The 144,179-nt window shown below is 36.3% G+C and overlaps 2 protein-coding genes and 1 long non-coding RNA gene across 17 annotated transcripts in view; 1 reads left to right on the forward strand and 2 right to left on the reverse strand.

Annotated features, from left to right (window-relative positions):
- Positions 1-5,490: 5,490 nt before the first annotated feature.
- Positions 5,491-88,113, reverse strand: FCHO2 (FCH and mu domain containing endocytic adaptor 2). 10 transcript variants are annotated; one of them, XM_064643051.1, is made up of 29 exons: positions 87,961-88,113; positions 78,681-78,772; positions 73,597-73,671; positions 72,270-72,411; positions 72,034-72,186; positions 67,738-67,842; positions 64,986-65,084; positions 63,824-63,920; positions 48,538-48,582; positions 46,776-46,848; positions 44,157-44,181; positions 36,931-36,988; positions 34,297-34,472; positions 33,731-33,745; positions 33,294-33,318; positions 32,546-32,588; positions 31,514-31,608; positions 27,680-28,189; positions 26,990-27,093; positions 23,624-23,753; positions 21,951-22,010; positions 18,188-18,299; positions 17,437-17,592; positions 16,350-16,482; positions 12,908-13,107; positions 10,726-10,790; positions 8,054-8,218; positions 7,146-7,812; positions 5,491-7,109 (listed from the first exon to the last, which is right to left on the reverse strand). In XM_064643051.1, the coding sequence occupies exons 1-28, from the start codon at positions 87,985-87,987 to the stop codon at positions 7,790-7,792; spliced, it is 3,003 nt and encodes a 1,000-aa protein (XP_064499121.1). In that variant the 5' UTR covers positions 87,988-88,113; the 3' UTR covers positions 5,491-7,109; positions 7,146-7,789. The 10 variants fall into 10 exon arrangements, with proteins under 10 accessions (XP_064499121.1, XP_064499118.1, XP_064499119.1 ...); XM_064643048.1 differs by having other exon boundaries at positions 33,731-33,742; positions 87,961-88,084; XM_064643049.1 differs by lacking the exon at positions 33,731-33,745 and having other exon boundaries at positions 87,961-88,084.
- Positions 88,114-99,662: 11,549 nt separating this feature from the next.
- The window catches only part of TNPO1 (transportin 1), a 69,499-nt gene continuing 24,982 nt past the window's right edge, over positions 99,663-144,179 (reverse strand). For 3 of the 5 annotated variants that reach the window (XM_064643059.1, XM_064643058.1, XM_064643060.1), the window contains 22 exons: positions 134,310-134,459; positions 129,245-129,351; positions 128,117-128,250; positions 125,596-125,677; positions 124,769-124,891; positions 124,214-124,332; positions 121,734-121,794; positions 120,920-121,088; positions 119,269-119,421; positions 117,899-118,124; positions 115,084-115,255; positions 113,623-113,709; positions 112,741-112,848; positions 112,405-112,563; positions 112,224-112,311; positions 111,155-111,253; positions 110,851-110,946; positions 107,957-108,032; positions 107,061-107,160; positions 105,623-105,697; positions 102,795-102,937; positions 99,663-101,253 (listed from right to left, as the gene is read on the reverse strand). In XM_064643059.1, the coding sequence (XP_064499129.1) occupies positions 102,830-102,937; positions 105,623-105,697; positions 107,061-107,160; positions 107,957-108,032; positions 110,851-110,946; positions 111,155-111,253; positions 112,224-112,311; positions 112,405-112,563; positions 112,741-112,848; positions 113,623-113,709; positions 115,084-115,255; positions 117,899-118,124; positions 119,269-119,421; positions 120,920-121,088; positions 121,734-121,794; positions 124,214-124,332; positions 124,769-124,891; positions 125,596-125,677; positions 128,117-128,250; positions 129,245-129,351; positions 134,310-134,459 (2,492 nt within the window). In that variant the 3' untranslated portion in view covers positions 99,663-101,253; positions 102,795-102,829. Of the gene's footprint in view, positions 101,254-102,794; positions 102,938-105,622; positions 105,698-107,060; positions 107,161-107,797; positions 107,871-107,956; positions 108,033-110,850; positions 110,947-111,154; positions 111,254-112,223; positions 112,312-112,404; positions 112,564-112,740; positions 112,849-113,622; positions 113,710-115,083; positions 115,256-117,898; positions 118,125-119,268; positions 119,422-120,919; positions 121,089-121,733; positions 121,795-124,213; positions 124,333-124,768; positions 124,892-125,595; positions 125,678-128,116; positions 128,251-129,244; positions 129,352-134,309; positions 134,460-144,179 lie in introns of those variants that run through there. The other 2 variants (XR_010426995.1, XM_064643061.1) reach the window with 2 other exon arrangements.
- On the forward strand, positions 102,937-110,854 carry LOC135407736 (uncharacterized). Of its 2 annotated transcripts, none has more exons than XR_010426996.1 (3): positions 102,937-103,991; positions 106,867-106,974; positions 108,487-110,854. It is a non-coding gene; the product is annotated as an uncharacterized LOC135407736 (long non-coding RNA). The 2 variants fall into 2 exon arrangements; XR_010426997.1 differs by having other exon boundaries at positions 109,639-110,854.

Raw genomic sequence — 144,179 nt, forward strand, 5'->3', positions numbered from 1 at the left:
TAATTTGCTTTTCTTACCAATCTCTTATTGTTTATAACTTCAGGGTTTATAGCCACTCTTAAGAGAAGCCTTCCATTATGTCATTGGAGCCAGCTGTTTTTAGCTTCCCTCTCTGTGATTTAGTGAACAGGTGGCCTGGGCTGGTGATGTGTTGTTTCCTAAAGAGATCTCATTCCTATCCCTTCTCTGCCCTTAGTTTGGGAATTCCTGTGTCTGGTGTTTGCTGCAAACTGGTTCAGTTGGCTTAACTTAGCACAGATATTTTCCTAATTTTTTTCTGGGTTTGACATATGTCTGTGGGTAAGTTGAATCACAACCAGATATGATGCATGGCAGAGGTGGTAAAAGGTGTGGTGAGTGAAGATGGAGAACGTAGTCCACACCCTCTGATAATACTGATTGTTTGGCGACTGCATTAGAGAGTGTTTATGTTTACTTCTTTCCACAACCTCTATGCTCCAACCTCCACTTTTGAGCTCATTTAGCACTACAAATGAATTTTGCCCATAATCTGCTCCCAGCCAGCAAGCATGGGAGCTTCTGGAGAGTCTAAGACCTTCCTAGAGGAAAACAGCTGCTGTACAAAAACACTGAATTTCTCAACTCAGGAAAGTGACAGGCCAAAGGGAATCTCCAAGATTAGGTATGGTTGACAGCAGATCACTCAAATACTAACAGTATCTCTCTAAGTCAAGGTGTAAGCAGACTGTAAGTAGCTCCAATATGACCCTTACCAGCAGGCACGTGTTTTCCTGATTTAAAAGTAAATCTTAACTACAGCAAGGAGGTCTCATGCTGTGTGCTTTATTTTGTAAGGATGACATCAGTTTATTCACTGTAGAAATACTCCCACATTATTTTTAACATATTCCTCACCTTGACCTGATTGCTACTATTACCATAGTTGGATTATAGACATGACAGTGGAGTGTGTACAAGATGCTGATAGTTTTCTCTGTAGAGCCAATAACATCTAAGGACAAAAATGAAAAATGTACCTGATGTGATCTAACATTTATTTGAATCATTACTTGCAAACATCTGGTTAGATCTGGTTGTGTATATATTGTAAATGTACAATTCAGGCATGTCTTTAAATACAGCTAATGGCAGAAATAACAATTCAAAACCTACCTTGCTGTAGAAAGGTGAAAAAGGCATTGCTAAACTTTAATAGTGGAGATATAGAGCAAGTAAAGAATGCTTTTAAAGGTTAAGGAGAATAGAAGATCCTTTAACTAAAGGGAAGTGTCCAAAAGAGACTTAATGAGAATTTTAACAGACTTGGTAAGCAATCCTTGGACTAGTGTTCACTATGAAACTAACCAAGGTCTTAAAAAATATTCTACAATTTTCTTAATTCCAGAAAGGAAAAAAACCCCAACAAAACAATAGAACAGACCATGGGCATTTGAATGAAGTAGCAGGAGATTCCATAAGTTAGCATGTAACTTTTACAGGGTTGTTGCAGAAATCTGTCTTGTGTTCAGACAGCACTGTGGCTATTGTGACTGCACAGTGAATACTTCACAGCTTGTGTAGCCTACTGGTGCTGCTTGACATAGGAATCTTAAGATTTGCTCCAGACACTACAATAATGTCTTGTAGGCTTTTGTCAGTAGTTGAAATAGAGAACATGTCTTCTGGATACTACTGCTCCTTTACTGATGACCTAAATAGGAGGTATAGCTGAGTCTATGTTCCCCTGGGCTGGGAAGGACTCTTTAAGGGTAAAACTCGGATTTTTTGCTTATAAACAGATGTTGAGGTAACACACACCACTTAAAGAATGATGTAACATTTTTTGAAAGCTGCTTTTCAACATGTGATTAGAGTTGGCTTTTTCTAACCATCAGTAGCATGAAAAGCAGGAGAGTGCACTGTTGCTGCCTACATAGGGATGAATTGCTTCCTGAAACACAAATTACAGATTTACTCTTTTTGACCAAAAACAGGTTACTGTAGGACTGTTTTAAGCTGGATGATCACTTAGAGGAGACTAGAAGATGCTATTTGCCAAAACCCTCTGAATTCTAATGTGCATTTTTGTGGTATCTCTTGGGATCAGCTGGAAAAGTGCTGCGACCCTGAGCAATCTGGAAAGGTTGCTCAGGAAAATGGGGGTAGAGGTTCCGTGTTTTTCCCTCTGGAAACTTATTGTTGCCTATAAGCAAAGGCAGATACTTAGGTGAACTGTGCTCCCTATGCTCACCCAGCACTGAATGCAGTACTGCCAAGTTCTAGCTCATAGCTGGGTGGACAGAGCAGCACTTCTTAGAAGGGAAGGCATCCTCCATGCTCTCCCACAGTATTCAAGATACAACTTCTGTTTTGAGAAGGTTGAGGTCTTCTCAAACATCTTGCAAAACTCCAAGAGAGTAGCTCTAATGGCCTATCATCCTGAATTTTTTTTTTTTTTTTAAATTTCAACTTCTCTATGGGAAAGTTGTGGCAAATATCTATTCTTCCCCTTAATCTGAAGGGAACACTGGAGCCCACGTTTGTTTTTCTCAGTAATTTCCTTCTTCTCTCTCCTATGAGTATAGTGTTTGCTCTATAATACCTAGAGAAATTATGCCAGAGTAACAGTGTGCTTGTCTGAGGCTGAGTTTCTTGTCCTAGATCTATAAGATGCAATCCTTAAACTGAGAAATCTTTTGCATTTTAGTCCTTAAATAAAACTAAATTTATTCTGTAATCTAACTAGGTAGACATCCAGCCTACTGTTCCTTATCAAGTGACTCAGAGCATGGAAACGTGATTTCAGAAGGGGAAAAGATGTGGCAGCATTTGGCCCACAGGAATAGACTGGTGAGACTGCAGAGCGATGTCAGCTGCAGAGATAGCAGACCACAGTCAGTCCTCCTGTGGTCACGTAGGTATTTAAGTACTTAATATGTTTTGTCAATCTAGGAACTGCTCAGAAGCAAGAAGGGACTTGTGTACATATGACAAGGGATTCTGACCTGTGGAGGATAAACTTGCACTGAGGAATGAGATCAGGTGCTCAGGGGCTGAAAGCTATGTCTGTTCTCTGTCAAAATCCATGGTTGTATAAGGTGTCAAGAAGGGAGTTCAATTCAGGTGGAAGGTCAATAACAGTTTCTGAGCTTGGGTGGTTCTGTTTTGGGGTTTTTTTCGTTCTCAAGTTGCACTGGTGCATCTGGCCTGGATGCAATGTCATCACTGGAGCAGCCTTAGTATTTCTGTATTAGTGATGACTATTCATATAACCTACCAATAACAGTAGTGGGAAGCAGAAGAGAAGGCTGTGGTTATTATATAAGCAGCTTATCAAATAGCAAAGCAGGAGGGGACATCTGGAGGGGAGAATCAGCAATTGTAAAAATGAGCTGCTTCCTTTACCAGCATGGAGAAAGAATTGAGTTGTCACTGAACATATTACCACTGCTAATCTTCTGGAGCAGAAAACATGACTTAGAAAATGAGAACTCCAAGAAGGAAGCCTGGGAGATGCCAAGAGGAAAAGTTGAATCAGAGTGGTGAATGATTTGGCAGGATTTATGTCTTATGATTATTGAATTTTTATAAAAAACTGCTGAGTTTTAGTAGTAGTAATAATAATAATAACAGTAATAATAATAATAAAGTTACAGAACAAGATTTCTAAAAACAAATACAGCTGGAACAATGTCAAACAAAAATAGTATTTTAGCTTACAATAATTAAAATAGCCATCCCAGATTTAAACCAGAAAGAATGGATTCTGAGGGCAGTGAAAGCAGCTAGAGAAAACGCAGAATTAAAGTATTAAGCGTTCAATAAGTAATCCAGAAGAGGCCTCTTGTGCTTTAAGATTACTTTATTCTTTTAAGACTGTATGCTTTCTATTGGTTATTGAACAAATTAAGGGAGAATGCAAAAATCAACCTATTAGTAAGCACGGAGGTCAAACTGAGCTGAGGAGGAATATTTGGTGGTGTAATAAATAGTATGTAGAGCTGAAGATAAACATTAAGTTTTCAAATGAGAGACGTGGTAATCAGTCCAATCAATGGCACCATACAGTAAATATGTGATCTGCTGCTTTAATACCTTGAACTGTTTTTAGCTTATGTTATCCTTGGAGGAATTCCTGACTTTTTCCTTGAATGCTCTAAAGTAAAACTGCCCTTTCATAACAACTGAAATGGAAACCATTTATCTAGCAATTCTATGAAAATAAAAGGTACACAGATATTAAGATGCCTATCTTAAGCTTCACAAACATACAAGACTTGAAATGTCACCCTTTTTGGCATGATGCAGGACCTTCCTTTCCAGTTAGATAGCAAAACTCAACACGGTTGTAATTCTCCTGCTGTTTCAGTTCTTAATCAAATAGCTTACTTCCTCCAAATACCCTACATAAATGTTATTTTGCAGTGGTAGAGGTAGTCAGGTTTGCCTGAAAAACTACCTGATCATGTACTTAAATAATCAAAAATCTGCTTGAGCAGTGTAGATCCAGTTTGCAGTAGTTATGAGGAGTACGTGGGCACAAGTCAAATGTTAACAGACATGCCAGAGCAGTCTCTGTCGAATCTGTTGCACTTTAAGTTCAATGAATATTAAAAGAATTGGGGAGCACCCTTTAACATCCCTAAAAAATAACTCGGGATCCTGGGGGAGCAGAAAGCAAATGTCACGTGAGCTCTCTGAGGCTCTAGCCTGTTCTCTGGCCACTGCTGAAGACAGACTACTGGGTTAGAAGGACCACTCAGCCTGACCACCGAGCACTCGCATTCTTCACTCCTGCCTGCCAGCAGACAATTAGAATCAAGCCCTTGGACTATTGCTTGCTTCCCTGTGTGACAAGATGGTACCTCTATCGCAGTGATATTCAACCAGCTGAGAAAGTCAATTTAATAAGTCATTATTTATGAAACTTCTATAAGCCTTGGGATTAGTAGGAAACAAACAGATTCAAGCACATCTGTTCAGTTTCAACTTTTGCTCCTATGCCCAAAGCTTAGAAGGGCTGCTGAAGCAGTATGTAAATTGCCTACTCTTTTTGACTAGTGGAACCTACAGGAGGAATTACTTTAATCTTGTCACTAATTCTTTTCTTGCAGACACAACAAAATATAGGCTTATTAAGAAAGACAGGGAATGTATAGCATTTGATAGCACTATTTACAAAGAGCAGGTCTTGTCTACAAAGTCGAGATTTTTCTCAAAATATCTGCAGATTTGCCTAATCTAATTTATTAGTTAATCATATCAACTGAGTAAAGGCATGGGCCATTATAGACATCTCAGGCATTCCAGTTTAGTAAGGATGCAACTCTTTGCAGAAGTCATCTTTCCATTCACTTTCTCTGTGGTGTTTTTAAATATATAAGAGTTCATAATTATCTCTACCCTTTACCACTTAAAATCAATTAACACTTTTAAAATGTTCAATATAGGCATAGTTTTGTTGTATTACCTTACTGCTTAGAAGATCTGTGGAACTAACTGCAAAAGTACAGGCAATATAAATCAGTCTTTAAATTATATATTACATGTTTATTATGGGTGCAAATTTTTTCAAATTTACATTTTATGAAAATTCTGAAGTATTTACAATTTTTGTAAGATAAACTTGTATGCTCTAATTTACAGTCTGATGTAGCAACAATTCATAAAAATTCAGATCCTTTAGAGTTGTGTTTACAAATTCATTTTCTTAGGAGGCAGCTACAAGGGATATTGCTGTATACACAGGCAAGAACCAGCTTGCTACATACTTCTTTTTAATATCAGATAGCTACATGTACTTTTTACATTGTTCTTGAGTTTCTTTACAAAAATGCGATATAAACTTGTATGGCTTCAAAATTGTAACCTGCACCCAACACAAATGTATGTAAAAACATCTGAATGAAGGCTAGTTTAAAAGTGCTGAAACATTAACTACTTCATTTAACTTAGGAATTAAAGTAATACTTGATTAGAAATTGAAATAACAGTTTGGTTTTCATTTATGAAGTATTGTCACATTAATCAGTTTGATTACAAAGCAGATTACAATTTAAATTCCAGTAAAAAGACTGTACCATTTTAGGAGTTATAAATTTACCACCAATAAGATTAGCAAATTAGGAGCCAAATATACTCTTCCAATCAAATCTACAGCACAGTATGTTCTTAGTATTAACAATGGAATTCTCATCTGCAAAAGTATGTAGTGTACATTAGAATTTGTGTAGCCTCTACAAAGGCATAATTTCTTGTAAAGCTTCAGCAGTTCATTTCACTACTGGCTTTGCATGAATTAACTCGAGCACGTTTTACTGTTTTAACAGAGAATTTGAAATAGATACTAGTACTCTAAATATTCATTTGAAATTCCTCTATGAAGATTATTGAATTATCTTGCCCCAATGCTTTTGATTTCAGCACTAAAAAAACCCCCTTGATAATATAAATACATAGAATATTTTCTAAATTACTGACTTGCTTTAAAAAATATTAATGATGTCACTTCCCTCTGCCTAGGCTGTGGCAAGCAGATTAGATGACAATAGAAATATTAAAATTGGTAGTTATAGAAAAAAATTAATGGACAAGTCAGTATTTGTCATAATGCTACCATAAAATACTCCTCCCAAAGTACTATGAGAACTTTCACATCACACATCCCCAAAAGCACTCAAAGTCTAAAGACTTACAGTCAAAGTGAACAGTAATGCTGTTTGCTTTTAGAGTTTGCTTTTACTATCTTCAGTAATTTTTCAGGATTCTCATCTTTGGTGACAATAAAGTTACTTAATGAAAGTTTCTGAGTCCTGAATGATGCATCTCCCTTTACTACAGCCACATTTTATTGTGGTTACCCCATGAGGAAGTAATTCAATATTTTAAACATCTTTTAAAACAAACTCCATTATTTGCAAATCTGCCTTTGAAATAAATCCCAGTGAAAGGAATTTTTATAAAATTGTATGTATAATACAAATATCATGCTTTCTTCATGAAGAGCTAAACTCTGAAAAAGGAAATGAGGCACATGAATATCAAATTGGATAGGCACAGGCTTTTTTGAAAGGCACAATTGTTAAGCAATTCATATAAAAATAAATTAAAATCTACAGCGTCGCAATCACAACGCCCAGAATTAAAATCTACAGCGTCGCAATCACAACGCCCAAAAAATTTACCAACTGCAGAAGGAAATCTCTGCTGTGTTTTGCAATTTTGTAACACATTGCACTTAGGGAAAAAAACCCCTTTATAAAACAACTTACATGTTAATAATATATGATACAGGGGAATGAAGTTACTTTTCCTTTATACATCTCTAACTCAGCTGGTTTTGTGGCATCGGTGGACAGAAGAACTACACGAGACTTAGCCTCTGCTGTCTTTAAAAACTGGCAATTAAAAGCTGGCAATTAAAGAATCTAAAAAATGAATATTAGTTATGGAAAGCTCAAATATTTCTTACTTGCTGTCCTACATTTTAGGTTTAATGTTTACAGTACAACATACAGTTTCATACTTTCATTACAGCTGTGGATTACTATTTTGACTTCACCTATATAAATTTACTAAACTGTCAACAAATTTTCCCAAATATTGCAGTTGATCATTTACAGACAGTGTTGAAGTTAACTTCAGTGCTATTGTAAAGTAATAAAAAGTTTTCAAATTGACTTTCAAAAGTGCATTTACTTTCTGTAGTTTAGCCTCAAAGTAGATAACATTTTGGAAAAATTAATGGGTATTAAAATAGTGTTTGAAAAGTAGAGAGGGCGGAGTGGGTTTCTTGCACTCCTTTGATCCGATGACTTTCACAGGTACATCAACAATCTGCCATATAGCGTCCTGAAAAACAAAGGTAGGTTTTTTTGCAGTCAGTAGATAAACCACATTTTGTCAGTACTTTCCTTGGAGCAGTTTGAGTAACTATGGAAAAACAAAAAACCTATGAAACACTTGTCAGAGATGTTTTAATGAAAAGTAACTATTTACACATCATCATTCATTTAACAGTATCATATTTTAGAATTTAACACTAGAGAATGTATAATAGTAATTTGAATATAGAAGCATGTCAGTGTCTTACCAGTGGCAAATCTCTTCTTGAGAAGGGAAAGCCGATAGCCAGTGCCTACAAGCTCCACATCTACTCCTGAAAGGGTGCTTCCTTCACTGATGAATTGCACTGCAAGTGTTGCTGGTTTACTGGGTCCTCCTGAAAGTTCAAATTTTGCCCTGAGGGATCCAGAACCTATAAAAACAAAACTGAAAAGTTGGTTGTTTTGCAAGAACAAAAAGATCTCCCAAAATTCTTAGTAGTAAGAAGTGTAACTAACATTGTGACCTTTGAGATCTATTCCTATTGGCAGTCCTACACAAATTTTCAAAAGAGATGAGAGGACAAGTCTGTTTTTTCCAATACTCTGTTTAAGACAATGACCAGTGAATGATTTAAAGAGAAAAAAATACACATTTAAATCACTGACATTAGTGAATGATTTAAAGAGGAACACATACACATACACAGAACGCGTGCATCAGACAGCCTAGTAATTACTTAATGACTTAAAATACCTGATTGGTCCCTGTAATCATCATTTATGTTTGCTGGTCTGTAAGTACTTAATACCAGCTATCTCATGGTAGAAACTATCTGATATATAGATAAGTAGGACGTATCTGCTTTTCACTAGCAGATTTGAAAGTATTTCAGAATACTTAAAAATTGTCATGATCTGTCTGCATGAAAGTGCATGAACGAAACCATTGAAAGAAATGCAGCTATATGGTAATGTACCCAGAGGAAAGAAATTACTCTTTTTCTAATAAAGAAAAGGTCTGATTAAATACTTTTCCTCACAAATTTCAGTTGATTTTTTCAGAGACACTGGTGAAGTGTCATCACCTTGATATTATTACAAAGCATCAATAGGTCAAAATTACTTCAAGTACATTTCTGTAGTCAATGAAAGGCATTTAAAAAACCCCACATTGTTGCTAGTTTCTAGTTTTTAAACAAGTCTTTTCTTGTTCTTGCAAAGGTATGCTGGGAAAAATGAGATTTAAATAATTAATAATGGAATAACAAATGTCAAGTACTTTTACTTCTGTAAAACAACTTGCTATTCCTAGTCAATAGGAACTACTAAAGGACAAAGCTAATTAGTAACTGAAACGTTGAGGTAAAAGCCGGTACTAAATTAAAGTCTTTTATGCAGTGGCTTGTTTTTGATAAATTTAGCTTAAGACCAATTTTGTTTCTTCAGTAGGTCTGTTGTATTTTGACTAAACTGGAACTTCATTCCACTGTAAGTACTGAAACTCATATATTCAAGTGCTTTGAAAGTTTGTTTTATCTCTCTCCAACTGACAGATTACATAATGTGTTGGACCATAAAAGACCCCAAAACATTTTATCACTATCCATCAAGACTTCAAGACATTTGTCCTAATATTGACAGTGTTTGTGCAACTTCTCCCCCCGTTTCTGTAAGTGTAGGACCAGCATATTGTTACTTCCTCTTAAACACTAACTTGAGATTACTATTGTGTATATACTCAAAGAAAAGATGAAGAAAGATGGTGGGAAGAGAGGGAATATAGCTGAAATGGTGGAATATGTGCAAGTCTGTTGTCAACACACAAGATGCAAATCATATCACTAACAGCCGATTTTACGTATGCTCTGCAGGTGCAAAGTTGCTGCATTTGTCTTTCAGTATGATTTTTTTCTTTTAAAAGAAGCTGCACAGATTGGAAAAGGAAAGGAGGGAGGAAAAAAAAGAGGGCTATTTATATGTAATCTTAATAGAAGACAGACGGAAAAGAACTGTGAGGTCAGTGAAGGACAAAGTCCACTAGACTACAGCAACCACCTCTGTCCAATAAAATTCTCTCTGATTTTGTTTGAATGATAATCACAACCTTGCAGCCTTTGCAGGAATAGAGATCATCTTCCCATTTCAGGCTTGTGGTTTTTAGGTGAAACCAGTCACATTTATAAGCAAATCTGTGCTTTCACAATACTCTTCACTAAATTCTTAATAGGATAAAGGCCTTTCCTTTACACTAGAGTTCATTTCTCCACAGAGGCTTTGAGGATGAGATGCTTGCCTTTGGTTCCTGTACTACTTCAGAAAAATATTGCACCTGCAGAGACTGTAAGGGCTGTGACATCAACTGGAGCTCAGAGAAAAGCAGCTGGGCAGAGGACAACTATTGGTACCTTATACAAAACTGTATAAATTACTACTCTCATCAGATGTGCATAGATTCATTTTTTTCCTAGAGTCATTACGGTCAAAACCAAGACTCAAAATGTTGGTCAAGAATCATCTATCTCAGCACACAACTTCTGGATTATTTTTTTTCTTTCCTACAGTTCTTCCATTTACCTTCTTCAAATTTATTTAAATTATCTGTGTATGGATATTAAACCTATTTTCATTTGAATAACTGCTCGCTTCCAAATAACACGAATGCAATAATTTCCTACCTGATCTAAACTCCATTTTAGAGCTAACTGCTTTCAGGGGACTTCATTATTTTCCATTGTATAACTCATTAATAAATTTATATTTTGACATCTCACTATTAATGGAATCTCTCAGAAGACAATTAGTTGACGAGGCGGCAAACTGCTAAATAGGATACAGCATGAGAAAATGTGTAAAGAGGCATGAGGGTGTAGAAGCTACGATGATTACTTTTTTACTATTAAATTTTTTCTGTACAAGAAAACAAAAGAGTATAACTTGCCTCCATTCTCAGACTTCTCTGAAATGCTAGATATTTTCCAATATGCTTTCATCTGCTCTGCATTCCTGTAAGAGAATGGTAATTTAGTTATAGGCACCAGTTTTAGCACATTATTTCCCTTGATTGCACTGGTATGTTACAGACATTTCTAAATGGAGGTCTATAAAAAACATTTGCTCATTTTAAGGTAAGTCTGTGGAAAACTGCAGTAGGAAAAGAGGAAAAGAGAAGGGAGTGTCTCCATTGTTCCAGAACAGCAAGCTCAGAAGTATACACTTCTTTATACATCTTATACAACACTTTTTTATACATTTAACACTGTCCTATGTCCCCACCTATGGCTCTTGTGGTGGTTTGGGGGACAGCTCTAAAATTCAAGATCCTCTGCAGTCTCAAAGGGTAAGTTACCCTGGAAGTAGTTTGGAAGCTATGCCTTATGCTTCATGATGATGGTAGGAGGGGGAGCAATCTTGATTGCTCTCCCCTTTGTGAGAGTCCTGGAACCATGAAATTTATTCCATTTCCATTCTAGTAAAACTAATTGGTGTAAGCGACACACTGTTTAAGCTAACTTCAGACACTGTAAAGGGGCAGCAAAGGGCACCAAGCGCAAGAGTCTCTAAGCTGACAGGGCATTTTAACTCCCGGAGCACTTTCCAGCACTTCCATCAAAGGAAAGTCAACAACTTATACCTGTTAGCAGCATGAAGTGCTGATAGGTTTGAAATTGCTCTTGGCATTGATGCAGCAGGACTGAAATGCTCACATAAGTAGCACAGATGGTAGCACTTACTCACAAGAGGTCAAGACATAAAGCATTTATTTCTAAAAAAAGACCAAAACCCCACCACCCAACCCACTAGACCAAGCAGGTGGCACAACACAAATACTAGAGCTGCCTGGGACATAACTGAATTTTTTTTTTTTTTTTTTTTTGGTCAGCTTGCCAGGCTCAAAATTCTGGCTTTTGGTAGTTGCCTAGGTGAAAGAGAATTTGGACTCAAATTTCCTAATCTGATGAATCAGTAATGCAACTGTCACTAAGTCTTCCCTAGCTGATACCAGGTCTTCAGGGTGGCTGTTCCTGCTTTCACTCAGGCTTCATTACAGAGGGGTTTATGGGCTGGGAGATGGGCTTCACCAGACAGTGTAGTCATGTTGTTCAGGCAGGATTCTGAACCTGTCCTTGCTTAGAATAAGCTTAAGATCTTGGTTAAAAGTAACATTTCTTTGAAACACCAAGTTAAGAAAGATTCAGTTCTGCCCAGGATTTTTTTTCACTTAAAATGATACTGTATTACTACTTTGTCCAATTAACACCTTTAAATGTGTTGCCTACAGAAACATCAGAATCTACCTGATAAATGCATGAGGTTTATTTTTCTTCTAAGCCTTGCTTTTTATGGTAAACTGATCTAAAAGAAATAATGTTAACAAAGCCTGACTTCCTTCAATTTGGTATTCTTTGACTTCTTCATGTTAAAAAGATCCTCTTCAAAATAAACTGTCCAGGATTTATATTACAGCTGGGTAAGTTCTTACCTGACACCAAAACACAGGCGCAGTGATTGAATTCTGCTTTTGCACCAGGACTGTACTGCTCTGCTTGTTTTCACAAACTTGTAGTAATGTAACTACTCAAGATCTATGTTTCACTTCTAAGTGTTACTTTAAATGCAGGCTTATAAAGTGGTAGCAGATAGCTCCTAGTTGGATCACAATCTGCATTACACTTGAACTGAGAGACAATGCTAACTGGCTTATGAAGAGCTCCTCAGTTACTGAGGTTTGTTTTAAACAATCAGGAAATCTTCTTAAGAACTGCATTTCTGCCACTTTATATAATCCATATATATGAATATATTTATACACACATGCACAAATTGGTTTTTATCCATTTCAAATTACTGTATTAAAATTGTCTATCCTATCTATTGGCCAAAAGAAAGCAAACATTGGAAATTTCATAATGGGATTATGTTATTACACATCTGGGATGGGTGCATATTGTCTCATTTTAGTCTATATGAACTAGCTGCACATGATTTGTTTCAGACCAGAAAATGTCTATACACCTGATACTACACATATTGCTGTTTTTTCCTATGAAATTTTTTTGCCTATGACACCAGTGAGTGCACTGAAATGAATCTGAAAAAAGTACTGAAAGTATTAAAATTACCATTTTGCAGGTGGAAGTGACTGCATGTTTATTACTCCTCCATCTACTGGTACCACAACCTGGACATTAGACAGCATACCAGGCACATTCATAGACTCTGGATTGTATTTATAATCCACTCTCACATCAGTAGTGCTAGCATCACATTTCCAGTAAGTTGCAAGATTCAATGGAGTAGACTGTATGCCATTTGAAGATACCTGTGAAAGAATAAACCATTGACAGCAGCTTAATTAAAATATTCCCCTTTTAGGCAGAATTAGGGGATGACTGTAACAAACACAACTCTAAATACTGACAAAATATCAGGAGAACAACTGACCTTAGAGTCCTTAATCACAGAATTCTGAAGAACGTTGCAGCCAAAAGGAATTTTTGTTATTTTAATTTTAAATGAAATAGTTAAAGGTTTAAACTCCTTCTGGCCTATGAGGTTCCTCCCTGTTCTTACTTTTATAACACATTCTGTAAGCTTTGGTTTTGTCTTGTGTTCTGCCTTACACAAGCATGCTTGCAGCGAAATGACTTCAACCATAGCAGTTGTGTGCCATGCCAATTTAGCTGCCCAAGCAGCCAGCAGCAGACGACAACACTTGTCATTATGGGACAGGCAGCCAGCAAAATAGTTCTTACCTATTCAAAGCATTATTTTCCTGCTGCAGAAGGTTGAATGCCATTTCTGTAGCTAAGCTTGTGCTACTGCCCTGATGCACCTCTACCATGTTCTCAGCCTACCTGAGGAAGTTTCTATGTCCTGGTGCACACGCTCAACCTTTCCTTGGCAGCCCAGAACCTTTTCTCTCTGCCTGGGCTTCCATGTGCCAGTGCCTCATTTTTCCACAAAGAATCCACAGTATTCATCTCAGCCAACTAAAGAAATGTTTTGTTCCTTCCATCTTTCTCAGGAATTCTATGTGCCTAACATGCTTTTTGTAGATTCACTATACCAAGATTTTAGACCATATTGGGAGGAGGTGGAAACTACAATTGTATGAATAGGTAGACTGACAGCTTATTTTCAGGGTGTTTTTGTGGGTACAGTTGTCTCAGATATCCAGACATTTCAATGCAGGCATATCCCTGCCCCAGATTCATTCTCCATCAAGGTGAATCTGTCTTGAATATTCACAAAGGCTTTTTATTAACAGCCAGAACATATCTCACTGATTCACACAATGGCTGAGGTTGACAGGAACCTCCCAGAAGTTGTCTGGTCCAACTCTCCTGCTCAAGCAGGGCCATCTTGAACCAGCTGCCCAGGACCATGTGCAGATAACTTCTGAACACTTGCAAGGACAGAGACTTCTGAGAGGCTGAGGGAGCTGGGGTTGTTTAGTCTGGAGAAGAGAAGGCTTAGAGGCGACCTCATCACTCTCTTCAACTACCTGAAGGGAGGTTATAGCCAGGCGGGGGCTGGTCTCTTCTCCCAGGCAACCAACAATAGGACAAGGGGACATGGGCTCAAGCTCTGCCAGGGGAGGTTTAGGTTAGATGTTAGGAAGAAATTCTTTACAGAGAGGGTTATCAGGCATTGGAACAGCCTACCCAGAGAGGTGGTGGACTCACCATCCCTGGAGGTTTTTAAAAAGAGATTGGATGTGGCCCTTAGTGCCATGATATAGTAATTGGAGTTGGATCAGGGGTTGGACTTGATGATCTTGGAGGTCTTTTCCAACCCAATCTATTCTATGATTCTATGATTCTATGATTCTATGATTCACCACTCCCCTAGGCAACCTGTGCCAGTGCTCAGTCACCGTCACAGGAGAAAAATGTTTCTGGCTGTTCAAAGGGAATTTCCTGTGCTTCAGCATGCCTCTGGTTCTGTCACTGGGCACCAGTGAAAACAGCCCAGCTTTGTCCTCTGTGCATTTTCCCTCAGGTATTTATACATATTGATGAGGTTTCCCTGAACTTTCCCTTCTCCAGGCTCAGCCTTTCCTCATGGGAGAGATACTCCAGTCCCATCATCATCTCTGTGGCTCTTCACTGAGCTCTCTCCAGTCTCACTTGCAATGGGCTACCCAGAACTGGACACAGCACTCCAGGTGTGGCCTCACCAGTGCTGAGTGGAGGGGAAGAATCCTCTTCCTTGACCTACTAGGAACACTTTGCCTAGTGCAGCCCAGGAGACCATCTGCTGCCTTTGCAGCAAGGGCAGGTTGTTTGGCTCATGTTCAACATAGTGTCTCCCAGGTCCTTTTCTGCCAAGCTGCTTTCCAGCTGGTTGCATGGAGTTGTTCCACCACAGGTGCACTGCTTGTTGAACTTCATAAGATTCCTTTCAGCCCATTTCTGCAGCCTGTTGAGCTCCCTCTGGAGGGCAAAATGACCCTCTGGTGTATCCAGAGGGACATTTCTGTTCAGTGTTTTCAGCAAACTTGCCAGGGGTACACTGCTCCATCATCCAGATCATTAATGAAGCTATTAAATGGTAAAATCAGTATTGACCCCTGGAGTTTAGTCCTAGTTAATGGCCTCCAGCTAGACTTCATGCCACTGATCACCACTTGCTGGGCCCAGCTGTTCAGCCAGTTTTCACTTCACTTCAGTGTCTGCTCATCCAGCCTGTACTTCACCAACTTCTCTATAAGGATTCTGCAGGAGACAGTGTTGAAAGCCCTCTTCAAGTCTAAGTAGAAAATATCTACTGCTCTACCTTCATCCACTGGGGCAGTTATGTCATCACAGAAGTTTATCAGCTTGGTCAAGCATGACTTTCCCTGACTACTACTGTTTTATTATACTGTGAGAGGTCAGAATGTCTTATGTTCTCAGATAGAATCACAGAATGCTTTGGGTTGGAAGGGACCTTAAAGAACAAATAGTACCAATCCTCCCTCACCATAGGCACAGGTAACTTTCAGTACACCAGGCTTAAAGGCCTATACAGCTTGGCCTTGAACATTTCCAGGGATGGGGCATCTATAACTTGTCTGGGCAACCTGTGCCAGTAATTCACCACCTGCTGAGTAAAGAATTTTTTTCCCAATACCTAATCTGAACCTACTCTCTCTTTCAGTTGGAATCCATTACCATATATTAAAATTCATCAGCTACAGCATCCTAATCTTAGGGAATTGTAAAATCAAAGACAGTACAAGTACAAACTAAAACAAGTCCCACCAAATCTTAAAGGAAAATTTGATTTTGCTAATATATATAAAAAAAGCAGTGTTTGAAGCTTGGATGCATGAATTGGACTGGTGCATAAGCAAGCTGAAAAGGTCCTGAATCCAAATGAATGACATGAAGCATAGCAGGAATGTGTTAAGCCTAGGCAGAGTCTAGGCATTGTAAGCAGTGACATACCCAGAATTGGTCTAGATGAGGGATGACAGTTCATCTGCATTCTGGCAGACAAACAATTATTCTTTTAATTTTGGGGTAGATATCAGATCTGGAATGCCTTAAAAAATTCCAAAGGAAAAAAAGTGTTTACCTGATACTTTAAAACATCCACATTGTAATAGGATGCAGATGGATTCTGCTCTGATAATTTCTTGAGGTAGACAGTTATAGCTTGCATGTTCATCCAAAAATCCTTAGTACTGGAGTCACTTTGTGACTGATCACTACAAAGAAAGATCACCAATCAGGAGTGAAGTATTACACCACTCAAACAAGAATACTAGACATTGTAACAATTTGAAAAAAGTGCTTTTTCAGTATAATTCACTCTGTCAAATACAGTTCTGCTAACATTTCAGTTTTAAACTGTCATGTCAAACAGCAATTAAATTTAATGTTGTATGAATCATTCCTTATGTTAAGAATGAATGATCAAAATGAAATTAAATTTAAAAAACCCAGATGCATATGGTTTGATTCATTATTTCAGTAATTTAAAAAATTCTGCATTTAAAAGCATTTAACTAGTTTTCAAAAAATTTCTCCAATAAATGAAATAGAACATATCTCTGGAACATATCTCTGCTAAAAAATTCCAGTTTTTCCTAATTTTTTAAAAAACAATATCTCCAAGTGTGATTTCAACAATAACCCTACTCAATCAGCAAACTTTTTTCTTACAAATTCTCCCAAGCATGCTACTACATGTCTGAGAGACAGTTATGTAATGAATCTGATTAGTGCAGAAATTATTTAGTTTAAAAATACACTCATAGGTGACAAATAAGAGTAGGTGAAGCTCCTACTCCTTGTTTTCCATTTAAGGCTCCTACTATTTGTTTTCTATTTAAGGCTACTGTTTCTACCATAGTTACTATAGTTACTACTTTATATAAAAATAATTTATAAAATGCATAAATATAAATTATACAATGCACAGCTACATTTACAAAATATTTTCTATGGCTCCTGTTATATCAGCACAAGTTTCAAGGCAAGTAATCACTGAGATTTTTAATGATGACAGTGCAGAGAACTAAGCCAAACAAGATTAATTCAAGAAAATAATTATATGTAAGTAAATCAACCAGAATTCTATAAAGAATTCTGATTTATACATACAACTCATATTTTATAAATCATGTAGTTTAAAATTACGTAAAAAAAAAATACAAAACCTGTATACAAGTTGTGCATTTGGAAGAATCTGTTCTAGTTTGCTCGTGTTTTTTACCCTGAAGCAGAGCACAGCAGGAGATGGGTTGCTGGTGAAGACTTTAATAATCCCACTTGGGAATGATATTGTCATATCACCAGTAATCTTCACAATACATCTAAAAGAGAATGAAAACATCAGTTTCATTGCAACTCATTAACTGCCTAGTTTTAATATTAATTTTAAAGCAAACATTGTATTTGCACTATCTGATGAACTGAATTAAAACCAGAAAATCAATCTCAAATGAGGGCAATGTGACAATGTACTGTCACTTTCAACTTGGAAGTAAGATGAAATAAGTAAAGAAAAGAAGTTTAACTGCTTAAGCATACAGTAGTCTTGGTGGATATGTTTTGGGCTTTGAAAACATGGTACAGCTATGCTTAGGCAAGGCCTAAGTAGCATAGCAAGGGATGTGACAGAGGGAATGAGGTGCTTATATCTGTCCAAATTTACATGTAGCACACGATAAATATCCTTGTCATTCTCAGTGTGAACACATTTCTGTAAAGTAGGTATATATGAACTCCTAGCAGGATGTAGGCCAGCACAGAACAATAAGCCACTCTTGTCATTTATACCAGGGGAAAGAACCCATTTTGAATCCCCCTCCTAAGGTATTACATTTTCCCCCAAAATATAACCAATAGACTCAGTGTCTTTTCTTATTGTAACTTATTACATTCAAAACAATTCACTATTTAACTAACTTTGTGGGATCTGCTCCTTTAAAGTAGGCGTTAACAGATTCAGTAAGGGCTACTGCAACAGGCAAGGTGTCCTGGTTTCCAAGGCTGACAGGGCTGGGACCACGTGAAACACCTAGAATACATACAGTGTATAGATTTAATTTTCAAAAAGCTTAGCGATAGATTTCAGAATGGTTGACTACATCTGTAATTTTCACAAGAGGTTACTGCCATCAAGGTCACAGTAGCATCTGAAGTATTACTTGAAAAGTATGTAGAAATACATAAAAATAGTACAGTACAATTGTACAATCAGGAACACAGGGCTATCAGTAGATTATGTAGACAGACACAAGGAAATACATATGAGGCAGAGGAACACTGCATTAAAATGGCCACTGGTGAAAGTGAAGTCAACAGACCCAAAGGAAATAAGACATTGACTAGAATGCTTTAAAAAAAAACCCTACTGTATGCTTTTTGTATGGAAAAATGTATGATAAAATGGTCATAGAAATGCAAAGAATTTACTTACAACAAGAATGAACTTGAATGCAAATACATCAATATTACACCACATAAGTGAACTGCTGAACATTCTTTAAACTTTTTCAGCCAATAAACATTACAATTCCCAAGCAGAAATTGTTGGAGAAGTCTTCATTTTTTTTTCTTGTGCCAATACAACACAATTCCAATACAGAAATGCAAAAATCAACTCAGATCTCATGCTAAGGCATTTTGAAATAATTTGTTGTATAAACAACTGATGAAATAGGTTGTCACTGGATTTTATTTTTCACAAATTTTCTACATGTGTACTGAATATAAAAGACAATATTGGAAGTTTTGTCTTTTTCATTAGTGAAGCAGCGTAGTAGAGAGCATCTTACTAATTTATTTTTGTCCCACTGCTGAAGTGGCCTGTACCACACAGTATTATCTACCACAAAGGAGGCACAATCTTCATCTTTTCATAAGCAAATTGAGAAATTTCTCTTTCATATCATAAAGCAGAAACAAAATGCTTCTATATAATACTGCTCATGGCAAATTAAACTTATTTACTTTAAAACAGTGGCTGTCCTTCCTGAGCTCTTTCAGAAGCAAAAAGTAAGGTGTGACCTTGTTCTTCACAGAGGAACTAATATTTCATATTAAACCTTAAATTCAGAGATAAGTAAATGAAGTAGTAACAAAAAGAGAGCAAAAGACAGAAGTTGGTCTAATTCTACCTCATACCTCACTCTCATACATCACAATTTCTTGCCTAAGACAGTAAAATGTTCAGAATACTTCTCAGCAGCATGAAAACATTTGTGCAACATTTAGGCCTCTTTAGATCAAAAAGATCTAGTCACAGCTGCTGAAAACCAAAAATTCTTAGAAGAATGAACTATTATGATGCTGGCTACAAAACAGATTTATTTAGTTTTTCTCAATGTGAACAGTAGGTTAGACAATACATGGATCATGTTTCCAAAGTTTTTTCTCTCCCTGAAAATGACCAATAAAAGTTGTGATTCCAGAAATCATTATTTCAAGAAGCAAACATGCAATAAAATAATGAGTTATCCATCACTAGAAATTCTGTTTGATGAAATACTGAACTCCAGAATTATTCTTCACTAAAGCCAAAATATGCACTCAATGAAGGTAGTAATACAGTTGCTGAGCTATTCTATTGTCTTTTTCCCCCAATTTAAAAAGGAACAACAAACAATTGCAGAGCAGATAGGATTACCTTGCATTCAGGAGTATAAATTATTTTAAAATCTTTTACATAATGGCCTTGTGTACATTTTTATATTGATATTTGAATATCATGCAAGTAATGCAGATATATCAATTATTATTCCTATTGGTAAAAGACAAATACTGTTTTCTTGACTGAAGAGTGAAATTCACTAGAAATACTAACATTGCTTTTACTTTTTTTTAGGAAACACCACAGTAAATACATATTTCTCTGAGTTCTATTTTGGGGATTACAAATGAGATATTTTCTCTTTTACGTGCTCTGTTTCCACTGTTGGTCACTCTTTGATTCATAAAAATCTATGCATTCTCCTAAAAACCAATAAATGGAAACAAATAAATTGCTATAAATTTAATATGGCCAAGTACCAGCTCTTGCCTTTGGGTCACAACAAACCCAGGCTGGGTGAAGAGTGGCTGGAAAGCTGCCTGGCAGAAAAGGACCCGGGGCTGCTGGTCCACAGTGGTTGACCATGAGCCAGCAGTGTGCCCACATGGCCGAGAAGGCCAGTGACATCCTGGCCTGTATCAGCAATAGTGTGTCCAGCAGGGCCAGGGCAGTGATTGTCCCCCTGTACTCAGCACTGGTGAGGCTGCACTTTGAACAGCGTGTCCAGTTCTGGACCCCTCACTCCCAGAAGGACATTGAGGTGCTGGAGTGTGTCCAGAGAAAGGCAACAGAGCTGATGAAGGGTCTAGAGAGTAAGTCCTATGAGGAGCAGCTGAAGGAGCTGGGGTTGTTCAGCCTGAAGAAAAACAGGCTCAGAGGAGACCTTATTACTCTCTACAGTGACCTGAAAGCAGCAAGGGTGTGAGTCAGCCTCATCTCACAGGAAACTACTGACAGAATAAGAGGATATGACCTTAAGCTGTGCCAGGGGAGGTTCAGGTTGGACATCAGGAAGAATTTCTCCACTTAGAATGGGTTGCCCTTGGAGGTAGTGGAGTCACTGTCCCTGGAGGTGTTCAAGAAACAACTGGAGCACTTAGTACTATGGTTTAATTAGCATGGTAGTGATTGGTCAATGGTTGATGATCTTGGGGGATTTTTCCAACCTTCATGATTCTATCATTCCATTCTATAAAACAAACATAACTGCTTAATCTAACTCTGGAAGTCATCCTTTTGTTGCCTTGCTGCTGAAAATACAATTCAATGCAGCAATATCCAGCTTCAGGGTCTTCCATGTCTGCTGTGAGGTCTCAGAGGAACAGGATATCACAGAGCTGCACCAAGGTGTCATGGCTCCAGCTTAGGCTGAAGCCCAGTGCAAAGTTCCAGTTGTACCACCTTCGGCAGTGACAGAAAAGTTGGCTTAAACGCCCTGACACCTACCTCAGCCTGACCACCATTACCAGCCCCTGAGCTGTGCTGACATAAAGAGCTAGTGACACAAGCATACAAATGGTTGCATTGACACATTCAAGGTGCAGACCAAAACTACAGAGCAAAAGACTGCATTATTGGTCATAAAAAGGGCAAATGAATAAACCTGATCAAATGGTTTTAATTAAGTTTAGGAAAAAAGATTCAGACAATTTTAATATTGGCTAAACAGCTATCATGAAAATAAAATTTATTTTAAGGAAGTGTTTGTCTATATATTATTATCTATATATATATGTCTATATATATATATTATGTCTATATTCAAAGATTTGTATTCTATGTAAATATACAGACATTTTTACCTACTTGTGTTATGAGAATAAGGATTGTCAAGTTAAATATATATTCATTTTACTTGAAAGAAAGTAGTAATGACAAACTGAAGAAGCAACGCCAAGTTTCAGCTTGTCTGCGGAGCAGGGAAGGGGATAGGCAGAAGATTATATTATATAAAAGTGGTTATATCGAGTTTCGGTGATTTGAGAAACATATAACTTGTTAAGTAGTTGAGATTTCAAGCCATTTGTATCTGCCAGATACCATCTAGAGAAACTTGTTTCTAAAGAAATACAATTTTATTAGATGTAGTGAATTAGGATGATTAGTTGAGACATAAATCTGCTTTGAGTACAATACCTGGTGGTGTCCCACTAAGCTTTTCAATTGTAGGAAGATTTCGAATCAAAAGATCATCCTCTATTACATTTAAATAAAACAAAACATTGCAAGAAAACAAAATATTTCAAGCAAAAATAGATGTTAAAAATTAATGTATTAAAAAAATACTTCACAAATTAAATTAAGGCTAAAGCATAAAAGAAACACTCAGTTATGCATGCCTTAGAGTTCTCTCGGATAAAGACAATAAGAGTCAACTCCCCATTATTCAGGACAAATGGGGTACAGGAAACACTGGACTGTGCAAAAGTCAAAAGAATACATACAGTATTTCAGAGTATATTCTCATGCCCCAAAGTCTTTCAGCTCTCTGCACTGACCTTCCTCTTTTTCCAGGACTTTTTCACACAGTCAGTGCAGATGGAATGGGCCTTATTTATTTTTCCTAGTCCAGATTAATAACCATGTCAAACCTCTGTGTCAGCACACACCTCCTTACCTCCTCCCTCACCTCATGATTTCACTCTGTCACTGTCTCCAACAACATGCACACACTGAGAGCTGGGGATATTGATGCTCCTGCCACAAATTTTTGGTTCCTTGGCACCAGAGCTGAGGCCTGAGGATGTGAGCCTGGATGGACTTGGCAACCAAAATATCAGTTGTCTTTCTGTGATGCTTCTCAGCATTTGTGAAACTGGTGTACAGTAAACTGTAGGAGCTAAGGTTGGGCAGAACTTAGTAGCTTTGCTCCTGCACAAGGTGGAAACAGCTGCATTGATTTCAGTGCAGAACTCTCACTGGAAGCTGAAAAAATGCTCTCCTGAGCTGCTAAGCCTGAGTGAGGAATCCTTGGCATCAGTAACATTCACAGAGAACTGAACAATAACTTGATAATCTTATTTAACTTAGGACTAAAGAGGTAATAGTGTTCAGGAATGAAACAATTCAATTCTACTACAGAAACAAGCTAAAATGTTTTAAACCTCACTGCCCCCCAACCTAACAAAAAACCCTCTAACTAAAAAAGACCTCTATATCTCTTTTTCATTTGTTGGAACCAAATATCAAAACTGAAGGACTATCCTTTAAAAACAAGAGAAAATCTTCTGAAATTAGTGTCAACACATGAAGATGAATTAACTTTTCATCTTAGTCTTTTTTGCTTAGTTTGTTTTATTTTTACTAAACACCTCTGTTTAGCTTATATACTTAACTAACTTGAAGAAAAAGATGCATTAGATTAATTTTTTGGGAACTGGAATTACAGGACAACAAATTAAATTAAAAGAGTATAAAAGAACTCACTTTTATGAACCTTTACATTCATTCAAATTTTTCAGCATCCCAAAATATTTCTCCACCTATATAATAACATCTTCTGAAAAAATACATGATAACATGTTGTACCTGATGGATATACAGCATACCAAATAGGAATTAATGGAATATCAATTCCAAACAATATTTTTCTAAAGAACATGTTATAATTGGATCTATGGTCTAATCTAATTGAATCCACTTTCATGTCTCTCAGTGTCATTTAGAAGCAAGTATTGCAAAGGATGCTTGAAGTACCTAGACTTGCACATGAAAAAACAAACCTCAACAAACGGTTTTCCTAACAGGTGCAACCCAGTAGTAGAGTTATCCTATTTCTAAAATAAGACAAAATGGTTAATTAAACTTACCAACTGTAGGTGTGTTTGCTGCACTGAGAGAAGCAGAAGAAGATATAGAAGAAATGCTCTCTGCACGTGCCAAAGGAGCTGCTGGAGGTGGACTTGAGTTAGAGGTCAACGGAGGGCTGAATGGCCTAGGCTGAACAAAAGAGATTACAAGAATATGACACAAAGTGGTTTTAAAGAGACAAAAAAAGGACTATAAATAGAAAAGTTCTTAACTTCATGCCCCAATCAATTTCATAATGTTTCTCAACATAGTTCCTTTAATGTTTTATCTACCTTAGTTTTAAGTGTAAAACAGAGAATCCACATTTTCCATTGGAATGAATTCCATTATTTCCTAGATTATAAATTTTTTTGATGGAGTAGTCAAGTCTAATATATTTGATTATTTAGCAGCCTGTCAATAGTAGTGATATAACACAGTATTAGAACCTAAGACTACAGACTACTTTGCATGTCCGCAGTGAACATGGATTTAGAAAGCTAAAGCAGAGCTACTAATTGAATTGGAACTAAGACCAGCAGAAGGCTACTAAAATAGTTGTGACTGGAGTACAGGAGAGAGAGGAACAGGCTGAAGGACCAGGGTTTGTTCAGCCTGAAGAACAGAAACCTAAGGAGGGAACTATTAGTAGTCTCTCATTAGGCAAAAGCAGGTACACAAAGAAATCACATTGAGGCTCTTCTAAGAGATGGAAGAGCTATAGCAAAGGAAATTTCAGCTGGACTTTGGGAAAAATTCTTTCTTGCAACCTTGTAGTTAAATCCTGGGACAGGTTGCCATATTGGCAGATTGTAAAATCTCCCACTCAAGATTTTTAAAACTCAGCATGTGCCTAAGCAATCTGATGCAATTTTGAAGTCAGTCCTTCTTTAAGCAAGTTGGCCTAGGGAACTTAAAGTCTCTTCCATTCTAGATCTCTGGATGGTTTTATGATTCACTGAAGTGTTAAGGTATTTAACTAATGATGATATTGGGATTAACCTATCTGAAAGGTACTGAAAACCCTGAAGCACCATTTGGGCAGAGTAACTGAAGAATCCCAGAAGATAAGGGACTAATGTGTATGTCTAAAACACCGATAGCTGGATGGCTGTGGAGCCAACCAAGGATTGTGGGTAACAACAGACCAGGACTGTCAGTAATAATCGAGCATTGTTAGTAATAACTCCATGAGAAAGAACAAGATGTGGCTGGAGAAGGGGCCATGTGGAGGTAGGACAGTACTCTTCTGGGACAAACATCTTTGCTCTGTTTCCTGGAGATAAGCACAATGTAGTACCACACAAGTGCAGGAATGAGGCTGAGAAATGGGCGTGGACTGCAGGGGGGGATCAAGACCATCCAAGACTTATGAAGCCCTCCAACCCATTTCCAGAGAGATCTGAAAGAACAGACTGCCTATGATAACTAATTTGCACAGAAAGTGAGAAACCTGTCTTCAGGGAGGGGAAACATCTATAAAAAAGGTACCCCCATGAAGCCCAGGTGGTGCTCCCATGAACCTGGACATCCCATTGGCTGGACTGACACTGGAACCAGGACTGGCAATCTCTTTTTTCTCTCTTTGTTTCTCTCTCTTCCTCTTTACTTAATGTCTTCCTTTCTATCTTTTTATCTTATCCCTTTATCCAAAGCCCATTGCCAGATGCTTGTATGGTAAGTCAGGGACCAACATACCAATTTCAATGACAAATGTATAATTTAATAATAAAGCTTTGTGAGTTTTTGTGGACCCTCTGACTTTTTTTGTTTCTTTCAACCACAAGCATTTATGAATCTTGGGTGCTTCCTTCTCCTTATGGGTGGGACGTCGCAGTAACTCTTCACCCCCCACTCCTCCCCACCCCGTTTTATTGCACTTATTGCTGGGTATGCGGCTTTGATAGACTATGGGAATTGTAAAAGGAGTTGACACATAATGAAGACAACTGACAATCTCCCACTTGTATCCAGATAATAGTCAATTTCTAAAACAGTATAAAATGAATGTAGCTTTGTGCAGGATCATACTTTACAGCAGAACACTACCCAATAAATTCTTTTATTTAATAATGATGACATGAAGAACTGATTCCTTGGATTGAGAGGAATTACTCCCATTTTATATTGGAATGAGAATAGAATCTCCAAATGAACCCTATTCTGACCCTACAGAAAAGCAAAACAGTTTGAAAATGTTTTAGTTTTGTCAAAGCATGAGATAAAAATTTTATTTATAAAAAGAATTAGGTGACAGTACCCTGTGTAAAGTAATATATGCAGGTATCCCCAGAAATGCCAAGGCAGTGGAATGAATTCAAAAAGTTTATTTAGAAGGCCAGAACATGAAAAACTTATAAAAACCTCACAGTACTGTAGAAGCACTGGGAGAAACGGCAAGGCCTCACCCTCTCCAGGGCTTCCCTGTCCTTCCTGCCTTCTCTGGGCTGCTGGGGCCTCGTACATGTTTGTGAGGGTTAACTCTCTCCAGCATAGCAGAAAGAGATAACACAGTTCTCCCTCTGGAACTCTCTCTGACTGCAGAAGGGAAAAAAACATTAACCCTTTTGAGAAGGCATTTTGCAGTCTTCCTTAGTGAAATGAGTTCTAGCTTGCCGTTACAAATTCTTCCAAAATTGTACCTATCCTTACACCTTGCTACTTTGAAAAACAATAAGAGGATCTTACCACAGGAACATTTTTCCAAGTCAGTAAGTCAAGTGAAACACACAGAATACTAATAATCACAGAGGAAATTAAGTATGGCCTGGTTTGATAGGCTGTTTGGGTATCTGCATTCTTTACCACATTCCTTACTGGCAGGTGAACCTGCACTGCAGGCAGTGAGCAGATGCAGGCAGCATGCAATCTCTCACTATCCTGATGGGCAACTGCTGTGATCTGCCACCTCCCCTCTCAGCACCAAGGGCAGGGAGAAGTCACAGCAGGGCTACTTTTGTCAACACATGACTGATAAAGATCTACTCAATACCACTCATTCCCCAAAGCATTGATGGTATCCCTAAATCAATACAGCTTTGTAAATAACTTTGCTAGTATTTCACATTTTGAAAATTTCAGTCTTATGCATGTGCCATCCTTTCATTAACAAATTACTGATTTGCTCAATTAAAAACATTCAGCTGATGCAAAAATTATGTTTTGGACCTCTGTATTTCTGTTAAGGATTACCTGTTCTAGTAACATAATTGTCAATTTCTATGCCTATCTGGTGATGTTGAAAATCTGCTTATGTGGTTCTTAGAACATTGGCTAGAAAGTGACTCCACTTACAGAGTAACAGTGTAAATAAACAGTGTATTGGAAATCAAGTCACAATGGAGAACAAAAAAAAAAAAACAAACCAAAACCCAATCAATACATACTATTTCATTAATCCCACTAAGTTTCCCAGTAGTCAGCTTTGGTCTTGAAGCAGGCCTTGGAGGGGGTACAATGGTGCCTACAGAAAGAGGAGTGGTGGGCCTCGCTGGAAGAAAGCAAATTTAAGAAAATAAGTATTAAAAGATCACACCGAACATAAATACTTACTCACTTGAATAGAATAACTGGAAGTGATGTTTTGACTAGAAGCTCCTATTTTACAAGTGCCATGGTCTAAGATTTAGCACTAAGTGCTTTTAAAGTAGTGCCATGGGCTTTCTCATTGCTCGCAAGTGACTTTATACCAAGCAGTCATGGGGGTTTGTATGTAAAAATAATTGGTTTTGCAAATTCAATTACTTAATCTTTGAGATCTCACTGCTGTCTAACATCCCACAAAACCACAATCGCATTTCTAGAAAAGCAATACTGCACAGTTAAGTGAAAGTAATGCCTTTAAATGAATAATTTGAGTTTTCTTCTTGTTTCAAGCTGAATATTTACTTTATTATTTATTTATTAAACTTTCAAGGAAACTGGCGCTAGCAAGCAGTTTAGTACATTCTAAGTAAGAAGACGTGTTAATTTTAGCATCAGGTGAGCAATAATAACAAAAAGAAAAATGAGTCCAAAGCTCGCTTTTTGTAGTCAGTTATTAGCAAAGAGCAGTACAGAACGCATGCTTGTCATACCCTTATTTGTACGAGCACAAGAGGACACTAAACTATAGTCCAGTAATGTTGAAGATGATGCGGAAGATATTTCAGCAGCAGTGCCAGTTTCTTCAATGAATAATTGTTCATGGCATATAGTGTTACTGAAAAGGTCTCTTTGATCCTCAGAAGCACAGCTGTTGGCAGAATTCTCAAGCCAAGCAGAAGAGGCAAGGCAGGCATTTTCAGTTTTAAAATGCAATCTTTGGGGTTCCTTCTCATCTGTGCTTGTGTGTCTAATTGTAAGAAGTTCATCAGCAAAGGAAATCCACTGACTCTGAGACCGTGAAACACAGGATAAAGTATTGGTACTCCCTGATGGTGCTGCTGTAACACTAGATTTGCACGAAGTGCTAATGGTAAAGTCTGGTGAGGATGGGCTTGTAGACCCTGAATCTGTCTGGTGTCCAAGCAAAGACTGAGAAACTCTACACCCAGCCAAATCAGTGGTAGATGAGGAGGAGCTCCTACTGTGCTCTTTTAGGGTAGCTGAAGGAAAAAGGAAGAATCGAAACTAGGAACCATACTGAAAATATTCAAAAAAGTATTCAATATCCACTGCAGGAGGATTACTAGCCAGCATGAAAAACAATTGCTCTACTGGGCTAAAAATCCCCCCACTTACAAATAAAAGAAAAAAAGCGCTACTGACATATCACATGTACTTTATGCATACTGCCAACCATGTCACTTTCCATTTTCGAGCACATAAAAAAGACTTTATTGTCTATCTCTTCATTTAAGGCTCTGCTTCTCACAATTTCCTTTATTCCTCTTACTTCCCCCCTGCTGTGATTTAATTTTCTCTCATCTTTGTCTTTTCCTTCTTGCATCCTAATCCATTTTTGGTTCCTCTCTACATCTTTCTCTTTTCATTTTCTTTCAAAGTTATTTAATCAAATCTATCCTGTTCATTCCAAACATTTTGGTCCTCTTAGCCCTAACACTTGTAAAAGAAAGGCCCAACAGAACTGGCTTTCAGGTGAGTGAAGACAATGCAGTTACATGATCCGGTCTGATATTTATTCTGTCTGTATCAACCTGTGTCTAATGAGTAACAATATAGATGAGGGAAGATACACCCCAGGTTTTTCCTTTCTCATCCTATTGTCTTCAGACTGCTGAAAAAATGAGTTTTCCACAAGTATTCCTTGCACTTGCTGTTGCCTGTTGCATGAGATGACAATAGAAGCAGAAAATGCAAGGTTAGGCAATTCTCAACATCTTGCAGATTGGCAGAGCGAGGAGCAACAGCAGAGTGACGAGCAACAGCAGTGACATAGGAAATGGAAAAAGAGAAATACATTTAAAAGTTCAGATCAAAAGTACAATTGTCCTCTCTACAGGACCACGGCCATTTTGCCATGAACAAGTACATTCTCTAAGTCCACGTAAACATCAGAGTTTTAACACAGTTTTCCCTCTCTAAGAGATATTTTAAATATTATTCAAAGGCTTTAAAACACTACAATAAATCCTATTAAAAGACAATGTGGAAATGTTAAAAACTATATTAAAAATACATAGAGATGAAAATAAGGAAGAAAATGAAAAAGAAGCATTTTTACATTATCAAGAGCTGGCTAAAAAAATGTCTGTTGTGTTCGTTCAAGATAACAAAGTTATCTTAAGCTTGTAATAAAGCAGGATTATTCATGGATGACCAAAGACAACTTCTGTGCTGCATAAACCACTGTCTGCTCAAATGCCATGGTAGTTTGAGTGTTCAATGATTAACACAGTTATGAAACAATAGCTAAACAAATGTTTAAACAGTAAAAAAAAAAAAGTTCTCTGTGAGGCATGCTATATCATTATATACAGATATGATGTATTCAAAAAAACTAATTTATGTAAGTTTTGGATTGAGATTTTCAAAGCTTTAAGCATCAGCTTACTTACATGAATCTTCAAGTTGAAGATAAAACATGGATTTAAAGGAAAATACAATCAGATCAAAGTTGTGTATTTTTCAAAAGTCTTTAGAACTAAGTTGCAGGTTAGTAAGCATTTGAACTCTATTTAACCAAGATCCAGTTGTTTTTTCCCCAAATGTATTAGTAATTTGTTATACTTGAGAATACTTACTTTCTACTTAACTCTACAGATTATTTCACAAGGCTAAATATCTAGTTAAGTCCTAGAACAACAATCCTTGAAATAATTATTTAATAGATAAAGTTTGCAAAGGCACAGATGTATCTAAACTTATGTCCACAGGACACAGTATTCCATCAGGTTCAGTGAAGCCTAGGGCTCTGTGCATAAGGTTCATGGGTATGAGGACTAGGGTAGATGACTCCCTGCCAGATACGGCTACAGAGGACGTAACAGATCTCTGTCACTATTCATCAGATGGAGACTACCTTCCTCCACAGTTCTGCTGCCAGGAGGGACTGTATGAAGATGTCCTAACCTGCTCTGACTTCCCATCCTGGCACAGCAATAAACACTGAATACAGCAGCAACCACCAGCACAACAAATTAAGTACTCTCCGCCTTTCTCTGCAGATTGCAACACCAGATCAAAGCTAGCAAAACAGATTATTTTGATAAAGCATAATTTCTTTTCTGAATATCCAATAATAGCTGTCTCTATATAATTTATTCTTAGATGTGTTATCACACATGTGGATTCACTAGCTAATACTATTGACCAGTTACCTAAGTGAGAATGAGACAATCTAATGAATTCTATAAGCCAGATTTGTTAAAACCATAACTTTTAAGGGACAAGAATTTGTAGTGAAAGACTAAGTTCTACTGAAAATCCAAAGAGTTACATAGCGATACGGATTTTTGCTAAAAGAACGCTACTAAAGCCAAGAATTAACACCAGTTTTTCATAATTCTCCTATTGATATATGTATTTTTCTTTACTGTTCTTCAATCTGATCTTCAAGTATGATCAAGCACAGAGGAAAACAGCTAGAAAGCCATAATCGTGAAAAAAGAAGGGAGGTCTATTACGGTTTTTTTGAGAATGAATACCTAGTTAAAAAAAATAATCAGTGAACATACTTCCTTTCTCAGGCATGTGGGAGGAAAAAGGTGTCTACATTAAGAAAGCAAAGGTTGGGAAATAGATACACAGTAGGTAGATGGAAAAGAACTATGGAACTATTTTTTGCAAAGACCAAGTTTCAGGAAAGCCTGCCAATGTTCTGCCCACACTAATATCCTACACCCCAAAATGCCCATGCAAGATAAGCCCTTACACTCAACTTCCCACACTCCACGGACCATCCTTTTCTTCCCAGTACCCTTGCTCTCAGGATCTCACCTTAATTCATGTCTCAGTCCTGCCATTTTTATCCATCTGCCCCTGGATTATGCACATCTAACAATCATTGTTAACTACAGGAAACAAATTCCTCACAGCAAAGCTGTGCAATGCCTTTATATTACAATAAAAGCTCAATCAACTTTCCTGGAAAGAAGAAACTCATCCCTATTCCTTGTGCAAGGTCAGCATGTCTCACAGTTGCTGCAACAGCCTCCATTTAATCTCCCCGCTCTACCAGCAGAACATAAAAGGACTACATTCTACATGGTAAGCAATTTTTTGGAAAGTAAGAAAGGATAGAAGAAAGAGAGAATTTTCCTAAGGTCTCAAGCACTCCCTCTTGCATCTTGCTCTCTAGCTTGAAAGCCTTGTATCCTCAGTTGTGTAACACTTCTAAGGTAGTATACTGCTTTATAAAATTCTTTCATTTTATAGTCAAAGTACGTCCCCTTGCAATAACTAAAAAACTAACACCAGAACATCCTCAAGTATACACAGAAAAAATTATTTACTATTAAATATTTTACCTGAGGAGGATGAGGATGCCAAGGAAACTGAAGAGGAAGATTCAAGAGAACTGCTGAAGAGTGGATCCCATGCCAGGAGGTCACTGTTCCCCTTTCTATTTTAAGAGTCACAATTGGAATATAAATGAAAAATGTATGCATTCATAAAAATCAAATCAACTTCAGTAGTTTGATAATGTAATAAAGATAATAATCACAGAATGGTTTGGGTTAGAAGGGATCTTTAAAAACGTTGTTCCAACCATCCTAACCTGGCCAGGGACACTTAACCACTAGACCAGGTTGCTCAGAGCCCCATCCGACCTGGCCTTGAACACTTCAGGGATGGGGCATCCACAACGTCTCTGGGCAACCTGTTGCAGTGCCTTACCACCCTCACAGAAAAGAATTTCTTCCTAATATCTAATATAAACCTACTCTTAGTTTAAAGCCATTTTCCCTTGTTCTATCATTACATGCCTTTGTAAAAAGTCCCTCAATAATACGATAAAAACATTTGACCTCTTTGTCCATATTAGTTATTCTTTGCATCTAAAAGGAAAAAAAATTACAAATTGCAGGTCAAAGAACTGATTCACACATAAGGAGACTATCTGAGCTGACACCTTGGTGCAAGTTTCTGTGTGGGCATACTTCATGATATCAGTTAAATGACTGTCATTTTCAAGGACCTTCATCTTCAAATCCATTTATTTCAGTATATATACATATAAGGAATGGATGCAACTTGGAGGTTGCAATCTTAAACTCTTTACCATGGAACACTGTAGAATAAAAACAAAATATGTCTTACAATCATGTAATTATAAATATCAACTGAGACAGATCACAATAAAGCAAATGTTTAAAAGGGGTAAACAAGTCAACAGAAATCTCCATGGTTACATAATTCATTCTTAAGTCTTATAATGCAATAGATGACCAACTTCAAATAGGAGTCAGCTGTTATTTCTAATGAGTTTCTGAGTATAAGAAAAGTAAGATCAAATTCCTGAAAAATTGCATTTGACAGAATTTTAAATTTGAACTTACTCATTAGATGGAGCAGAAAGCTTTGATTTTGTTAACTCTTCACCTAAGAAAAGCATACAGTATTATCACCAAAAGTGTGAAACTATAAAATAAAAATTTCAGTTTTGTTATAAAAAGACAATAAATATTAATGTTGGCAGTTCATAATGAAATATTAAAATGGAAAAAAGAAAATACATTATTTCTGAAAGTTTAAGTTTAGATACTCCTGAAATAAAAGACTACACAGAGCATTTCAGTTTGTGAGGAAGTGTTGTTCACTTGAAATTTCTTCCTTGAATTATACTGCTTTACTGTTTACATCAATACTGTTCTTTAGCAAATTTGTCCTGGTTTCCCACTGAAAAAACCCTAAAGGATAGAAATTAATGCTCTGTCCTCTACCTCTATGGCCATATTTTATATCATACAAATAGAGACACTGTGCTTTGCTGGTTTGTGAATCGTACTAAACTTGAGAAGGTGGAAGGGTTTTAAGAACCTGCACAGGAGTTTTTTCCATGGAGTACCCCCTTTGGCTTTTGAATGTGTACCTCATCACTGTCAGAGACAGGCTTGTCTGGTCCCCACAACAGTGAACAGTCAAGTATATAGATAAAGAAGAGGAATATAAAACTGACAAGGGAAATATTTTTTTTTTTCATTTAAAATACCACTATTTAAGAAGCTTATTTCTTCAACAATTAAAAAAAAATCTACTTTCATTCTATGTTAAAAAGCTAGCATGAACTAAAAGATTCACACTTACTGGATGAATTTTGATTCATTTGTGCCTGAAACAGGAAAAAATAATTAGGAATAAATTCTTCTACTAACTGTAAAATAAAACAGTTAATAGTCCCAGGGTTCTTATTTCCACTCAACTTCCTGTGAGATACTCTGCTTTCAGTGTCAGGCAAAACATTATGAGCTTGCAGAAAATCATGGAACATGAGCCAGGACAGAGCAACCAGTGCACACCTGCCACACCAGTAAGAAAAGGCAGCAATGAATACTGTAGAACTGACAAAGGGAGCAGTATTATTAAATCTATTTACTGCCTGGGGCAGTAAAACTAAACAGCTTCTATATCACACGGTATACGTGAAAAGAAATATTCCTAATGTTTTCTCAATAACTCCCCTCACATACTACACTTACTTGGTTTTAACTAAAAACAGGAATAAAAAACCATTCTCTACTTACAGGACTGTGCCTCTGCTTTCAAAATGTGGTGAGGGAAAAAAGAGAAAAATTATTATTTTAATATGTTATGCACACTATTTTCCTTAAAATCAGAGCCAGTCTTATTCTGATCTGAATGTTGTACTAGCATACTTTAATACTACTTATCATCTCGTGGTATAATGGATTATTTGGTGAATTGAATACATCAATAAAGCTGCACTGTAAATGTTACATATATCCACATTATACGATCTGTTTTAGAAGACTTGTATACTATTGATTACAAATTAGTAAATTATGTTAAAAGACATGCTCAGCTAATTCCACGATGTATTCAAGTGTCTTGTGGCGGCCACTGCACAAAGACAAAAACTGAGCACTCACAAGACTGAAAGATAAGTCTGAATCTGAGAAAAGAGAAGTACATAATGTTATATTGCAATGAAGTGTACCAAAAACAACCTAGTGCACAAGAAAAAAGAATCATTAAACCTAGAATAAATTCTGAACAGTAAAATACGTGTTTACACTACAGATTCTCTACCCCTTTTCTACACATTAAAAATACAAGGTACAAAACTTACAGATATTGCTGGAGAAAGAGTGATGTTCCCTATAGATACTTTTAACTCATCCAAGGAAGGCATAGTATATTGAGAGCTGTTATTTGGCTGGACAGGTTTTATTTCTACATGGAACCTCCTGGGTTCATCATCTTCAGAGTCAGAATCACTGGATGAATAGAAATGATTCTCTTTGGTATGTTTTTCTCAGTTAAGGTGGAAATACTTCAAATTCATCTGCTTAATCTATTTCATAATTATGCTCCACAAAATGTTCATATTAAGTGACCTCTTTTGCGCTTATACAGATGTTTCACAAATATCCACAGTCCAAAATTCACAATTAAAATTCAAGAGTTTTATTCCATTCATCTCCATAATGATGACTTTGTTCAGAAAAGCATGATGTCATATAACTGAAGAATGGCAGTATCTGCCATATAACTGAACAACTGCATATTTGAAGGCATCAGGTTAGATTAAAGATTCTAGAGTAGTAACATTTATGATTTGCAAGACTCAACCATGGACTCAAACACACAAAAGAAAAATGTAGAAATCCTTTCAACCAAGTGAAGAGGTGCCCTAGTCTTTTTAACTAGCAGTGACATGTCCATGGTACCTGCATCTAACACTAACAGTGGAGGAAAGAGCAGCAGCCCCCATTACTTACCCCTTTTGCACTGTGTCACTGAAGATTTTGCAAGAAAGGATGCCAGTTAAACAGAAGGCTTCACAGAAACAGAACAATGTCAGCTGCTTAAAGCACTGTCATGTTTGGAAAAAAAGGAATCACAATGACAACTCAGCCCTCAAAACAAGGAAAATATAACCTTGGCTCTTCATACGCACAGGAGCTGTACTGAACAAAAGCTCTAGAAGGGCTATGCTAAATCTTAAAAAATGCATTTGTTTTGGCAAGACAAAATTTGACAATTTTCCTCTATTGAAACATAAAAGTTTCGTACCACCTGGGGGAAGCATATATATTCTGTAAGTCACTTCTGTTATTTTCACTTGAAAATATGACAGGTATTTGCAATAAATTCCTTCAAACTATTCCCTAACAAAGATTTAAACCTGAACCCCAGAGACATTCCAAATCCATTTCAACTGAAATGATCTTAAAGTTACACTGAGGAAAAAGTCAAATGTCTTCATCTTACAGTCTATCTGTTCCATCAAAACGGAGCATATCTAGAAAAGTTTCAAAGACGAGTAATTTTAATTTCATCAAAAGATCTCATCTTAAAGTTATTGCTGACCTTCAAGATTAATTTCCTACAAATCAGGCAGTTCTTGTAAAGTGCTTTTTCAACACAGATTTAAGTCAGACATTAAGACTGACTGTAATTATAGTAAAATAATGTCCTACAACAGTTATCTTAAGAGTTCCCATCAACAAAATAAATATCTCTTCCTAGAGGCTAAGGGAAGAAAAGAAGAAGGGAACAGATGAGTTCCTGAATCTGGTCAAGATTTTCAGAAGCTGAAGTACTACCTAGGTGACAGATTGCAAATCATTAATATTTTTCACTGAATATACGCCTTTTCTCTTGTTTCACAACAAAAAGAGATAATATAGGAAAGGATGCCCCAGAGGAATCATTCATCACAAGCATGAATGTTGTTCACTTCTCTCTCCCTTTCATAATATATGTAAGGCATGAAATAATGCTCTTCTCAAAACTGGATCAAAGTCTATCACTTTTATATTAATTTTGTAAATAGGAGAGAACATTAAGTGCTTTAATCACTACAGAAATCTTCACTGTGGACACTAGAGGCATGTTCTGCAAAGTTGATAAAAAGATGGAGGCTATGAGGATGGACTGGCCCCCTTTTAGGCTGTTAACTGCCTAAAAGTTTTTGCAATTTAAGGAAATTGCATAGCCTAATTTTACTTTTTATCTGCAGTACCCAGAAAATTCAGTGGATACATTTCCAAAAATCAGCTATCTTGCTAACATATGAGACTCGCTTAGATCAATCTACAGCAATTATTCCCAGCTTTTAAGTAGAGCTTTCCTCTGTGATGGTAGGAAAAAAAGTGAAGAAGAATTTTTCCTCCAAAAGAAGAGCAGAGAAAAATCTTGAGCCTCTATAAAGATGGCTCAGAACAAAATCTATTCTGTATATGAAAGCTATTACTAATTGGAAACATTGGAAACAGCATGTGGTGTAAATAATGACACCAGATATAACAGAAATTCTATTTCTACACTGCTCAAGCTCCCAATCATTTTAATGGTGTTACAAAAAAAATGGAAGGATGCAGGTACAGAACAGAAAACCATTTCACATGTTTTAAAAAGTTTACAAACTTCACAAACTCTCTGAGACTCTTCAGGGAGAGAGATCTGCATTGCTACCTTAAAGTTTTTGTTCTGGCTTTTGTTTTAATTTCTATTTTTTACTGTCCTCTTAAAGTTCCCAAGACACCTGATCTAATCTTTAACAGTTGCACACACACAGATTTTAAGATACACCAAATTCGGTTCATTTTGCAAAAGCTATGAACGTAAGAAGACAAAGCTGCAACACAAGCATAAATGTCATTCATCTTTCTTTACTTAACACTTCATAGTCAGTAATTTCTCTCTCCAAAGAATTGTAGTAACATCAAATAACTTGGCACAGTAACAGTGAAAAGGATATCCTGTGTTGCTTCTGGTTTAATGCTGTATCCTTCGTCATCTACATCAGGAAAGTTCTAAAAACAATAACAAAAATTATGGTATTGACAATTAACTAAAAAAAGTCATTTCTACATCAGACTGAATTTTATATAACTGATAAATTTTGATTATAACAACTCATGAAAGTTATTTTTATTAAATATTAATTATTACAGTTCTCTGATGTTATGATCTGTAGTTCAGAAGTTGTGTTACAAGATACCTCAGCAACAGAATACAACAAAACAACGTCTAAATTTTCTATGAAAACTGAAAAATTTAAAGGCATCTGCTCTTACTGACACTTGGCCCCAAAACATTTTCCTGATTTCTACTTCTGATTCTCTCAGCTAAGTCACTAGAGGTTCCAACAGTGCATTCCCCCTAGAAAAGGCAGCATGCCTGCACTGTTGCTTCAGAAAGAAATATGGATACCACAAGTGCTCAAAATTGCTTTCCAAGGTTTTTGTTTACACATCTCCAGCACCATCTTGGATCTCGAAAGCCAATAAGCATCTGGGAACTTCAGACTGGTTTTGTTTTTCAGTTCTTGCAAGTAATTAAATATAAATTGACAAGAATTATATTAAAATATCATTAAAAAGACTTGGGGACAGAGAGAAACAAGTCTCTAAGATAATCTAAATTTTAAAAATGTGCAAAAAACCAAATTAACGTACGTTATATATACAGGACAAAGTGTATGTGAACGGCTTAATGTCCCATTAAGTTTATTACAAAAACCTACAACTGAGGTGCCTTCAAAATGCAGCGATCAGCAGTTATAAATATCTTATAAAAATAAGAATATTAATATAGAAAAGGTGATTTATTCTAGTGTAGCAATCAGTTTGTTCTACCAGAAAGCAGATAATGGGAGGTAGTTTGACTAACAGATATATACCACAGTATGGCCAAAATCTAACTTGTTATTAGAAGTCATGAGATATAACCAAATTACTTACACTGGAAGTTTCAAGTGGACAAGGAAGGAAACATATGACTTCAGCTAAAGTTTGAAGCCAAATTTAAAGAGAATATCTCTGAATAGCTTTTGAGTTACAGAATAAGACAAACATAAAAATGGAGTTATCCTTCTATTTCGTTTACAGATATAAATGGGATATCTGATATTTTACTAAGAAAGATCCTCCTCTATACAGCTCCCTAAATTTAGCACTTCTGAATTAAATGGAATTTAAACATAGATCAAACTTTCTGCTAAAAAGACTAAGAAATATAGTGCTGTACAGATGTAACACTGTATCAAAGTAAATACCACATCAAACTAAGGCCAAAAAGCAATACTTAAGCTCCAGCCTTAAAATATGGAATACAGAGATGCAATTTCTTGAAATACTTGTAAGATCTAGACTTCACTGCTATGTGATTAAAAAATAAATAAATTTTAAAAAGAACAAAAAAAAGAAGTAATAAAAGTACAATCACACGGTCCAGTACTTTAGCTCTACTTGCTCAAATCAGAGTTCTTAGCTACGCTTGACCTCAGGCTGACCTTGTTTATATACCAAAAAACACTAATGAAACTTGACATCAAAGTAAACAGAACCAAAACATATAGCTAGAGGGTAGGTATATTTTCCTGTAATATTACAAATTCTGAATCCTGAAATTATTTTAGTTGTCACACTAGGCAATTTTCAATAGATCAGGATCATTCACGGTTAAGATGAATTGAAAACCAATAAAAACCTTTAAATATACAACATTTAGTTTTTCTTGCAGCTGGGCCATATATGTAAGGGATATTATTCCTGAGCACACAGCATGCTCAGCATGGCTGGCAGATATGGTTATTTTAATATAAAATTGTGAGAGAACTTAATTCGTAGAAGTTATTTTCACCGCATTATTTTTAAGTTACTGAATAATCTCTAGGATGAAGTAAGTCCTTAGAAAGCACTAAAATCTTAAAGTATCTACCTTTTCTAGTCTTTCAAAGGCACTTGAATCATTTATTCCTCAGCAATGGCCCTTTACCATGTAATCTGTTTCCATAACTTCATAAAAAAAGTCAAAGTTAGTATGTACATAACAGAGCTGGATACTTTACAGCTTAAGTTCTGAACACAGGAGCACAAAATTCCTTGCTTCTTTTCAGCAAGCCTACATTAAAACTTTTTTACTAGCTCTGTGCAGAAAACTTAATGTATATTTTTTGTATATCTAAATTTTAAATATATGTAATTTAAAACATCTGACTCTACACAGTGTATGCAGAGTCAAAAATCATCTGCATTGTATTTCCAGCTTTGTCAATGATTCAGACTGATCTTGTACCAATTTATGGTCATTAGTGAGATACTGAATTCATTTTTTTGTGTAAACTAACAGAAGAAATGGGTAGAAGAGATACTTGATGTGCCTTTGTACAGACAAATTGTGTCATGTACAAGCAAAACAGTACCCAAAAATCTTACAAGTAGTAACTTCAAAATATTGTTTTCAATATTGTGAAAGATTGAACAGGTGAACGGTTCTGCTTTCTGAAACAACAGAACTTAATTTAAAAAATTACATTTTGTAACAGTGGTAGATGACACAGCGTCTTGAGAGAGACACATACTCGTGAATCTGATGTTAATGAAGGCATTTATATCTACTTGACTAATTTTTACTCTCTTCTTCACACTCCTGCAGTTACACAGATAACAGTGTGTCTTAAGTATCGTGCACACAATACAGACAAGACCTGATTTGCCTACGCTGCTGATCAGAGGTGAAGTCCACAACCTTCATGTATACCTGTGTCATTTATAAACTTCAACACATAAGATGATGATCTTGGTAAACTTTGGCCTTTGGTAAGTGTAGTTATTAATATGATGGGATTAAGGTCTGGTTTAGCCCCCTAAACAAACATGTGTAGTAGTCTTTGCAGTTAAAAAAAAAAAAGTTCAATATGCATGTGATTTGAAGGTTTCACATTCTCTGATATTCTATTAAACAATTAAATATGTAGCTATAAAAGACACAGAGTTTTCCCTGTGTTTGTAGATGTAACATAACACATTAACTGAGGTCTTATATAGCTTTAAACATACACTAAAACTTAAGTCCTATAACTCTGTCTTTGTCTTCTGTGAGCTTTCTGGGGTGAATAAATTTTCAAAGAAATAAAACAAGACCTCAGTAAATAAAAGAAAAATTGCCTGCATAAACAGCTTGAGAACTAAGCATTCTATTGACAAAACATATTTTTTTAGTTTTGGTGAATACTTTAATTTCCTTGCTCTGTCCCACCTGTCACCCAAAAGCAATGGAAGAAGTCACACCATTACCCAGTCATTAATATCTCTGGGCTGCATACAAAGGACAAGAAAGAAATATGAGGAGCATACTGCAGTGTAGCTACTTTATTTGGCCCTTTGTCTGCAACACTAGTGCTGCCTACAGGTGGGTCATTAGTCAAGAAGTGAAGAACCTTCACTATGCTTCAGCTTGATTTCTTTCCATTTTGTCTTGTCCTGGGATAACTAAGTGGTTATGAGAGCTCCTTATCAAGTTTTTCTCAAGGTATGCTTCACGATACGGCACAGCTGAACAGCTCACTGGTTTTTTTATGCCACAACTCAACTTCCTGTAATCCAGATGAGGACTGAGGTGGATTCAAAGTAAGCAGCTGAAGCTCATAGGCTGCAACAAGAGAACAAAAAGCCTCTCCACTTTTGACATATTTGAGATGTAAATTTGACTCTGGCATATCCTTAGGTTAAGACGGAGGCATATTATTGGCCTCCTCTCCTTAGGGTGCCTATTAAGCCAACAGACACAGAAGAAGAGAGTAGACAATCAGTTTCTCCCATTGTTAGAAATGCAGAAAGAAAGAAAAACAGGTATTCAAAGTGCCCCTGATCCTGTGCTGTAACTAGAAAGCCTTGTACTCTATATTAATGGTAGCTATTCAAAATATGCCAGAACGAAACATTGTAAAACGCAAAGAAAGAAAAGCATATGAATTTCACTAAATACACTTGTGTTCCCCTTATTAAAATTTGGTGGTTCCAAAGCAATAAAAACAGTCTATAATTCTATATAACTGTAGTTATGCTACACTCATATGTGAAGAGGTTAATGAATAGTCTTGTATGCCTTGATATATGTTTGCATTTCACTTTCCCATGAAGAAAACTTTAAGCATTATGTTCTGTACATCTGTGACTCCCCTGTTAATTACTTTCAAACTTACTGGACAATTTCAAATGGATTTGACAGACAGAACAGAGAACTCAAAGATAATTACATTACTACACTCTTCATGAAAATATGCAGTCAAGTAGAAGAAGGAGATCAGCAAGTATCCCAACCAAGAGAAGGGTTGCAATTCCAATTCAGATCTTACTGGACACAAGTGGAACATTGTAAATGCTTCCCCGAAATAGAAGTTTCTTTTAGAGCTCCTATCTTCCTAGAGACCATCCCTTGAGATATGGCAAACCCATGGGAAACAAGACAATTAGTTCATCCTTTAGAAAAACTTTCTAGGCAAAACCCACATACAGAGCCAGACTTCAGCTGCTATCTCTTTCTAGTGCTCACACTGTTAATTTTCTAAGGCTTAGCTTAATGGAAGTTACATGTGTAGGTTGACATATAAAAACCCAGAAGTTTTAAATCTCAAGAGATACTGTCACCTATATTTAAACTGAGATTCCTTATTGAAGTGGTCAACCTTTTTAACAAAAAACAGTTCTCAGTTCACATCTACCTTCCTACTCATGAGCACATGAAAACTTACGGCAGTTACAACAAAAATACTTAGAGGAATTAATATTTCATTAATTTATTTTCCAATATATATAACCTGGCAGCTACAAAAAGGATGAGCATAAGTGGCTTGCCACAGATAAATTTGAGAACTTCCACTTTTGGACAAAAGACATTTTTTAGGATGTCTCACTGTTTTGTTTTTTGGAAACAGAGAATACAAATTCAAACACACTGCATTATACATTTTGGACTAGTGAGAAGGCCATAATGGTATACACTGTGCATTCAAAGATGCACAGTACACGTAGAACTGGCAGACAATGTATTGAAGTCAGTTATTACTGAACTCTTAACTTTTAAAATTTCAATGTATTTACCTCAGTGCCTACAGTTATAAATAATTGTTGAATGGTTACCTCTGACAGTCCTTTCACACAATTAAAATGCTTGACAAATAAAAGCCACCTTTAAAAAAAATTGATTATGTTAATCATATATAAGCCAGACAGATTTTCTGTGACTGACCAAAATTGTAACTGGGACATCTTAACTTGAATTTTCTGAGGTCTGGTCCTCAGCACTTCCTAGCAATCAAACAAAAATTATAATTGCTTTAAATTTTTTTCAATAATACTTTTTCAAGTTCTATTTCTTGAAGTGTGTAATTTATTGCAAAGTTCCATACAAAACAAATCCTCATAGAGATAATAATATAGATGGCTATGATTATTTAGATGAAGTTTGAAAAATTAAACAGAAAAGAAATCTAAAAGCGAAAGTCAAGAAAAATGAAAAACATTTGAAATGAGATGTTCCAGAAGAGGACTCCAACCACAAAACATAAAAGCACTCTGGGGTGCTTGTTTGTAAGGGGTGAAATGAAATCTCATATGTGGTATGCTGCACCGTGTTTTCACAAAAATTACCGTAATGGTGTCTGTTTATTAAAGCATTCTAACACCATATTCAGAATAATACTATTGCTTGTAAAAAGCAAGAAGAAATCAGAGACTGAACTTTAAATTCCAAATACAGTCATAAAATATTGGGCAGGGAAAAAAAAAGGAAAATACAACAAAAGCATCTGTTTTTATTGATAAACACAACGAAAATTAGTTCTCTCTTTCAAAAAATGAAATATATCTAGACAGAATAATTAACTTAGGTGATCATATGTAGTGCAGCCAGAAAGAATGTCAAAACGACTTACAGCTGAATTTTTTAACTAATTATTTTCAATAAATGTGGAGATCAAAATAAGTAAAGAAGAAAATAAACACTGCAAGTCAAACCCAGTTGCAGTTCACTCCAGTGACTCAACCTGAACCGTCAAACGATATTACTTCCATGGAAAGCCTGATAATTGTAAGGACAACTCCAAAGTTACTTTATTTTAAATGTACCCAAAAAAAGAAATTTGCTCTAAGTCAAGATGACTGCACAGTATAAAATAACTGTCTTGATGAGGATTACACAGCTGTTCTTAGGTATATAGTTTTGTTATGTGGCAAAACTTAACTTTTCCCTGTTTAGAAGAATGGTTCCAGTAGATGTTTCAGAAACTTCAGTTTCTCAAAAGAAGTTTTAATATTAGCTACTAAAACCTCCCAGTTATTAAATACAAAGAAGAAAATCCACAAAACAGTGAACTTTAAAACCTAAATTGTATAATATAATTGGCATCTAAATAAATGAACTGGAAAACAAATTAGTCTCCAGAAAATCACTAAATTATTCTGTTGATTTTTGCCTACTATAGCTATAGGGAGCTACAATATCTGCTGCACATTAATTCAAGAGAACATACATGTTTAAATAAAAATATTCAATTAAGGAAATAAAAAAATAATTAACATACCAATTTAATTTGCAACTGTTACTTATCGAAATTTATTAAATAAAATTGTAAGACCTATCAAACTAACACCAATGAAAAGCAGACCACTAATAAAGTGCATCTAGACATACTGCATTTAAAGCCATGTTTTAAAGGGTATATTCCTACACTGTTGCCAGTGGTAAAGCAGAACCCCGTCAATACTAGAAGGATTTCTCAAAGGAAGCAGTGGTAAGAAGAGGAATATGGTAACACAAAGTTAGGTCCACAATAACCCAAACTTTTTTCTTACTTAAAATCTATTAACCAAGGAATTTAAATTATTAACTTGAAGAATAAAGTAACATATACTTGCAGTAAAAAGACCTTGCTTAAAACCTAAAATTATTAGGCAACAAAAATGTTACTCAAAATGTTATCGTACTCAAAACGTACTTGAATGTAACTGACACCTTTGTATATACTGCTGAAGATTACCTACTGAGCAAAATTAACACTTTAAGTATGCTTTGAAACTACTAAATCCTCTATCAGATAAACAATGCATTTCAAGGACTGTATGTAAATTACATTTCATCAGACTGTAGTGCTTGCTAATATCAGCATATGCATATATTTTAGAAATAAGTACTTACAACTGAGTCTGCATCTGGACACTCCCTATTAAAAAAAAAAAGGAAATTTACAATTGTAAAATGCTCAGGTTATTTTATTCATGCAGTTATAAGTACTTTCTTTAATATTTTCAATTAATTTGAAACAGTGCCTTTTGACCCCTTTGGCTCTCAGACTATTGTAATTTTTACTTTAATAATCCACATTCAACTGAATGAAATTTAAATAATAGCTGACAGTTTATGCTCAAAATACTGCGAAAGAAAAACTCAAAAGAAATTATGAAAAAGCAAAATCACATATTAGTGGGTGGAAAAAAAAAAGTATTAAGGAAAGTGATGACTACCACACTGTACTCTGGATGAATATACTTTAAGATTCAGGTCTCCACAGCTGATGTGTGAAACAAGTGGAAGTCATCAGCGCTAATGAAATAGTCCATATACAATTGCAAAACATTTTGGACAATAACCAGTTCCCAAAGAAATTAAGACTATTCTTAGAGGAATTCAAAGCCTCCCCTTCTAGAATTTCATTCTTAGTATCTGTTTGTCAAGCACAGTTGTGGTCAAGTACTAGAAGATGCTGAAAAAAATAACTGAGTACCCTCCTAGTAAGCACTTTGAAGAAATGTGTAGGAATATTTAAGTACCATACAAGTCCTCTCTAATTTGCATCCTGACAAATAAAGCCTTAAGTGATGGTGTAACTGAACAACAGTGATTTTATATCATCAATCTGAACATCCTAAACATGCAGTTAGAGGAAAAAAAGTGTAAAAAAAATAAAATTTATTGCAATCTAAAACATCTCTGAAAAGCTAAACAGGTTAAATATAAAAACCACAGTTTTTACTACATTGCATTAAAACAGGTACAAAAACTTGCTAACATGGAAGCATTAATATGAAATGCAGTACAGCCTGTTAAGGAACTGACAGCGAGATGAAGGATCTCATCTCCTCTCAGAGGCCTCACATAAAAGAGGACATATGTTACCAAGTTTCTAGTTGATTTACATGTTATCTCCCTCTGCTGGCTGAACTGAATTCATAGCAATAGAGGTATTCTGAAAGCTATTTTATTGCTTAAAAAGTCTTAGGCTTCTCTGAAGACATGGTTTCAAAAGCGCATGTACTCAAACAAGACAGACTGAAGTCCAATACAAATTGAGAAATGTGAAATATGAGGCAAATGAATGAAAGTAATTGTACATAAAAACTAAAACAATCAAATCATGCAAAGCAGTGATTAGAAAAAGAAGTGAAATCCTTGGCTAAACTGTATAGCAATATGTAACAGAATACACCCTGTATTTCCCCATGTAAAAGCATTACTAGACACACCACCAGTTCAGGCATCAACAGTTTAAAAACTGTCTTGATAAACTGAAAAGTCTGCTAATCATGAGAGTTTTTCTAGATGTGGAAAGCTAGCCCTACACAAACTAAACAAGTATATAGACTAATAAAACAAGAGCCTAAGAGAGGACTTGACTTCTATGTGCAGAGAAGTTTCTGCTGACATAGTTTTATTATGTGCAGTCTTTAACAGGATCATCAGCTGAAGACGAAACCAGACAAAATACAGACAAGTAATAAAATTTTTAAAGAGATCATAAAAAAGTATTAGAGCATTTTACAAAAGCAGAATGAATCCTATGTCATTTATTTGTAATTTTCTAGTTCATTTAGAAGTCATGGAATAATGCAAGAATTTCTGGAAAAGCCCATGTCACATGTTACAAAGAGGTTGATATCATGCCATCATGGCTTTTTCTTTCTGCTCTCAGAATCTATTCATTTTTGTAGAAATAAAATTGTATTAGCACTTGCTTTCTTAGGTCATGAATTTTTCAGCATTATGTAAAAAAAACTAAGGCTGGTAAAATACTTTTTAAAAGTAATTTTAAAAAGTATGTATGCAGATGTTGCCTCTGAGAATATTTCTATACTGCTAAGTTTGTCAAATTTTAAGCTATTTTCTGTTAAGTGAAAAAAATACACTGAAATACAGTAACCGTAATTACTAATACAGACACTGTGACCAATCCATCTCAGAACTATTATTCAAACTAACTTTCTGGAAAGTTTAACTCCTGGCAGACAGAGCACATGCAAAGAATATGGCAAAAGGTATATCTGGGATATCAGTCCTGTGCTAGATTGACAGTCTTTGAGCATGGAGTGTGCTCATGATGTATTGCAAAAACATTCAAAGATTTTTCTCTCCTTCAATACTATATACTATATATTCTTCTGATGGAAGAATAACTGAAAGCTTCAATTCTGCACACACGGGCATTCAGTACTTTTACCATGCACAGAGCTACTATTTCGTTAGGAGTACACATGCAAATTACATTATCTACAACACTCAAATATAGGAGAAGGGAAAACTATTTACCTACGCACAGGAAAGAATGCAACATGACTAGACTACTATGAATACACTTAAGTTATTTCCTTAAAATCCTTGGTTACAAAAACTCTAAATAGCTATGATGTTTTCATATTCATTGCATTCCTTTAAATTGCAGTTATAAACCCGGTTTTTTTTCGGTTAAACATCAGCTGATTTTTACTCCCATGCTTTTACTAGTTTTCATATAAGACACAGCTTATATGGAAATATACTTACACAGATTCAGTATCTTTTTCTTTTTTCATTATTCCTGATAAACCAAAAGGCTTCCTCTTCCGTGGTTTTATTCCTACAGAACAAACACTTTTCATTTAAAGATCAAGGAGATAAATACATGTTTAGTACTGTCAAACATTGGCCTCAGTTGTTATAAAAATTTAACAGTGGAGACAGGTATGGAGCAAAACTAAGGGAACATTGTTACAATTTGTTTTAATTAACATACCAATCAAAAAATAAAATCTAAATACGGTTCACATTAATAACCAAGGTTCTTATAAAACTGATTTGCATCTCCAAGTTGGGTGCGAAGACTGTGGTTTTTTGATTGACAAGAGGTGCACTGGCAATTTTGAGGAACAGGACTCTGCTCAAAGAAACTCAACAGGAGCTATCGGTCCAGGCGATCCTGAATAGCCAAGGCACTTGGACAGAAACAGAACGTTGCCTTCCCCAGCTACTGTAGTTCAATATCCTGTTGTTATTTCTCCGCATGTTCCGAGCAGCTGCAAGACCCTGTCTTTCCTCAAAAGTAGGATCTTGGTCCTTATAAAAAGGAGATTGTTTCTTGGATTTCCACCTGATGCTGAGCTCATGATTTCCCAGTGCTGTAGCCAGCTCTAAGACTGGTTCTCACTGAGTATGGAATCATGGTTCCCCTCTGTTGTTTCTTTCCTGTTTTTAGCACTGGATACATATAGCTACAGTACTGACAAAAGTTTGCTTTCATTCCCATTTAATGTACTAAAATTAAAATACATTTAAATATTCCATCAGACTTACTGTCACATCTGCTTCTTACAGCGTTTGCTTAAGCAAAGTGGACTGCCAAACAAAATGACTACGTGCAAGCATCTGATCCAACTGTAGTCTATAATTTTGTTTCAATGTATGATACTACTGAGAGCATGCTTTTAAGCAGAATAGTGGAAATAATTTGGTTTCCAAAATTTAACAACTGACAATTCAAGCACTTTATTATATTCCCCTTCATAATAATACGTTACACAGTGCGTAAGTGCAGTCTCTCCCCTCTCTTAAATTTTCAGGGTTCAATAACTCAAAACTTCTCAAATCAGTTAGCTGTAGAGTCAGTCATATATACAGAGGCACATCAGTTGCTCCAAGATTATTTTTAAATGTCCAGGTTTTATTTTATTTTCTTTCTGTGCCTTATGCAGCCCAAAACAATGGCAAACAAAGTACGAGAGTAATTTCTGAATACAGATGCTCTCTGCTTCAGTCAAGAGATTTTAAGACTCAGCTGCAACTTTGGCAACTTATAAGTTTTTATATGCTACAGTTATACTGTCAACTCCTCTGTCTCACAAGTAAATACATAGCTTATGGACATAAAGCAGTTCTTAATCACTTAAAACAATCCCCTAAGCAAAATAAGCAATGGCAACAAAGAAAGACTTTGCAACCATAACACTACATTAGACTTGGTATAACTAACATGGTAACAATGGGAAGAGCCTGGGCCATGTTTTGACACTTGTAAATTAAGTTACAACACAGCCATAAATGAATTAAATCCAAACCTCTGCAAAGACAGGGTTTAGCCAAAATATACTTGATATAAACACTCAAATTCTCTGACATTTGTGCATTAGTCTTATTGTCACTGTATTTTGTTTCCCAAAAGGAAAACTGCTTTTCAGACTACTGGAGCACTTCAAAGTTATACAGATTCACACACTGAGTACCCTTTGCCTCATAGCATTCTCATGTAAATAACTATGCCTTGGCAACTCACCTTCAACTACACTGGATGTGTTGCATTCTTCGAATTCAATAGGGCCTTAAAGAAATGACAATGAAGATAAACATTAGGTCAAATTTAATCTATTTTAATGACTATTAATATTTCCTGAAAATCTCAAGATAATCTAACTAAAAATTTAAGTGGCAACTGAAAAACACAATTACCATGCCAGTGGCCAAAGAGACTACAAAATCATACATTTAAAGCAATATTTTGACTCTTTCATACTGAAAAATTGAAATACTAGTACCCATCATCTAAATACAATTCAATTACCTATGCTATTAGAACCACATGAAACATCTATCTGGTGTCTTCTTCTCATTCAAAATTGCATCTATAATGCAATATTAGCATAAGGTTTTACATTTATCCTCTTCTAATGAACAAGAGTTGTATAAAGAAAAATAAAAAAGGAGAAAAGCACAGCTATAGCCTTAATTTTGATATTCACACTTTTGCTAAATCTGCATTGCTAATTCTAGTGTTTCCTCTCCACAGCCAATTACCTACACAGTTAAAAGTGGCATATAGAACCTTAAACGCAGCAATAAAGGAGATAAACTTTAAAAAAAAATAATCATTAAGTCTCAACAGGACCAAAAAAAAGCAGCGAACACTAGTTAATTTCTGTATCTAAATAAATTCATTAAATTACAGTTGACACAAGGTGACTGTCAACTGCAATTGCAAAGCGATGTCCTAACCCTCATTCATTCAGTTCGGTCATTTCTAGAATTTATTAGAGTCACTTTAAGGAGAAAATGTGCAGAAAAAAGCTTGAATTTCCATAGGACCTTGTTCAGGAAATGGCAGAATCATACCAGGACTTGTGGAAGTGCAAAAAAAACCAGAGAGCTCACGGAGGCAGGCACCTTTTCCTCCACCCATGTTGGAGTGGTTTGCAGCTGTACCCACAGAAGAAAAAGTTTAGCATGCTAGTACTGTGCTACAGGGGTTTTTACTTACCTTTCTGTAATCATTTTGAGGGCATGCACACAAGTTTATATACAGACATACTACAGATAAGACAGGGGGAAAAAAAGAGTTCTAATGACTTTTTTCTTTAATTAAGGCAGGCTCAAAGTATTGACTTGTATTTATTGTAACTAAGACTATGTCTGCAAAAACTTCCCAGTCAGTAAAAGGAGACCTGTAAAAACAGTGCTTGTAAAACTAGCAACAGGATGAGAATCTGGGACTAGAACCTATCAATAGCCCATTTATCATAATAAAATTGTTTGGCCTCCAAATGATGCTCTTGAAAGCAGAATATGAAAAGACAAATCTCAAATGGCAGTCTCAACAGCCCTTTAAATTTCAATTATTAAATAATTTCAAATGCAAGACTAATTATTCAATATAACAAGACGAGATGCAAATTCCTAACAGCTCTCTCAGTCTCTTACATATTGTAAATACATGGGCATTTTAAGTTGGTTTTCCAATCCCTTCGCCTTTGCTCTCCACTAAATTCACAGTAAACCCAAATCACCATGCTCCAAAAATCAGCAAACTTGGGTATCTTGCAAAACAAAACACAGAAAAAAAAATCCAGAAAAACAGTTTTAGAGAACTGTACATGTCTACATCTCGACACTGATTTCATCAACATTTTATTTTGCGAATTTAAACTCTATTGTTCAATAGATACTAAGCAAGAAATTCAGAAAAATGCCATAAAATACAGAAGCTGAAGAACAAATCCATTACTTCTTCAGCACTATGTTTCAGATAGCACATTTTTCATCACTTTGCAAATGATTCAGCTACTTCTGTTTCTTGCTTCTATACATATTCCCATTTCCCTGGGAAAAGAAAATAAAAAAAGCCAACCCAACCACAAACACTCATGCCCAAAACAAAAGGAAAAAAACCTGTAAACAACTGAGATTTAAACATATTTTTAGAGGAATAAACTACTCAAGCTTTTTCAGAATTCCATCTTTTCCTTTACCCTTTCCAGCTACTAAGACTGATCCCCAGACTATTAAGACCTTTACACCAAGGATTAAAATAAATATTAAAGGCTTGTGTAATAGTTCATCCTTATTCAGATCACTATCTTTAATTTTCACTTCTAAAATAAGCAGAAAGTAAAGAATTTCTTCAACAACACATTCAACTTCCTCTGTTTTGCCCATTACACTTGCCTAAAACACTTGCTTCTAAACATGGGTTTTTTACAGCTTGATAATGTCATGTCATGGCTGGGCTTCACGAACAAAGATTTGGGAAGGGCTCTACCCACATTTGCTGCAGGCGTGTTGGTGGCTAAAAAGGCCAATACGAGATAGACATGTCCGATTGCAAAAGGCACAGCAGAAAGACTCCTTAGGTGGTATATTCTGCAAGGCACGATTCTTTCTGCGTTGTCTTTTCTCCTCAAGAGTGATCCTGTGTGCTTTCTCAAAAGCATCATCAGCGTTATAGATGGTGTGTCTCCAGACCTCCCAATTGGAAGCCAGAGTAAACCAGTTATGTTGATCAATATGGCCCAGGCTGAGATGTTGTTTTAGGGAGTCCTTGTATCTTTTCTTCGGGGCTCCTCTCTTGCGGCAGCCGGTTTCAAGTTCACCATAAAGCAGAATCTTAGGGAGGCGGTGGTCCTTGATTGTGGAGACGTGCCCTTGAGACGTGCCCTGCCCAGCGCAGCTGTATTCTCAGTAACATGGCCTCGATACTTGTGACTGCTGCTTGTTCTAGAACAGATGTATTGGTCACATAATCTGACCAGTGGATATTTAGGACTGTACGAAGGCAGCGTTGATGGAAGCGTTCTAGGAGTCGCAGGTGGTGGCGGTAGATGACCCATGATTCAGATCCATATAAAAGAGTAGACAGCACTATGGTTCTGTAAACACTGATCTTGGTACTTTTCTTCAGGTGTTTATTTCGCCAAACTCTTTTATGAAGCTTTCCAAAAGCACTATATGCCTTTGCCAACCTGTCGTCTATCTCTCCGTCAATCTTACCATCCGAGGAGATGAGGCTACTAAGGTAATTAAACTGCTGGACTGATTTGAGCTCTGATTGGCCAATGGTGATATGGGGATGATGGAAGACTTCCTGAGGTGCAGGTTGATGGAGAACTTCTGTCTTCTTTAAACTGACTTCCAGCCCAAAGAGCTCAGCAGCATCTGCAAAGCTGCAGAGCTGCTTCTGTGTGGGCGACAAGGGCGGCATCATCAGCATAGAGCAGCTCCCGGACAAGATGGTTTAAGGTCTTGGTGTGGGCCTTCAGTCGCCTCAGGTTGAAAAGGCTTCCATCAGTACGGTATTGGATGTAGATACCGTCCTGATCATCAAGGTCTGCTGTGGCCCTTTGGAGCATCATGCTGAAAAAGACTGTGAATAGGGTAGGAGCGAGAACGCAGCCTTGTTTCACACCATTCTTTATTAGAAAGGGTTCAGAAAGTGCGTTGCCATATCTGACTTGGCCGTACAGCCTGATAAACTTTAATTTGAATACACATTCATCCTTAGTACAGAAACACACAGATATCACATGAATCCCCACCAATATAACACGTTGCATTATTTGCTTACATCAAGGGCAAATTCATAGTTTGCCTGTTGAATGGAGCAGAGCAGAGTAAAATTTTTAGCAGTTTTTAATTTTAAGAGTTTTTTCCTGTACCTTCAGACCTCCCAACAGTTCTGCTTCCTATATGCCTGCCATAAAAAGTACCATATTTTACCTTTGGTGTAGTATTTTTAAATCAAAATAACATTACAGATATAGACATTTTATGTGGCACTCTATAGTGAACCAATTCAGAAAACAGGGCAGCTGTGAGGAGCTTTCAGTAGCCTTCATAACAGCTGGAGTGTCCTGTGGACAGATGTCTTTGTGTCTAAAGAGGCAATAATACTGTATGCCCAGCAAGAATTGTGTGTTGTGACCACACTGTCCTCTGCTAGAACCAGTTGCAGTCTCCTAGCCAGCCAAGAGCCCCTAGGCATACATACTACTATGGGAGCATAGCACCAATAACGAACTCAGATGGTTTCTTAAGAAGTTCCCTCTGCCTTGCCCACTGTCCTTGTGTATATGGAAATAAAAGCATCTGCACTAGCACTTGAAAAAATGCAAACAAACAACTCAACTCAGAAAGCTTTCTTCTCTGAAGCACCATAACGTCTGTCTTTCTGATTCCTTAATCATTAGCTGCTATAGTTAAAAATTACCAGTGGGCTGGTATTAACTTCGGATGCAAGTAAACAGATTCACTGTCCATTGCAACATCCAAAGAAAGAAAAGCTGTTGCTTCAAACACTTCAGAAATAGAGCTGAAGTTGAGGACTTATCACAGTCCATGCCACATGGTAGCCCAAGGCACTGAAAGGACTATCTAGATGTTGCCATACTGCAATGCAGGTGATAATGCTGACACTAATGCTCTTCAGCAGTATTGCAGGCAAAGCACTGAAATTTCCTTTGCTCTTTTTCTCATAACAAGAAAACAACGTGAATTGAGAAGGAAGACTGTTCTCAAGCATTCATATGAACACAAAAGCAAATACTAAAACTAAAGCAGTACTGTAAAAATCAAAAAGACATTTGAAGACTCTCATCAGAGTAAGTAAAATGTTATAGCGAAGATCCAGTCCAATCCTTGCAAAAGTCTCTGATTTAACCTTCTGTTGCATGGATAGTTCTAGGCTCAAGACAACTTTTAAAGTCTGGCCTGTTGTTACATTGATCTGTTACATTATTGGTAACTACAGCTTAAACATCTCAAATACCTCTACATAGACTTGCATGTATTTGATACTGTAGAACAGAAAAAAAAGAATAAATATGGTGCATAAATGAAGGTTAGCCTTTATAATAGAAAGAGATCTGAGTATCTAGTGGGATTTCAGTTGCTTTAGAATACATACCTAGCTATCAGGATGCTAATGAAAAGTTAGTATTTTGCAAAAGGAGCAGGCATCACAAATTAGTAAGCTCCTCTAACTGTATGTAAACATTCCCACCAAGCATCACCCTAAAGCATTTTCCAAGGCAAGCTGCACTGAGTTTTTGAATGCCACAGCATTCTACCAGCTGGGACAAATAAGGTCACAAAGAAAAGGCAAATGGATGGTGGTTTCACAAATACATAAGGCAGACAGCTGCTATTTGACAAGAGACTGAAGCAAATATGTCAGGACTGTGTCAGTCCTTAGGCTCTTGAAAATAAGGAAGCTTTGGTTTGCTCTAACAGAAAAGGCAAAAGGTAATCTGAATAAATGGAAAATTTTCATTTTAGTTAATCCCATAACTTACAATAAGTGACACCGGCATAAGTAAAGCACCAGTGAGTCTGCAGTTCAGGATGCATCTCCTAGACTGTTCAGTAACTATATGTATTCTCTTGTTACAAGTGGCACGTGATATGTGAGCTTTCATGCCACTAAAGGCAAAGTATATGGCTAGCAATAAGGAGATACTGTTCTTATTGAAAGACAAATGGAGAAAATGTAATTGCACTGTAAATTACTGTATCTCCTACATATTTAGTCCACATCCATGGGAACAGTATTTTCAGAGTATACACAAGGCACCTATAGACACTACTATTTAATACCTTCTTCTTAATTTATCTACAGTGACACTAATTATCTTGAGGACAGTCAAAAAACAGTTAGAAAACCTCTCTGTAAAATCTAGATAAAGGTTTTCCAGTCTATCTGTAATACTCTCATACAAGACCTGTGTGAGAGAGACACTGGGATAATGTTTTGCTCAGGTCAAAACAATAAAAAAATTTGCACTTTCCTCAACAGAGAGGAAAAAAAAGGTTTTACTGTTTGGATTCTTAAATAAACAAGTCAAATACAAAAGTCAATTACTATTACTAGGAAGGAAAACATAATATTATGTCATACCCTGAAAAAGTGCCCCCAGTAAGTATATTAATGAACTGGAAAATCCTGCAGAGCTAAAAAGGTAAACAAATCAAGAAGTCAACAAATCAAATAAAAACTGCTTTACATTTGCATCTGCTTATGAAAATGGTCTCCTTTCTGTTTTTTGGGGCATATGCATGACAGAAAGAAACATTATCCCACCAAAGCTTACATTGGTATTAACTGCATTTAATTTTCAGTAACTGCAAGCATTCAGACACTCAACTCCCCCTCCAAAACTGCCCTTCCCTGCAACCTGAGGAATCAGTTTACACACATGCATGCACACATATAAACATTAACATATCTGTTTCAAGCAAAAGCTTTAAAAAGCACTGTCTAAATCTGTACCTGTAGTTACATTTACAATAAAAAATCATATTCTTGTTTTTGATAAAAACACAAGTTTGTCTCTGAGTGTAAGTCATGCATGAAAGCAGGATAATTTTTTTTTAAACTGCATATGCTTCGCATGCTGCTCCAAATGGCAAAGCTTTGCGTGCCTGGCTCAGTGCCAATTGACAGCTCAGCTGGATATCAATGCACATTCTGACCCCCCTTGCAGCGTGTCACTTCTGAATTGTTTCCGCAGTAGAAAGTTTATTCAACCTCTCTCTCAAATTCAGTGGACCGACCATCATTCTGCTATTTAATCATAGCAGAACAGGTTATTTTTCTGACAGCACTAAAGCCAGACAGCAATTCCTAATGAACAGCTTGATACAAGTGGAATTTCGACTGTTTTAGCCTCAATTAATTCTGCTGTCAAAACAAATGACTGCTTTTAGTGTTTAGATGTCAAGCTGCATCACAAAGGTCAATTTTGTAGGTACACAAACATATAAGCAATCTTTTTCTTGCTATCATCTGAGCCTGTGACATGTTTAGCAAAAAATTTCAAGCTTTCAAATTTAGAAGCCAGCAAGCCAAAATATATTGTCTCAACATCCCTGCTTCTAATACTAACTTCAATTTTTATTGCCTGTCCAAACATGAGAAGTAATTTTATAAAATGACAAAGAGAATTTTATTTTTCCCAGGGAAAGGACTTCTTATTTTACATATAAAAAAGAAGAAACAGAACCAAATTCAAGCATATCTTATTTGTAGGAATGCAGACTAAAGATGAATGGCTATTATCTTTGAGGTAAATAACATATATGTGATATATCTATCATGCTAGTAACAGACTGTCACAGGCAAATGTTAGTTTATGGATTTGGTCACCTCTTCTTTACAAAAAGAGGATAAGGAACAGAAAATAAAACCAGCCTGTTAACCTGTCAGTCTGAGGGAAAACATTGAAATAATATTGGTAAAACCATATCCTTTAACCTAATCCTATAAATACAGTTCCACTACAACAACAAATTTTCAACTGCTCTTTGTTACATCCTTAGGACTATATATCAACCTAGCTGCTATATAGCCTCTAGAGACGCTGAAGGTTTGACCAAATCCTTCTTTTTAAAAAAAAAAAAATCATGTTGAAAAGATAAAATTATAGCATGGTAATAGTATTCATATATATATATATATATATATAAAAAAAAAAAGGTAGAGGTGATAGTGGCATCAGAAATAACAACTATTATCACTATCAACACATGTAGCACTTCCAGGGAGCATCTACTAAACAAGCAATCAATTCTAACCCTGATTCTGTTACTAGGCTTCCAGCCCTGCACCCAGTTCACTGGATCAAAGGAAACATTATTCGTCTCAGGCTTTTCTCGTACTCTGGGTACAATGGTGCTGTGAATACAGCAAGTACACTGTACTCAAGGGACAGTATTTCTATGTGGCTTACGGAGCAAAAACAAAGCCGGAAAGGATCATAATCTGAGTAGCCTTAAAATAATTACTATCAAGATGTTTTTCAACAGTGAGGAGAGATCAGACTTTTTTTCTCTAAAATAAAAAGGTGGCAAACATCAGTTACAAAGTATTTTTTATTGCTCTGATAACATAAGATTTTTCAAGAGACAGGAAACATGTACCAAATGCAACGGTTCAAGTTAGATGTCCAACTAGACTGCAAACACCAATCTACAGACTGTTACACTTCCAGTCTCTTTCCTTATCCTCTTCTATTCTTTCTTTTTCTTCAACTTCATATTTCCTTTCTGACTGCATAAAAAACAGATGTGAGATATGGCTGGTTTTAACTATTCACAAACTAAGTGGTTGGTCAACACACACAATACATACAAACACACACTAAGCTGTCGGCTGGCTCTCTAAACGAGTAGCTTACAACACTTAACTGGCTTTCCCTAATATGATATTACTAGTTTGGGTCCTTTTTCTCTCTAGCAAACTCCTCATTATTACAATTTCTTTGAAACTTCTACTTTTCCATCAAATTGAGTTAAAAGTAGCAAAATCTTTTGAAAATTATAGGGAGTGTTTGGAAAAAATACTCAGAAGAGCAGAATTGCATAATTCTAGTCTAGAAATACAAGTATCTGTAACAAATGGCCCTGCCTGACTGCATGGTGCATGATTCAGCTGCTGAAGGCAGACCATGCAAGTACGCAGTGATGAAAGAAATGCACAGACATATTCAAGTACTTTTCAGCTAAGATTTTGGAACACTAGACATTGTAAATATGTAAAGTTATAGCCTACATCTTTAAAGACCACTTCAGAGAAGCATGTCTTTTGTAACAGTCACACATTCTCCCCGTAAACTAAGGGGGTACGTTTTCTTACTGAAGTTCTGAACTTTAACTCATGAAGTTGTTAGACCTTAATATGTTTAATGTGACCCTAAAGAGCAAAAACAGGCTAGTGTATTTTATAGTATCCAGAATTTTTCAGATAGAAAAATCTTTTTTCATTTGGTAAAAAAAAGAACATTTCCTATCTTAAAAGAAAAATAAATAAGTTAATAATAAATAAGTTAATAATTGCAAACCGCTCCCTAAATATTAATTGCATACAATGTTATATTACTTTATGTAACTGAAGTACAGGCCTTATTTACTTCACTAGCATCTCAGTATGTTATTTCTATTTTCAGGTGTTTTAAAACTCCTCAATAGTTTTTTATCACAGTAGAATCTATCCTGCATACTACCACATTTTCTGATGACTACCACCTAATTAATATATACTTCCTACTTAAGTTACTGAAATGGACATTGGTTTGCTCCTCCAGTCTCATAAAACTATTAGTGTCAGGCTGCAACTGATTTGTTTGTTTGTAGCAAAAAAATTCAAGTGGATCCAAAAGTATTTAATCTTACGAGTGTTTCAGATCACTGAAACATCAGTGATATGAAAGGCCAGCTTTTGCTCTGTTGTATCTAGAGAAGTTGTCTAAGATATTTTTATCAATGCTACTAGCCTTCCACTTGCATTAAGAGACTTTTCAATAAAACTTGTACATTTATAGCTGTCCAGACCACCACCACCATTTAAAAATCAATAAATTGCAACCTAAAACAAGTCTGCAACTTAGATATATGTGATTATTAAAAACCTATTCTGGCAGATGAGGCTTCCTAAAGTCCACAGAAGTTTTAGCAGGTTTGTTGGTTATGAAGGGACTCTACAGCACAGGACCCTTAAAGACTCTTTTATCTACCTTAAACCCAGCTTCTCATAAAAATTCTCAAAGATACCCACATCTAATTTCTTCCATTAACTTCTGAGATACATCAATGCTCTGCCTTCCTTTACAAAGACTACTGTCCTGAATCCCTTAGATACTATCAGTGTTGATAAACTAAGTTCATTCCTCAGTCAGCCTTCTGTGTAGAATTAGGTGTGGACACAGGCTTTGAGAAATTGTGCTAGCACTTCAGGCTATTTGGCGTCTAATCACAAGTGTCAGCAGCACTAAAATATTCACAATATTTACAGAAAATATAGAGAAAATAATTTATAACAACATAAAATAAATACTTGCTTTGTTACACTTCCTTGTGGAAAAGAAGCTCAAAGACATCCTGCAGAGGTGTTCAAAAGTCATTATTAATGATTTTCAGTGTTTATTTCCATGTATTTGTTGCTGTTTAGTGTCTTAGAAAAGTATTTTTATAAGTGCTATAAACTACTATGTTATGAAACAAACCCATGGAAATAATAAATGCCACACCTAGCACTGTTCCAAGTCTTTCTTTCAAAGCGGAGTTCATTATTCAAGCACAAAAAAAGCTTTAATCAAAGCAAGCTTCAATACTCCCTGCTCCTGTTTTGCCATTCGAGCTCTGGGAAAGGATTAACTTATTTCTAAAATTTTTTAGGAGTAATACAGTTATTATTAACCCTCTTTTCCCCCCCGCTTTATCTTATTCACCTGGTATACTTCTTCATTAGACAGAAAACATGTAGTTTAACACAACACACTAACTAAACAGGAATATTAACATGGAGTGAGCACAACTGTGCATTAACACTATTGGCACTACCTTCCAATTGTGGTGCAGCTCATTTTGACACTTGCATTTGCTTTGGAAAAAACACATAAGCAATACCTTTCATGCACATTCAGGACTAAAATGCTCACATAAGCAATTACAAAACTTAAACGCATGTCATAAATTTACATGAATCTTTGCACTAACCCCTCATCACTGCCAACAGACAGCCACATAAAATGTTATTCTAATCAAATAATCAATGATTCAGCTGAGTTCAATGAATCAAAAATCAGTTGAATTAAAGTCTCAGTAAAATTTGATTTTTAAATGTTTACTAAATTGAAGCTTAATGTTTCATGATTCTGCTAACAGGCAGAGCTCCCAAAAGTGTGTGGGGACAGTATTGGGACAGACATTGTTTAACATGTGTCAGTGGCAGTCAGTGGGAGCACCCTCAGCAAGTTGCTGATGACACCAAGCTGTATGGTGAGGTCGACACGCTGGAGGGTAGGAATGCCATGTAGAGGGAACTGGACAGGCTGGAGAGATGGGCCTGTGCAAACCACGTAAAGTTCAACAAGGCCAAGTGCAAGGTCCTGGGGCAGGGTAATCCCAAGCACAAATACAGGCTGGGCAGAGAAATGGATTGCGAGCAGCCTTGGGGGAGAAAGATTTCAGAGGGTTTGTTGGGTCAACATGACCCAACAATGTGCACTCACAGAAGGCGAACTGTATCCTTGGTTGCATCACAAAAAGCAAGGCCAGCAGGTTGAAGAAGATTCTCCCCCTCTACTCTGCTCTCATGAAACCCCACCTGGAGTACTGCATCCAGATCTGGGGTTCTCAGCACAAGAAAGATGATAGCCCATTGAAATGAGTCCAGAGGAGGGCCACTAAGTTGATCAGAGGTCTGGAGAACCTGTCCTATGAGGAAAGGCTGAGAGACTTGGGGTTGTTCATCTTGAAGAAGAGAAAGCTCCAGAGACACCTTAGAGCAGCCTGTCAGTACCTAAAAGGGGCCTGCAAGAAAGCTGGACAGGGACTTTCCACAGGCACATGTAGTGACAGGAAGGGGGTAATGGCCTTAAGCTGAAAGAGAGTAGGTTTAGATTAGATATTAGAATGAAATTCTTTACTGTGAGGGTGCTGAGACATTGGAATGGGTTGCCCAGAAAAGTTTTGGATGCCTTGTCCCTGAAAGTGTTCAAGGCCAGGCTGGATGGAGCCTTCTGAGTCAACTGTGTAGTGGGCAAAAACTAATAAAGAACAAACACACACATTTAGCTCTCCATACATAAGAAGAGGACATAGTAATTCAGTAACTAAAATTAAAAAAATATTCATGATCAACTATAGCTTTATAGGCATTGACTAATCTCTTAAGAGACATTTGACATTATCTTGACAATTTCAGACATAAAATCTAAGAAAAACATGAGCTTGAATTTCATACCAGTCTCTATGCCTTGTGGCATCAACTTTCCACACTAGAACAAACCAATTTTTAAATAGATTATTATAGGATTAAGTATATAGAGCTAGAGCTCATTGATATGTCATTAATCTGGAATAGGATTATTCTGGTATCATCTCCATTATTGACTTATTTAACATATAAATTGGGTGGAAGAGAAGCAGAGCAGGCATTTTCTGCCATGCATTAAATGAATTTTCTGAGGAATATGAAGCAACAGACTTCCAGGCTATCACAAACAGAAAACTGTTTGGCAGAAGTGGCAACAAGTTTTGATGAACAATGCACGACCATGTGAGTGACAAAAGCATCTTACAATTGATGGTATCAAACCTGCTATTAGACCTAACAGCAGGAACACAGCATAGTCATAGAATAACCTGGGTTGGAAAGGATTTAGAGATCTTCTAGTCCACCCTGCTCAAAATGAGTAGAGACATCTACTCTAGGACAGAATGACTTTCCTAGACCTGCTGCCTACACTGCTTTTGATGCAGCCCAGGATACAACTGGCTTTCTGGGCTGTGAGTACTCATTGCTGGGTCATGTCCAGCCTCTCATCCACCAGCAGCCCCAAGTCCTTCTCGGCAGGGCTGCTCTTGATCTGCTCACTCTGTATTGATACCAGGGGTTGTCCGACTCAGGTGGAGCACCATGCACTTGGTCTTGTTAAACCTCATGAGGATCACATGGGCCTGATTCTTGAGCTTGTCCTGGTTCCTCTGCATGCTGGAGATAGTTCACAAAACACAGTAAATTCTGATCTGAAGCCTTACTGGTCCTGCAGCTCTCTTCCTGTTTTTCAATGTTTTATATTGACTTTTTTTTCAGCTAAAATTAAAGATTTGCAGCTCTATGTATGTGGTTTGGGTTTTGTTGTTCTGTTTTGGTTTTTCGTTTTACACTGAATGGAAGTCAGAAAACAAATAAGAAATACAACTTAAATACTGTGTTACTAAAACCAGTAAATTCTAAACTGATTGAAAAAAAAAGAATTAAAAAAAATTCATAAGAAGTACATTATAAAGCTGACTAGATAAGTTATTTAGGTAGCAGTTCAAAAAGAGCTATTGTAAAGAAGTTCCTGAGTGAATTAAAAAATGCTCACAAAGCATGACTGCTTGAAAGAAATTTTATTTGTAAGAGAAAAACTTAAAACTCTAGATGTCCCTGTGTATTATGATTCTAGATGATGGAAGTTAGCCACCAGAGGGAGCCCATATAGTCTGGTACAAGGACATCACTGTACAGATATTTCAGATAAGCAATAAACTTTACTGTGAATGGTTTGTAGTCTACATAATAACAGTCCTGCTCAGTACTTCATTTCAGATTCATTCTTATTTTTACAGATATAAATAAAACCAAGTGAACTATGAAGAACTATAACCATATCTAGAATATGCTGAAATAAACTAAAATACTCTATACATTACCTCTTTAGTTTATTTTGTTTGAAAATACCCACCATCTAACTTACCATAGTAGCCTACAAATAACATGGATGAGAGAAGACCAGGGAAATTTATAGTGTCGCCTTCAAACAGATTTAGGACTGGAATCATAAGTAACAGTGGCATCTATAAGACATTTTTGCTGCATTTGTTTTGCATGCTAAGTTAGTATAATTTTTTACACTGAATATTTAGATTTATCTGAGGAGTCATCTCCTTCTCCAGCCTATTTAAAAAAATACATCCCACAGACTTCCAACATCTGCCCTATGACTTAAAATATCTTTCTACCATGAAAAGTTCTCAAATAGAAAAAAGTGAGGTTTTAATCAAGAAAAAGCAGTCCTTAACACAGTGGATGTTTTCATTTGATCCTTAGAAGGCTGATACCTCACTCTACCTTCAACGTCGTTGTAACTGTCAAAGTTCTATGATTCTAAGTTAATAAAATAAATATAGCAGAAGTAGAAACTATAATTAACATCACTACTAGTCCATGTTTCTAGTCTCTGACACTTCTTATGAATTTGTCTTCCTTTGCTGCTGAATTTAACTGTGCCTTCCCTCTGCACCATGACTGCTTTACAAAATTGATATCAATACAATAATTTAATGCTGTAAAAGAAAATTCAAGGTGCATATATTTGCACACTAAATGTGTTATCCTTCCTTAGAATACTTTTCTTATTCCTTAGAATACATTTGATGAAGTTTTTACAGAGAATACAAATAGGATTTGAAGAACACTATAAAGCAGCAAATAAGTACAAAATGTATATAACTTCTCCATAAAATTAAAAAGTGAAGTGTTACTTTTCTTACAATTACTATTTTGTCTAGCAAAAGCCACAAAAATAACGTGGATGACTTGAAGTGCACCACGCTCTAGAATACATTAGCAAGGGTCTTTGTAACCCTGGCAGTCAGAATCCTGAATACTAGATGGAGATCCCTAGCCATCCCATGACATGTCAGCAACAGCTAATCAAAGAGGTCTGAACACTGAATTTTCATGTGTCTTTGTCCTGATTTCAAAACAACTGAACTTAAAACTCTGACATTCATACATTTTCTTTCTTAATCTTTACTGAAAAATTGCAAAATACACAGGAAGCTTTCAGAAATCATTCCACATACAATCTTACTGCAGCCTAATACGACCATTAGTGGAACACAGAAGGAATATGAAACCATACTACGTTAAAAACACCTCACAGACACATTGCAAGATACCTACTAATCATATTTAACAATTTACTATAATTTTTCATGATCTACGTTAGTATGTACATTCTTGCTCTGAAAAAAAAAAATCTTTCTGCGCCTACACTAGAAGACAGAGATGTTAGTAAGGACTCCCAGTGCTGAAGAAAACAGCTAAGAGGTACTAATTCCTGTATTCACACACCTAGTGACTGTTACACAGCAAATATTAAAAGCAACACTAGATATGCAGTACTGTGAGCCTGCTTTATGATGCCAGTCCAGGGAAGTCTTATACACCATATCCAACCAGCATTACCTTCAGAAAGTAGTATTCAATTTGCTGCTTAGTAAAGAAACAATATGCATTACTGTATATTAAAATATATATTTTATAAAAATATACTATATATCTATTAAAATGTTAATTTTGTAAACTAACCAAACTAATACAACTGTTTCAACAGATCAGTAAGCAGCTGTATAGACATCTCCTCCAAATATATTAATAAATTTCTAATAAATAAAGATTTGAAATGTAATTTATGCAGAAACACTTAGGAGACAACACATAGTTTGTACAAGGAACTACAGTTGCTTGACAAATTTCACTGAGTACCAAGAAACAGTATAGTTTAGTAGTATAAATCTACAAATTACCAAGCTTTATGAACACAAATACCACGTGCACATAATAAATTCTGTTATCAATTTCTATGAATCATTTAATATCAAAGGTAATGAATACTAAGAACTTGAAACTGCAAATACATTAAAAATATTGCACATTAAAAAACAAGGGTTTGACCTTTTATGGAGAGTGGAAATTTCCAGTTTTAAAGCTAACTTTTCCTATTCTGTTAGTTTTAATCTCTTACCAGGTCTTTCCTTCCCAGTTCCTTTTGACTCAGCAAATTTCTGTATTAAACTCTCAACTGTAGTATTTGTCATGTTATTAATAAACTCTTCGTGCACCTTCAAAAGAAAAAAAAAAGAATGCAATTAATTTTAAAAATTAGTTTTCTCTGTAGTTAAGGTTCAAAATACTTTCCTCCAAAATATATTACAGGACTTAAGAGACATCAACAGATATTTTAACAAGGAAATCCCTACTTTGCTTTAGTATTAGTAAGTGTGGATACAACACAGATTAAAAATGGAATGTCAGGTCTAGTTTTTGCTTCTATTTCTTCCATCTAAAAAACTTGTATATATATAGTTTTCTGAATTTGTCAGCAACATGTTGCACTGCAATGTCAGGAAGACAAGCAGTTTCTTAAGCCAGCACCAGTTAAGGGTGTGAACTGTTACTACTAATTATCACAGCTCCCACCTGCTTAAGTAAAAGCATTACTGTTGTAATGTTTTCGGTCTGACAAAGAAACAACAACATGTCGTTGATAGGTTTTTCCAACAAAGCAGTATGTGTACATGCTTTATGCTTTAGAAATACATAGCATGACCCTTGTGACGACTGTTCACTAGCAGAAAACCTCAGTACTGAAGAAAATAGTGACTCTAAGTGTATGGAAATAAAAAGACACTTCAAAAAAAATCTAAAAAAATAGAACTGCTTATAACGATTATTAACCAAACCAACTTATATCCAAACAAAAGAAGATACTATATAAGGTTTTGTTACTAAAGATCTTTTGCTCATAAAAATCCAGGTGTACAAAAAAATTTGGAAACTTTTCCAAGTGATCTAATTTCTAGTTTTAATCAAAGAAGTAGTATCCTGATTATGTGTGAAATGAGTGCTAATTCAATATCTAGGGAGCATCAATTAGAAATACACTAACATTTCTTCAAATTGTCATAATATCTTGTTTTCCATTAAGACAATATTCAGACTTATCCTGTAAATTTTGTGACACTGAACTTACAAATTCAACAGGAAGCCATGGAAATTTGAGCTTATTTGAATTTCCATAATTTGAAAAATGTAATTGCCACAAACACAGTAAGAAATATTGCATTTCATAGTTAAGAAAAATATATAGCATAATCCAAACAAACAAAAAATAGTATAAAAGTTACCTCTCCTATTTGTATATGAATTTCTTTTATAGTATTTGACAATGATTCTATAATCTCTTTCATACGAAGAAGGTGTGTTTCTTCAATGTCTTGAAATTTCTGCAAATCAATATGAGCAATTAGTCATAACAAAAATTTTTTTAAAGACTAAACTTTTTATTTTAATAATTAAATACACTAAATGGAAAAAACCCCAAACAAATAACTTTTTTTCCCTTCCAAATCTTTACCATGGCAATTACAACATTTAAGAATATTGTAAATACTTAAGAATAATTATTTAAGAATACTTAAGTAAGGTGCAGAATTTAGAGTTATGAAATAATGCATTTTAAAAAGCAACATATCCTTTTAGAACCATTACTGGGGTTTTTTTACTTACTCTTTGAACTTTCACCTAATCTTTATTTTCAAAAAAATCTGATCCATTTCTACCAAAAGAAAACACGTTTAGGGGGTGTTCAAATAACCCCTCTTTTCTCCATTACTGACGAGTCTTATTTCTGGATATGTTTTGCACTTCCTTTTTAGTACCTTCTCCTCCTCCTCAGAAATATACGCACGCTTTCTCATTTTCTAGTTAAGTATACATCCTTTCCTTCTTTAAATATGATTAGTTTGTTTGAATTTTAAACTCATCACATATAATTTTTGCAATTTGTTCCATTTTACTCAGGCTTCCAGCTGACAGCCATTTTAAAATCACTTCCAAATTTCTCAGTGGCTCCTTCCTGGCCAAAAATCAGAACTAAAAATGTCCTCATCCTCCCCAACGGTCAACCATAATTGTCTGGAAATCTTTGTTTACTTCTGCTCTTTCCTAGTTCTCTGCCTATTTCTGTAACTTCCCTTTCAAGTGTGTCCAAACTTTGGAGCACCACTTAATCCTCTCTCCAATTTGCACAGGGTTCCCTAAAGATCATCTCTCCCCATTTCACACCTCCAGCTACTCCGATTCACAAATACAACTCTGTCCAGACAAGACAAATATCTGTAACTTCTAACCCTCAATCTTCTGCCATACTTACATACCTCTCTAGCCATCAATCGGGCAGACTAAAATTATTTCATTTTTCTCCAGCAGCCTTCCTCTTAAATACAGAGGATATGATTATCCTCTGTAGCCTATGCTATGATGTTACTCTTGTACTGATTGCCTTATTATGTAAACTATCTCTGGTCTGTCTCTAACATCTGCTCTCAGTCACAGGGGTGTCAAGACATGTATACAATGTGTTCTTTAAACTCTTCTCCTTAAAGCACATGAAAACAGTTGTCCATACAGACACATATTTTTCTGTTAGTGGAAAGCATCCCCCCAGTTGTTTTCTTCCTTCTTTTTTATTGTTTTATAATTCAGATTTAAAGTCTCTGAAGTGTAGCCATCTTGAATAAAGCTAGGTATTATAATACAATCCCATAATTCTTATCACAGGTATAATCAGTAGCCAAATTGTTTACTTTCCCTTTCGAAAGATCAATTTTAAAAAGATGTACTGAAACGGATCTGTAATGTTAATAACCCAACAAATACATGATGCTGCTTAGTGCTTTAAGCTACAATACAAATGAAAAATCATCATCAGAATCTTTAGCTGTCCAACTCAGTATACACCATTTACTCAAGCACTACATCTTTTTTTATAAACATGTATGTTTTCCTGCAAATTTACAGTGTTTCTTAAAATGCATTCTTACTTATTCTTGACATTTATTCATATGCAGGCTGCTCAACAGCAAAATTATCAATATTCAACTCTACCCAGTTCTAAAAAAGGTAGAGGACTTTCAAAGAATACAGCATTTTCAACTATTTGATCCTTTCCAGTAATTGCCTGAGCTACATGATTTTAAAAACCCCTCCAGCAAAGTGGAAGATCTGGCAAATAAGACGTGTTTTCTTAGGAACTGCATAGCAAGTGCATAACAATACTATAGATGTACTCAAAAACGTCCCTCCACATGAGGAATTTCTGTCAAATCCAATTTCTAAACAACAATGAATTGTGTTTTCCTACTTCTTCAATCACAATAAACCTTTCCATATTTATCGCAGCAATAACTCTAACTTGAAAATCAAGATTGAAATCAAAACTTGCAGAATGCCAATTTTCATTTCCAATATGGACAGATGTGGAAAGTTTACAAATGTCCAATATAACATTAAGTGAAAATTTAATCCTTAAGTAAAAGGATTGCTACAATTAAGGAACTAAGCACATTTAGACAAGTTTGGTTTAAAATGTAGCAAGGAATGGCACATGCAATGATACAGAGAACTTGATATCCTCTGGGAATTTTTAAGACTCAGTCTGTATTCCAGAAACTTTAACAGATGTAAGGGCTTTCCAAAATCTCAGGTAAACCCTGGGAAGACACCTTAACAAGCTGTAACTAAACTGCTCATGGAAAAGCCACAATGTATCTCAATATTAAAACTTCTATGAATGATTTCTGGGTGCCCAGCAATTCAGAGGATTTCCCACAAAATCACAATGCATCTACAATACGTCCAGAAGTTCCTTTTGCTTTCTTCCTAAAATTTCTTCAAAAAGTTTTTCTTGAGCTAGTGCTCAACTGTGTCATTCAAGGAGAGTGCTATCACAACCACCATAGTCAGTGTCTGCCTTTCAAACAAAACTATTTCCAAATTAACCACTTTTTCAAAAACTTTGATTTCAGATGGCTTCAGAAATGAAAGTCTATACACATTAGTCTATTTCAAAGGTAACTCAATTAATATAACACCTACCTGTGCTGTTTCTGTCATTTTCACTTCAAAATCAGCTTTAAACACAGCGTACTTCTCCACATATAGTTTATAGGTATCTGTAGCTTTTTTTGTTTTAACTGCTGCCTGTAGATCAGTACAAAAAGTGTCAAATGTCACACATATGGTCTGAGACAAGGTTTTTACAGTCATTATTAAAAGACAGCCTAGGATGATCCCTAAAAATTATCCAGGGACATATCAAAACAGGGAAGTGTCATAAAAAAATTTTATCACCAAATAACTCATATTCAAGCTATTAGAGATTTCTATTTAGAACTGCCATAAACCACATAAAAAAAAAAATCTAAAAACCCTGTTATGTCATTTAAATCCCTTCCACTTACTAGCAGTGAAAAATTTATAATACACTTATTTGGAAATCAAATTCTTATTGCTGACAATAACTCATTAGCTCTGTCAAACATTTACAACAAATTTATATTTGCAACAGCAAAACAGGAAAAAAAGCTAGGTTAGAATACAGAACAACAAGTTATATGTGCAATTCTGAAAGAGTCAATGGTAAAAAAACCCAAGATGGTGCAATTCTCTTAGAAAAAAAGGAAGAAATTGAAAAGTAAAAGCGTTACATCAACAGATTAAGAGGCGTTATCAATGGATTAACAAACACTTGAAAGTGAAGCTAATGCAGAACACACTGATAATCAGATTTATGCAGGTTAGTGTTATTTATAATAGTCCTTGCGAGATTTATAATTGTTTTTTCATTATTTGTGGCTAATAAACCAAAATCATCTTTCTGGGAGTTAAATAAAAGACAAAACAAAACAGGAGAATCTCAGTATTACATGGAGAACAAAACTGAATGAAGTGACTGATTGTGGTAGAGAAAAAGTTATTTCAAAGTCTACAGCATGATGAATGAGATGAAGTCTTTCAAACCTTTGATATTCTATTTCCAAGTTAAATGCCAATGAAAATAAAAATAATTTTGAACATCATTTTTCCCCCTAAGCTTTTTTGTTAAATGTGCCTACTTTATCTCATTGAAATTTCCGATCAGTTGTAAATCAAAAGAACTCCTAAATTGTTAATGACATCAATAAAGACAGCTGTATATTCACCATTTGTTCCAGTTCTGAGTAGCCCTCTTCCCCTTTCCAATTAATTTCATCTGTCTCACAGTAAAAACAGAAACTATTTTTTACTTGCAATGAGTTGTAAAGCTGATCATTATCTCTAACATTCAAATGAATTAATAGAAATATGCCCTCTGGCAATAGAGAGAATGATTCTGCAATTTCCAAGAGAAAAATAACAGAAAATCATGAGTAACAATATAGCATTAGCACTTGTTCATCTGCAGAAACATAACCAAGACTTCAAAGGAATAGGAAACAAAGCTACAGTTTCACTTTTCCAGTTACAAAGAAAGCTTAAGCAGATCTTAAGTTATGTAGTCATGTACACTCAGCATAACAGGGGCTGAAAATAGTTCATGAAAGAAGAACATGGCATTAAAATGGAGCATGACAGGTTGTATCAAACCCATCAGTTAATTATCCTGAATTTTACTTCATGATTCTCACTCTTATACATTCGCACAGGGGAATCATGAAGAAGCACACAATCCTATCCTGTTTCCCATATGCCATTTACTGTGATAAAAGTAAAAGGTGCTTCATGAAATCTTGTTTTTAAAACTGATTCAGACTGCTTTGCAGTAAGATCATTCCAAATATAACCATTGAAAAGGAAGGAAATGCTAAGTTAAAAGACTTAAAAAGAAGGGTTTTCTGGTAAAGCATTATGTAACTGAACCCCATGTACAAGGGATTTTGACAAAACAAAAACATTCTCCATCTCCTATCATGTTTAACGATGAGCAGAATCCAAGTATTAATGCTGAAAAGCATTTAAAAAACTAACTACTCAGCAGGACAGACAAAATGACAAAACACATGAACACTGATTAGCAACTAATGTCTCCTGAAAACAGGATGTGACTATTCTCAGGTGCAGCAATTGCTAGAACCGTGTTTAGCAAATTTACAGTAAGTGAAAGAAAAGGATCAGTCAAGAATTTTTTGTTAAGTCACTATATATAGAGAAGTTCACATGTCAGAGAACAACAGGAAATCATTACACAACTTAGTATTAACTTTCAGCTGCAGATACCTCCTCAGATTCTTCAATAAAGTATCTCTCCAAACATTTGGCTTTGTATACTGGTATAGATCCCTTGTTTTCTTATAAAGCAGTTATTCTGTGGTTTTGATAGAAAATAGTTTTCATGTTGTGCTTAATGTAATAAATCTATTTTCTACCAAAGAAAAAATAAATGAATACAATCTTTAGTCACCCTGTTTATGAAATTACAAGTGTAAATTTGCATAGATGCATGACTGAAGAGATGTGACAGTACCGGTTACCTGCTCCCACTGGAAACATTTTTTAAGTACTTGCAGAGCATTCAACTATGATCTAATTGTATCTAGGAAGATGCACAAACCAGTAAAAAATGACCTTCCTCCTACAGTGCTTCCTCTTTCTCTCTTCTCATGTAGTCATCTCTCAGGCTGAACACTTTTTTGTTTCCAAATTAATAAGGGCAATGCTACATCTTAAAAACAAGCTTTCCATCAAGTCAGCTTTTCCTATTGAAAAGTTTTAATGTATTTACAAGAATTCAGAAAAATTATACTTTGAATATACTGGCAGGAAAACATCTGCCAGCACACATATTTCTGATTCACGTCTAGAATCCAACATCAACTGTTGTTTGAGACAAAAGCTAGGGGAAAAAAAAGGCTAGATTTATATCAATCTGAAACAACTGGAACATGGTGAACAGAATCACTTTTGTCACCAGTGAAAAGGCAATAACCAATTTTATCAAGATAGTAGTAAAAAAAAGCACAAAGATCATTTTCATAAGCACAAAATCTTACACAGATCAGTTAATGAAAGTGGAAATCAGCAGAGAAATCAAGATTTAATAAGAGAAGTTCTAGTTAGAGATGAGGAAATGTGACCTCTTTCCTCTACTAGTTAGATTCCTGAAAACAGGAAAACGTTACAGTGATGTCAGCAGGTCAAGGAAGGTGATCCTTCCCCTCCACTCAGCACTGGCAAGGCCACACCTGCAGTACTGTCTAGTTCTGGGTTGTCCATTGCAAGAGAGACATGGAGGTACTGCAGAGAGTCCATTAAAGGGCAATAAAAGCAATCAAGGGACTGAAGCACCTTTCCCATGAGAAAAGGCTGAGAGCACTGAAACTGTTCAGCCTGGAGAAGAGAAGCCTTAGGGAGAATCTTATCTATACATATAAATACCTGAAGGGAGCGTAACACAGAGGACAAAGTCAGGCTCTTTGCAGTGTTGCACAGTGACAGAACCAGAGGCAACGGGTACTAACAGAAAACACAAGAAGTTCCCTCTGAACCTCAGGAAACACCTTTTTCCTGTGAAGGTGACTGAGCCCTGGCAGAGGCTGCCCAGAGAGACTGTGGAATCTCCATCCTTGGAGACACTAAAAAGCCATTTAGATGTGGTCCTGGGTAACTGGCTTGAGGTAGCCCTGCTTGAGCACGGGGGATAGACAGGATGACTTCCAGAGGTCTCTGCCAACCTCAGACATTTTGTACTTCTCTGAATGGATCACATCCTGCCATAACCCAAGGGCAGTACTAAATACAACATCAAGATACTCATCCTTGAATTTCTAGTCCATGAAATTGGAACCTTTTAAATTAGCACTGAAAGTATTGATTACGTTTTTCTTCTCAATGGAACAGACTTCAAATATTCGTGTAATTAGTTACCTTAACCCATAAAAGGGACAACACAATTACTCCTTAGTTCAGTAACAGGGGCACTGACTATTTGTGTCAATCAAACAAAATTGACATTTTATTTTAGGTAATCTAGTAACTAGTGTATCAGAAGAACTTATGAAGGAAAAAATTAAGTCTAGGGAAAAAATATCCATATGCCACATAAAACTATATGAGGAAATATAATCAAAAACATAATAGATACTAAAAAAATTATGCGTGATTTCTGTAAAAGCCATTAAACAATACTACCATATAATGCAGGTATGTACAAAATAAAGAATTAGAACTGCAGTGTGATTAGAACAGAGAAGGAAGTAAGAATAAACAAAACATCACTGGGTATTCAAAATACCATGCACATTATAAAAGTCGCAACTACTACTTTTAATTACACTTAACCCTTTCAAAGCATTTTATTAACACAAGGTGAACACATTACTGATTAACAACACAGTTAAAGTAAGACAGAGCTACCTTATCAATTTCTCTCTGTGTTGCTCCTTCCTTTTTCAGGCGGTCTTGTTCCACACACTTTGTATTGTAGTTTTCCTTTGACTTCTGCAAGGCCTGAGTGATACTTTGAATATTTTGCACTGCTTCCAAAGTTCCTGAAACATCCTCTTTAGTCTGCCAAATATCACACGGTTGTCAAAAGCAAATCACTTTAATGTTAACAAGTCATTGGACATGCATAAGAGAAAATTAATAACCTTTTTATAAGCTTTGATTTGTTCATCTCCATACTTGTGAACTTCTTTTATTAGTTCTTGTAATCTCCGCACAAGATCCAAATGACAGCTTGCTAGTTTTTCTGTTGAGGTTTTGAAAACATCCCAAACTGGTGCAAATGTCCTAGATTGAGGAAAATAATACTTAATGTTCATCTGGATTTTTTTCTTTTAGTAGGCTTTTTTTTTTAATAGTGCCAAAGGGTAATCAAGAAATTTACACTTCACTTCAGTTCCTAAAATAAAAACAAACAAACCCCCCAAGAACTGCTGTAAATTCATATTAAATATGTTCCAAATGTACTTGGCATCCTATCTACTAATTTTTTATGTCTTCTGTTTTACCCGTATTGACTCTTATTAGTAAAACAAAGCAAAGTTAATTTAATCCTCTCTATTATCAGCACACAATAATACCAAGTGGCAAGATGGTGCAAGAGCAGCTCAAAATAATCTAACATGCAGTAAGTATTTTTGTGTATATACTTGAACAGTGAGAACAAATCAGAAATGTATTGGTCAGTTAATTTGTAGTTGTCTTACACCACTGCAGGCATAAGATGCAGAAAAATATATTGCCAAAGATGGTCTGTTGATCAGTAAAAGGAATTTACTGATCAACAGACTTGAACTGTATGGCATAGGAAGGTGGGATCATTCTCAGATAGATTTCTGTGCTGAACTGACTTCTCTAGATATTCTAAAGATACATTTCTAACTCAATTTCCTGGTTAATGCTGCTAAAAAAAAATTAATACTAACCATACCCATTAAAGCACTGGTCTAATCTTTCTGATGAAAAAGGAAAAAGCATCCATTAATCATTCCTTTTTTTTTATACTCTGTGTATAAAACTTCCATTAAGCTATGGAATGAATCTATGGAAAAGTCTCATTCTGAACATCTCTGAGGACAGATAGCACTCCAACACCAGAAAAAACAGAAACAAATAAATTAACTACCACATTTACAGACCATAAGTTCTCTCTTCAAAATAATTTCCATAGGCTTGAGAACACATAACAGAAGTCATACGTCTGAAAAGAACTGTGCCTTAAGCACAGGGGAACAGACAGTTTCTCCATGTTTGGGCTTTGATCTTTTTTTTTCATAGTTTTAAAAAACTGTGCTGTCTTAGTTTTTATCGTATCTGCATGATATTTTGCATTGTTACTGAAGAACTAACAATCCTTTTTAAAGGTGGCAAAGTTATGCTAACCTTCAACATCAACAATAAAATATTCAGAATCAAACTTGATTCTTAATAGGTATGCAGATATTTATTTCTCTCTTATGTACACTTACTTACCCAAGTTGAGTGTAATTGCTTGCTGATTTGGCTAGTTTTGTCATTGACCTTGAATATGTCTCTTCTATTGTAGCCCTGACAAAGAAAACCATCAAAAGCATAATTGAAATTTTGAAGACATTTGAAGAGAGTTGAATATGCATTCTACAGGTACAAGACAAAGGACTTTTTACTTTAGCTGAAAATTACTCCATTTTAATGACCCCTCAAAATCTTTACGAAAAATTACATTACTCTATTTAAAAAAATAATCTAAGAACCCTGTGATAGAACATTATAGGGAACAGAACAAGTAAAACATAGGAACTGAAGACTTGAAAAATACCATTCCTTCCTCCCTGTTTGCTGTTCTCAACTGCTTTTAACATTTTTTAGTAACAGACAGAATGAAGTGTCATAACAATCACCTGTCTAGCACTGTCTAAGCAGGAGAGACTTATACAGCAACAAAATAAAATATATTTGTAATGAAAATATCACAATAAACAAACTGAATGCTTACTGAGCAATCACATTAAACAAAATGAGGTCTTGTCTAGTCTTTTTATGGGGGGGTTGTTTATTCCTTTGTTTAAATTCTTTGCATAGTGATATCTGAGTTTGGAAGCCAAATATTATGCAGTGGTAAGTCTTGTGTTCTTCTTTTTATACTTATTTTTAAAGAAGGTTGTCTCAGTACATTCAGATTTATTTTGGAAAATTTCTTCCCTACACAAAGTTTTATTATATTTTCCTTCATTTGAACACATAATTTCACCTATCTTGCAGAGATGCGAAATCCATGGGTCAGCACAGATTTCCTCCTTAGAGCCTCTGCTGGGGCAATTGACATTTGACATTGCAATTGACATTGCAACCTATTGCAGCAGTGACTGTGCAAGTCCTTCCTCACCCTCCTATTATTGAAGACACACAGTATTTTCCACCCTAAACCAATATTAATTATGTAGCACCAACTTAGACTTAGAAGCATCCTGTATTTCAGTAAATATTGTAATTGCCTTTTTTTGAAAAGCTTGAAGCAAGTTCTTTCCTGCTGCATAATACCTTTACACAGGGAGAAAGGAGAATAAAAAAGGGAAATGAAGAATTCACCCCTCTCTCAAGTTACAGCACGACTATAATCTAAGACAAAGGTTTTTATCTCTCCTGTACAGCAACGCTTTCCAAGCAAAAATAATTGTTTTGTGAAAATATGTAACAAAGCAGCAGTAGTCACCTGAGACAGAGGTATGTATTAAAACCTTCCAAAATAACTATCCTATTCGTTGAAAATCAATTTGGAAAAGGGGATTAAATTGCAATATGGAATAAATAAATTACATTTTAAATATCATCTAGTGTGAAGTTATTCACCACAAAAAAAAAAGGTCAATTAACTTTCAATTAACTTTATCCTACTTCCACATACGAACATACCTTTGATTAAGTTTAAATTTCCAAGGTTTGGAATTCTTGTTTACTGTACAGCAGCAAGAACATACACACCAAGCAGGGGCAGTGTTTGTTTTTTTTTAATTACCACAATGACTTATTTATCCTCCTTATTTTTTAAATACAAGAATTCTGACCAAAATTCACATCTCTTCCTTGGACCAATTTACAGCATACTTACCTGAGCAATCTTCACAAAACTGGAGTTCTGTCATTTACCACACAACATCAACATACATCCATTATAAACACCAGCAACTAGAAGATGCTGTTATGGACCAGCTGGGAATATATATTTACATTTGTCCTATCAACTGACTTTCCAGAGCACTCTGATGTACAGATAACACACTATGAACTCCTTAAATTAAAAAAATTAAATTAATTTTCACCCATTTGAACATCTGTCTTTGCTTGAGACTTGCTTAACATTTAAAAGTTAAATGGGAATATATGCATTGCCAATTTCATCTGAACTAGAAGATTCTTTTTACAATGCTTACAGGCAAGTGGTACAGAAAAACATTAAAAAGTCTACTGGAGAAAAGCCAACATATTCCTGTTCCTATTTGGCTCCTAGATGAGCAGAGTGGTTTCTTACATATAAACAGTTTAGATACTAAATACACACAAAACCAAGACAGCTCACCTACAAAATCTTCCCAGTATTTAAAGGAAAAACACCTATGTGGGCAGCCCAACCTTCTTATTTTCACTTCTTTAAAACCCCAAATTTTCTACATGCTTTATCAAGAAAGCATAGCCTTTATATTCAAGGCCAGGTTGGATCGGACATGAACAACCTGGTCTAGTGGAAGGTGTCCCTGCCCACGGCAGAGGGGTTGGAATTAGATGATCTTTAAGGTCCCTTCAAACTATTCTGTGATTCTAACAAAAGGTATCTCTCTTTTAGCAGATTGATAACCTGTCCCCCCCAATACTGAGCAGACTGCCTGCCAGAAAACTCTTTCGGATTACATGCTCCTGAACCACAGATCCTACTGCCTTTCAGTTCTTTTAGTACTTGACCAATAACAAATACTCAAGAGCGAAACTGAAAAAGGGAAAATTGAATTGGTATTGACTCACTGAACACAGACAAAGAGGAAAATCTCTGCTCCTTCTAGGGATATCCACTAGGAATAGTAGATACAGCATAGAAATATTATTACAAATTATTACACTTCAAACACTTTTGTTTTTCTCAGAGAGAACAACTTTACAATCTCAGAATGGTCTTACAGAAATTTTGAGAGAAAATTCTTAAAAAAGAAATCCTTATGCTAACTATAATTTAAAAAAGTTATCCAATATCTTATACATTTTTTCCTTTTTTTCATTACTAATCCTGGAGAAAAGGAAACAGTATGCTTACCTAATTAGGCTACGCACAACTAAGCAGTAGTTTAGTTACATGTTCTGAACAGTACAAGTAACAGAGATGGGCTTCATATAGACATGTCTCCTTTGTGCCCTAAGCAGCCTGTACATCCAAACACAGTGCCAAGAACATGTAAGTACTCTAACTTGTTAAAAGTATCACCAAAAACTTGGATCTATCTCTACCTGTTCAATAGTTTTCAGTTTTCACTCTCTTATATCTCCACTTATTAAAAAAAAAAAAAGGCAAAAAAGCTGGTGTGCCAAAAGGCATGGAAGGACAGATGTGAAGTTCAAATTTATATAAGTTTAGTTTTCATAGTGAAGGGTTCAGAAAATCAGGTACACAAAAGTCAGACCATAAAAACAACAGAGCATAAAATCTCAGCGACTCCTAATAAATGTTGCCCATCCACTTAACATATTTCTAGCAGAAAACAGTACTGTAAAACAATATTTAGACTGTAATCTGCAAAACAAGGAGGGGAGCAGATAATTGTGTGCAACATCTCAATTTCTTTGCAATAAACAAATATGCAAAATAGATCATGGACAAGACAACTGGACCATTGTAAAATACTGCTGAAATACTGTGCAATCAAATTTCTTTTTGAGACCAAGAATTTGACTCATGTGAAAAAATGTGTCCTACTCAACCATTTTAATCTCCCAGGATGTTGACTGACATCCCACAATAACTTCACAATGGCAGCAAAGGGCTCCACTGCCTAGATGTGTCTCCTAAAAGGTTTTAGTATAGTGAGGACACCAAATTTTGACGTGTCTCCATTTCTCTGAAACTAAACTGTATGCCACAAACTACTGGTAGCTTAGGCTGTGATTGATCTGTGATTCATCCTCTCATTTGAAAAGAAGTATCTATTCATTACTCAACTGTTGTTTTCTAATTGCAGCCTGGCACACTCAGATGTGGCAGTAAAAGAGGGTTGAAGAATACTCCATGGAGGTTTAATATCCCGATGGGAGAAGGTCATTGGAAAGGACTAAACTTAGTGCTTATGGTCTGCATCACTGACAGATGTTTTCCAATCCCAGAGAGTCGCTCTTAAGGAACTAGACTGAAGTCTTATCAAATAAATTCCAGGGTAGCACTAAAATTCTAGCGAATCTCAGTGAGTTAACGTGAACTGAATTTTTTTAACAAATCTTACAAAAAATGCTGTAAGATGGCTGCATATCTTTTTGGCACATCCTGATCCATGCATAGGAAAAAACATTTCTTGACTTCTCACTGAAGGATAATGTATTCCTACATAGTCATTACTCTTCAGAATGCATGCTTAAATGAGGAAAAAAAATTGTCCCCTTCTTGACAAACCACAAGAACTAATTAGCAGAAACTTGGGCCAAAATGTTTTACTATGTGCAAGTTTGTGAAGCGTTAAGTATTTCATACTACTTGTGAACAATGTGATATCCGTCTGCTCAATCCAACAGAGGATTTCACTGGAATCCTGTGTGGCTTCATAATGCATTCTCTGAAATCAGGGCTTCTTAAAACACAAGATTACTTGGGCTGTGCCCTCCTCAATCAGTCCCTTGCGAGTATTTTCCATGTGTTATCTAGTGTCCGTAACTGAACGAAGACAAAATCCTGAAGCAAACATACAATTTCCTTCAGAAAGGAAATTCTTTTGTTCAGCACAGCAGAAGCACTCTTCTTTCAAAAAGAACTAAAAAAAGCACTGTTTTGGAACTTGTCACATTTTCAGATTTCAGTCTTGTTCCTTCCATTTCAGAGAAGAACCTGTGTTATTTTCTGCATGCTATATTCCTGTCCCTACATATCACTCTCTTTTCTTTAACAAACCTATTCTCTCAATATCTGAAAGTATAATTTTTTAAAGATTATACTAGCAGTTGCTATAATTCTGCACCTCTAATCAAAACCTCTGTAAAATTGATAATTTTTGCAACTTTAAATTATCTTTTTTCTTCCAAACAGGATGAAAAATTTCAAATAATTTAAATAAATTGCTGGACAGCTAATGTGACACTTCTAGACTTTTACTCTAGTTTTTTTAATGAAACCTGAAAAATCAGAAGGCTGTTATGAACTGGTGCTTAACTGGTCTCTATTCAGTTCTAAGTGAATGGAATAAATATAGATATTCCTGTAGGATAGAAGAGATATATTAAAATTATAATTGATTTTTACATATTTTGCACATTACTGTTAAAACACAATGATAAATAGAAACCACGAACATTATATTAAAAACCTGGGATTACCAAGGATGAATACTTACCTTTCTCTTATAAAGTCTGCTAAGTCTTTTGTGGACAAATGTCCATGTTTCATGTTATGATAGAGGACATCAAAGCCATTGTTCCTTTCTCCCTAAAGATAAATAGAAAGTAGAACTATGAAACACAATGTGTTTGAACTTATGCATTTTAATAACTGCTCAAGTTTCATCAAGTGAATTATTTCTAACGCTTCAGCTTTTTAAAAACTGCTGTTAGTTCCCACTAATCCCATAAATGTAAGCCAAACTAAAATCACCTCACAGCTACTACTACCCATCTATCACATATTTGTAGACTATATCACAAGTACTGAGGCCATGTTGCTGAGAATACAGCTGCACTGGGCAGGGCACATCACAGGGATGAAGGACCACCACCTCCCTAAGATCGTTCTCTATGGTGAACTTGCCACTGGCTGCCGCACGAGAGGAGCCCCGAAGAAAAGATACAAGGACTCCCTGAAACAACATCTCAGCCTTGGCCATATTGATCAACATAACTGGTTTACTCTGGCTTCCAATTGGGAGGTCTGGAGACACACCATCTATAACGCTGCTGATGCTTTTGAGAAAGCACGCAGGATCACTCTTGAGGAGAAAAGACAACGCAGAAAGAATCATGTCTTGCAGAATATACCACCTAAGGAGTCTTTCTGCTGTGCCTTTTGCAATCGGACGTGCCTGTCTCGTATCGGCCTTTTTAGCCACCAACGTGCTTGCAACAAACGTGGGTAGAGCCCTTCCCAAATCTTCGTTCGTGAAGCCCAGCCACGATGATGATATTCAAAGCCATTTCTTTTGTAGATTTCTAGCAATCTTGTATTCTTTCACTAAGTACTGTACTATCACTTCATTCTTTTATATCTTCCATTATTTTCCATGAACTGAAATTCACACTTAGAGACCACTAGATATCCTGTTTCCCCAATACATCACACTTCATTTATCTTTCTCTGCTTTTTATAAAAAAAAAAATCACTAATCTCTTCCTTCTAACAAAAAGTTTTTCTTTTTCTGTTCTTAAGTTTTAAAACATCTTCCCTCGAGTAAGGCATATGTCAGTAATAAAAGTGAGACACTGCCCTAAACACTGATTAATAAACTCAGTCAGATTATGACCTCTGGCACTATGGTGAATTCCACCTGACAGGAGAATGCAACAATAGAAATGAGAGGAAGGAGACGCAAGACACGGCATAATAGCACTGCTACTATAAAAGTTTTCCTGTCAAACTATCCATTCCCCTCCTCTCTTCCAGAAGGTTCAGATCTATAATGCTGCTCCTACAAAAGATACAGAAGCATGCTGTAATGAAAACTGCACGTGTGTTCCGAGTGGAAGGGAAAGAAGACTAGGATGGGATAGGATGGAATGGAATAGATTATTTCAGCTGGAAGAGATCTACAGTCATCATCTCACCCAACTGGCTGACCACCTCGGAGCTGACCCGAAGTTAAATCATGTTGTTAGGGGCATAGTCCAAATGCCCCTTTAAAGACTGACAGGCTCAAAGCATTGACCACCCTCTCTAGCAACCCTGTTCCAGTTTTTGATTACCCTCTCAGAGTAAAGGAATGCTTCCTAATGTCCAATCTGAATCTTCCCTGGCACAGTTTTCAACCATTCCTATGCATCCCTATCACTGGATTCCAGGGAGAAGAGACGATCATGTCTCTCCCCACTTCCTCTGCTCAGGAAGCTGTAGAAAGCAATGAGGTCACCCTCAGCCTCCTTTTTTTTCCAAACTACACAAGTCCAAAGTCCATAGTAGCTCCTCGCAGGACATGCCTTCCAGCCCTCTTACCAGCCTTGCTGCTCTCCTCCGGATGCATCTAAGTACTTTCACATCCTTAAAATCCTGGACTTTTCACAAAGGCAGCTCTATATTGTCAGGGAGAGGAGCCTGAGAATTTGGTCATATACCCTTCCAAACATTTCTGTCTGTTCAGTTCTGCAAAAATTTGTTTGTGCAGCCAAAGGCAAACCTGATAAGGGAAATTATACAGCTGAAAAATAAAGCTGGCAAATAAAAACAAGGAGCACTGATCCAGATCACTGCAAGGACAAGAACAAGCTGCATTGCTCAGCCAAAGAGGCGGGAGCAAGGAGAAGGCGGCATGCAGGAATCTGCCATTTCAATAAGTAGAAGCACTCTAGAAGAACTTCACAGCAGCCATGGTATTAAGTCCACTTCTGTGAAGCTGCAAATTGCCTTAAAGGATACCATACACAGACATATAAATTTACAAATAACAGATAACTGAAGGCAATTTGATTCAGATTACTAGCCAGGATTATTTGCTTTACTTCTTCCAAGCACTGGGGAAAGCAAAACCAAACAAAGAGAAAAAAATCCTATAAAATCACAGTTCCTAAGATTGCAGTAAGTTGTAACCTGAAAAAGTGCATCAAAATTCAAATCAGTTTGGTGTGAGTGTAATTACAGTCTGTAAAAAGTACAAGCAGTATAAACAGAACACATTAAATAGAGCAAACTCTAAAAGGACTATCTACGGAGCAAGGCTTTTCCAAGACTGAAAAATAAAAGTATAAGAACACCAACTAGTAGAAAATGTAATTTCTTTTTAAATGTTGTTTTACTCTTTGAAGTACCAGTTTAAACAGTTTCACTCCCCTTTTGCTCCTATCTAAACACTTTTTCTTGTAGTTTGAAGCCCACAATAACTTTGAATACTGGTACACTAACTTATTAACTTTATGCAGTTAATCAATATAAACCCTGAATGCCACTGCACTATAATTAAGACTTCACCAAAGCTTTCAATTAGAATACAGAATATAATTCTTATTAAACTACTCCAAAGTTATTACTGTGCTGAAATTTAGAGATAAGCATTTACAAGTAATTATTAGGCATTTCTTCTGGAAAAACTAATAAAATTCTCCTTTATGAAATGGTCTTTCCTGTAAAGTGTTTATTCTTTCTAAACCAACACGGTCAAAATGCATTGAACATAGGCCACTTCTCAACTTTTTGAGAAGGTCCCATTAGGGCCTTTTCTACACTGGAGCTCCATAAATTTCCTGTCACTTTAGAAAGGCAGGAAGGGTAGCATAGCCATGACCCAGTCTCTGGCTGCAGCCCTTCTGATAAACTGTCAGAAATGTAACTGTGCAAATCTTCAGAGAATGGAACGAACCAAAACAACCAATTGCCATCATTATCTTGTTCCCAAACTGTAACTGAAGGTTACTGCAAAGGAAGTAATTTTTCCACTTCAATTAGGTTTTTTAATCAGTCCTGCTCTTGTTCCTGACTTCACATAAAATAGTAGAAAGCATGACAGAGAATCAGAACAGATACTGTTCTTAATTAAAATAAGTCCCTTGAAAGCCATATTCCTTATATGTTATCAATAGTTATCAGAGCTTAAGAGTCTATGTGCAAAATACATTAAAGTTTCAACAAAACACCAAGCTGAGAGCAGGCACCCAGATTTGAGGGCTCATGGGGTTTAAGCCTGGCACAACTAAAAGACATAGCTTCACATATAATGTGAAGTACAACCTATCTGACCAATATCAGGCTCTACCTAAAAGCATAAACATCTAGACTTCAAAACTCTTTTACATGATCAACAGTTCTGATGACTAACCTGATGACAATGTTACTCATGTTTGGAGACGTGTACCTAAGCCAAATTAAGTACAGTATCTCAGTGCAGAGAGCAGATATTTTTCTGCTTTAGGAAAAGCTATACAACATATTCACAGTTTCTCCACTCAGTAGTTATGTTTGTGAAGAGCAGCAACTAGAGTTATTTTGTATTTAACATTTATATTGTATATGTGGTGGCTAAGATGAAAAGTTGTTCAATTTACAAAAGCCAACTATGTATTCTCTTGCATACACACAGGCCGTAAACACTGTGTTTTGGTTGTTTTTCCTCAACAGTTCACCTCCCCACACGTACTGCACAGAATTCTGTCCATGGAAATTGTGTGCCTAAACACTTCTTCTTCATTGGGTGTTTTTACCTGCTCTTTTCTAGGGGCAACAGTACAGCTGTGATCACTAAAAGACCAGTACCGGCCTACTTAAAAATAAATTAATGCAGCACATAGTAGAAGGAACTGGTGAAACCTTCCACACCCATTCAGAAGCAGCTACCATCCACTGCTATAACAGATAGACAGTGAAGTCAGATGAATATTCTTCTACAAGCTGCATATCAAAGAAAGAGGATTCTCTGTTGTCATGAATAACATCAGGTTCTATGTAACAGACTTCTAGATCAGTTTGACAGACCATTCTGAGTGTCATTCTGCAGGTAAACCACCATCTGGTGAGGATGATCCTGTCATTACTCAACAGAAAACAACTGTAAAACTGCGTATGAGAATGCAAAATAAGTGGTCCCCTCTCCATATAGGCAACATTTAATTGCTCTGAAGTTCATTAGCAGTTTTCTCCTTCTTTCCCAGAGCTAACAAAACCTCTTCGGAAGCTGGTGTTCTTGTCGAGGTTTCCTATTATATCCTGCTGTAAGAAAGCTCTTTTGTATCTACAGCACAGGTGTCCCCGACAGCAGTCCGTAGGAGGAAACAGAACTCCAAATGCAAGTAAACACCTCACTTAAATAAGCCTACAATGAAGCACTACTGACCAACCTGGCACACAAAACAAATTAAAGTTACAGAAAGCAAGGGCAAGCAGTCCTTCCATTTCCCTTCATCAAGAACTAGTTGCAATGATTTCCTCATGGAAATGAAAGTAGCCCTGTCAGCAAATGTGAACTCAGAAACCAGCATTTCCATGGCTTGTGCATAACAGGAAACAGATTACAGGAACTGTGTTCCACCGAACTACTTGAAATAATTTTAAAAGTTTTAAGACTATGTTTGTTTGTTGCAATAAAAGTGATTCTGAATTTAAAATCTATATTTAGTAAAGTAGCCAGAAATTTCTGGGCAATCTGCAGTAGCATTTATTTCCTATATTTCTAATCAAATTGAGTGCAAGCACTATCTCCTCTGGATCAAAACTGTTCAACATTAACATCTATTAGCATAAAAAGCTTATATTCTGTTAAAAGCACTTTCTATTTACCCAGTTCCTACGGGGGTGACCCTAAAGTTCCCATTACTGATCAGATACTGAATTCAGGGATATGTAAACTCATTTTGATACTCTGAAAAACACTGTTGTCATTTTTTTTAGACTGTGACTCCTTGTTGCAGTTTCAAATCAGTAACATGTGTTTCATGCTTTCTACCTAGATAATGATTTATTTGGCCCTGCATAGAGAAAACATTCCTGTGTTTAATCTTATGTGTGTTACACTTTTGAAAGCTATCTATTAGTAAATTTCAAATTGTGAGTGTCTGAAAAAGCTGTAAAAAACCTTGGAATACTGAAAAAAAGCAGTCACCTGATGCTTACAGATGCAACATATCTTCTTTAGTTCTGGAAGTTTTGAGAAGATTGAATACAAAAGCAACCTGGCAATTTCACTTTCCTTCTTCCAGCTTCAATATATTAAATAAAGATCAGCTCCAGAGAAGCTGTACACATATGAGGAAGGACAGATATTTTTCTCCATAAACAGACAACTAAAAATATTTTCTAACAAATAGATGGAAAGATGGCAACTCATGCTAGATGCACACATGCACAGGAAGGAGACTAAGCAAATATTGCACAACAGCTCAGAGCATCCAGCTGTATGCCAAGCAGGAGAGTAATGCTGTGTAAACATATGAATGGAACTACAGATGTCAGCATGACAAGTCTCGGTGTCACTCATATACTCACATGTTTGTAGGAAAATACATTTTACCCTTAATAGAGCAAGTCTTTTTGCAAAGCTAGGATTATTAAACCTAGATACTGCCAGCCATGTTACAAAAGCTCCTGAAAAAAATGAATCCTCCACACAGCTATTCTTAAAAGTTACAAGTAACACAACCAATTCAAAAAATAAAAGAAATTCATCAAAGCCAATATGAACATACATTTTTATATCCCAGAACTTCCAGAGTTACCAAGCACAGAATTACACAGAAATCAGTTTCAACTATACACAGAACTTCCAACAGTTTAATCAAATTAATTTTAAACTATTCATAAACAAACACTGACTGGTTTGGAAGGGGCTTATTTTTCTGACTTGTTAATAGTAATTCTATTAAACTATGTCAAAAGCATCATCTGCACCAGTCAGTTTAAATACAATGTCAAAACTTAAGCAATATTTTCTGTTAAGGAAACAGTAAGTCAGCAATAAAGAACACTTTCTATTCTACAATACCAGTCTGAGTGCACTCAAAGCGACAAAAAGCAGCTATGTTTAATGGAAATAGCTTATAATAGTGTTACCTTGAAGGTACAGCACATACACATGTTTTGATTCAGCACATACATAGCAGCAAGCACACAATGTTTTATGACAACATCCTAATTAGGAATTGGGAATGTTTGGCCACGTGACTTGTATGCCTAAAATTCAGTCATAAGAGTCAAAGCCATTTATATCCTGTACTACTAGTTCATAACTTTTGATACCCAAAAATACCCTCCTGACTTTGAAAACCACTGCTTTAGACTGCCGTGCTCCTGTAGCAGACTCCTGCATTTTTCAAGTGATAGTAAAATTTTTCAAGAGACAGTACAGGCCTCTGTACTTCAGAGTCTTCTCTATCAAGGACCTCTTACCAAAACCCCTTGCCAAGAGATGGTAGGCCCATAAAACATTCAATTTTCTTACAATCCTCTAACAGCAGCACATGTAACTATTCAGACACTTCTAAAAGCAATGCAAGAGGAAAACCTCATAAGCTTTAAGACTGTTACAACAAAGAAGGTAAGATCTGTTTTGTTTACATGAGTACTTTTAGCAAGACAACAGCTTAATTAGTATGTAAGGAATTGATACATTCACATATTTGTCCCTCTCCTTTTCTGAAGAAATCATTTAAGACAGTCAAGACTCTGATGTCTTTTCCTATCAGCTACAGCAAATTACCAAATCAAGGGAAAGCACCTTACAGCTCAAGATCCAAACTTCCATTTCCAATGAACAATTTCAGCTGCAAACTGCTGACAGCATGCATGTCAAATATTAATTATGTTTTGGATTCATTTTCACATCAGTACTTAAAAAAGCCTAATTATTCGATTTCATAGGTGACGTAAATATTTTACCTAGTGTTACTTAGAAGGGTAAGGCAAAGGCAAGAAATAAAAGACAATTCTTCATAAGTTCTACACACTACCACATTCCTTTCTCCTTACACATTTCTCTTCATTTTAATCATCTAGAATTTTTAGTTATTATGCATTCAGCGCATTTTAACATTCTTATTTCCATCTTAACTTTCTCACCACAATTCAAAGCCTATAGAGACTGTGTCCCAAGTCTTTCAAAGCACAGCAGTAGCAATACTGAACAAAAACCTATTATGAAAAGTTAGCAGAAATGGAGAAGCCTTATGATTCAAAATGCACAAACTTCTAATTTACGCCTAGTTTTGCTGATATATAGAAACTCAATACTTTAAGACTTTACAAATCCATCACTACAGTAATCTTGAAAGACACTTACCCACAAGATTAAAGAAGGAATATTACCCGTTCCTTTTAATTTTACTTCTACACAAAGGAAAACCCTGCTCAGGTATTACAAAAGTTTCTTGGTTAAGTTTTGCAAGTTAAGATCCTGTCTAATGTCTTTGTTGTCACTGCAATACAAACAAGAACACATCTTGTTCTACCTTATGTCACTTTTGGAAGCAGGAGAAAAATCTGCAGTAATAGAAGAAATTTCCCTTCTCCTGGCACGCATTGATGACCCACGCTAGGAGTTTTACTAACAAAGCTAAAAGGAAGAGACTTTGCAGAGCAGAAAGAGAGGATGGGAATTTTGGGTAGATGTCTACTACCTCATATTTGCCAATAGGATTTCTGAAGACACAGACAGGGAAACAGAACATATGGGAATGGCCCGCTGTCTTTAACGATTTAACAAAATTACTAACTAATTAACAAAATAAAATACAATTGATCAGACAAATAGTTAAATGAACGTACCATAGTACTTAACATAGTTTAATAGAAAAGTGTTTGATTTCCATTGTGATGATAGCTGAATAAACAACTCCTATTTTACTTTGATCTTAGGTGGAAATAGTAAATTTTCCAATGAAAATGCATCTTCTTATATAAATTTTCTTTTTAGGAAAGATAAAAATTTTTCACATTAGTTTAATACTGATCTCCCACATTGAGGCTTCAAATTAAACAGATTTTGTATACCAAGAGAGCAAATCTAACATTTTCTTTCATTAAATTTTAATAGTATGTTGAGAGCAAAATGTAAGGAGTCAAAACTAAATACAAAGCTGCAAATAAAACACATATTTGAACTATATCCTATATTCAAGAATAGCGTATTATAATTGTGAAAATAGTTTTCCCTAAACTTTAACTGTTGCTTACACTGAAAAAGCAAACATGTAAAAGATATTTTTCTGTCACTTCAGTCTCAACAAATAACAATTTTTATGTTTCCCTTATTAGTTGGTAGAGAGGCACATAAAAAAAACCCCAAACATGTAAAGAAATACAACTTTGTAAACCCATAGTTTAGCTTTTCATCCATATGTATCTACCCACTTAAAAACACGCATATTTCCGCAGAGATGACTTATAAAATCGCGTGTCCGGAGCCAACGGGAAAGCCTGTTGTTTCCCTGGACGGCTGGTGCTCGGGCTATAGCTCCTCACGGGCAAAGGAGACGAGCGACGGGTCTACAAGCGCGGAGCGTCGAGGGGCGGCTCTGCCTTGGCACGGCACAAACGCGAAGCTGCTACAGCCAGCGCTGCTCCCCCGCACAGCAGAGACCGTGACAGCCCAGGGCACACCCAGGCACCGCCGTGCCCGCCAGAAACAGACCCCCGAGCACACGGTCGCGTCTGCGCATCCCTCGGCCCAGCGCCCCGCGGCGACCACCCATCCCATCCCGCCCCTCTCCCCGCCGTCTCTCCGTAGCGGAGCCCGAGCACGGCGGCGGGGCAGTGGCGGCGGTGCCCTTGCCCTGCCGCGGGCTCCAGGTCCTCCTCTGCCGCACGGCCCTGCCCGGGCGCGGCGGGCGCAGGGGGCGGCGGACATGAGCCCCTCGCCGCCAGGCCCTGGCCCAGTCCCGGGGGGTGGCGTAAGAGCCGAGGCTGGTCCCGCAGGGGGGACCGTGGCTGCCCCGCGCCGCGCCCTGCACGTTCCGCCCGCGGCGCGGCGGCACCGGCCCGCGGCGCCGACCTACCCAGAAGCTCTCCACGAAGTACGCCATCCCTCCTCCTTCGCCGCCCCGGCAACACCGGCGAGCCCGGCCGTGGCCGCCGCAGCCGCCGAAGGAAACGGGCGCCGCCGCCGCGCTCCGCTCTTCCCGTGACGGAGCCGCCGCCGCTCCCGGCCCGCCCCAGCCCCGCGCCTGCGCCCCGCCGCCGCCGCTCCTGCGCAGGCGCGGCCGCTCCAGCAGCCAGAAATACGGGGCGCCATCTCGGGAGGGTGGCGGTTTGAGGTGCCGGCCTGCAGCAACACGGACACAGCTGTAGAGGGCAGGCTCGGAAACCTCCAGCAACCCCCCCCCGCCCCCCCCACGTATGGAGTAACCACTAGGGAACGGCTACACTGAGTGCCACGGTGCACGGAGGAGAGGAGACTCTCCTGTTTGAAGGTTCTTCACCCAGAGGGTGGTTGGGCGCTGGAACAGGCTCCCCAGGGAAGTGGTCACAGCACCAAGCCTGACAGTTCAAGAAGCTTTTGAACAATGCTCTCAGGTACATGATGTGATTCTTGGGGATGTCCTTTTCAGGGATAAGAGTGGACTTGGTGATTCTTGTGGGTCCCTTTCAACTCAGAATGTTCTGTGATTCAGTGAAGTGGCTTCACAGCCAAGCCTTGTTCCAGCCAAGAAGGGTAAGGTCCTTCAAAGCAGGTGATGATGACTAGTCCTGCAGGGAATGTTACTGATAAAGCATAGTGTACCCTCCTAACTGCATCCTCCCACAGGATTTTACAATTCCAGTTGCATGGTCCTAGCAGAGATGCACCTTATCCAAAGCCTAAGTGTGAGAAACTCTGACTCATCTTCTTCAGTGATAGTTCAGTCTCCAGACCCTTCATGGATTTGGGATAGCTTATTAGCCAGCAGGGGTGATGCCAATTGTTGGTCCAGAACATGGAGCCACTTAAGTGCCACCTGTGACCAATCTGTACCTGGAGTGCTCCTTTTCAGTGTGTATATATACTCTTTATGGCAGAGTCAGCATGACTGGGCTCTTTCCGGGACCCCAAAGAGTTCCTGTTCTACCTTAATGAGGTGATTCATTGCCCAAAACAGCAGTTAGGTTTTCATTATTGACTAAAATTAGAGGACCAGGTCTAAGCAGCAATATGACAGGCTGCAGCTCATTGTCCAGTGCAAACCTGCTTTATCCCAACTTGATCTACGGTTATGTCAGCACAAAGTTTTATCCAAGATACAAAAAGTAAGACGCTGATATTCTTTGCTGGGTCTTCAAGGGGCTCCCTTCCCCCTGACAGAAACCCTATTAGTTCTGGTTTGAAAAACCTCACCTGTCTTCAACTTAATACTGATGGGTTTTGTACTTTGTTTGGTAAGTTATTAGGTAAGGGATAGATCAGAACATGGAAGTCATCCTTAAGAACCTGATGAATTCACCAACTTCTATCAAATTTATGCTAAGTAAAGACTTCCATGAAAGAAAATAGTTAGGAAAAATGTAGTTCAGAAGTTTACGAACCTATAGAATTTCATCTACTTTTACCAAAGATACTTTCATGGAAGATGAACAATATCATTCTGAACTGGTATTACAGTTATTAGTGAATGACTGTAGCTCTAGTCCATCACTTCCTGTAGTTCCAAGGTGAGTTTAGAAGTTCCTTTCTTTCTAGCAGTGTTCTCCCAAAGTTCCAGTATATGCAAAGCTTGCTAAGTTGCCAAAGCCACAACAGAGAAAACTTCTGGATCCTTCCCATAGTACTAATTTCTTTTAAAGTCCCAAGACTGTTAGATCTGGATCTCTCTCTTTTGATAAGAGTAGTAAGCATGTGTACTGTAATTTTAAACAGTAATAACATGCTGTTGGACTACATTTAAGGAAAACTCCTTTATGCATCTGTTTAATTGATATAAGCAAACAGTCTTCATTATGATCTGGAAAAACATATGATCATAGTACATTTTGCAGTGTTTGCTGTGATCTGTAAGGATGTACACTAGGGCAAACAGTGAGATAAAAGCTGCATGATCAAAGCTGAAGCTTTCTATTCCATAGAAGATAGAAATATACCTTTCACAGGACCAGATACTATGATATGATGGAAGGAGAGTCAGGTTCCCTTTTACATTTCACAGAAAAGTTCCCATATTCCACATTTTCAAAGCTATGTAGTAACCCCTTATACACTGCTACATCTAGATGTGAAGCAACTGCTGCAGTTCTTCAGCATTCCAGCATGACAGAAATAGCAAACACATCCTTAGTTTTTTTTCAACAACAGCTTTCCACATAAACTCGAATGAAATGCACAATCTTAGACATGAATATTAAGGTGTATCCTCCATAAATCCTATATATCCTATATAAATCCTCCAGCATTTATATAGAAAACCACTTTGACAGGGATGATGATCAGGATCAGTACGTATGTTTCTAAATTTTTCTACATAGAGAAATCCAGAGTGGATTACTATAGTAACTAAGTTAATTTGCTCTATGTCTAAGCCATTTGAAAATGGACCATGAACTCTAGGGAAGGTAACTGTATTCAGTTATTAGCAAACCCTTAGTACAAGAATGCACAACTGAATGTGCTAATTTTAAAATTAAAAAAAGAATAAATAATCCAAATAATTGCCAAAAATAAATTATTTAATGTAATTATGTAGTGTCAAAGAGCCAGTTGACATTTAGAGTTCTTAATAAGTTAAAAAAGAGTAAGAAACTGACTCAGGTAAAATAAATAACACTGCACTTAATTTTTAAAGAGGATCTGAAGAAGCAGATGGAGGTGGAACCATTTTATTTACCATATACATATTTCATTTACTAGATTAAGGATATGCCTTGAAACATGCATTTTCTTTCTTTATTGTCTTTGCTAAAAGAACTACTCAAATTTTTCTCCCAGACAAGATTGCCTTAAGGCTAGGCTAGGCCCTTTTCTGAAATACATGCACAAACTGAAATTGTGGTCTGATGAGAGAACACTGGTGAGATTATGGCCTACATTACACTTTTAGGTAGAATGGGTGTCTCTAATGTAATTTCTAAGTTTAAGATTGAAAAAAAATTGTGCACAGAGTTATAGCCATGTTATTACAGTAAGGGATCAACTGAATTTCTTTCAACTCAGTGCAATACCTAATTGAAGTTATTTCAAAGTTAGGAATGTGTTCTGTTGAAGATTTGCAGCAAGTTTTAATGACAGTTTTCAACATCCCTGAATGATGTATTCCATTAGGCTGCACCATCTGACTCACTGTATACTTAAATGCACACTTCTCTTGATTTAGACACCAAGCTTGATCGCATCCCATTCATTAATTCAATTACTTAAATTATGAACCCAACAGCATTGTTTCACAGTGAGTCATTTGGTGCTAATACTCCACCTTTTTTTACTCTTCTGCTCTGTTGCTACCAAAAGCATGTTTCATCAAATCAACCTTCAGTCAAATGGAAGGATCAGAAAGCACTAGTAAACATGAATAGCTTAACGTTTGTAGATTCCATTTTGACTTGTCACATTTCAGCCCTGCATGAAAAATTCTGGGAGATTTCTAATATACTCAGGAAGTGCATTACTATGGAAACACCATACTGAGTTTTTTAATCTAAATTCTGTGTAGGATGGGGAAATAACATGACCCTGAGATTATCTCAGTTAGAGCATGGTGCTAATTAACATGACGGTTGGGGCTTCAATCCCTGTAAGGGCCATTCACTTAAGAGTTGGACTCAATGATCCTTCTGGGCCCATTCCAACTCAGAATATTCTGTGAAACATCATAAATTATTATGCTGCTATACTCTCAAGAATACATTCAATGGTTAGTTGAACTTTTATTCTCGATGTATCAATATATTTAACATTGCATACATCTTTAGGTACTTACCTGCAAGTATGTCAATCAATGAACTTGGAGCAGCTTATTTGCAGTTAACAAGTAAAAATAACCTAAAGGAAAAAAAAAAACACAACAAAACCTGAAGTGTTTAAAACATTCAAATTTAAAGAAACATGAAGTGTTTAGAAGAGCAAGCTCTGACTGTACAACCATTTAGTACCAAAGTGCCCCACAATACCTAGTGCACAAGCAAGATGGTGTTCAGATCACAAAGATCTTCTCCACTCTGGTTATAATATACAACAGAAAAGGTAATTGTGGTAGAAGGATTTGAAGCCAAACTATTAAGATTATGTGGTACCTCAGGAAAGTACTCCTGTACAGCTTAGTATAAGAACAGATGGTGCTTGTAAGTATTACTGTACTAACAAAAAGAAGTGCAAATTCTTGGGATTGAGTTTATGCAAGGTAGTAAATGAAATAATGAAAGAGAAAGGTATTGGTCTGGACAGATATTTTAGCTGTCTAAGTAAGCAGAAGCTATTGAAATATTGTGAAAGAGGTAAAATGATTTGGTTATACATGTCCTTAATTAGGACTGCACATTAAAAATCAGAATGTCAGTATGAACACAATGGTAAGTGAATGGCTTGCATTTGGGCAAAAGTAATACTATGTGAAATTGACTCTTACCTTTGGTTCTTCACATCCATAGATTGACATACTAGCACATACTAATGGCAGCCAGCTTTAGCAACCGGAAGAAACGTTAACTTCAGTGTCCTTATCACCTCAATAAAACTCTTAAAGCCTAATTGCTTCTGAAGATGTGCAGACCTGTATTAGTAATGATTTAGAAGGCCTCCTGTCTCCACACACAGAAGACAGTGAGGTTTGGGCTTTATTTTTTTGAGAAATAAAAGTAGCCAAGATGCCTATGCTTGTTAATTAGAAAAATGAAACTCTGAGTTGTTATATCAGGCGATTATTTGTGTTAAACACTGCCCTTTTACGGACTGAGAAACAGTTCCTTGCATGAGTGAATTGCTTGCAACACAATGAGAGCTGTGGTCTGAGGTTCCATCTAGCTTCCATCTGTTTTTGGCCCAATGTTGAAAAGAGTTTTGGTGTGCAAGGCCTTTGATAAGGAGGATGGAGATAAGCAAAACTAAAATTAGCTACATATTCCTATGGCAGAGTACTGGAGAAAGTGATGCAACAATCTTGCTGCTTTATGTTATGGTATGTAAAGAATTTTAAAAAATGAATACTTGAATTCTTAGTTTGTCATGTGATTCATCTGATCTTCCAAAGCTAGAAGGAAAAGGTGCATATATATACATACATGGTTCCAAAATGTTTATTTGAGCATGTACATTTCACAATGAAAAATGTATATGCAAAACAACGACCATCAATACATTAAGGAGAAAAAAAACCCCACCATGTAAAATGATTCAAACTTTTCTTTTGAGATAATGATTATATTAAGACACTGAAAGATGCTTTGTGTCAAGATGTGGTTTTAGAAAGAAAAATACCACCTTAAAATTTAGCTGTGAAACAGTTTTACACTTTTTTGGAGGGGGTTGTTGTTTTAGTGTTAAAGGAAAATCTCTTTTTTTTTTTATGGTATCATTCACAATGTTTTGAGTTTTGAAACTACAAACCCCTTCCGTTTCTATACCGAATCCTCTCAACAAGTCAACGAAAATGCAAAGCTGAAAGATAGCTTGAGAAAACTGTAAATTAAACATACCCTACCTACCCAGTTAGGACATTCCCTGAGAGAATTTCAAGGTAAAAGGAGTGGTAAATTAACATTGCTTCTCTCTGTGTCCTTTACCACAGAGATAAAATTCTATTTCCTATTTGTATTAACCACTGAAAGTGCAAAAAGAAATAATGGAAAATTTAAAAAATTGGTATGTTATAGTAACACTGCAGCAGTTTTGCATCCAAGTTAACCTGTATGCTGTAAACATGGGAAGATTTTAAGTTCTCCTGTACATTTAATACAGGAAATTTATGACCACCCACTTAGCCAAGGGGCAATAAGAAAAGGAAAAATGGGTAAAACTCTCAGTATAACAGTTCAACTTGTTTTATTTCCACTTTTTTATTATACACTTATTATTTATTATATATTTGCACTTTTAAGTTATACATTAAGATTTGGAAAAAAATATTTATACCTGAAGCTACATATATATATATATATATATAAAAGTATATATGAAGCTCAATTTTCATTTTATCAATTCAAATTGAAGCCTGGCAAACAAAGGACTGATGTCACAACAACCCCTTGAAAAACTGTGATTCAAAAATAATTCCTTATATGCCATCACTTACACACATTAGTGTACGTACAGCATAATTGCATCTGTTTTCCTTAAACTGAACTGATTATTGGAAGCAACCTAATTTTAGGTCTGTCACTGTGCAAATTAACATTTGGTTGTCTTTTGGGAGGTTTCAATAGTCTATACTGCTTATTTTGTGTGAAACAAGGGTAAATGCCTGTGAAAGATCATTCTTTTATGTAAGCAGTATGTTTCATTCTGGGATAACAAAAGCTACCAACAAATACTCTGTATTTTACACATACAATGTTCCTACTGAAATGCTTTTTTATTCAAGTACAACTTTAAATTAGATGTTTATATTTTATCTTTTTTTTTATAAATAACATGATATACAGTGCAAGTTCAATCCTTGGCACTGTTCCAATCTGACCACAAACTTTGCAGTAACATTCATTTTGCTTACTCAAGATGCTAGTACTTACTCATCTCTCGTTTGTAAATACAGGTAGTAAATACAGGTAGTCAAAATTAGAGGCCACATCTTAGATGTGGCTCTGAGCTGATAGTAGAATACTTGAAACTAAACTGCTGACTGACAGCAAGATATTCTATCACAGGTACACCATAACATAAGGGAAGTGGGGATGGCTACTTGAAAGAAAACAGAACTTCCCCCATCCCCTCCCACACAGCCACCATCTCTGCTGATCAACTTGGTCTCTATACTGCTGTTCCATGGCCTTCTCCTGTTTCTGGAGGCAGAAGTCTAAGTCATTTGTTAAGCAGAGTTTAAGTCAAGTATGCAGCAATTAGTTTCTACTTTAAATTTTATTATAGTAAGTAGTTTTATCAATGCATTTAATTGAACTTAATCATTGCACTATAGAAACAATTTGTGCTAGACATGTGTAATAGTTTAAGTTGTCTAAATGCTATTGACCAACTTTTAAATATTTGAACATGAAATGTTCAAATCAACATGGGTGGACTGAATGAAACTTTTGCTTTTATATTTTCATTTTAGAGACTCTTGTATCAGGAAGTTCTGGAAGGGCAGCTCTTTAAAAAGTTTGTATTATCATGGTCCCATGAAAGCTAGATAAAATTAGACTAAGACCAGCGTAAATTTTGGTTCAAAGTCTTGAATAGCTTGAATTTATTTCTAGTTTACTCATTTTTTTATGATTTACATTACTGCTAGAACAAGGAATGAAAACAAATTTTTTTCCCTTTTCCGTTTGGAAACTTAGCACGTAGCAACAGTTTCAAAAAAAGTAGTCAATGTAACATTCTCAATAGAAAAGTAGTTAGCAGGTATCATCCAAGAGGCTCTAATTTCAAGTCACCTACACCTCCTTTTTTCCAGTCATCTGCCCTCAAGCAGCATGAAGCATCTAAACTAATCTTAACTTATCCAAAGATTATTTTCTTTCATATAAAATGAAAATCCTTATTCCGTAAACTCTAGTACTTACATGTGTGGATCAGAAGAGTGCACTACCAGGTCAGGCAAAACATAGTTGAACAATGAATTTAATAATTCATTAAAAATTGGAATGCAACATCTATATTTAAACAACTTTATTAACATAGTCAAGCAGTGATTAACATTCACATCTATTATGTCACATCATACAAATGTAAATACAAAATTACTACAGTACAATATATATTCTCTGCATGATCCAAAATATTTGGTGGCCCCAAAAACTCTTTAAAATTCAGCAGCTTATCAAAAATTAAAACCATATTCTATTTAAAATGAAGTTCTGTTAGCACATAGGCAGACTTCAAGAAATATCACTCAATTTAGTACAGTTTGAGAGGTTGCAGGAGGATATGTTTGAAGGAAACATTCCAACATTGTGGCAGATACAGAAATATCAGATTTAAAGCTTTCAAGCAAAACTTATACAACCTAAGTTGTCAGCAGAAAGATCCAGTCATCTTTCATTTAAAACTATATTGTGTACTTCATCCAATTCAAAATTTTAGAAGTGTCTAGTATTATTAAGTCAGACAATATACAACATAATTACCTCTCTTTCCATGAAAAATAATACACTGCAGATTTCAATAGCCAAATAAACCTCCTTATACCAAACTCTTTTTTTCTCATTGCTGTCCTCACAAAAAACACCCAAGCCTTCTTATTTAGTTGCTCATGCAAAGTAAGGAAATAGATACCTAAACCAAAAGTAGTACAATAGAACCAGTTTATAGAAAAAAATATACTATACTGTAAGTGTTGAATTCTTTGAGATGTGGATTTGGCTTACTTAAAGCATACTGTAACACCACACAGGGATTTATCTTATAGAGCCATTTCAAACTTCCCTCATGTAAGTACATTCAAGTGAGTGAGTATCACTATTTTAGCAGAATATACAAGGCAAGCAGAGTACTTGCCTCAATTCCCCATTTAAAATAATAAACTAAAACTGGCTTGCTCTAACCATTAAGTGCAAAGAGCAAGCATCAGTGGCAGACAAAACCCAGTTTCTATTGGAGAAGAATACCTAGAAGACTGATGGATGCAAGTCATCCTGGAGAATGCATAGGTGAGTGAAATACACAGGTACTGATCAAGCCTTATTTATTCAAGGTGAGGTTGTGTAATATATAGCAAATATGTGTGCAAACTACATCAGCATCTATCTGAGAGAGGTGCAGGATGTTTTGCCATTTCATTGTAGAGCTTAATCTTTATCTAAGATAAAAAGTCACTCTTTAGACCCTATATAAAAGCTTTATGCATCTATCATCCTCAGGAAAGAGATAGTATGGAAGCAGTTAGTGTTATTTCTTTCCTTGACAAAATCTGAAACAAAAGTTTTCCAATTTAATGTTGCATTTAAAGCATTTTTTTTAAGAAATATTTCAGTTGTTTGAATATGGATGCATTCTCCTCAAGGGAAGAATGCTTTTGCACCTTGTCTGTTAATACATTCAATATGAATAATATAGGTGAAGCAAAAGTAATTATTGTCCCACAGTAGAAGGTTAATTTAGAGTAAGTTTAAGACAAGAGGAGCTGCCTAAATGAAATACGTAAACTGATAAAATTATGACACATTTTTATTAGCATGTGTTCTGAACAAAAAGGGTACAAGAGTATTCACCTGAGATAAAGTTAGTATTTGAATATTTCTAAGTAGCAATGAGTTTTGCTTGAGGAAAGCAACTTGAATTTTTAAAATATACATTTTACTATTATACAATATATGCAGTTTAAGTAATTAAAATTGATGCTAACATAAAAGTTCTAAGGAAAAAAATCACAGTGTGTATCAATATTGTTAATTACAAAATTTATGCTACTTCATAACTTTTAAAAATTATAATGATTACAAATTTTAACCCATTCTTCTAAAAGTGACCTTTTGAGTACAAGCTTCAAGGAGCAATAAACCAAAGAGTAAGAATTAGCTTCTTAAGATTTAAATATATACATATTCACTGATTTAGAAAATAATCAAGCTTTGGGAAAAAAAAATACAAAATTGATTATTTTTGCTTGCACTGGTTAAAATAATGAACTAGTCTAATTTTTTCCCTAAATGAAATGAGCGGTTTCCTGAATGTGTTATGAAAAAAACTTAATATTGAATTTCATTTAAGACTAATTTAACAGCAATTTAGAACTGCCAAAAAGATGCATTTATAAGGATTTTAAATACACTTTCTGTTACCAACTTAGGTTGATCAGCAGCTTTTTTTCACTCTCAGAATCCTTCAAAAAGGGAAACTCAAAACAGGAAAAAGGCATATATAAAAACAGTAAACACTGACCTCCTGAGGTTCCTACAACAAAAATATTCAAGTAGAAAATCTACACCATTACTTAGCAGCGGCTATTTCTGTAGTTTAGCACACTAACAGCACTTTTTTCAGTGTGTAAGGAGCAAATGAAGTAAGCCGTGCTTTTAGCATGCCAAGAGGCAGAAACACTGGAATGTAACAAAGACAAACTCACAATTCTACCAGTATAAACATTCAGTCAACATTCAAGAACTGTCAAGACTACATCACAAGAATTAAGATGCTTTTTATATATCCCATGATGCAATAATTCAATTTTAAATATTAATGCTGTTTCAGAACTTTTCTTACCTCACATTACACCCTAAATGGCTTCTGCAAATCTTTGCACTTTATTATGCATTAGGAATATGGTTTACTTGCTTTATAATATACCACAGGAACTTACTGATACAAAAGACTATTTTGTCAGTACTGTTTATTTCTGCCCTAATTAATTATTTTCCTTGCTGTCATACCAGATCAGTTCACATCTGTACACATACCTATTAAAACACATATGCACAAAAGTGGCATCCTAAGCTAATCCAAGGTGAGGTGGAGTGGTTTTATTTGGTTAAAGGGGCTTTCTGAAATTTAAGAAGTTTAGTTAAACCCAAATTCTAACTGTTATGCTACCATACTATTTGGGTAGGTTTTCTATTCTACAAACTTTTTAATGTCATTTCTCTGAAACTCTTCCTTAAAGTTCAAACACACTCAATATTAAAGCAAATTTGGGTCTAAAATAATATTCCACCTTGCTAAAGGCTGGAGTTTTTTTTCCCTTTCAAAATTTGGTTTTGAAGTGTTTTTCAGTGGCTATTAACTAATTTATTTCAGAGTTATTAGCTGAGAAGGAATTTTGTGTTTGCTACCAAAGTAATGTAATTTGAAAGCAAGTTATCACATGCTGTTTTGACCAAATTGAATAAATACTATGTACTGGCGTTATTGAATGTATTTCATACAGTACAGTCCAAACTATTCTTCAGGCATAATCCATTAAAATTTGCAAAGCCAAAAAAAAAGTGTGGGAGGGGGACATAAAACATGCATGTGATCATGCATTAAAAAAACAATCTAAGTTGTTTAAACAGCATTTTTAAGTTCACACTCATACAGCTCAAACTTCAGTGCAATGGCTAAATCATTCAACAGTCAAAGAAGAGAACCATGCAAAGAAGAGGAAGTTCTTAAAAAAAAAAAAAACCAACCAACCAACCAACCAAAAACCAAACAACAACAACAAAAAAACCCCCACAACAAAAACCCCACCAAAACAAAAAAACCCCAACAACCCCCCCAAAACCCAAAACAAACAAACAAAAACCCCCCAAACCCAACAAAAACAAAACAAAACAAAACAAAACAAAACAAAACAAAAAAAGGAAAAGGAAAGAAAAGGGGGGGGGGGAACCAAAAACCAAACAAACAAGCAAACCCCAAAACCAAAGATTGTTATCCAGTATCAATTCTGCAATGCAAAGGTGAGAAACTAAATCTACAAAAAGGCTGTTATGGCTTAATTTTGTTTTGCAGATTAATAATGCAGCACTTGAAAAATGGAAAGGTGTGGCTTCACCTCTGACCAGCAGAGTTAAAAATCTCTCCATTTTCCTTTATCATCATGGGATACTCTTTAGGCAATCTAAATTATTAAAGACTTGCCACTTTCAGATGGACACAAGATCAAGTGTACCAGTTAGGATTTCACATTCACAGTACATAAGAAAATACACATGAAAGGAAAAGTAAAGGGTTAACTTAACAAGGATTTATTCACAGGAATACATGTAAGTAGAGAAAAAAAAACACAACAGAAAAGCTAAACAAATGAAATGAAGAGGATCCAAACCAACTTCCACTCTCTAGCTTTAAACTTGCACCCTTGTGCATTTAACTATATCACAAAGGGCCACCAACATGCGCCGATACCGTGTAGATACCCTGCATTACATCAACTTAAACATCTCTTTAAGATCATGCTTTGAACAAAAAGAAAGTGTAGAAGGTAATACGTTGAGTGGGAATAAACACAAACGTAGCAATCTTGTCATCAACTTCTACAATTGTCTTTACGTGCCAACTAACATTTATGCAGCCTTTAACGGGTCTTACCATGTAATTCATTTTAGAGATTCTGATAAAATCACTAGGATATAACCATGCAGAAAGCACATCACACTGACAGCACAGAGGCAAATATTTTGCACAGCTATATCAGCTTTCCACATTGTGCAGGTTACACACAATACAATATCAATCTTATTCTTAACAGATCCTAAAAAGGTATTTCAAGGCCTAATTTAACGTTAACTACAGTACTTTATATCTATATTCTTAATAAAAATAAATTCCACAGAATCTTAAAAAGGAATTTTAAATGCAGGGCTATATTGAATTGGTAAACTGCAACACAAAACTGGCGCAACATAGGTAAATGTATACCAATTTCACTCTATGTGATGCAAGCATGCTACTTTCCCACTAATTAAAATTACTTCTGATCACTATGAGCCAGAACGCATGCCTGAACCTTAAACTGCAAGTTAAGAATAATGCCTTACTCTAGAAATTAAAGCTAAAAACGTACAATAATTAAATCATATCCACTACCTTGGTTGTTTTCCTTAATGTAAAAATTAAGATGTCAATCTTTCCTTTGCAGTGTCCTTCCCCTTACCCCAAAACATGAAAGGAGTGACTTATTTGGCAGCTTGCAGTTGCTTCATTTTGTCCGAGTTAACCTTTATTATTTTATGATGGGGTTTTTATGCTGTACACTGCAAGTGCCTGTTCCTAATACAGACACAAGCTGCATTTTAACTGTACTAACTTCGTTTGCGTAGTTCATTAACATGCAAATACCTAGTAATCCCCTCAAGCAGGATGAAATAATGTAGAAAACCCTTACTTAAAAAAACAGAAAACAAAAAAGAAAGCCTTTTACTGTTTGTGACCCCCATTCTTAGGTTTCCTTTATTGTGCGCAAAATATTTTTCCTCTTTACGTATCCCTATGGTTCAATTATATGGTTACTTATTTTGGTACAAATCCCCACAATATTCCAGAATGTGCTGTTTTGTGACTAGATTCTTTTTTTTTTCTTCTTCACATCCAGTGCAGAGGTGTAATAGGAGACAGATTTCCACCCACAAAGGCTCCAGATGTTAAAACATTTCCCAACATCGACTTAATACAGTGACGGCAACACCTCCCTCCCGCCCCTCCCAGTAGGGTTGGGATTGTACTGTATTCCCTACTGGTTTACCCTTCCCCCCAGTAAAGGGTAACATTTTCCCTGGGTGCAGAGGCTCCCTCATAGTCTCCCAGACTGAAGGACCTGTAAAAGGAAAAGATAAAGGTATAATTAAATCTTACCTTGACCCTTGACAGGTGGATAAACAAAGGGCCTTTTTCAAGCAGTAAGTGCCAACTGTTAACTTAAAAATTAATTTATGCCTAGATTTTCCTTTTTAAGCCTGTTAAGAAAGCAGCCCGTTTATGTAAGATAAATTATTATTCATGAAACAACAATGTATGCTTTTAAGCTACATTGACAGTTCCACTACTGTGCTCAACTTAGATTTACGATAAAAGCAGTCCTATATATTTTAACCAGCTTTTCCATTTTTTAGCACAAAATTATGAGGTAGTTATGACATTGAGAAAGTATATTACACGTATCTCCTACTGACCTAACAGCTTCCCTTTTAGGTGGATTAAACAAGATAGTTTCTCAGTTCAAACTGAGAATAATGGTGGATTTTATCACTTTGGCTTCCTCTTCAATAGGAGGAGAAGACACCTTTATGTTAGAAATAAAACACCCTCACTGATAATAAATATATAAATGTTTGAAATTGTTTTATTTTTAATCCATTGTTTGGATCAAACATGTAATTCAAACAGGATTTCTTATGTCAGTGACTGAAAAAGCTTAGGCTAACTTTTAAATAGTTATCCATTCCAAAAATGAAACAACTGCATGACTCACCCCCGTAATTTCAGTGCAAAAATTCTACTAGAAGTATCAATTCTATATAAAGACTAAGTGAATCAACTTAATTCACCCTCTTTTTTTGGGTAATATAATAATCTCTTCACAGTATCACACTACTTTACTCATGGGAAATTTGTTTAATAGATCACGCACAGACAGCATACAAAGCATGGTGGAACAATAACACAGCTATTCTAAAACGCACTTTCACTGCTCTTTGTTGAAATTGAATCATTCTCTACACAGAACTGCCTAACAATTCTGAATTGGTGCACAAAACCGGAACATGGCAATAATAAACACATTAGCCTCCCCAAAACATCATGCTTTACAGTTACAGTAATTACACATTAGCATAACATCCTTTATTCAGTGCAAAAAGCATTGAGGATGTAGTTCAGAGTATACTGGACTTCACATAACTCCAGTACATTAACAAATTTGCTTTCTATACTAGAGGAATATTCCTGCTTCGACTACATCTGCCACCTCTTAATTCATAACATGTAAGGGAGCCTGTGTCTTTCGTATGATAACTTCACGATCATATTCATCACTCTGCTTATTAAACTTGAACCAGCACTTTGTTATACCTACGCTTCCAACTTTATCTCGATAAAATAATGTGTGTATGATACACTCACTTTTTCTTTCTTTCTCTCTCTGTAACAATAAAAAAAGTCAGCTGCTTTTGCTACAGTCTCCATCATTTAGGTATACTATCATACCTTCTTTTTTTCCCTCTCCATAGGAAGGAAAGATATCTCCTCCCGTGTGTCTGAACAATTCTAGATGGATGAATTAATTATATTTCATATAATGCACACAGGGAGAAAGTAGGTTATACAGATCTGTTTACCAAGCAAGATTTCTGTGCTTACCTCTAATTATGGGACTGCAGCTACAGTGCATGAGGTTAAACTCCATAGTAAGCTGCAAGGCGCTCTTTTAAGGGAAGAGGAAACTGGTCAGAGAAACGCCTCCAATTCTCATCCCCAACTTGATTTTTAAATCCATGAAGAATCTACAAATGAGAAGGGAGAAGTCAAGATAAGCACTAAATAGAGGATATATTATTTACTAGCCTCATATGCAGTAAGCCACAAATTGCTGAGTTGTACATCTGGCAATCTGAATTCCCTGATTTCATACTGAAATGCTATTAAGAAACAAAGGAAGTATTCTCTTAACGTGTTTTTTCTTTTAAAGGTGACATATAGAATATAGCTACCCCCACAATATGTGTGTGTATACATATTTATATGTATTTTAATGGGTAACCTAGAGTTAGGCCATTTCAGAATGTCTATTTATAATTTTTTCAATTCATCATTCATTCATCCATTCAGTCAGTCAGTCAGGCAGTCAATCAGTCACTCAACTGACATAGATCATACATGTTAAGACTACCGTGTTCACATTTCTTTTTTAAATGTGTAGGATGTTATGGAAAGAAAGCTGAGCCAAAACCGCAGCCAACATTTGACAAAATGAATATGTCCATTTTTAGCACAAAAATAAAACCTGTGAGAGCTCTTTATTGCATGGAACCTGTAAGACAACTGTCACTAAAAAGGAAGCTCTTGAAATCTTTTTTGTTTTGCAAGTACAGGAATCCACATTCAATGGTAATCAAAAGCCAGTGAAAGAGGAAAAACAATAACCTACAGGTTTCAGTCTGGATCTTCTGATGTAATAAATTATCTGAAAACCAATAAATTAAATTCTACTATCAGAAAGGTCTTAGTATGTTAGCTCTTAAAACAACAAGTAACAAGTGAATATTAGAAAGGACAAAAGCAGATGAAATTACTTTTCCTCATAGAAAATTATGCAAAGAGAACCTAAAGTTTTGGTTTTCTTTTTTACATGCAGTGAAACTGAGTTGTGGAACAGTCTGTCCTGAACACATTCTCATAGAAATGGCAATATCAAAGTTATGTGCTAATGACATTATAGTGCCACCAGTTAACTTACTGCTTTTCTCCCTTCCACAAGCAGGTTCGCCTCTCCTTCCTAACCCAAACAGTCACATTCGCCAGCTGCCAAGCAACTACTGAAAATCTAAGAATGCTCAGGTATGACAAAAGGTTATGTGTCAGATTTCGACACTGGCAGCTCATTTATCCATGCTCTTGAAAGTGGTATTTTTCTCCCAGGTCTAGTGGTAAAGAATAAAACAAAAAAAGAAACACTGGACAATCCAGTTTCTTTCCACTGTTCCTGAAACTCATAATTATTGCTGGAAAAACATCTAACTGGACTACAGCGCTCATGTATTCATGAAGAAGTAAACTAAAACCCCTGCATGCCATGACTGAAAAAAGCTTTGTCTCCTTTCCTGCAAGGCAAAAAGCACAAAAATACATTAAAACTGCTTGCTTTAAAAAGCAAAGGTGTCCTTTTGCCAAGTGATCAAGAACCTTTGTGTCTAGTTTGAATGCCGTGGGTGCTACATGGACAACTTGGAAAGAATCTAAAAAACAGGAGCCTAACTTACTGAAGCAAGTATTCGATGCTGAAGGACTGGTACAGAAACACACACTGAGACTGCTTTGGACAATCATCATAGGCTGTATCCTGGACTTCCTTTTCACTTGCATTTTTCACAGCATTCCTTCTGCTGATGCATTTTCTAGATTTAACATTCCTTGGAAGGAGACCAGTTATCTGAGAGGCTAAGACAGTCAGATTTCTGTCTTTTCTCTTAAAGATGGGATAGAAAAGTTCTAGCTTCTGTTTTCATGCTCACACATGGCATTAATCGAAGAAGACGTGCCAATACTGACCCATGATCCTAGTAAGTTTTTAGGAATATGCTCCATTTTTACTACAAGGGTATCATGAACTTTTCTTTTGAGATAGCACTTCCTAAAAATCGAGATTTCACTTTAGAACTTGTGAAGGGAACCACTTTTTTTCTCTCTCTCTTTTTTAATGTAAGACATCAGTGCAAAAATACAATATATCACATTCTGGTTGTGCTGGTGGTTTTGTAGTTTAGGGGGGTTTCTTTTTTGTTCTTTTGGTCCATTTGTTATTTTGTTTCTTTTTCTTATTAAATACAGGGAAAACAGTCCTTCTGCTTAAACTCTGTTGATACTTTGTCAATAGGGATGCATTCTTGGGTATAACTGTATGTTTGTTTGTTTCTTAAAACTTGCTCGCCCAAGAGGGATTCTGAGGAGGATTAAGCAATCCCTTATTTTCAGCAAAAGTAAGAGAATCAAACAGAATACCACCAGGATATTTTTAATTCAAAATTTTCTAGATATTTCTTCAAAATAAAATAGGCATCTTTGTGACAAAAAGTACTCTTGAACCATAAAGATCTCATTTTCTAGAAAAAGAAGTCTTAAATGTAGTATAGAACCCCCTGTTCTTTCAAACGCAGGACATTATGAAAAGCTGTTTGAGGATGATTATCCCTTCAAATAACATCTCAAGTGAACTTCTTAATTTTAAAAAAGTTAGGAATAACCCAAATGCATATAAGAAAATATAGGTTAAAAAAATATAAGAAAATAAAGGTTAAAAAAACCAGTCAGGATTTTCATGTTGTTTTGTTTGAAAATGTATGACCTTGCATGACCACAGGGGGCAGAGAGACCTCCATGACCAACACAGTAAATGCTACAGAAAGAAACAAACAAACCAGAGGATGCAGAACAACCACCATTAGAATATACTGTTATATTAGAAGACTTACCTTACAGAACATGTCTCGAAGATCATCTTTTGGACTAATCCATGATGCAACAGCATCACAAAAAAAAATAAAGTCCTATAAGATTAAATAATCACATAGGTTAGAAACCTCAATTTATACATCTGAAAACAATATTTGATGTTTATTCTGTGAACTGTACAGGGTCTTTGATCTCAATTCACAACTGCTTTTGCTTTTATCTATTTATTTTTCCACTTAATTCAGACAATGCTGTGTTCTTGTATGCCTAAATGTTCAGAAATAGAAACTGCTGAGTGTCTTAAGACCACAGTTAAAAAACCTCAACTCTCCCCTCCTACATCACACTAGCCTAACATTTCTTTCAGTACACATACAAATGCAAGAACCAATCACCTTAGTAAGAAGGAACAAATGCACACTTGCATATTTCCAGTTGGGGAAAAAAGGTGTCATATTGCTTTAAGCAGAGCCAGAAGTTTTATTCCGGGATACAGGTTCAAAACTAAAGCCACCTCAAAATCCCTATGCTTAGTTCATCTGCTGTCATGCATTACCTCCTCCTACACCAACAAAACACCAGTCTTTAATAATTATGTTAACAATGCAGATGATTTCAGTAGGAATTGAGGATAATGACTACAGAGGAGAGATGGGCTAATCAAATGTGTCCTGAATTATTCCCTCCCCTTAAGCTACATGAATGAACAAACAGACAGCAGAAGAGTGAAATGTTAAGTACAGAATAAGGCACCAGTGAAATGAACTGAAAATTACAAAACAAGATAGAGGCTCAATTCTTGTGTTTCAGGAAGAAGAACTCCAGGTAGAGGAGAGGGAAAAATCAGTTCCATTTTCCTCTTAGAAAATATTACATTGTTACAGCTTTACTGTAGAGGTGTAGAGACAAAATATCAAGTCATACTGTGTTCTTCAGTTGTACCATTTAATTTAAACATATGCATGTTCATTGTCCACATTGACTATTTAAGTAATCTATTTAAAGTTGAAACAGAATCTTCTCTATCCAAGTTTTAAGAACGGTTACTGGTTTTTTCTGTTTCTTGTTTTAAAAGCCTAGCTTGCCTCTGGAAAATAGGTTTCATAGTGTCAACTTTCACCTTATATTTGCATCCAGATCCTGACCACAACCTGCCAGAAGTATCAAAATACAGTTATTTTAATCAAAGTTCATTATTTATATATTCGCTGCAAGGAAAAGACAAAAACTGACTTTAACAATACTCTCGTCCTTTCCTTTTCAGATGATAATTACTGAAGCATCATGATACGTATCATTCACAATATAAACATTTTGGCCTCCTTGACCTTAAAATAAAGCTACATCATGCACTGCAGGGAATCACATCAAGGTAAACCTTTTCATACTCCATATACAGCTTTCCTTAAATTTTAAATGGGTAAAGAAAAGAAGTTAGTATCTATTAGTGTATCTTACTTGGACTACTCCACTGGGGTTGACCGTAATCATGGTACATATCCCACGGAACGCTGAATCCTTTTCCTCGTTGTCTCTTATGTTTCTCAGAGAGGTGCACCTGATAATTTGGAGAGCAAAACTTAGCTAACTCTATTACTTTTCTTCATTCAAGTCAGAACTAGATGACAGTATCTGATGGAATAAGTCACACTGATAAGATGATCTGAAACACAATTTTGAACACTTAAAAAAACACTTCTTCCACGTAGTTTTTACTAGCATAATCCCATTAGGTTTCACCTCCAGAATCTGGTTTTTCTGTTACACCATATACAGTTAGAAAGTGTGACCTGTATTCCATTAAATACAAAAGAAACATGTATCTGAAATATTTATAAAAGCTACCATTATTAGAAGCGGAACATAAAATACTATCACAGTATGAATTATGTCAGATATCACTTACAGAACAGTTATTTAACTTTTACAGCAGCAAGCAAGCTATTTTATACGTAACAAATCTATAAACATATATTCCTTAAAGCATTTCAAGCCTCAGACTGAATTTTAAATAATGCATTGTTTAAATTTTACAGTATTTGCATGCATTGTATTATCATTCTGGTGGATTTTAAAATGCTCTTTCATAGTCAAGCTTTAACACAGCAAGCATGTGACAATCTTATCCCATGCATAAATTAGTCATTAGCCACAACATAAAGAATACATGACGGTGCTACTGAAAACTCACAAACCTGATAGGACAAGATTAGTCACATGGTTGGCAATGATTAAGGATTGAGATTTTGTAACCAACTGAAAATATATCTAAAAGTGAGATAGAGAGAAGAAGGAAAGAAAGAAAGAGAGTGAAGAAAAATGAATTAAAAAAAAAAAGATTGAATAATACACACCAGGGTCTTATAAACTGCTGTAGCATGGGGGCCACCTCTTGAGGACAAACGTAACCAAGACGACCAATTGTTATTGCTAAGGTAACGCAATCACGGTTATACACCACCAAACGCCAACCAAGACATGAGCAAATGAGGGGGGAGGAGAAAAAATAAAGAAAAAACAACAAATAACTCAGAAACAGAAACCAACAGAATCTGTGTATGATAATAAACATAAGATTTCACCAGTGCTTGTTTATTACCACCCCCTAAATAAGAGGCAGCAACATATATGGTATACTCTCCAGGGTAAAAGAAAAATTAAAGGAGTAAATGAGAGAACACCAAAAACACAATTTTAAATCCAAAGGCCTTCTGATGTAAGCAGTCGTTCTGCCCTCTTCAGAGTAATCTTTTGCAGTAAATTTACCTACCATACATTCAAAAGTTTTTATTCAAATATACTATTACAGCTATTTTTGATAAAAAGAAATCAACCATTTTCAGTTTTAGTATCAAGTGTTCTAAACATTTTATTTTTTTCCCAGGTTTTGAATTCAAGGTTTTAATAGATCCCATCTATCAGTAAAAATACATGCATAAATACTTTTACATGGAAAATACTGTGATCTGTCTGAAAATTCTAAACAGATGAAGCACTTCTCAAAGAGCACAAAATATTTATCTTCTTCATAATCTCACAGAGAATTTAATTAAAAATGGTTGCTAATTCACAGCAACTGACTGCAGAAAATTAATTCTTTAATCTCAGTATTTCTTCTGTTCACAAAAGGTTTCCTCATAGATGTATAAGAATCTGACTTCTGATACCAAAGCATAAGGACACATGAAAAGTAAAATTGTTTCATCACATGATTAGACAGTTTGGTTCATTGTTCCGAGGGACAGACCAAAGAAAATATCATCATGCAAATGTGTTTTAATGGTGTTTGCTCAACTCACGGAAGATTAATCTTTAGAAAAAGGAGAGGGTGGGGAATAATGTATCAGGATTACTGGAAGCAAAATACATGAATAATACTAAAATCCAGCAGATTTGTATGAAGCAGAGAAAGGAAACCTATGTTCAAGGGACATACTATGCAACACTCTAATTAACAGGCATTTGTGAACAGTTTCATGAAACATGCAATAAAGCAGATGATGCTTTCTCCAATAAAAGTTTGGTGTAGGATATACTAGTCTGAAACATATTAATTCCATGAAAGCTGCAGCTCCCTGTTAATATACAGTTTTGCCCTAATGTAACTCAATTTCCATATGCAGTGTCTAAAATTTTTTTGCTATCTTATAAAACTGCACTTGCAGTTCAAATGAAAATACAATTTTATCTGTAAATTCTTACAGCTACAGCCTGTACAAGGAATAGTAATCTCTATCAAAGTGTGTTCTCATAATTGTTTTCATAATTAATTACATAGCAAGCTACAGCAAAGCCAGTAATTTTCTTGCACATATTAGTGGCACACAGTAAAATATCCCACAACAAACGTATAATACGTACACCACACTCAACATTTATTTGCAGTTATCCATCCCCATTTAAAGGAACTATTAAGAGAATAATAAATAAATAAATAAATAAATAAATAAATAAAAGAAAGTTAAGTGTTTGGATGCTTCCAAAAATTCTCTTAGCAATGATGGAAGCAAACATTTAAGTATTGGATGCTTCTCAGTTACAGGTATTACACATCCATCAGTGCAGAGGAAGGAAGTCAGGGCAGGGGCAGGGGTAAGGAAAATTTATATTTTTATACTATTCCATGGTATATTTCACAACAAGTAGGTATTTACTCCAAAACTACATTTTCAAAAAGTAGTACCTATAATATGCCATACAACTAGGTAATTTATCCTTCAACTTCACCTTCCATACTAAATGGGGGTTAAGGAGCAGAGAAAGTGCAGCTTGTAAGTTTAGAGAATACTGGAGGAAAAATATGCAAGGAAAAATCTCTCTCCAAATTATCTCTTGCTTTGCTCAAAAAATGTAACTGTGCCATTGTATTTGCATCATTTTCAATCATGTCGGATATAATAACTAAACTATTATTTTCTTACAGTTTTCAAACTGTAAGATGAAAAAATAAAATTCCTAATTAGTAAAATAGTAAATCGTAAAACCATCACATTATTAATAAATTTTTCCTAGAGTATGGAAGGTGCTTGTTATACCAGAACATGCCCTCTATAAATGCAAAAGAAACAAGCCTCAGAGATTTCAATTCAGTAAGGTATTTGGGGATTGCTCCCAATTTGGAATTCAAAGCTGTGCACCAGAACATAAAATATGCATGCCATTATTCTTTTCAGAAATTTGTTATTAAGTGACCAGGTAATAGAAATTAAATATAATATAATTTCAGTTACATTGTGGTAAAACTGCCATCATAGATCTAGATTTTTGTGTATGATATTACAATTTTATCTTAAAATAAAAGACTGCATTTTTTGTAAATTCAAAGAGTTCATTATTTGTTTTATATATGCCAATGAAATTTGTTTCCAACACTAGACATATATATACAGTACACATGTAAGGACACGTGTATATCAAAAGCAGTGAGAAATAAGTCTTTAGGGGTTACTGCATACATTTGTCATACTTAATAAGTAAATAAAAGTGGACGAATAATTACACAGACTATAAATAGATATAAAAAATGTTATAAAAGGAAAAACCAATGACTTTTAGAATCTAGATATATGATATGCTGCAAGACTGAGACTTGTAAGAGCTTCTGCAAAACAGAGTTGCTTTTGCTTATAAAAGCCAAATACATAGCAAAAAAGTCAGTTCTGGTGTGGTTCCCCTATGCAATTTTAAAAACGATTATTAAAAAAAATCTCTAATTTCCTTCACCATGTACAGTTAATTTTTTGGGTACCTGTGTTCTCTAACAACGTCTTTGGTGTGTTGGGTCTGTTAATTATTTCTACAAGCTGATGCAACACCATTGGAATATAAGGCTGCATCTCTATACCTGAAACAACAATGAAAAAAGATTCAGAAGAAAACAACCATTAATATCAGTAATCTAAACAGAATGCATACCCTGAACTTACTAACAAGGACAAGGATCTCAAATGTAATTTCGATTTTAACATGAAATAATCACTAAAAAAAAAACACCCCAAAATGCCCAGACACATGCTAAATGTGCACAGACTAAAGAAAAAATTAAATCTTACCCATCTGGATAGAGATTTCTCCAATTGCCCAGGTGGCATTGTTACAGACAGAAATGAATTCAGGGTTTAGGTTGGTTCCCAAAATTGGCATGAAATCAGCTAGAAAGAACAACATTTTAAAATCTCATCACACAATACAACCATCTTGTCCCATTAGTGTTAGATCAAGGGGGGGGGGGGAAGGGGTTTAAGAAAAAGACACTGTAAGCCTATTTAAATGCTTGGAAAGTGTTACTTGTGAATTAACAAGAGCTATATTTCTGCTATATATCAGATTAACCTGGAATTTAGAACCTAAGCAGTTCAATGCAAATCTTTTCAAATTATGCTTTTAAAATCTTTCTAAAAGGCTTTATCTTTTTGTAACTCTAGAAATCCTTTTCCCCTCCTTCCCTTGCTTAGGTGGGGGGAGAGAGGGGAACAGAAGAAAAAAATCACAGCTACAAGTATTTGTGGTTTTATAATATGGTTGAACAACTTCAAATCATCTGGATAGCTGTGTATTCAGCCATGGTTGATAAAACAATGAAGACTAGAAGGCAATCACATCTTTGATTAAATTTTAAGAAAAAATGAGTCACAAAGGTAATGATAACATCTGCCAAACAAACTTTAAATTCCAAACCTATTCAAGCATTCATTTGGCAAGTGTATCTTAACTATATCTGTGGGAAGAAAGAGCAAATATCATGGAAGTGTATAACTGATGCTACTTCCCTACTGAAATGAAAACAATGCAAAGAACCAAAGGAAAACCTATCCTGTAGCCAAGTTTTTTGATTTATATATGATATATAATTTTCCATAATAATAGAGTCTAGTAGAACAAAAAAAGCTTTAAAAATAAAGGACAAAGAAGAATTTTTGCACTGTCTAAAAAAATAGGACCATGTCTTCTAAATGTACAGTTCAAAGGACAAAAGACCACAGACCATTGTTGATAAAGGAAAATTACAATGTCCAATACCATGAAAAGGCAACCCACAGAACAGGCAGGGAGCTTAACAATGGCTAAACTAACATCTTAGGAATTTGTAGAACAAGTTGTTTAATACTAAAAGAAACATACCGATGCAAGGTTTAACATGCTGAAAACAGGCCTTTGTCAGATCCCCCAACAATGCAAAAGAACTCTGCCGTACCTCAGGCATTTTGTCCTGAAGAGAGAAAGAAAAAAATTACAATTCTAGAAGAGTTTCTGATTCTCCAAATAAAGAAAATCTTTGGATCAAGTAGATGACTCGTCTCACCTGCATGCATTGGTACATTAGTGTCAGGATATTGCTGCGAGCCACTAGCTGTTCAATGTTGCCTCCAAGTCCTTCAGCTAAACCACTGAGTAAATCAAGAGCCACAATCATGAAATCTTTATCTGGAGCCTCATATTGGTCTGGCTGAGCATTATGTAACTGCAACAAATAAGTACACATTTTCAAATTATATTAGATTTTCTCAGGGGTATGCATAAAAAAAGGTTTCCAAACTGCACATTCATTTAGATATTGAATCTCTCTGCAAACCTGTAATTTTACGCAGTTAATACATTAGTTTAGCAAAGTAACATTGGAATAGTCATAGAAAAATACCATGGCTTGTGCAAGTGTCTTCTGCACCAGATTTACACAACGCTGGTACACAGGTTCACAGTATGGAAGAAAGCCAGATTGCAAGGCAGTAGCAACTGACGACAGGCACTGGAATTAAAAAAAAGAAGAAACAGAACACAGTCACTACCTTTCCTCACATTCCTGAAGTGCCTTTTACTCGGGAAAGGTAACTTAAAAGATATTAGGATTTTAATTACACCAATATGTAACTGATTAAGTAAACACAGCCTAGAAAGGCAGTACTGGTTAGCTGAGGCAAGGCAACTATCAGCAAGTTGTTACTCACTCCTGTACACATCCGTTGAGAAAATTTCTCAGCAGCAGCATCTTCTTAGAGGTAGCCAAGAAAATGCATACAAAACCAGTTATGATAATTTCAGACAGCACTTACACTAAGCTGCAGTATCTTGTCCATGAACAAGCCCTATTATTACCTAAGAGTTACAAAACTAATTTTCTAGAGGTTCTTTCCTGCTTCACAGTCAGAAAGTACAGAGAATAAGACTACATGGTCTGGTTCATACCTTCAGCTTGTCTGACAATAGTTTTAATGGAGGGATGAAGGGAGAGCAAGGAGAGAGAAGACAAGAATAAAAGCAGGATAAAACATTTTTTTCCCTAAAATAATCCTATCAAAGAAAATACTCCAGAATGGCAAAAAAAATCTAAAAGATTTCTGCTAAACCTAAGGACAGTTCCTCAGTCATAAAATTTTCTTACTATAGTCAAAATATTTTATTCATAATGGGAAATAGCTAACACTGTCAGATTTTATAGTCATATTTCCTAGTAGGAACCTCTTTAGTAGAAAGTATAATTCCTAAATAAGTTGACTAAAAATATCCAATTTTTAACATTTACCTCTAATAAAGGGAAGAGATCTTTATCTTCATCCTTCAACATGTTCCACTTCTGGATTAATGGAGGCATTAGCATCTGAATATACTCCTGTTTGGGATGAAAATGCATGAGCTGCTAAAATACTTAACTGCATACTATTTTATTTAAAGTTAGGTAGAAACTGAAATACATTCTACTTCTTCAGAGAAAAAAAAAACTCTGAGGTACTGTATTTCAATCATTGTTGAAATTCATAGAAGTATTTTTATATTAGGATTTACAATTTATGCCTTGATATTTTTTGCTAAAGCATATAAATACCTTTGGAAAATCCCTTCCTGCAGGTTTGTTTTCAGTATAGCTACCTGGATTACTGAACTTTAAGTGACTGCCTCAGGGCCTAAGAAAACATTCTGGCTCTGCATCTGCCACCAGCTTTTCTCAGCCATCTTGCACTGCCCTGATGCTACAACACTATTCCCCCAAGTTCTGAAACTTCTTCCTCAAGCAACTAACCATCCCTGACGAAAGTAATTTCCTATGCCTCCAGAAGGAGGCACTTACCCCTTCTGCATAAAGCTGGCTTCCCTGCCATTGCGCAGCCACAGTCACAAGGACATTGAGCAAGGCATCTCTATAGTGCTGTTGCTCCCAGAAGGTATATGAAGAGCCAACACATATCGCTATGCCCAAAAATATAAAATTCAAACTGACTAATGAAAGTCAGATCCTCCTCAGGAGCTGCCATTTAGCTTCCTCCTGGTACTGTCAAATGTCAAGGTGGCCAGGCTCAGAGAGACACTGAAAAACAGGTCTTTGATGGTGTGGGGTCTCAGATAGCAAGTAAAATGACATAGAAACAACTAAAATAGTTTTTATCTGGAGTGTCTATGTCATTTGAAGCACAACAGAGAAATAAAACAAGTTTCAACAACCATCATAAGATGCAAACATGTGACAGGTATATATCTTCAACTAATTATTATATGTACACTAAAAAACCCCCTATTACATCTGTCTTTCTGTTATCTGTGCTTTGACCATAGGATTCTGTGTTTTTATATTAAAAAAAATTGCCTTTCTCACTCTGAAATAGCAATTTCTAGTGATGATGTGCTCCAATTCACTGGCAAGAGACATATACAGAGCAGCTTAGCTATAAAGCAGTTACCAAAAAAAAAAGTGTGATCTATATTGATATGTGTATCTCCTCTGAGCTGAAAAATTCTGAACATAAGGAGAAAATCATGATGAGAAGCACATTTCACACACTATCATTTGTTTACTCAAAATGGCAAATATTTGTGTAGTGGAAAAAATATGTGCAGTCTATGTATTTTATCTGTAAATATTTAGTATTATTGAGACCTACACAGAAATATCAGCATTTCTGGTTTATAACATGCAAAGCACCCCACAAATAACACTGAACAAGTTTTTCAATTATGATGACTGCTTCTACAGAACATAAGATATACTCACTGGTTTATTTAGATGATGTCCTACAGAATCTGCTAGAGTTCCTATAGCATCATAAAGAATGAGCAGGTTTTTATGCTGGTATTTACTAAATGCGAAGACCAAAGTGTCAAGTATATATGCAAGATAAGGAACAAGCTCTGTACAAGCCTCCTCTTCTAGAGTAGCAAAGGCACTGAGGGACAATAAAACAGGTCAGTTAGTATCTTGAAAAAAATCAAACAAGACAACCTCAAAATGCCCTACTTCATTTATTTCTGTTGAAACATAAAACTGTATTCAGTCTTCAAATTCATCCAAGATATGTTTTCAAATATATATTACTTAGATAACCTTGATCTTTTTTGATTGAACACAAAAGCACCCATAAGGATTCAGTTCTTACACTGTAATGAACAAAATTTTAAAATACTGCCATAAAATCCTTTATGTATAGACAGGAGGTCCTCCACCAAAAAAAAAAAGCATTAGGACTCAAGTTACAATATATACTACCTGTTAAGTAGAAGGAACCATAACAAAAGCAGTTAAGTTAAAAATTGAAACTATCTTTATGTACACTGTAGCTGCACCTAGAGACCCTGGTGCTGTTATGCCAGTACAATACAAACATCAGCCTGTACTCACAGCAGTTACTATGTAGAAAAACAGATACAGAAAGATGTGAAACTAAAAGCAAATACATAGGATGAACTGTTTTAGCCAGCCTTTGTCAAAGCACACATCATGGCATCATGGAAACTTTGCAGCTTGCTGTTTGAACAGCAGCATTAAGAAAACACACTCAAAACAAAACAAAAAAAATCTGCACAAACTAGAGATGCTGCTTCAGAGAAACATTAAGCAAAGGAAAAGAAACGACCTATTGAAGATTTATTGGCCTAGCTTATGTCAACAGGATTATTATTAGTCTGTCCCTGTACTAAAATGCATGCATCACTGCATGAGGTGAACAATCCCCTACTTGCATGCTGCCAAATACAGAAATGCCTTTTTCTTAACACAATGGAACTGTCAAAACTCAGTGGCTACCATTCTTTCTTTATTTATTATTTTATTATATTATTATGAAGTGTAATCCTTTTGGAAAGGCATACAACATGGGCAAGAAAACATTTTTCAGTGAGTATCATTTTGGGTGTCATCAACAAAAGGAGCAGTTTCTCCATAATACAGAAATGAACATCTGCTACCACACAGAAGTTAGTGACAAAAACATACACTGTCCTATGACCAGTCTTCAATTTGGTAGACATTAACAATCTGTGCAACTAGTCACTATTGAGATGCAGCTTTTTGTTGCTGTCCAAGAACATTAATTTTATTTCCTCACAATTTAGAAAGCTAGTAAATGTTTTGACTTGTAATGGCTCTACATCTTCCTTACAGTGGTTTCTCAGGCACTTTATTTTTAGCTGAAACAGTAATTTTAATGAATTTGTGCTCTAAAGAAAGTATCTCAAAACAGGTTTTAGGCCTGATATCAAACTTTTATTTTAAAAAAAAAATAAGATGTACTGTTATTTTTAATATTTCTATTCTATATTTCTTATTACTTTGTTTCCATGTCCCCTTTTACATCCTTCATAAGCATCACATGAGGTTATTTAACAACTACAACACAGCTAGTTGAACACAGTGTTCAACTAAATGCAGATTTTCAACTATGTTTCGAACAAATGTAGGGTACTTTTCCTTGGGGATTTCTTTTTGTTGGTTGACTGGTTGTTTTGTTGCTTTGTCTTTGTTTTGCTGTTTTGTTTGTTTGTTTTTTTTTGTTTTGGGGGGTTGTTTTGGTTTTTGTTGTTAAATAGAATTAATAGAACAGACAGTAAAGGTCCCCAAATTTGCTAGCCCAAGGCTTGAAAAGGTTTGGAGACAAAAAGGAAACACTGTTTAATACTCAAATCTTATTAAATACATTTAATAAATTCATTGTATCTGTTCTCAGGCAAGGATACATTCACCCCTTTTGTGCAAAGCTTAGCACAAGAACTCTGAACTCAGCGCTGTCCTTAGGCACTACTGATATTTGGGGGTTGATGCTATCATCATCATCATTTTTAGCATTACTATCATTATTACATGTTTCAAGTGTTAAGAATCTGTTCAGATGAGGATCTAACTCTGCTTTATGAAGAAACCTTCTTAAAGGTTTGCTGTGTACACTCTGGTCTCACAAAAACTGACATGTACAAATTTTATTTGATGAGCTACCTGCACAAGGGATGCACCCATTCCCATTTCATTAGTGTTATGTGCACTAATGAAGCCATTAATTCTTCTTTTTTTTTAATATAAATAGACAAGGGGAAGAATGCAATCTTATCTCCCAGGATCTCTCTTTGAGAGAAAGTTAATAACCTTTGAAATAATCATAACTCAAATATTTCCATAATACTGAGCTAAGTACAAACAGTACCAGTACTCCAACCATAGGATAGTTTTCCACCACAATCTGTTCATAGGCATATTAAAAAAAGCCAAATCTCTTACAAATGAAACATCATATATTGAAAACAAAGAAGCATCACAAACAGCAAATTTACTACAATAAATTATTTAGGTTGGTGGTTCATATACTCTGAAAACAAAGTGGATAAGAGAAATACAAGTTAACTTTTTTCAGGTTATTACAACTTGGGAGAAAGTTGTGACTACTTCAGAAGCAGCTGCCTCTACCCCATTTTAAGAGAAAGAAATACATTAAGAGCTAGAAATGGAGTCATGCATTCATTGATAAGGGCATGAAAAATAGCTTCCCATGGAAGAAAAAGCTCTGTCATGGATAGTTATTTTTGCTTAAGCTTTGGCTTACCTGCAGGCAGCTTCTTGTACTCTCTTGTTGCTATCCAAGATACGCTTTAGCAACTCAGTCATTAATGGCTTCAAGTATGTGTCTGGGGGTTGACTAACTACCCAGTGTGCATAGCGACTAAGAGTCCAGCATGTAATGGAGCGCACAAGAGCCTTTTTGTCAGAGAGGCACTGAATAAGGTGAGGGATTAGCTCTGGAAGATATGGAATCATACCCTGCATGCAGCCTAGAAGGAAAAATACAGCTATTGCAGCACCAGAATTAACGAAAAGTTCTATGGTTTTCTGTTTCCTTTAAGAGACATACTTTCGCTCTATGCACAATATGCAAAGTTAACTGATATTTTCACAATATACAAAGCAAGTCTACCTAATTTATATAAAGTCCTAAAAAGGAACCTTACATAAACAATAATTAAAATGTCCAATTAAACTTATATTCATTTCTATTACAATTTTAGTTCAGTGCTTTCTATTACAATTCTACTCAGTCTCCAGAAATTCTGCTTTATTAAATGTAATATAGCAAGTACATTCAAATAAAATGAGTTTCTAAAGCTTGAAGGTTCTACATCAGTCTACTCAGAGTAAGCAAGAAAACAAATAGAGACTATGGCTTGACAAGAAATCATCACATTAAAAAGGAATCCTTAAGAAATTTAAATTTCCTCTTGTTTTTTCCTAATATCATACAAATACTGACCACCAATAAAAGCTACACCATTCAAGTAAGCAAGGGCAGTAATACACTGAGATTTGCTAGAAATACTAACTTTCACTTGCTTGACTTAAAATCAAAACCAAGTAAAAAGTTTTCTAGTAACAACAAAAAAAGTAGGTTTATCAGACACCGTGGGAAAAGAAATATAATCCAGGCATGGACCCAAATGTACTTCTTCGGCCTGCGAAAGATGCTGACAGAGATGCTGAAACTTCAGGCAAAAAGCCAAACAAGACTGTAAGTAAGTAAAAAGGAATGGAAGTTCTCCTATTTTAATTGGGGAACCATCCACAAAAGGCAGCTTAGGGTACTGAAGTCACAGGAGCAGTCCTCTCCATTTCTGAAAAACATTTCTAAAAAAATATCTTCTACGAAATCAAGGTAGTATTTCGTGAGTGATCAGCAATTGTATGCTGCAGAGTTAAGACAGGGAGAAATAAAAGAAATTATGTAATCAATTTAGCCTCCCAAACATGCATAAATTTGAAAATTAACAATTAAATAACTGCAGTCATCTACTAGTAGATCTTGAGATTAATCACTGAAACTAAACCAGCTAAGAACATATACTTGTTTGCGTAAGTAAATTCATCTGAGCTGCTTTAGAACCAATTAAAAAATCAGTAACCTGATATGCACTGTTGCCTTACCTTCAGCAATTGCACCAAGAACAAGGATACCAGATTCTTTAACTACCCACTCAGGGTGGAAGAGCAATTCCTTCAACAGGGGCAAGATGTGTGGCAGAAGTTCATCACGAAATACATTGGCTAGGACATCTAAAGCAGCAGCAGAACATTTCCCTGAAGGGAATTAACAGTGTTAATCTCTGCTTATTATACAAATAATTGTAGTTAGGCAATATAATCCTTATTTTGAGCTGCCAGTGGATTCTCAGTACATTAGGAAGAAAGATACTTCCATTTCATTACAACACAGTGATCCACCGTGCTCTGGTGCAAAGCCACAGATCTTTGAAAGTCATTATTATTATAATATCAGTTCCTTCTTAATCTCTCTCAGTGGATCACACTGGTCTCATCAGTAAGCAATGCTTCTTACTGTAAAGCTGTGCTGATGCTTCCTCTCTGTTCAAATGGGAAGTCAGATATAGAACACTGGATAAGAAATAGGGCACACAATCCTGATTTTTAGATAACAAAAATTTTCTGAAATCCAGATAACGTTTCTCATCACAGATTTCTAAATTGCTCTGCTATTTCTCTTCCAAGCCACTATTTCAGAACAACTTCAGCCTTCTCACCATCTTAATCAAAACTGTGCATCACAGGGCACCTTATTTATTTGAGCTATCTTCTTCAGAAAATATGTATTTAATTCTGCAATCTCTATTTACAGCAGTGACAAGAACAGCACTAGGAACCTAAAACTATTTTTTTTCCCCAAAATGCGGCTTTACAGAAACAAGCATATTTGCACTCATATTTTCAACAACAACAACAATAACAATTCTCCAGATACATTTCTAAATTGTTTAATCATAATCCTGAAGGTATGTTCACCTGTTGTGAAAACTTGTGGCCTTGGGAAAAAAAAATGTGGCTATGTCCAAATATCAGAACATTATTCCACAGTGAGGTTGTTTCCAAAACATATTCAAATCAGATTTGTCAAAATTTCACAACTTAAACCCAGTTTGTGGCATTTTCTTTCCTTACAACATGGCCTCTTAGCTGAAAGGTCCTATGACACACAGAGGCCACCAGAATTCTGGTTTCCTCACAGCTATCTCCTCTCTTCATAACTATGGTACTGTATTCTGGTCAGAGGCAAATTCCTCTCATGATAAAGAACTACCAGTAATGGCCATAGGTAGTAGCATGGTCACATAGGGAATTAAAAACAAACCCAAAACAAAACACAAATCAATATTAGAGAGAAGACTGAAATTAAAGAAAGCATTATTAAGCTTGCTCCACTGATCAACGTTTAACTGATGTTAAACAGGTGATACATGATTTTTATTATCTCATAGAATTAAAATTCTAAGTCCAGAAGTTCTATTGAATTGCATCAGCTAAATATTTTTAGCTCAACCTGCCATATTGAAGTTAAAAAATAAGCTTTCAGATGGATAGCTTTTGCCAATGCAGCTACAAATTCAAAGTGTCATTTGAAAGACTCCCCCTCCAACACATCGACCAATTATGTCAGCAGATAGTTCTTTCTGTATTCAAAAACAAAGACTCAGTATTCCTACACATAAACTTCTCTTACTGTGGTTCCTGTATTATGCAAATTGATCTATTTCAAAATATTTTACACGTTACTTTGACATACTTAAATTCCAGTCAGAAATAGTATCATCATCATCAAGTTCATCATCATCATCGTCATCATCTTCAATACCATCCTCTTCATGTTGCTGAGCCACCGTCTTTGAACGATGAAAACGAGGCCTTATGTCCTGCTCACTGTCTGGAATAGCTTCATCTTCTTCAACATCCCCCTGTCATCAAATTGTTTTATCAGATAAACTAGTCCAACCATATTGCTCAAGGAAGTTAACAATGTAGTTTTAGTCCAAGACTTTGTAAGTATATAAGACTCACATCCCACTTGAGCTGCCTAACTATCAAAATGCCAATGCTCCTATGTTCTCGGAAGGAATTTACCAGAAAGAGGACAGAAGATACAAGCAAGAGAGATACTCTCACCCACAAAGTATCCTTCTTGTTACAAAATTACTCAATGGGAATGAAACAGAAAGAAATAATAGAGAAATTCTGGTACACAGACATATTCTGAAACACAGTCATGAAAAAAGCCATGTATTCAATCTGGAAGCCATTAGCACTAATTCTCAACATTTTTTTAGGCTGCATTCTTGAAGTAGTTCATGGTAATAGTATCCCAGCTCTGCCTAAATTGGGTAAGCGGTGACTGGGGCAAAGCAGGAGAGCCACAGATTATTTTCCAACAAACATAGCAGCAGTTGTATTTAGTATTTGGAACAGCATACCTTGCCCCAGAAAGCTAATTTTCCATTGAACAGATGGTAGGCCAGATCTACCCATTCTGATCTGAATCATTCTGCTTTATAAGTCAGAAGCTAACCAGCTATTCCTCTAGATTAAATGAAACTGATACTCACCTTCAACAGAATAATATCAATCTCTGAATATTTCATACCATTTACCAGCACAGGTATCAGCCTACAAAGAAATATTTATGCATGTTAAAATAACACATAAAAAAGCAAGCCAGTTTTCAGCTATACAGACCATAATTTTGGTTGTAACCCTCACCTCCCAACCAAAAGAAAAACCTTAGCTAGTACCTGAACAAAAGCTAGTACCTGAACCAAGCTCCATGTCATAAAATTATGCAATACTTTGTAATGAGAAAAAGTGTTAATTTTAAATTACAAACTTTTAAACAGAAGTAGCCAGCTGGCACAACTGGTGAATTTATTCTGAAGCACCTTTCAGAAATTACATCTATAGGTTTTCAGTAAGAATTCCAACTCCTATAATATACATAATAAGGTGACTCTTGACTTATCTCAATACTACTTGTCACTTCATTTACTTGTGGATGAAGACTCTACCTCATTACTCTTAAATATGGAAGCCTAACTACATTAAGTCCTTTGTGACTACTTCAGTAAAACAAGACCCAAACATTGCAGAAATCTTGACTAATCTGTATTAGGTTTTATTTCGTTATTAAACTGGTTATGGTTATGGGACTCCAACCATACAGATGTATAGCTAAAAAAGTACTAAGGGAAAAAAGTAAAATATTTCACATAGAAACACATTCATCACAACAACAAAAAAAAATCCATAAAAATATGTATTACAAGCCAAAAGAAGCTAATGACAGTGGATGACCGAGCAACAGTGACAGACTCAATCTTGCTATATTCTGCAGCTGAGGATGATTGTTTTTGAAGGTGCAAGGCTTGCACTAATATTCACACATTGCACTGGCACATTATGTTCTAAACTTTGAATGAAGGAATAGCAAGTATAGACATTATCACTAATTCATTGACTTTTCTGCAGCATACTTTGTGAAGTATCCGTTTTATAAGAAAGGCTACAAGCATAAAATGGAACAAGATGTTAGATATCACATGAACATGTTTTAAGAAAATCTTGTCCCACTTTTAATTTAGTGTACAAAATTTTAAGATTATCATCAAGTATTGACAAACTTATATAGCTCCCTACGCAAAGAGAACTCACCCAAAAAAACCTGCCTTCAACACACATGGCATTAAAAGATCATGGGAAAAAATGTAATATTATTCTTATTAAATTGTTTGTCTAGAAAAAGCTTCTAAAGCTTTTTTTAAAAAGTTTTCTTTAAAAATTCAGTATGATGGTGTTGCAGTGTCAATGTTCATGTAGCCAAAAGAGGTTTAATACTAATAGTTATTAACTCTTGGTGCTACATATATTATATATTGTATAATTATACAGTTATATACTGCAGTCATTAACTACATAATGTGTGTTGGGAAGGGAACAGGTGGACTCAAGAACGGTGCTATCATTCTTTTGCTTTTTGAACTACAAAACTAGAAACTAAGTAAGACCATTTTAAAATTTAAAAATCATTTCTCATAACATTGGTTCTCCTGTTTTTAATTCTATTCCTTCTCTGCTACAGTGCCGTGTTCTAATCAGTTTTCTGCTTTCATTGCTTATAGAAACTGGAATTTCCCTTCTTTTTTTTTTTTTTTTTTTACTTCACATCTACAGTCCTTATTTTTGCTGAGAAGAATGTGTCCCCTTCAGTCTGTCATTCTGTTCTTCCATTCAAAATCTTGAGAGTCTTTACTAATTTCAAAGATGTTCTGTGCATACATGAAAAGTGCATACATTCATTTGCTGGCAACACTGAAGAATTAATTTCCTGTTGTAGAAGACTTCAGATTAGTTTGGAGAAAGTTACAAGCACCGTTGCAGACATGCAGGTGTTTACACTTCACACATGGATATTCACTCCCATTCAATCAACGTTCTATATTTTGAGGCATAGGATAACTTTTTGAAAGTTAGAAAAACTAATATTTGAAACTTAAACTACTATCAGGCTGCAGAAGTATGAAGGAACAAATTCTACATGCTTTCTTCAAGTTTAAATTGCAATAGTAATTGATTTAAAATTGGTTCCTAAATCCAAGTCATGTCATGTTGTCTTATGCTCTTTTTAAAACGAGGAACTTTTTACACAACTATGCACATAGAAGCATTGCACAGAGATGCCCACATCAGCAGTAGTCAAGACAACACGTTCATGGTACACAAGGTATTACAAGTAATGTCATGTGCAGACGTTTATTTGAGCGTAAGTGCATGTTAGCATATCTTTGCATCCATGGGAAGCTTAACAGCTTATTAAATTTGAGGTAAAGCACTACAGTGACACAGTTAAGTTGTTTCTGGAGTTCACAGGGTCTGAAATCTTCAGAAGTCTTTTCAATTATACTATGCACAAGAACTAGCTATAGGAAAATTCGTCTAAATATACTGCAAGCTAGATACAGTCTCTATAAAAGAGTACCCAGGAACAAGTCAACTGAAGTTTTAAGTTTAATGAGTTGTAATTCTTAATACTTACTTAGTAAGATGCCGACATAATACATCTTTACAAATTGGCTGTTCAGCCAAAGTCAGCCAAAACTCACAAGCCTCCAAAGCCACATTTTCATCTTGGTCCTGGGTCCTTTGAAGCATGTACTGCACAATATAAAAATAAATATTTAAGTTAGAACTTATTCATTAGTAGCTCAAAGAGCACCCCAGCTATATAAAATAACATGCCTTATCCTTGTTATGTTACACATCCAAAAAAGTGACAGCTTCAACATGTAAACTGGGGCAGTACCAGCACCAGTGCTAGATTTTTAACACAATCTTCTCATTTAGGGTCAAGCAATGCCTTGACTTTGATCCCAGTCATTCCAGGATAATTATTTTAAAGAAGAATAAACAACTGCCATATGCACTGCCTGTCAAACACAGTGTCAAGTTGGCAATTAGGTAAAAAGAAATTTTTGCAATCGCAGTCTTGAAGGAAGTGTAACATAGCTGTTCTGATAAATGGTTTTATTTGTTAATACTTCTGCAATACCAAACAGGGGAATCTGCAGGCAATCTAGAAAATTAAACTCACCTCAACTATACTAATCATATGAGGAAGAAGGCGATCCATCCGAACTTCCAGCAACATTACCAGAGCACGGCAAACATTTTTGCGTACTTCAGGCTCCTCATCACCCGCCAGTGCAAAAAGATTCTGTTAGGAAACCGTAACAGTTGAAAAGCCTCTATTCATCAAGTTCAATTTCTATTAAAATTGACACTGCTGGCAAACTAAAGTATGCAAATATGTACTTCTGTACTCGCCTACCCCACACCTCAGAATACTTTTTTATTTCTTAAAGATGTATTAACTCAAATTAACTCTTCACACTCCCAACATATTTTACACATAACCATGACACTGTGTAGTATTAACAACAGCACAAGAACAGTACTTCCTGGATTATTTTTTTTCTTCTAAATGTAAATTCTATCAGTAAACAGAGAATTGTGTCAGTACATAAGAGTAGCAAATCAAATAGTCCAGATAACTCAGAATCCTTCTCATCCTTGTTTAGTAGCAGTATTCAGACAGACAAACAGGCCCAGTGACATGCACTTTCCAGGACAGGTAAGAGACAGACCGTTGTCATTACTTTTCCACCTTTACACAGCAAGAGCTTACCCTATTTATGAAAATGAAACATCTTTCAAAATAAGTCTATTTTTTGGGCTTACTGAGTGGTTACCTCTGAGCACAAGCATACAGAATGAACTTCAATCCATGGGGACTGAAACTAAGAATGGGCAACCAAAAATGGGGAGTTTAGGGGCAGAGGTGGCTGTAAAACACAGTTCAAAACTCCTGATAAATCAGATAGTCACTTGACTTAACTCCAACCAAGAATACACACCCACCTCGATAAAAGAATCTATGTGCAACATAAGAGCTTGAGTTCTGCTGATGATAAATTGATTGACGCAAGCCACAGCATGAGACCTACAAATGGAACAGTTAAAATACATATTTTCATGAATTAAAAACATTTTTAAACCGTACATAGGCAGCAAAAACATTAAACAAATACCTTCTAAGGGCAAGAGAGAATAAATCTACATATCTGTAGTCTAACCAAGCAAAATACTAAACCACATTTTAAATACTGTTTTATACTCTGAAATACCTAATAAATATTTTAAAATAAACTATTCAGTAAAAAGAAAACAGGGCAGGATGACTATGGCTGGCACATTTGTTCTGAACAGTATGTAATGATGTTCTTTTTGGTTATATTATGATTGTAATCTTCTCAGATAATAATTCCACACAAGTCAACATGGTGAAATTTAAGCAAGACCTTCTTCGCTGCTAAGTATGCAACTTCCTTTGCAATATTTTTAGAATTTAGTGAGACTAATATGCGTCAACAATGTAACTATAGCTTAGAACAAACCCACACTCGTAGTAGGATACATACTCATGGTAGAAATATTCTAAAAAACAAAGCATTGTTATTCTATTCCATTTCATGTAAAGCCATTACTTACATGTCTTTTTCATTCTCAGACACAAAAGTCAAATTCTCAAAGCAGAGGCACAAGGCAAAACTACCTCTAACGCCCTTTGAAGATTCCTTACAGTATTTTTACTAGTGTAGCTCTAAACTTTTATTCTGTTCAGACATTTCTTGGAAGACTGTCTCATAAAACATTGTTCAAAAGTTGTCTTTCGATAGATTTAAATATAAGGTATTATTGTACTGACACTACTAGTCCTTTTCATACCACAGCACTATGTACTCAAACTAGGCTATGGGTCAGCAGGTAGCCTGCTTTAAATTTGAAACTGGTTTAACAGCCTCAAAGCCAGGAACCTTGCAGCATAAGAAAGAAGTGAGACACTGTATAATGTAGTAAGGAAAGAAGCATGTTTTCTCCATCTCTCCCAGCTCCAGAAAGGAGATTATGAGATTAGCTCAGTTGGTTAGAGCATGATGTTAAGAACACCAAGGTCATGGGTTTGATCCTTGTATGGGCCAATCATGTAAGAGCAGGACTTGATGATTCTTGTGAGTCCCTTACAACTCAGAATATTCTGTGAAACTTACTAAGTTTTATCTTTCCACAAGACCAAGTTCACACTTTATTACATATTATTCTCAGTGTGCATCTTTTATAGGTAAATTTCTCAACCCTATCAGAATCGTAGCATGATATATTCTAAGTTATAGTCTTCCTCTTAAGTCTTCACTATCTACCACTCTTGGCAATAAAGAATTGCCACCTCCAAGTTGCCAAATTTTTCAATGTAATTTTCAAACAGGAGTTAAAAACACATTTCACAGAATCACTAAGAATCACAGAATGGCTGAGGCTGGAATGCATCTCTGGAAATCATCTGGTCCAACCCCCCTGCTCAAGCAGGACCACCTACAGCCAGTTGCCCAGGACCATGTTCAGCTGGCTATTGAATATGTCCAAGGACAGAGACTCTATCACCTCTCTGGGCGACCTGTGCCAGGGTTTGATCATTCTCACAGTAAAAAGGTGGGTTTGATGTTCGGAGGGAACCTTCTTAGTTTCTGTTTGTGGCCACTGCCTCTGGTTCTGTCACTGGGCACCACTGGAAAGAGCCCGGACATGTCTTTTCTTCCTCCCTCTCTTCAGGTATTTACACACATTGATGAGTCTCAGCTCTTTCAGCCTTTCCTCAGACCTCTGTTGAACTCTTTCCAGTATATCCATGTCTCTTTCACACTGAACTGTCCAGAACTGGACACAGTACTTCAGGTGTGGCCTCATCTGGAAGATGAAGGGAAGGATCACCTTCCTTAACGAGATGGCAACACTCAAGCCCAGGATGCCGTTAGCTTTTTTTGCAGCAGAGGCACTCTCGCTACTGTTCTTTGTAATGAATATTAGAAATAACTATTTAATTCTGGAATTTTTCTTCCATGCTGTTATTTTAGAGAGATTTAATATGGTTTTACAGTGAAAAGATGATGAGCCCATTCAATTTGATTCAGCTGAAAGTTCAGTTAAAAGCAGAACTTTTTTCACCAAAGCTCAGAAACTTTTGTCAGCAAAAGAATTTTTACTCTCCTATTGCTGAAGCCATTACAAAAGGAATGCAAAATTATTATTTCTAATCAGAATATTAAGTGCAAACCCCAGCATTGAATTTTTCATAATAATATGCAAAAACTTTAAGGAAACAATTTGATTTTCAAAATTATTGAGAGGGGAGATTGTTCCATTAACCAAGCAGACAAACATGGAAATTACTGATGCATGGAATCTTTGTCGATCTCTGCAGGGTTATTTAAAAAAAACAAAGCAGGTTTTAAACAGCTCTACAAAATAGCAGCCTTGCTGCTCATGTAAATAAAATTTAAACATAAAGTCTACAGGTAACTGTAAGCACAATATATAAACCTACCGTATTTTTGGACTGCTGTGCTTGAAAAACTGCAAGAACTTAGGTATCATGATATTGAGTGGCCGATCCAACACATCACTATCTAAAATTTCAGCAGAATCTTCACATATTTTCTGAAGAGCGCCAAAAGCACCCTGTTTAAAAATAAATAAGTAAGTAAACAAACAAATAAATAAATATATTCTTTCACATTCTGAAGAACACCAAATTTCAGACTTTGTATACAATAGGTAATTTCAGCACGACACAGTATATGTAGCTAGTTAACACTGTAAATGCAGCTAACTTAATATGGATTAAACTGAAATATCCTTAAAGGCATTTTATTTAAACCAGCATCTGCCAGCTCTCAAGCTGTGTGAGTCAGTAATAGATAAGTCGTAATTTTAGTTTTAGCATTCAATGCTCATCTATTCAATCATATTTTAAAAAATGTTTAAAAGCTAGCTCTTATTTGATAAATAAATAGAATGGGGCAGGAGTATCCAATTTAATTAGATATATAAATGTATTTCCTTTCATGATTTGTTATGGGGCAAAACAGAGATGACACTCAATTTGAGTTCCATTTTCAAGCGTTTTTTTCTTTTTCTGAGAGAAAGCACCACTAAAACACTACACAACAGCATGGTGTCTTGGACCATCAGTCATCTCTGAGGATCACTTTATACAAAATGTTTCATACACTTCCATGGAGAGTATCAAGTAATTCAAATGGCAAGCAATCACAGATCACTTTTCCAGATTAAGTTACAATAAGAATGAACTCTACTTTTATGTAAGAGAAAATTCAGGGTCAACTTAATGACACTGATGATGCCTAAAAGAGTAGTAACTTCAGGACACTTCTCAGCTGAGATACGCCAACTATCTTATTTGCTTTTATGCAAATCTTATTCTGCTTTTATGCAAAAACCCTAAATTCATTTGAATGAACAGTAAGAACATGGACTGCAGGTAGAGAGGAAAGTATCAAACTGAGCCACTATTCCCCAAGGAGAACACACGGACACGTATAAAGACACACAGAAATGCACACAATACTATACCTATACAAAGTCTCTGTGAAGAGAGATAAAAATAATCAAATTCAGATGATACTCTTTAATTTTCTATAAATCTCCTTACCTCACAGGTATTGTAATCTTCAGAATCCAACAGGCTGCAAAGCTTTGGCAAGAGTTCTGGCCAATTCTGTAATTCCCCTTTTGAGGCAATGGTTGTTATCAGAATGCCTAAAGGAAACAGAATAATGAAGGAAATGAGATCTCACATACTTTCACATTGTTCATATCAATTTTTCTTATTTTTCTCCTCTCAGATATTGTAGGACTTAAGAGATTTCTTGTTTTGTTAAAAACTGGCATGCATAAAAAAAGGAAGCACATTTAATTGCACATGTTACTTGAAGGGCTTTGAAAAGCAAAGGTGGGTTGTTCCTTCCTGCTACCATGAAGGGCTCAGACATTAGAAATCAAGCACAAAGTAATTTCACTTGAGGAAATAATAATTTACAACATTTATACACATATATATGTATATAAAATAATAATTAAAAACATGGCAGGGCAACTTTGGCTCTAAATTTACTAAACACTGTGCAAGTCTGGACCTTCAATATAGAGTATCCACTTCAAGTCACCTCTTGTTTGTGATGATACAAAAGCATCAATGTGCCAATCTGTCAAATAAATTTACAACCGAGTGCTAAGTTATGTGTTCGCAACTCTACTGTGTTTACATAGAATATTAAGGACAGATTCTAAGACCAAGATGCCTAAAAAGAGCTTAAACACAGGCAAGTCATCCAGTTATGGGCTGTGAGATCCAGCAAACAGACAGGTCAGCCCAGAGAGTCACTAATTCTGCTTCCAGAAATCCCAGGAAAAACTAATTAGGTGACAAGAACAGGGAAGGCAGCTTATAAAACTAGGACTGAGTTTGTATGAGTTCATTTTGCCTCAATGCAAAATGAAACAGGTAGCATAATCCATTCTGCTACTGGAAGTTACTGCTAAGGAGTATGAACATAAAAGAACTTGATACTACTACAGCCAGTAATCTCTCAAGTGAAAAGTGATAGAAAAAGCTTCCCAAGCTTTTTTCATTGAGCTAATCACAACGTATCATTTTTCTTTGGAATAAAATGTTAAAATTCTTGTTAAATACACAAGAATACAGGACAACATCACAGTGCAAAGGACATTCTGGACAGGACACACAGCAACTAAACAATATTTTGCATCATGTTTCCTTTGATGCAACAGGTTGGAGAACTCACACAGACAAAGCGCAAAAATTAAGACAGAAGCCAAATACAGTTTTACAGCTCTAGAAGTAGTTTGTGTACAGTTCTCTTCATAACTGCAACTGAATAGAAAAGATTCCCAAAAGCCTATGAGATCTATGGAGTCTTAAAAAACTACATTTTTCCTGAATATTATCATCCTGTAAAGAACACCAGATGCATTAATAGAAAATACTTATCTTAGTGATGCTAGATCTTAACCACTTCTTTTTCTTTTATAAAAATAACAAAATAAATTAACTTTCTTGCCTCCTAGTCAAAGCACTTAATTTGCAAAATTGTCTCTTTAACTTAGGTCTGGCACAAGTTTGTTTGTACATGTAATACAAGTTCAGAAACAAACGTAAGAATGAAATTCCTGGACCTCCTCTGGACTAACATGTGACAGAAATCATTACAAACCTCAAAGGGATAGGTAGTTTTAGGAAAAGAGTTGGCTGAAGATCTTTTCAAGGTCTACAAGCGTTTTCAGAAGATGATAAATGGTCTGGCTACATTTGTAATATGTCCAAGCTTTCACAGCTGAAGGAAACTATTGAATTCAAAACCTACTTTCAGTGTTTTTCCAAAAGGCCTATTCCAGACAGCAACAGGACAAACTAGGAGGAAATACTTCCAGATGCATAGGCAAGAAGTGACTTGAGGCCACTGGCCCTTGCAACAGAGATATATGCAGTTCAGATCATACATGCCATTACAAACTTTCCATACAGATCTGTGGGAAAGCCATTTAACACTGTGCTAGTGTTTTTGAAATGTTAAAGAGACACTTTGGTAGAGACAAAGAAAAAAAGAGAGTAATATTGGACTACCAGGAACTTAGAGAGGCAACTGTTATAGCATTTGACAGTTTGCAAAAGGTTTTAAGAACAATCAGGAAGCAGCCACATAAAACTAAGTTTCAGGGACTTATGTTCATGCTAAAAAGAATGTTCATCGGTTTCCAATAAGCATCATTTTCCAAAAGCGAAATTTTCCCTACACACCTTCTGCTTCATTTGGCCAGCAGGGAACAGAGACACCAGAGAAAAGACCAACACTTTCATGGCTTTCTCTGCAACACTTCAGGTACAGAAATATGGACATCAGAGAATAATCAAAGTAAAGAAATAAATCAGTTTAGTAGCCTGAAGCTTTTTGACAGGTTTGGTCTAGACAAGGCCCTTCCTTCTGACCAGCATACTAAGCAACACGGTTAGCAAGCTGAAACTGAAAGTCTTTATAAAGATGGTCTTTGATTTGTAATTAACTTCAAAACAGTATTACAGAATCTTTTGATATTTCACTTGACAAACGTGAAATCTAACTAATATAGCAACTGGGCTAATTAAGCAGTAAATACACAAGAGAACAAACTCCAGAGGGATGTCAGAAATAGTTAAAAACATAAGCTTACTTGTTTTGACAACATCTTTTATGTCACTGTTTCAATTACATGTAACCTCAGTTTACAGGATCAATTCTACAATGAAAAATTTAACACAAAGAAAAAGCAGCTATGCTTCATTACTTTTATGCCAATAATAGGACAGGGGGGAAGGCTGGGGTTTTGAGTGTGGTTCTTGGAGCCCCTGTAGCTCCTAAAGTTGATTTCTGAACTCCTTAACTCTTAAAAGCTGAATTTCATAACAAAATTTCCCCTCATAGGGCAATCATTAGCTTTCAATTTCCTCCTGCAGTGAAGCTCTTCAGTCCTACTACTAGTCTTAAATGCTCAAACTATTTTTCCTGCTTGTGTTTAAGTGGAGCTACCACTAAGGTCATGCCTTAGACTAGAATCCTTAGCAAGTTTTAAGAACAGTTGCAGGTACTTCCAAAAGAGATGCAATTATATCCTGGTAAATTTGTGCGTTCTCATAAATGCAGCTTGAACTTGAATGCATATTTCAAGATCAGCACACAGGGTTTTAAAACCTGTACCACACAGTACAGAGAAGTTACACTCTGTTACTCCTTTGGGGATTAAAATAAGGATAAGCTAAGTAAGGATGCAATAATGTGCAGTTATCATTTGGTCTCTAAGTCACAGTTCTAAAGTCAACTCTATTACCATGCTCATTCTCCTCAGCAAAGTGACTTTGAAGGACAGGATTAATCAGCTTGCCTCTGTCTTGGCCAAAAGGTATCAGCTTTCATCTGGCTAGTACTAGATGCTGGAGACCAGAGAGCGAATCCTGCATTAAATCTTCTCTGATTCTTTATTTTGATGTACTTACTCATCTTGCTCTTAGAATGCCTGAGATCTTATTTGCAATTGGTTCATTAAATTGATAGTGCTTAAACTGCAAAAGCCAATACTCATCAAAAAGGGCAGCTCTAACTTGCACATGTCAACTCATGCTAAGAAGGCAGTCTAGGTAGGTAGTAATATATTTACAGCTAAGTAGTACCAAGAAACGAGCAGGTACCAGACCAACATCATTACTGAGAGAGAGAGCTCCAGAGATCCAACAGTTCAAACAGAGAGCAAAATGCACATGCTAAACAGCTTATGCAAGCATATAGTTCATCAGTTGCTACCATCTTCAGAGTTCATATATGATGAAAAATCCCTGCAAGGATCAGTTAAAGCTGAACAATAACTGAGCTACTAATCCACAAGCACTTTGTACCAGGAGAAACTAAACAGTAACTGCTTGAAAACAAACGATCCCTGCCTCCCTCAAAAAATTACCCCACAGATCGTCACCAAACAAACCTAAGACAGCAATCCAAGTGGAACTAGAATATTTTCTTTAGTCAGCTTCACTGTACTCCACTGAAAACTCCTATGAACAAACAAGTAAGAGTGACTCTTCTACAACCTGAAATCCAAATGTACCTGCCACTCAAAGACATGGAACATGGAACACTAATATGGAACATTATGGAACATTAATAAATATGGACCATTAATAAAATTCATTGTAAAGCAGCTTCACAAGTAACAAGACAGCAGGAAAAAGCTAAGAAATTAGTATTTTTCTCTAGAAGGAATCCTGTAGAAAAAGCAAAGGGTTCTAAAGGAACAGTAACTGATAGATTATTTTATAAGGAGTCAGCCGATACAAGCTGAGTTTCTTTCTGAAGTGACATCCATACCCATTTTCTCGAGAGTATTCAAATATATATTTTATGTTTTTCTAGTTTTTGAGCAGAAAAGGAAAACTACTACAATACTGGAGAAAATCATATTCTCAAAGAGCAGACAGAAAACCAACTTTACCTTGAAATAAGTTAAAATAATACAAATATACACAATTTATGAAAGATGTATACCAAAACAAAGTATTTACAAAATCAGAAAATTGTGTAACAAAAAAGAAACTTCTCACTGGAACTAGATGATCTCTAAGGTCTCTTAACCATTTTATGATTCCATGTACACCACACTTTATCTAGTATTTTCTGACAGAAGGTATTTAAGAACAGAACCTCCTTATGTGAATGCCTTATGCATAGTACGATGATTCCCTGAAGGGATGTGCACTTGTGTGCATATGGGCAGTGGGGTGCAGGAAATCAACTAAAGGAAGTGTTTCCTCGATGTAACCAGAGTAATGGAATAATTAAGTCAGACCTTTACCTTATTCCCATTTTTAGGTTGAGAAGCTGGCAGCAAGCTCAATTTTAGTAGATTCAAAGAAACTTACATTCAGTTACATTTCACGAAATATGAACTGAATTGCTGTATCAATTCTAAGATAAGAAGAATCAAAAGTGTGACTTTTTATATTCTCAGTAAAGAAAAATACTAAAATATGGTGAAATGCCTCATTAAAATCTGACAATTATCAGAAGCAAACACTTTTAGGAGTTTAATAACTGTTTATGTCACTAGTGCAGCTCTCACCCATATCAGTAACATTTTCAGTATGAAGAATGCAGTAATAAGAGCAAACTTACCTACAGTAGCTCTAATTAAGGGGGAGGAATCACCAATGTTGTTCAGACATTCACTTTTAATGAAGTCAGTTACCCCATTTGGAAAGTTGTGAAAATGTGCTTTTACGTTATTCTTCAAGATAAGACCACTCAAGGAACGTGTTGGCTCATCTGCAACAGAAAGTAATTACAGTCAACCTTCAATCAGCTCACAGGAATAAAGCAGATTTCCAGAACAATGCAAAAAGATTAAAGCTTATATAGAGATATTAATCTTCATTCCCTTATCTCTCCTTGCAGCTACACCCAGCAAACGTTTTCAGGTTCAGAGTACACAATTCAGAGGGCTGGGCAATCACCAACCATATGAAGTTCAACATGGGAAAGTGCTGGATTCTGCACTTGGGATGGGGCAACCCTAGATGTATGTATAGACTGGGGAATGAGACGCTTGAAAGCATTGCCACAGAACGGGACCTGGGGGTCCTGGTTGATGGCAAGTTGAATCTGAGTCAGCAGTGCCCTGGCAGCCAGGAGGGCCAACTGTGTCCTGGGGGCCATCAGGTAAAGCATCACCAGCCAGTCGAGGGAGGGGATTGTCCTGCTCTGCTCTGCTGTGCACTGGGGCGGCCTCACCTTGAATATCGTGTGCAGTTTTGGGGCACTACAGTACGAGTAATATGTAAAGCTATTGAGAGTGTCCAAAGGAGGGCAGCAAGAATGGTGAAGGGCCTTGAGAGGAAGCTGTATGAGGAGCGGCTGAGGTCACTTGGTCTGTTCAGCCTGGAGGAGATTGAGGGGAGAACTCATCACAGCCTACAACTTCCTCATGAGGGGAAGAGGAAGGGCAGGCACTGATCTCTTCTCTGTGGTGACCAGTGACAGGACCAGAGGGAATGGCCTGAAGTCATGTCAGGAGAGGTTTAGGTTGGATATTAGAAAAAGGTTCTTCCCCCAGAGGGTGGTTGGGCGCTGGAACAGGTTCCTCAGGGAAGTGGTCACAGCACTAAACCTGACAGAGTTCGAGAAGCATTTGAACTTGGGCACATGGTGTGATTCTTGGGGTGTCCTGTGCAGGTCCAGTACTTGGACTTGATGATCCTCGTGGGTCCTTTCCCACTCAGCATATTCTGTGATACACTTTTCCTATTTATTCAATATCAGAATATCAGTGTTACAAACTCTACATTTTAAGAAAAAGTTTTGAATAGACATATAGGCAAGAAATATATCTGAAGTCACAGGATATAGAAGACTCATTAAAGACATTAGTTAGCAGAAGACAGACATTTTCATTATACTGACTAGCTTGCTGCAACACTGATACTGTAAGGAACTGATGACAAACCTGCTTTCACCATAGTAAGATACAGAAATGATGTAGGGACTATGTAGTAAAACCGCTACCCTCTAGTCCCACAGAAATAAAGTGCTCAATCTTTTTAGAAAATTAAGTACAGTAATTCCTTCAGAAATTAGCTATTCTATTGAATCTGTTAAATTAATAATTAGAGAGAGAAGGAAAAAAAAATCTTTAAACAGTGTTAACAGGTAAGTGTTACACAGTGTGAACCATAAGAAAAATGCAGCTAGAATTGACCTGAACCAAGCAAGAATTTAAGTTCAGGCAACAGTTTCAGTTCTTTTCACTGAACTTTCTCTAAGTTACTGGGCCAAGTGGAAGAATTGGAGAAGAGTAGCTTAGATTTTTCATTTATAGTGGAGCAGATTCATGTTTGTTTCTTCAACCAAGGGCACGAGTAACTTGGTATTAGTTCTGAAATATGCTGAAAGAGAAATCTGAATGTTCTATATAGAAAGTGTTAGTTTACAGTATAAGAAAATTTAAATTCACAGTTTACAGCAACCCTTATCAGCACTGGAAGCTACTTTTAATCAGCATTTTAATCACCTGTTTGACTTTTTTGTATAAAGTGCTGATTTGGGTGAAATAAGGAAACTTCTTTTGTGCCAAGAATTAGTTTACACATGGATCTATTCCAGCCCTTCAAAACTATTAATATTCTAACAGAAATAAGGATAAGCAAAATAAGAGATACAACTTTCAAATTTAAAGTACTTTCAAACTAAAGTTACTGCATCACAACACCAAGACTCTCAGTACACCGCACTGACCGACAGACACTGGACACTTTATATATGTGGTCTGTGCTAGTTAGCATAGAAATACCACTTTTCAGAAGTGAGGAGTTTGTTTGGCTGATCAGAAATTAAAATTCGTTTTTATAAACTGATTTTGAGTGCTAAAACCACTGCCATCACATAATTTTTAATCTTTTTTTTAATGTTCATATTTCAGTTCTCCTAAAGAAGAATCAGTTATAATGCTCCATAACTATGAATGCACTGATATATAAACAAGTATAGTCTTTGGAATTCAGTACGTTTATAAACCATGAAGCCATCCAATGAATACATATTTGAAACAATTCTACAACTTTACCTACTGTTTTAAATACTCACCACCTTCTAAATAATGTAAAAATTAAAACTTATTTCACTTGCACAGTACTGCATTTCAAGGGCCAGAAACTTTTCTGGGAGAACAGAGAAGGAGGGAAGAAAGGGTTTATTATTTTAAATAAAATACTAAAGACTGTATGTGTGGACAAACTTTTCCCAACCACAGAACTTATTTTTGAGCTGTATTAGGATTGTTATTTGGCAAGTCAAATCAAGTAATTTTGTAAATGTTTAAAAAGTTTCAAAGATATAATCAGTAAAGATATGGTAGAGATCGACCTAAAGAAAGAAGTTATCACTTGAACTCTTTATCAGTCTCAAGTTTGCTTGACATGGTCTCTGAATCAAAAGTGAAATCTTCACATCAACTCTTACACCACTATAGTACATCAAACTCTGATTGTTTTACGGAGCTGTCATGCAGTAACAGGTACACAGACATCTTCAAGAAATCCAATCTTCGATCAGTTATTACTATGATTTAAAATTATGCCTGGCAAGAAAAGAAGCCAAGGGACTTCTTTAATTTCCATGTTTTAAAACCTTGCAAGCCACAACAAAACAGCAGCAGCAGCAACCACAGATACTAAACACAACAGTTACTGTAAATCTGTATCAACTATCAGTATCTTCGTAGGGTGAAGGAAATCAGCGTGGCAACCAAAGTCTGATTAGAATACACTAAATCAGCCACTATAAACTCTAGAATGAAAATACTAAGTAGTGCACTAAAGAAAAACATTAATCTTTTAGAATGCCTGGCTACAGCTACAATATGGATAAGGCAACAGTTTCAATTTAACCAAGCAGAGATACATACACTATTAAGTTCCCTGTGTCAGAAACAGACAGATTAGTCAGTTGGTTTAGATAAAAATCAAGGTCATATTAAGGTGAAACTTCAGGACCATTTTTTTCCTTCATGAACTATCCTAGGGTGTGTAGCAGCTTGAAACATCTTTAATCCAGTCCTTCAGGCAAGATAACAAAAAGACTATTCTTCATAGCAGGTGATTATCTCAGTTATCTGCAACAAAGATTCCATGCGATTCACAGTGGAAGTTGCATCTCTGACAAATGAAAAAGAAGTAACGAAGCAAGAATAAAGATTAAAAACAAAAAGCAAAACCAATTATCACCATACTGAGAGGTGACAAGCAGAAATCACAAAGAAGGACTTTGTGCTAAACAAACACCAACTACTTCAGACAGAGAAGCAGCACAGAATCTGATTTTCAAGCATTAAAAAAATCCCAAACAAATCACACCATAGTCAAAATCTTAGTTTGAGAAAAAAATCTTCTAATACAACTGCACAAAGGTATTTATGGAATCCAGAGTGTTCAACAACTTGACAGCTGGACTGTCAGAAGACAGTAGCATAGGATGGAGTTCTTGCTGTAACACCAAGATTACAAGCTGATGGCCTAAGAGCTGAGTAAGACACTCCTCAATCTTCATAGATTCTATGATTAGTTCTGACAGCTATATGCTTCAGCCATCAAAAAAGCTCACAGTCTTGCCTCCTTCTATCTCAGTCAACCTGGAAGTATAGAGAGTGGATAAGAACCTAAAGTACAAGAAAAAGAAGGAAAGTGAAGCAGACCACTCGCATTTGGTATCATCTTTGGTGCTAAAACAGTTCATCAGTTGAAGATTCCTCTCTCACATTGCCTCACTTTATAATAAAACCATATAACATAATCATCATTTGGTTCTCAGCAAATTTTCAATTGCTTTACAGAGCAAATGGATGCGTATGCACATAATGCACATATTAATTATTCTAGGGCTACTGCAGTGCTTTTAAGAACCAAAGTGTGCCCTCAAACAGTCCTATTTCCTCTAATGAGGGTTTGTATGACACAGGGTGCATATGTGAAAGCAACAGGTTTTTGTAACTCAAGTCCCCGTGAGCTATGTTTCACCATGCCTTTAGAATCATAGAATAGTTTGAGGTGGAAGGCACCTCTAAAGGTTATCTCATCCAACCCTCTCGCCATAGGCAAGGACATCTTCAACTAGACCAGGTTGCCCAGTCCAATCTGACCTTGAATGTTTTGAGAGATGGGGCATCCACAACTTTTCTGGGCAACCTGTTCCAATGTCCTACCATCCACATTCTAAAAAATTTCTTCCTTATTTAAACCATCTCTCTTTTAGTTTAAAATCATTACACCTTGTCCTATCACACCTTGTCCCCGCTAAAAAGTTTGTTCCTGTCTTTCTCATGGGTCCTCTATTAAGTACTGAAAGGCTGCAGTGAGGTCTTCCCAAAGCCACCTCTTTCCCAGGCTGAACAATGCCAGCTCTCTCAGCCTTTCCTCATAGTAGAGGTGCTCCAACCCCCTGATCATCTTTGTGACCCTCCTCTGGCTGGACCTGCTCTAACACGTCCATGTCCTTCCTGTGCTGTGCCAGATTACTAAAAGAACTAAGTAACTGGGATGATGTTGTGGGTTTCTGTGGCTGGGTTTTGGTAGCGGGGGGGGGCTACAGGAGTGGCTTCTGTAAGAAGCTGCTAGAATCTCTGCCTGTCCCATGGAGCCAATGCCAGCCGGCTCCAGGATGGACTTCTTGCCACTGGCCAAGGCCAAGCAAATCAGGAGTAATAGTAATGCCTCTGTGACAACATATTTAAGAATAGAAGGTTATGGCACAGAAAGAATTCCAGCCAGGGAAGAGCAGAGTGAGAACATAGGAATAACAATGTAGACACCAAGGTCAGTGCAGAAGGAGGGGCAGGAGGTGCTCCAGGAGCTGGAGCTGAGACCCTGCAGCCCGTGGTGCAGATCGTGGTGGAGCAGCTGTGCCCCTGCAGCCCATGGAGGAACATCGGGGTGCAGAGACCCACCTGCAGCCCATGGAGGAGCCCCTGCTGGAGCAGGTGGATGCATGAAGGAGGCTGTGAACCTGTGGGAGGCCCAAGATGGAGCAGGGTCCTGCTGGAGACCTGCAGCCCGTGGAGAGGAGCCCACACTGGAGCAGATTTTTCCTGCGTAGGACTTGTGGCCCCTGTGGGGGACTCACGTTGGTACAGCTCACCCATGAAGGACTGCACCCTATGGAGGAGTGACTCACAGGACAGCAGTTTGGGAAGAACTGCTGCCTGAGGGATGGACTCATGCTGAAGAGGTCCATCAAGGACTGTCTCCCATTGGAGGGACCCCACAGGAGCAGGGGAAGGGCTCCTCTCTCTGAGCAGCGGCAGAAACAACAACTGAAACCCCCACTCCCCATCCCCTTGCACCACTGGGGGGAGAAAAAGGGAGAAGATGGAAGGAAGGAAGGGTGGGGGGAAGGTGTTTTTAAGACTGTTTTATTTCTCACTCTTTGGTTCTTATCCTGTTAGTAATAAATTTAAGTACTATCCCCACTTTGAGTCTGTTTTGCCCATGACGGTAACCCGTAAGTGACCTCTCCCAGCCGTTATCTCAACTCATGAATCCTTAGCTGGTTTTTTTTCTCTCTCCTGTCCAGTTGCAGAGGGAGAGTGAGAAAGTGGCTTCAGTAGGTACCTGGCATCCAGCCAGGGTCAACCCACCTCAGATGAGAATAGCATTTGTCCATTCACAAGCTGTGATAAAACCATTTATGAGCATGGCTATATTTTGCTGAATTACTCTTGTGATATTGGCAACATTAAACATTGGGGTAAGACTTTAACTGCCTATCAATCTCTATCTTAAAGCTGTTAAGTCTTTCTCAGAAATAAGCTGTCATTCTATGTTTCAAGTAGCGATATGGATTTACTACTACAAATACAAAATGTGTATTGACAGTGACTAGTGTCACTTGCACATGAAGATTTCTGATGCATTAATGAGACTGTCTCTGTTAAAAGAGGTAAAATAAAAAAAAATAAGGATCCCACCACAGCAGTGTAGTAGGAAGCAGAAGATTAGTTAATTTCTTCTGTCCTAACATATAAGAATATGATACAGAAACAGCTTAATGAGCTTCTTGGCAGCAAAAATTCCTGCTTTTTTTGATTCTAGACTATACTTTAAGTATAACATTTTTGACTTAAACTGATATGGTTTACTACCACGTCAGTGGGTGGAGTGATGATATTTCAAAACATTCAGTGTATCTGAAAACATCAATGACCTTGAAACGTAGTGACTAGTCTGAAACTAATCAGTGCTCTCAATTGACTCGTGAGTCATGGAAAATAATTTAACACAATTGCCTAAACTAAGGAATGTCCGTAAGGCACCAAAACAAAGCTGGAAATGTTCTGCTGATGCTGAGTTTTGCATATTTACTGAATAATAACTAGCAACAGCTCTGATTCTGAAGACAGTGTTGTAAATAAAAGTGAACTGTGGACAATATGGGAAGAGTATTGAACTGCTGATCAACAACTAACTTGTTGGTTATTCCACTGAGTTTATTTGGCAAGGTTTTGGTAGCAGGGTGGGGGATGCAGAGGTGGCTTCTCTGAGAAGCTGCCAGAAGTTTCCCCCAAGTCAAACAGAGCCAGTGACAAACAGCTCCAAGACAGACCTGCTGCTAGCTAAGGGTAAGCCCATCAGCAGTGATGGCATCACCTTTGGGATAACAGCAAAGAAGTAGGTGCTGATCTCTTCACTCTCATGACCAGTGACAGGACTGAAGGAAATTGCATGAAGCTGAGTCAGGGGAGATTTAGGCTGGCTATAAGGAAAACGATTTTCACCCAGAGGGTGGTTGAGTACTGGAACAGGCTTCTCAGGGAACTGGTCACTGCACCAAGCCTGTCAGTCCAAGAAGTGTTTGGACAATGCTTTCAGGCACATGGTGTGATTCGTGGGCTGTCCTGTGGAGGGCCAGGAGTAGGACTTGATGATCCTGATGGGTCCCTTCCAACTCAGCATATTCTATGATTCTGTGATTCTCTGATTTAAGAAGGGAAAAGAGTTACCGCACAAGAGCAATTGCAGCCAGAAAAGACAGGGGTGAGAATATGTGGGAGAAACAGCCCTGCAGACACCAAGGACAGTGAGGAAGAAGGGGCAGGAGATTCTCCAGGCAGTGGAGCAGATTCCCCTGCAGACCACGGTGAGACAGTAGGTCCCCCTGCAGCCCATGGAGGGAGCAGATATCCACCTGCAGCCGTGGAGAACCCAGCGCCAGAGCAGATGGATGACTGAAGGAGGCTGTGACCCTGTGGGAAGCCCACACTAGACCAGTGTCTGTTCCTGAAGGACTGCACTCCATGGAAGGGTTCCCCACTGCACAGCTTGTGGAGAACTGCAGTGTGTGGAAAGGACTCAGGTTTCAAAGGGTTGTGGGGGACTGTCTCCTGTGGGAGGCACTGCACACCGGAGCTGGGGATGAATATGAGGAGTGCTCCCCCTGAGGAGGAAGGAGCAGCAGAGACAATATATGATGAACTAACAACAGGCCCCATTTTCCATCCCCCTGCACCAGTGGGGGACAGGAAGTAGAGAAAACTGGGAGTAAAGTTAAACCCTGGAAGAATGGAGGGGTGGGAGGAAAGGTGTTTTTAAGATTTGGCTTTATTTCTCATTACCTTACTCTGATTTGATTGGTAATCATCATCATCATGGCTGGGCTTCGCGAACAAAGATTTGGGAAAGGCTCTATCCACATTTGTTACAAGCACGCTGGTGGCTAATGAGGCCAATACAAGATAGACATATCCGATTGCAAAAGGCACAGCAGAAAGACTCCTTAGGTGGTATATTCTGCAAGACACAGTTCTTTCTGTGTTGTCTTTTCTCCTTGAGAGTGATCCTGCGTGCATTCTCAAAGGAGACAGCTGAAAGATCACCGCCTCCCTAAGATCTTGCTTTGTGGCGAACTTGCCACCGGCTGCCACAGGAGAGGAGCCCCAAAGAGGAGATACAAGGACTCTCTGAAACAACATCTCAACCTTGGCCATACTGATCAACACAACTGGTCTACTCTGGCCTCCAATCGGGAGGCCTGGAGACACACCATCTATAACGCTGCTGACTGGTAATAAGCTGAACTAATTTCCTCAAATTGAGTCTGTTTTGCCAGTCAGTAATTGGTGAGTGATCTCTCCCTGTCCTTATCTCAACCCATGAGACTTTTGTTATATTCTCTCTCCCATGTCCAGCTGAGGAGGAGAATGACAGAGCGGCTTTGGCGGGCACCTGGCATCCAGCCAGGTCAACCAACTACAGTTAGTTATAGAAGATTCTGTATTCTAACTAATAATGAACACACATCAATTAGAATGCCAAAATCTGTACATCTCTACAGGCTTGCAAAACCAGGAAAAGTTTAAAGAACTAATCCTCTGGTTTCATTCCTACTTTCAGCTTCTCTACCAAATCTCCACAAACTGGGTGTCTCAGCACTTTTCCTCTCTCATGTAATTTTATGTATCATCTCCTACTGCAGCAGTTAAATCAGTGCTAGAATTCTATTAAGAGTAGAAGAATCATTAATAAGAAATACAGTTTCAGCAAAATGGAAGCACGATTCACTACAAGGTCCCAAACCACATAACAAATGCAGGACAGGGCTGTAGTTTGAGAACATTTTAAAAGTAACGTCATCTCGCCTTTGGCATTTACTTTTTGAGGGCCAGGGGGAGGATGACAACATGGACTTTTGCACTTAGTCAAGTGCATAGGAAAGGGAAATTATGAGGTTTGCAATGGAATTTGCTTAGACAGCATCTGGCAGTGAGAGAATACATATTTAGAGTCATTAATCCATCTGAAGAAATGACCTGGTCAGATGAGTAGAAGTTTTGTCACTCTCTGAATATATCAAAGGTGAATGGTATATATATCAAAATATGTGACAATTTGTCATTTGAACAGCTGTTAGTAGAAGGATTACTTGGATAAGTAAAATAAGGCTGTTTATCAAATTGAGTCATTCAGAACCCAGTACAAACTGCTGAGTATTGGGAAACACAAGCTACAGGGCACTAACAACATTGGTGCTGTATAGGGTGCTTCCCAGAGGAATTTTTGACTACTTCTCCTTCTGCCTATATTCTATAGGTATAGCTTAAGAGAAACTTGTGTGGTAGCATGCAAACATAAGTCTTGTTTTATGGCCCGACTGCTTTGTTTCTCTGATATCCTTACTTGCCAGTAAAGCTTCTTCCCCTAATATGCCCTTAATGCACTATTAATAAAAAGAAAATCTTCTCCTTTTTACTTCCTAGGGCTATACTCAGTGCATTTCCTTTTTTTTTTTTTTAATTCTGACGGATTTTTCTGGACACTAGAATCAGATTTTCAATTAGCAGTATTAGGTTGCACTCTGGTAAACATCAGAACATAATTCTGGCAATAGTGGAGGTGTTCTTCCTAAGTAGCTAGTAGTAATAAAACGGAGAGCACAGACTGCTTTTAATTCAATATACCTTTATACATTTAATCTTTCATTTTTGTTACTATTTTAGGAACTTAG

The sequence above is a fragment of the Pseudopipra pipra genome, chromosome Z (assembly GCF_036250125.1).
Source record: "Pseudopipra pipra isolate bDixPip1 chromosome Z, bDixPip1.hap1, whole genome shotgun sequence".
Taxonomy (NCBI): domain Eukaryota; kingdom Metazoa; phylum Chordata; class Aves; order Passeriformes; family Pipridae; genus Pseudopipra; species Pseudopipra pipra.

Bases quoted from the DNA above. Each gene is read 5' to 3' on its own strand.
- FCHO2 (XM_064643051.1), bottom strand. From the start codon at position 87,987: ATGGCGTACTTCGTGGAGAGCTTCTGG. The intron at 27,094-27,679 runs GTATGACAAGCA...GCTTTCTTCCAG, and splicing joins TTGTGCTCGTACAAATAAGG to CGAGGCCCACCACTCCTCTT. The intron at 8,219-10,725 runs GCAAGTTATACT...TTGTTTTTATAG, and splicing joins AGAGAAGTCTGAGAATGGAG to GTTCTGGATCCCTCAGGGCA.